This window comes from Rhea pennata, assembly GCF_028389875.1.
Source record: "Rhea pennata isolate bPtePen1 chromosome 35 unlocalized genomic scaffold, bPtePen1.pri SUPER_35_unloc_1, whole genome shotgun sequence".
In the NCBI taxonomy this organism is placed as follows: Eukaryota; Metazoa; Chordata; class Aves; order Rheiformes; family Rheidae; genus Rhea; species Rhea pennata.
The window spans coordinates 1-109,018 of record NW_026907594.1 but is presented as its reverse complement, the minus strand read 5'-3'; the positions used below and the strand labels follow the sequence as shown (position 1 = coordinate 109,018).

The 109,018-nt window shown below is 71.6% G+C and overlaps 13 protein-coding genes across 15 annotated transcripts; 8 read left to right on the top strand and 5 right to left on the bottom strand.

Annotated features, from left to right (window-relative positions):
* Positions 1 to 643: 643 nt before the first annotated feature.
* Positions 644 to 2,595, bottom strand: LOC134154115 (biglycan-like; the record flags this gene model as incomplete). Its single annotated transcript, XM_062600792.1, has 2 exons — positions 2,477 to 2,595; positions 644 to 945 (listed from the first exon to the last, which is right to left on the bottom strand). A coding segment is annotated over exon 2 (301 nt), but the record flags the coding sequence as incomplete, so codon positions are not given.
* Positions 2,596 to 4,383: 1,788 nt separating this feature from the next.
* On the bottom strand, positions 4,384 to 8,894 carry LOC134154117 (protein bicaudal D homolog 2-like). 3 transcript variants are annotated; one of them, XM_062600796.1, is made up of 10 exons: positions 8,860 to 8,893; positions 7,970 to 8,082; positions 7,070 to 7,293; positions 6,768 to 6,980; positions 6,537 to 6,689; positions 6,120 to 6,446; positions 5,813 to 5,962; positions 5,269 to 5,420; positions 5,062 to 5,193; positions 4,384 to 4,553 (listed from the first exon to the last, which is right to left on the bottom strand). In XM_062600796.1, the coding sequence occupies exons 3-10, from the start codon at positions 7,274 to 7,276 to the stop codon at positions 4,508 to 4,510; spliced, it is 1,380 nt and encodes a 459-aa protein (XP_062456780.1). In that variant the 5' UTR covers positions 7,277 to 7,293; positions 7,970 to 8,082; positions 8,860 to 8,893; the 3' UTR covers positions 4,384 to 4,507. The 3 variants fall into 3 exon arrangements, with proteins under 3 accessions (XP_062456780.1, XP_062456779.1, XP_062456781.1); XM_062600795.1 differs by lacking the exon at positions 7,970 to 8,082 and having other exon boundaries at positions 8,860 to 8,894; XM_062600797.1 differs by lacking the exons at positions 6,120 to 6,446; positions 7,970 to 8,082 and having other exon boundaries at positions 8,860 to 8,894.
* Positions 8,895 to 9,783: 889 nt separating this feature from the next.
* LOC134154111 (red-sensitive opsin) lies at positions 9,784 to 13,575 on the bottom strand. Its single transcript, XM_062600790.1, has 6 exons — positions 13,467 to 13,575; positions 13,062 to 13,358; positions 12,131 to 12,299; positions 11,882 to 12,047; positions 10,823 to 11,062; positions 9,784 to 10,095 (listed from the first exon to the last, which is right to left on the bottom strand). Exons 1-6 carry the CDS (start codon positions 13,573 to 13,575, stop codon positions 9,982 to 9,984), a joined length of 1,095 nt encoding a protein of 364 aa, XP_062456774.1. The 3' UTR covers positions 9,784 to 9,981.
* Positions 13,576 to 16,859: 3,284 nt separating this feature from the next.
* Positions 16,860 to 20,294, bottom strand: LOC134154119 (blue-sensitive opsin). Its single transcript, XM_062600799.1, has 5 exons — positions 19,840 to 20,294; positions 19,511 to 19,679; positions 19,130 to 19,295; positions 18,500 to 18,739; positions 16,860 to 16,988 (listed from the first exon to the last, which is right to left on the bottom strand). Exons 1-5 carry the CDS (start codon positions 20,222 to 20,224, stop codon positions 16,860 to 16,862), a joined length of 1,089 nt encoding a protein of 362 aa, XP_062456783.1. The 5' UTR covers positions 20,225 to 20,294.
* A 4,286-nt stretch (positions 20,295 to 24,580) lies between these two features.
* On the top strand, positions 24,581 to 34,437 carry MECP2 (methyl-CpG binding protein 2). The gene is made up of 3 exons (XM_062600786.1): positions 24,581 to 24,631; positions 32,274 to 32,603; positions 32,705 to 34,437. The coding sequence occupies exons 1-3, from the start codon at positions 24,597 to 24,599 to the stop codon at positions 33,825 to 33,827; spliced, it is 1,488 nt and encodes a 495-aa protein (XP_062456770.1). The 5' UTR covers positions 24,581 to 24,596; the 3' UTR covers positions 33,828 to 34,437.
* Positions 34,438 to 38,213: 3,776 nt separating this feature from the next.
* IRAK1 (interleukin 1 receptor associated kinase 1) lies at positions 38,214 to 47,575 on the top strand. Its single transcript, XM_062600785.1, has 13 exons — positions 38,214 to 38,472; positions 39,669 to 39,836; positions 41,638 to 41,778; positions 41,907 to 41,989; positions 42,511 to 42,783; positions 43,541 to 43,605; positions 43,832 to 43,946; positions 44,803 to 44,918; positions 45,561 to 45,762; positions 45,852 to 45,920; positions 46,659 to 46,829; positions 46,919 to 47,165; positions 47,273 to 47,575. Exons 1-13 carry the CDS (start codon positions 38,328 to 38,330, stop codon positions 47,317 to 47,319), a joined length of 1,842 nt encoding a protein of 613 aa, XP_062456769.1. The 5' UTR covers positions 38,214 to 38,327; the 3' UTR covers positions 47,320 to 47,575.
* A 91-nt stretch (positions 47,576 to 47,666) lies between these two features.
* On the bottom strand, positions 47,667 to 48,953 carry TMEM187 (transmembrane protein 187). The gene has a single exon (XM_062600791.1). It carries the CDS (start codon positions 48,654 to 48,656, stop codon positions 47,685 to 47,687), a length of 972 nt encoding a protein of 323 aa, XP_062456775.1. The 5' UTR covers positions 48,657 to 48,953; the 3' UTR covers positions 47,667 to 47,684.
* A 722-nt stretch (positions 48,954 to 49,675) lies between these two features.
* Positions 49,676 to 70,256, top strand: HCFC1 (host cell factor C1). The gene is made up of 27 exons (XM_062600789.1): positions 49,676 to 49,912; positions 53,129 to 53,360; positions 54,500 to 54,648; positions 54,746 to 54,906; positions 55,068 to 55,276; positions 55,375 to 55,459; positions 55,577 to 55,683; positions 55,912 to 56,091; positions 56,734 to 57,099; positions 57,566 to 57,747; positions 58,137 to 58,334; positions 58,665 to 58,892; positions 59,202 to 59,306; positions 59,435 to 59,654; positions 59,741 to 59,883; positions 59,975 to 60,113; positions 60,248 to 60,468; positions 61,114 to 63,094; positions 63,192 to 63,355; positions 64,211 to 64,676; positions 65,501 to 65,908; positions 66,290 to 66,408; positions 66,831 to 66,968; positions 67,395 to 67,580; positions 68,526 to 68,841; positions 68,959 to 69,022; positions 69,799 to 70,256. The coding sequence occupies exons 2-27, from the start codon at positions 53,147 to 53,149 to the stop codon at positions 69,836 to 69,838; spliced, it is 6,789 nt and encodes a 2,262-aa protein (XP_062456773.1). The 5' UTR covers positions 49,676 to 49,912; positions 53,129 to 53,146; the 3' UTR covers positions 69,839 to 70,256.
* A 239-nt stretch (positions 70,257 to 70,495) lies between these two features.
* Positions 70,496 to 74,807, top strand: RENBP (renin binding protein). The gene is made up of 10 exons (XM_062600787.1): positions 70,496 to 70,510; positions 71,541 to 71,658; positions 72,299 to 72,374; positions 72,488 to 72,563; positions 72,670 to 73,235; positions 73,749 to 73,830; positions 73,929 to 74,104; positions 74,208 to 74,339; positions 74,450 to 74,537; positions 74,683 to 74,807. Exons 2-10 carry the CDS (start codon positions 71,564 to 71,566, stop codon positions 74,751 to 74,753), a joined length of 1,362 nt encoding a protein of 453 aa, XP_062456771.1. The 5' UTR covers positions 70,496 to 70,510; positions 71,541 to 71,563; the 3' UTR covers positions 74,754 to 74,807.
* Positions 74,808 to 76,098: 1,291 nt separating this feature from the next.
* On the top strand, positions 76,099 to 83,813 carry SYP (synaptophysin). Its single transcript, XM_062600788.1, has 6 exons — positions 76,099 to 76,197; positions 77,175 to 77,240; positions 77,967 to 78,091; positions 79,696 to 79,903; positions 81,510 to 81,701; positions 83,550 to 83,813. The coding sequence occupies exons 1-6, from the start codon at positions 76,180 to 76,182 to the stop codon at positions 83,811 to 83,813; spliced, it is 873 nt and encodes a 290-aa protein (XP_062456772.1). The 5' UTR covers positions 76,099 to 76,179.
* Positions 83,814 to 86,087: 2,274 nt separating this feature from the next.
* EMD (emerin) lies at positions 86,088 to 90,668 on the top strand. Its single transcript, XM_062600793.1, has 9 exons — positions 86,088 to 86,148; positions 87,103 to 87,187; positions 87,695 to 87,766; positions 88,487 to 88,540; positions 88,634 to 88,693; positions 88,797 to 88,868; positions 89,799 to 89,860; positions 89,948 to 89,997; positions 90,101 to 90,668. Exons 2-9 carry the CDS (start codon positions 87,106 to 87,108, stop codon positions 90,321 to 90,323), a joined length of 675 nt encoding a protein of 224 aa, XP_062456777.1. The 5' UTR covers positions 86,088 to 86,148; positions 87,103 to 87,105; the 3' UTR covers positions 90,324 to 90,668.
* A 1,214-nt stretch (positions 90,669 to 91,882) lies between these two features.
* ATP6AP1 (ATPase H+ transporting accessory protein 1) lies at positions 91,883 to 104,003 on the top strand. The gene is made up of 10 exons (XM_062600798.1): positions 91,883 to 92,013; positions 93,427 to 93,553; positions 94,328 to 94,402; positions 95,618 to 95,811; positions 97,298 to 97,338; positions 97,419 to 97,504; positions 99,280 to 99,533; positions 100,331 to 100,378; positions 100,975 to 101,209; positions 102,406 to 104,003. Exons 1-10 carry the CDS (start codon positions 91,910 to 91,912, stop codon positions 102,613 to 102,615), a joined length of 1,374 nt encoding a protein of 457 aa, XP_062456782.1. The 5' UTR covers positions 91,883 to 91,909; the 3' UTR covers positions 102,616 to 104,003.
* An 889-nt stretch (positions 104,004 to 104,892) lies between these two features.
* On the top strand, positions 104,893 to 107,921 carry FAM50A (family with sequence similarity 50 member A; the record flags this gene model as incomplete). Its single annotated transcript, XM_062600800.1, is given in 10 exon segments — positions 104,893 to 105,058; positions 105,061 to 105,131; positions 106,116 to 106,209; positions 106,303 to 106,402; positions 106,866 to 106,881; positions 106,883 to 106,994; positions 107,079 to 107,161; positions 107,320 to 107,404; positions 107,676 to 107,737; positions 107,828 to 107,921. Coding segments are annotated over 10 exon segments (754 nt in total), but the record flags the coding sequence as incomplete, so codon positions are not given.
* Between the last annotated feature and the right edge of the window lie 1,097 nt (positions 107,922 to 109,018).

Sequence of the window (109,018 nt, the reverse complement as noted above, 5' to 3'; positions counted from 1 at the left end):
GGGGGGGGGGACGGGACCCAGGCGTCCGGGCGCCGCAGGGCACCTGGGCCCCCCCCCCAACCCCCCTCCCCAGGGACCCAGGCATCCGGGGCCCGGCTCCTCCCCTGAGAGAGACCCCAGCGGCCCCTGTTCCCCAGCCCCAAAGGGCCCAGGCGTCCTAGCCCCCTACCCCAGGCCCTCAGGTCCTGAAGGACCCAGGTGTTCTGCCCCCTATCTATGGGTCCCCCCACCCCAAAGGGCCCAGGTGTCCTGCCCCCCGGGGTCCCCACACCCCGAAGGGCCCAGGCGTCCTGGCCCCCCGGGTCCCCACACCCTGAAGGGCCCAGGCGTCCTGCCACCCCACACCTGGAGGTCCCCACACCCCGAAGGGCCCAGGCGTCCTGGCCCCCCGGGTCCCCACACCCTGAAGGGCCCAGGCGTCCTGCCACCCCACACCTGGAGGTCCCCACACCCCGAAGGGCCCAGGCGTCCTGGTCCCCCGGGTCCCCACACCCCAAAAGGCCTGGGCATCCTGCCCCCCCTGGTCCCCACACCCCCAAGGGCCCAGGTGTTTTGTCCCCCCACCCAGAGATCCCCACACCCCATAGGGCCCAGGCGTCCTGCCCCACCCCCCGCAGGGGCCCAGGCGTCCGGGGGGGCTCACCCAGGTCGGAGCACTGCACCACGCGCAGGTGGCAGTGGCAGCCGAAGGGGCAGAGGCCGCCGTAGGGGGGCGGCTCGGCCTCGGCGTCGGGGGCGCCCGACGTGGGGAAGGCGCCCGAGGCCTCGTCGCCGTCGCCGCTGTCGTCGCCCGCCGCCGCCGCCTCCTGCTCGCCGGGCGCCTGCCGCGCCGCCCGCCCGCCGCCGCCGCCGCCCTCGTCCAGCGCGAAGTCCCAGAAGCCGCGTTGCTCGAAGGGCAGCGCCGCCGCGCCCAGCGCCAGCGCCAGCAGCACCAGCCCCGCCATCCTGCCGGCGCGGCACCGGGCTCGCGCGGGCGCCGGCCACGCGCCGAGGGAACGCCGCGCCTGGGGCCGCGCCGCCTCGCCCGGGGCCCCAGCGCTGCCGTTGTGCGAGGGTGGGTTGGTTGGGGGGGGGGGGGTGGACAGGGCACCCGGACGCCTGGGCCCTCTCCTGGCCGCAGGCAGGGTGTGGTGCCCGGCGGGCAGAGCGGGGGGACGTGTCCCGGACGCCTGGGTCCCCGCCGGGGGCAGCCCGGACACCCCGAGCGCGCGCGGCGGGGGTGGGCAGGGGGCCACGTTAGCAGGTTGGCGGCGGGGCGGTGGGGGGGGGATGGCGGAGGGGGGGGTTGGCTCCCCCCACCGGGCCCCCGCGGGGAAGCGGGGGGGAGGGGAGGTGGCGCCGCGGGCAGGGGCGAGCGGCCAGGCCGCGGGCACTCGGCCACGGGCCACGGCCTGGCACCGGCCGCCGGGCGGGGCTGCCCGGACGCCTGGGTCCCGGGGCCGGGGGAGGGGGGGGGAGGAAGGGGGGGGGCCCGGACGCCTGGGCTCTCCTGGCTGCGAGGGGGGGGCTGGCGGCCAAGGCGCCTTGGAGCGTCTGGGAGCGGGGGAAAATCCGACGAAGCGTTTCCGTCCCGCCGGCCCTGCCAAGGCGGGGGGGGGGAGCAGAGGGGAGGGGAGGGGGCCGGCGGGACGGGCCCAGGTGTCCGGGAGCCCCCCCCCCCCGCCCCCCCCCCCCCGCCAGGGAGCCCAGGCATCCAGGAGCCCCAAACACCGGGGAGCCCAGCACCGCCCCCCCCCCCGCCAGGGAGCCCAGGCGTCCGGGAGCCCCAAACACCGGGGAGCCCCCCCCCCCCTCTTACCAGGGAGCCCAGGCGTCCGGGAGCCCCAAACTCCGGGGAGCCCCCCCCCCCCCCCTTACCAGGGAGCCCAGGCGTCCGGGAGCCCTGAATCATCCCCCTGCCCCACACCAGGGAGCCCTGGCGTCCGGGAGACCCGAACTCCACTGGGGAGCCCCACACTGCCCCCCCCGCACTGGGGAGCCCCACACTGCCCCCCCCCCGCACTGGGGAGCCCCACACTGCCCCCCCCCCCACCAGGGAGCCCAGGCGTTCGGGAGCCCCGAATCATCCCCCTGCCCCACACCGGGGAGCCCAGGCGTCTGGGAGCCCCGAATCATCCCCCTGCCCCACACCGGGGAGCCCTGGGGTCCAGGAGCCCCAAACTCCACCGGGGAGCCCCACACCGTCCCCGCACTGGGGAGCCCCGGCGCCCCCCCATTCGCAGCCGGCGCGCGGAGGGGACCCAGGCGTCCTGACGCCGACTCGCCGCTCCCCCTCCCTCGCTGCCGGAGAGAGCCCAGGCGTCCGGGGACCTGCGCTCCCCCCAGGATGCTCCGGGAGGGAGAAGAGGGACCCAGGCGTCCGGGGAGGGGGGAGTTGGGGGGGGGGGGCGCGGAGCTGGACGGGATGGGGAGCGGGTGGGGGGGGGGGGGGCGCGGGGGGCCCAGGCGTCCGAGGGGCGCCCGGGCGGGCACCCACCTTGTCGGGGAGGCCGGGCTCTCGCTCCCGTCCCGTCGCCGCCTCGGGACTGAAGTGGCGGCGGGTGTGCGCGCGCGGGGCCCCCTCGCACGCTCGCGCCCCCTCCCTCGCACGCTCGCCCCCCCCCCTCGCGCGTGCACGGCCTCTCCCCCCCCCCCCCCCCCGTGCGCGCACACGCGCCCCCCACCTCCCCCCCCCCCAACCCCAACCCGGCGCCAGATGGTTCCTATCAGGCACCTGCCAAAAAAGCCAAATTTGAGCGCGAGGGCGGAAAACCGAAACGCCGGCCCAGGGCCGGGGAGGGGACCCAGGCGTCCCCCCGCCCCGCAGGGCCCTATAGCGCCCTATAGCGCCCTATAGCGCCCTATAGCGCCGCCTGCTCCCTCAGAGCGCTCCCTGCCCCGCGGCACCTCCTGCAGCAGCCCTACAGGTCCCCCTGCCCTATAGCACCTCTAGAGCTTCCCTGCGCCGCCTCTGCCCACGGCACCGCCTCTGCCCCACGGCGCCGCCCGTGCCCCACGGCACTCCCTATGGCGCTCCTATAACCCACCCGGCCCCCAGGTGTCCTTATAGGAACCCTATAGCGCGCCCGATCCGCAGCGCTTCCTCAGAGCCCGCAGCATCCCCGCAGAGCCCCTGCAACGGCCCCCCAGCGCCTCCCGCCCCACAGCATCTCCTGCCCCCACAGCACTCCTATAGCACCTCCACGACACCTCCCGTCACTATAGGACCCCTATAGCCTCCCGAACGGCACCTCCTGATCCATAGGGGCCCCACAGCATCTCCTGCCCCTAGAGAACCCCTACACACCCTTACAGCACCTTCTGCCCCATAGGAGCCCCGTAACACCCCCTGCCCCTGCAGGACCCCTGCAGCATCCCTATAGCACTTCCTACCCCTATAGGGTCCCTATAGCGCCCCCCCAGCACCCCCACACGCCGGCACCCCCCCCCCCCCGCCCAGGCAGGCTGTTTGCACAGCTGGGCGGCCTCGTGCCTTCCCCATCACGTCAGCCCCGTGCGGCGGGCCCAGGCGTCCGGGCACCGGCCCCGGCGTCTGGGCGCCCCCCCAGGGAGGGGGCGAGCGGGGGCTCCTGCCCTTGTCCCCGGCGTGTCCCTGGCATGTGCGAGCCATGTCCCCAGCGTGTGCCTCCTGTTCTCAGCATGCCCTTAGCGTGTGCAAGCCATGTTCCCAGCGTGTCCCTGGCATGTGCAAGCCGTGTTCCCAGCGTGTCTTGGGTCCCTGGCATGAGCTGTGTCCCCCAGGGACATGCATGTCCCCAGGCATGTGCAAGCCCTCGTATGTGCATGTCCTTGGCGTGTTCCTGGCACGCGCCAGTCACTTGTCCCAGCGTGTCTCGCATCCTTAGCGTGTTCTCGGCGTGTGAGCCGTGTGTCCCCGGCGCGTGCAGGCTGCACGTCCCCAGCACACGCGCCGGGTCTTTGGCATGTTCTCGGCGCATGAAGCGTGTCCTTGGCGTGTGCACGCTGGGGGAGGGAGGGGGCCCTGCCCTCCTCCCGGACACCTGGGGCCCCCAGGGGAAGACAACCCGAATGCCTGGGTCCCTTGGGGGGGGGGGGGCAGCAGGGTCCAGGGGAGACCACAACCCCTCCCCCTTCCCCAAAGGGACCCAGGCGTCCGGGCCCCTCTCACCTGGTTCCCATTAACGCCGCTTCGGAGCAGTTAATTCCCCGGTTACATCATTTTGGCCCCGAACCTCCCGGCATGGGGGAAACACCCGGACACCTGGGTCCCCTCCCGGAGCCGCCGCCGCCGGGCAGGGCGGCCTGCCAGGACGCCTGGGCTCCTTCCCGGTCAGGGAGGGGGGGGGGGGGGGCTGGGCCAGGAGCCCGGACGCCTGGGCCCCAGCCGCGCCAGGACCCCTCCTGAGCTGGGGCGGAGGGGAGGGAGGCGGAGGGGACCCAGGCGTCCGGGCAAGGGGAGGGAAGGAGGCAGGAGTGGTGCAGCAGGGGCCTTTATTGGGGTCCCAGTGAGACCAGTTGGGGGGGGGGGGCGGTGCTCCCAGTGCCCTCAGGCCAGTGGCCCGGAGGGGGCCAGGCCAGGCCCTGTGTCCCCCCTGCAAGGGAAGGGGCCGTGTTGGGGGGCAGCCAGGGTGTCCCCAATGCATGTTGCTTGTCCCACGTCCCCTGCCTGAGTCGCCCACGCGTGTGAGCTCGTGGCATCTCGTGTCCCCCGTGTCCTGCGTGATGCCATGTCCCTTCGTTCTCAGCCCGTGTCCCCCATGTTTGTCAACCCATAGTGTCCCCTGCCCCAGCTCATGGCATCTTGTGTCCCCCAAGACCTGTGTTATGCCCCAGCTCCCTGTTCGCAGCCCGTATCCCTCGTGTCAACCCGTGACGTCCTGCGTGCCCTGCCCTCACCCGCCACGTGTGTCGGGCCACGATGGCCCGTGTCCCCTACGTGTGTCAGCTTGTGCCATCCCACATCGTCCCCACGGCCTCAGCCCCCAGCCCCTTTGCTCTCCCCAGTCACCCCCTGGCCCTCTCCGCGCCCCCACCACCCCCAGCCCACTAATCCTGTGTAACCCCGTGCCCTCCCCCGCCATCCGTCGCGTGTCGCCGTACCGGAGGCGCCGTGCGAGGCCCCGCTGCTGGCGCAGCGCCTGGCGCAGCAGGGCCCCCAGCGCCCGCTTCTCCGCGCACGCCTCCGCCAGGCGCCGCTCCGCCTCGGCCGCCCGGGCGCCCGCCTCCTCGCACCTGCGCCGCACACGCGTTAGGGCGCGTCGGGGGCCCGGGGCAGGGGACGCGCGCCCGCCCTTCCCGCCCGCTCACCTGGCGTCCAGCGCGGCACGGCGGGCGGCGAGCCCGGCCGCCTCCTCCCGCAGCCCCGCCAGCTCCTGGCGCAGCTCCCGCAGCGCCGCCGCCGCTGCCGCCTGCTGCCCCGCCAGGCAGCCCCGCAGCTGGCACAGCGCCGTCCCCGCCGCCTGCCGGCGCGCGACGCCCGTGGGACGCGGAGCGGGGGGTAAGGGGGCGGCACTGGGGGGGGGGGAGCGCAGCAGAGGGGGGCAGAGGCAACAGAGGGAGGGCACAGACGCGGGGACCCACATCACCCCCAGCCCCACCGATCCACCCCCACCCCACCCCAGGGGCGATTGATAGGGGGCAGCAGCCAGCCCTGCCGTCCCCCTAGCCCCACCTCGGGATGATTGACAGGGCCTTACCCCCCCCAAACTGGTAAGCCCCACCCACCGAATGATTGGCATGGCCTTGGCCCCACCCCCTGCAGGGCTGGCCCCGCCCAGAAAGGGGACATGACCCCGCCCAGGGGAGGGGGGGCATGAGGCTCTGCCCCCCCCACCCCTCCCCTCAGACCCACCTGCCTGCTGGCCCCCAGGGCAGCGCGGAGGGCGGCCACCTCCCGGGTCAGCGCCCGGTGGGCGGGGTCGCGGCAGGGGGCGGGGCCGGCCTCCAGGGCCCGCCGGGCCTCGGCCAGCTCCTCCCGGGCCCCTGCGGCCTCCTGCTCCGCCTGCGGGAGAGCGAAGGATGGAGGGGCGGCATGGGGACACCTGGGTCCCCCTGCACACCCGCACCCACCCCGCCGAGCTCCGCCCCCTCCCACAGCGGCTCTGCCCCCCCCGCTGGGGGAGGGGGTCACACCCTACCGCAGCAGCCCCCGCCCTGACCTGGAGGAGCTGCTCCCGCAGCCGGCGGATCTCAGAGAGGCTCATCTCGCTGAAGAGATCCGCAACGAGGCCGGGCGCGGGGCCGGGGGAGCCGCAGGGCGGCGGGGCAGCGGCGGCACCGCCGTCACCCTCCCCGTCAGGGTCCCCCAGGCCAGCGGCCGCCTGCTCCCGGCGCCGCTCGCGCTCAGCCGCCAGCGCCCCCAGGGCCTCCTCGAGGCGTCGTTCCGCCTGCGCCCGGAGCTGCTCCTGCTCGGCCAGCTGGGCCCCGGCCTGCGCCAGCTCCTCTGCCCACTGCTGGCCCTCTTGCCGCAGCACCTCCAGCTCTGCCTGACGCAGCAACCAGCAACAGGCTCCTCACCTGACCTGGACGTTGGGATTCTCCCCACGCAGGCGCCGGTCTCTCCTCACGGGACCTACCTGGTCGCTCCTGAGCAGGGAGACCTGCTTCTGGAGGGAGGCAATCTCCTCCTCCAGGTCGCGGTGCTCCTGCTGGTTCTGGGGCTCCGCTTCCCGGCGCTGCTGCAGCGCATCCCGGAGCTGGGCACGCTCCCTTGACAGCGCTTGGCACTCCTGGGTGAGGAGAAGGGACCTCAGCACCTGCAGGGTAGCCCTAATCCTCCCCACACCATCCCCGTGACCTCCCCTCACCTGCCGCAAGTCCTGTAAGGTCACAGCCAAGCGCTCGTTGTCCACCTGGGCATCACGGAGCTGGCACTGGAGCTGCCGCAGGTCCCCCCGCTGCTCCTCCAGGCGGGCACCCAGCTGGGCCTCTTTGGCAGCAGCCTCCTGCACCAGGGCCTCCTCCCGGCTCTCACTGGCAGCCACTGCCCACCTCTGGCTGCTCTGCGCTTCTGCCAGGGCCTGTGTGGGGAGACGGAAGTATGAAAAAGGGGCACGAGGCCACTGTTGTAGTGGCCATCCCCTTTCCCCTGAAGGACGGGCCCCGGTACCTCAGTGGCAAAGGCCAGCTCTGTGCGCAAGGCCTCCAGCTGCCCTTCGAGATCCCTGCAGCGCTGACGGAGCTCGCCGTTCTGCTCCAGCAGAGCCAGCCCGCAGCGGGCCGCCTGCTTCTGGGCCCGCACGGCCTCCTGCAGCTCTGCTGACAGCCGCAGCACCTCGGCACGCAGCCCGCCGCTCTCCTCCTCCTCTGCTGCCATGGTGGGGGGGGGGGTCCCTTGGGGGTGAGGGGGCCCAGAGACTGTGAGAGGAGCAGCACTGCCCCAGGCAGAGAACTGCCGCCTCCCTGAGGTAAATTAGCGCCCTCAAGGTGGCCCCGTGACTCCCACACAGAGACAAGTGAGGAAACCGCCGCCCTGAGGAGACTGGGGCGGGAGGGGGGAAGGGAGCATCGCCCCCTCCCCCGCCGCGCCCCGCCAATCACAGCGCGGCGACGGAGCACGTGACCGCCCCCCTTCCCGCCGAAAACGGCCCGCCGCGCAGCGCTCCCGCCCAATCTCCGCCAATCAGCGCGCGACGGCAGGCGCGTGCGCACCCGCCCGGCCAATCGCTGCGCAGCACGCGCCGCTCGCCTCCACCCCGCCCCCCCCTCCCCTCTGCGTCACGCACGCGCGCGGCCGGGTCGCGGCTGAAAGCGGCGCGGCGTCCCGAGCGCAGCAGCCGCCCGCCATGGCCGCTCCTCTCCGGCGATCGGAGCACGTGAGCGCCCCTTCCCGGCGACGCCGGCCCAGCACGGGAGCCGCCCCCCTCCCTCCCCCGCGTTATCCGCTGGCGGGGTGGCGGCAGCTTCCCGACGCGAAAAACGGCTCGGTGCGTGCTACCCTCCCCCCAGCCCAGCAGCGCGGCGCATGCGCGACAGGCCGCGGGGGGGGGGGGGGGGGGATTCTTCCCACCTAAAACTGCAGCTGGGCACACGCCACTCGTGGTCTTTCGCACCAATCACAGCGCAGCGCACCACGTGGGAGCCGCTTCCCGTCGAAAATAACGGCTCGGCACGAGCCCTCCTCTGCCAATCACAGCGCGGCACGAGGACGCCACCAATCAGAGCGCGGTGCACACGCCACGGGGCACGTGGGAGCCACTTTCCCGCCCAAAATAACGGGTGGGCGCGAGCCACTCCCGCCCTTTTTCACCAATCACAGCGCAGCGTGCGTCCCCCCCTCCCCAGCAACCAATCAGAGCAAGGTGCTCGCGCCACAGACCACGTGGGAGCCCCTTCTCGTCGAAAATAACGGCTGGGCACGCGCGCCCCGCCCCTCTCCGCCAATCAGAGCGGAGCGCACACGCCATGGGGCACGAGGCTGCCCCCTTCCCGCCCCATAACAGCCGGCTCAGTTCGCGCGCAACACCTGCTTCTCTCCACCAATCAGAGCACAGCAAGCGCACCACGTGACTGGCTCTTCCCGCCCAAAATAACGGTTCGGCGCGCGCTCTTCCGCCCCCCTCCCCCACACACACACACTCTGCAGCACTCGGCGCACGCGCGAGGCATCACGTGACCGCCCCTTCCCGCCGAAACCGGCGCGCGCCCCCTGCCCCTTTCTCCGCCAATCAGAGCGCAGCGCGCGCGCCCCCACCCGCCCGCGGGGGCGGGGCCGCCCCTTCCCTGCTCCGCCTGCGTGCGCCCCGCGCGCCCGCGGGAAAGGCGTGGCCAGCCCCGACCCCCCCCCCACCACCAGCGCCAGGAGCCGGCTCGGTGCCGGCTCCCGCCTCCTCCTCCTCCTCTTCCCGGGGGAGCCCCCCCCTCCCCGCCCGGCAGCCTCCCGCCCCCGTCGGGCTCTACCTGCACGCGCCGCTCCCCCCCGCCCTGCCCCTGCCGCCGTTCGAAAAGCCTAACGGAAACCAGAAGCCCCGCCCTCCCGTTCGCGGTCGGCGCGCCGCGCGCTGATTGGCCGCCGCCACCGCCCGGCTTCCTCTGATTGGCCGTCCTGCGCTCCCGTCCCTCCCCACGCCCCGCTCTCCCGCCTCCGCTGCCGATGCGGAAGCGGAAAGCCGCCGGCCCCGCCCTCCCTGGTGACGCAGCGCCTCGTGATTGGAGGAGGCGGAGCTGCCCCCGCCCCCACCCACACTCTCTTCCCATTGGCCGCCGCCGCCTGTTTTCCTCCGAACCCGTCGAGGCGCGAGCCTCGCCGCCGGCACGCGCCGCGGCCGGGGGGCGGGGACAACGCGGATGGACGGCCGCCTCGACCAATAGCAGCGCTCCCTGCCAGAAGTGCGCCTCCTCATTGGCTGGGAACAAGAAAGGGGGGGAAGAGCCCACTTCCCCCAGGCCAAGGGGGGGGTCGCTCTCTCCCCTCTAGCCTCTGTGCCCCGGGGGGTCATGGGAAGGAGCCGCAGTTAGCATGAGCCCCAGAGGCTCATGGGAAGGGGTCCTGCCATGGCCGCCCCCTTGGTGTGAGCCCCAGAGGCTCCTGGGAAAGGAGCCCTGGTCCCGTGTCCTGGCCCCAGGGGCTCATGGGAAGGGGTCTTGCCATGGCCGCCCCCTCGGCGCGGGCCCCGGGGGCTCATGGGAAGGGCTCCCCGCCATGGCCGCCCTCTCGGCGCGGGCCCCGGGGGCTCATGGGAAGGGCTCCCCGCCATGGCCGCCCCCTCGGTGCGGGCCCCGGAGGCTCATGGGAAGGGCCCGGCGCGGAGCAGGGAGCCAGGCGGCACGTACAGAAGTTACAAACCTTTATTCACTATGGCGCCCGCGGGGGGGGGGGGGGAGATACATTTATCTTTTTTTTTTTTTTCCTTTTTTCCCTGTTTTTTCTCCCGGTTTCGGCCGCGCTGGCTACGGGGGCGGCGGCGCCGGCCCTGGGCGGGGGTATGTACAGCGGGGAGGGGGTGCGGGGCAGGGTGTCCCCCCCCCCCGGCCCATGCTTTACGAAAGCAATGGGGGAGGGGGGCGCGGGGCGGGCGGCCCCTACGCCGGCGACACGGAGGAGTTGGAGACGGACGAGACCTCGGTGCGGGAGGTGGAGACCTCGGAGCCGTCGTCCACCTTCTTCCCAAAGAGTTGCAATATGCAGTTTCGGAACTGGGGGACGGGGGGGGGACAAGAGGGGTCAGTGGGGGGCATCATGGTCCCGTGTCCCATGTCCTGGTCCCATGTCCTATGTCCCAGCTCCATGTCCTGCGTCCCAGCCCCGTATCCCACGTCCTAGCACTACGTCCCATGTCTAACCCCGTGTCCCAGCCCCATGTCCCATATCCCATCCCAGTGTCCCGTGTCTCAGCTCCATGTCCCATGTCCTAGCTCCGTGTCCCATGTCCTAGTTCCATGTCCCATGTCTAGCCCCGTCTCACAGCCCCATGTCCCATGTCCCAGCCCCATGTCCCATGTCCTAGCTCCGTGTCCCATTTCCTAGCTCAGTGTCCCATGTCTAACCCTGTGTCCCAACCCCGTGTTCCATTTCCTAGCTCCATGTCCCATGTCTAACCCCATGTCCCAGCCCCATGTCCCATGTCCTAGCTCCGTGTCCCATGTCCTAGCTCCGTGTCCCATTTCCTAGCTCCGTGTCCCATGCCTAACCCCATGTCCCAGCCCCATGTCCTATATTGCATCACGGTGTCCCATGTCTCAGCTGCACGCCCCACGTCCCAGCTCCGTGTCCCACGTCCCAGCCTCATGTCCCACGTCCTGGCCCCGAGTCCCCAGCCCCGTGTCCCATGTCCCGGTCCCGCGTCCCAGCCCCATGGCCGCCAGCCCGGCCCTGCGCCCCGCCTGCCGGCCCCGTGGCCCGGCCCGGCGAGCTGGCACCCACCTGCCTGTTCATGAAGACGTAGATGATGGGGTTGTAGATGGTGGCGCTCTTGGCGAAGTAGGCAGGCAGGGCGGCCGCCAGCGGGTGGAAGGCGTAGCCGGGGTTGGCGGCGGCGAAGCAGGCGAAGAAGGTGTAGGGGCCCCAGCAGAAGCAGTAGGCCAGGATCATCACCACCACCATGCGCGACACCTCTTTCTCCGCCTTCTGCGTCGACTCCGACTCCTTTTGCTGCGCTGCCACCTGTGGGGGCACCAAGGGGGCGTCAGGGGGGCGGCTGTGGGGGCAGCTGGGCTCTCTGGGGGTCGGGGGGGGGCTATGAGGTAGAGCTGGGCTCTCCGTGGGGTCTTGCGAGGCATCCAAGGGGGTCTATGGGGTGGATCTGGGCTCCCCGTGGGTCTCAGGGAGGCTTGAGGGGGGTCTATGGGGTGGAGCTGGGCTCCCTGTGGGTCTCAGGGAGGCTTGAGGGGGGTCTGTGGGGTGGAGCTGGGCTCCCCATGGGTCTCAGGGAGGTTTGAGGGGGTCTGTGGGGTGGATCTGGGCTCCCCGTGGGTCTCAGGGAGGTTTGAGGGGGTCTGTGGGGTGGAGCTGGGCTCCCTGTGGGTCTCAGGGAGGCTTGAGGGGGGTCTGTGGGGTGGAGCTGGGCTCCCTGTGGGTCCCCAGCCCCACAGAGTGCTCATCTACGGGGTGATCTGTGCTCCTGTGGGTCCCCGGCCCCACGGGGCGCTCATCTATGGGGTGATCTGTGCTCCCTGTGGGTCCCCGGCCCCACGGGGCGCTCATCTATGGGGTGATCTGTGCTCCTGTGGGTCCCCGGCCCCACGGGACACTCATCTATGGGGTGATCTGTGCTCCCTGTGGGTCCCCGGCCCCACGGAGCGCTCATCTACGGGGTGATGCGTGCTCCACGCGTGTCCGCAGCCCCCCGGGGCAGGCCCCTCTGGGGCGAGCGGCGCTCCCCGCGGGCCGCCAGCCCCGCACCCCCCACCCCCCCCCGGGGGGCAGCCATCCGTGGGGCTGCCCGGCGGCCCCGCGCCGTGGGGCAGGGCAGGGCCCGCTCACCGCCCGGATGGCCAGCCAGACTTGGAGGTAGCAGAGGACGATGATGGCGAGGGGGAAGAAGCAGCAGGTCACCATGAGCACCACCATGTAGGACTGCACGCCGGGGTCCGAGCTGCCGCTGAAGACGTCGGGCCCGCAGGACGTCTTCAGCCCGTGGGGCCAGTACCTGCCGGGGGGGGGGGGGCGGTGAGGGCCGCCGTGGGGCCGCCGTGGGGCCGCCCCCCGCGCCGCCGCCGCCGCCGGCCCCACCTGCTCCAGCCGAAGATGGGCGGCGCGGTCCAGGCGCAGGACCAGACCCAGGAGAAGAGGATCCCGGCCACCGCCAGCTTCCCGTCGAACTTGATGTTCCCGAAGGGTTTGCAGACCACGAACCACCGCTCCCAGGAGATGATGGCCAGCGACCACAGCGCCGTGATGCCTGGGGGGCGCCGGCGCCGCCGTGGGTCAGCGGCCCCACGGCGCCCGGCCCCGCGGCCCCACGGCGCCCGGCCCCCCCCCCCCCCCGGCTCGCCCGTGCCTCCGGCGGGGTCTCGCGGCCCGCCTGTGGCTCCGGCTTGTGGCTCGCGGCTTCCCCGGCCCTGCCCCACGGCTCGGCCCCATGGCGCTCGGCCCCACGGCACTCAGCCCCACGGCGCTCGGCCCCCAGCCTCACAGCTCTCTGCCCCCCTCCCTGTCCCCCTCCCTTCCCCACTTCTCTGCCCCATGGCTCTCAGCGCCTCTCATCCCAGCCTCATGGCTCTCTGCCCCATAGCTCAGCCCCCCCCCCCCCGCCTTACGATGCTGCTCAGCCCCACAGCTCAGCTCCCCATCTCTGCCCCACGGGAGCTTTCACCTCCCACCACCCCTCCAGCCCTGTCCCACAGCCCTGAGCCCCACAGCCCTGCCCCACGGCTCTGACCCCCCTCAAGCCCTGCCCCATGGCTCTGAGCCCCACGGCCCTGCCGCACGGCTCTGAGCCCCCTCCAGCCCTGCCCCACAGCTCTGAGCCCCACGGCCCTGCCGCACGGCTCTGAGCCCCCTCCAGCCCTGCCCCATGGCTCTGAGCCCTGCAGCCCTGCCCCACAGCTCTGAGCCCCACGGCCCTGCCCCACGGCTCTGAGCCCCCTCCAGCCCTGCCCCACGGCTCTGAGCCCCACGGCCCTGCCCCACGGCTGCGAGCCCCCCCCGCCGGGCGCCTCACCGCAGGCGGACACGGTGTAGCCCTCGATGACGCAGAGCGGGTGGCCCAGGATGAAGTAGCCCGAGATCTGGTTGATGACGCTGATGGTGCTGGCGATGACGGTCTCGCCCAGGTCGGCCACCGCCAGGTTCACCAGGATCCAGTTGAGCGGGTGCCGCAGCTTCTTGAACTTCCAGGTGGCCACGAGCACCAGCCCGTTGGTGAACACCGAGGCCACCACCACGAAGATCATCCACAGCGAGGTCAGGTTGTACACCCAGCGCGGCGCGATGTGGTAGTTGGGGCCCTCGAAGGGACCTGGGGGGGCGGCGGCGCTCAGCACCCGCCGCCGTGGGGCTCGGCGCCCGCCGCCCCGCGCCGCCTCGGCCCCCCGCGCCGCCTCGGCCCCCCGCGCCGCCGACTCACCCCGCGTGTTGTTGCTGTTGGTGTAGGTGAAGACGCTGTCGCGCGTGGTGTCCTCGTCGTCGTGCCGCCGGCGGGCGGCGAACACCGCCGCCTCCCAGGCCTGCGTCATGGTGCCCGTGCGGGCGGGCGAGCGTGGGGGGCGGCCGGCCCCCGGGCGCCGCACCACCGCCGGCCTCGTCCGCCGCGCCGCCGCCGGCCTCGGGGGCGACCGCGGGCTCTCGCGCGCCGGGCTCTGCCGCCCGCCGCCCGCGCCCCGCGTTTTATACCCACCCCCCCGGGATTAGCCCGGTGCCCCCGATCTCCCCAAAGCCCCCCTGATCCCTTAATTGGGCTCCGGCCCCGGCCCGGCGTCACCCGCCCGCTTTGCCGAGCACCTGGGGTGAGCGCTGATTGGGATTGACGCGGGCGGATAATCCCCCCCCCCAACCCCGTCACCCGCAATTTCCTAAGAGCTCGTTTCCCTAACGAGGCTGGAGGGTGGTGCCGGCCCCGCCGCCCCACCCCGTGGCCCCATTTCCCTCGGCGGGCCCCCCAACACCGGCCTCGCCGCCCCGGCGCCTCCGGAGCGTCACTGGGGCCGGGGGCTGCCTGTGGCCCAACGCTCATCACCTGGACCACGAGCTACACCCCAAACGGGGCTACCTACTGCCCAACACCCATACCTGTCACCCAGACCATGAGCTACACCCCAAACGGGGCTACCTACAGCCCAACACCCATACCCATCACCCAGACCATGAGCTACACCGTAAATGGGGCTACCTACAGCCCAACACCCATACCTGTCACCCAGACCATGAGCTACACCCCAAACGGGGCTACCTACAGCCCAACACCCATACCCATCACCCAGACCATGAGCTACACCGTAAACGGGGCTACCTACAGCCCAACACCCATACCCATCACCCAGACCACGAGCTACACCCCAAACGGGGCTACCTACAGCCCAACACCCATACCCATCACCCAGACCATGAGCTACACCGTAAGCGGGGCTACCTACAGCCCAACACCCATACCCATCACCCAGACCACGAGCTACACCCCAAACGGGGCTACCTACAGCCCAACATCCATACCTGTCACCCAGACCACAAGCTACACCCAAAACGGGGCTACCTACAGCCCAGCACCCATACCCATCACCCAGACCATGAGCTACACCCCAAACGGGGCTACCTACAGCCCAACACCCATACCCATCACCCAGACCACGAGCTACACCCCAAACGGGGCTACCTACAGCCCAACACCCATACCTGTCACCCACACCACAACCAAAACAGGGCTACCTACAGCGTAACACCCATACTAGTTGCCCAGACCACTAGCTACCCCCCAAATGGGGCTACCTACAGCCCAACACCATACCTGTCACCCAGACCACGAGCTATACCCCAAGTGGCGCTACCTACAGCCCAACACCCATACCCATCACTCAGACCAAGAGCTACACCCTGAATGGGGCTATATACAGCCCAACAGCTGCCACCTAGACCATGAGCTACACCCCAAACAGGGCTAGCTACAGCTCAACACCTACACCTGTCACCCAGACCATAAGCTACCCCCCATCTGGGGCTACCTACAGCCCAACACTGACACTCATCATCCAGAGCACAAGCAGCGCCCCAAACGCTGTTATCGACAGCTATCTATCCACAGCTAGCACCAAAAGCAACAGCCCAACATGAGTTGATACCCCAGAGCTACAGCCCGACACAGGCACACCAGTACTCAGCCTGGGGGCTACACCTCAGTGCAGGACTACAACCAGCAGCTACAGCTTAACGCACGTACACCCGGCACCTATGCGTCAATCGACCCACAGACTGGGCAATTGCCCTGTCCAGACCCACACATGGTGGGAGCCGGCCCCCTCTGCCCCACGGCGGGGTGCAGGGCCCTCTCCCGCCCCACGGCCCCATTCACGTAGTGGCTGACAGGCCGAAGCTGTTACATCACCGGGGGGGGGGCTGCGGCGTGGGGCCAAGTAGGGCACGGGGGAAAGGCCCCCCCCACCCACTGCCCCGAATCGGAGGCGGTACCACCCCCCCCCAGCACCCTTAAAAATAGCCCAAAGCCTTAATTAGTAATTAGGCCCATTCAGGAGGGGGAGTTAATGAGGGGGGGCCTCAAAGGGGAGGTGCCGCAGCCCCACTGTGCCCCTCACGCCAACATGGGGGTCCCTCTGTGGGGCAGGGTCGACAGGGAGATCTTTGGGGGGTCACCGCCCCAAATGTGCCCCCGGCCCCTGGCCCTAATCTCCAGCCCCCCCCCCCCCCGGCCCCAGGGCCAAGGGCGGCTGGGAGCTGCCCCCCGCTAATCCGGGGATTTTCGGGTCGCCCCGGGGGAGTCCGATTAAAAGGGAAACGGGGAATTTTAATCTGCCGGGCGGGGAAAAGGGGGCGCGGAGGGAGCCGGGGCCGGCGGCGAGGGGCCGCGGAGCGGGACGGCGGCGCCGCCGCAGCCCTCCGCGCCCGCGCGCCGCGCGAGGGGCAGGCGGCCCGGCGCCCCACGGGCCCCTTTCCTCCCTTCGGGGCTGGGGGGGTGTCAGCGAGTGTGCTAGGCGGGGGGTGGGACACACACACACACACGCGTCCGGCTGTGCGCGTGTGACACCTCCGTGACACCCCACACGCTCCGTCTCTCTCCCAACAGCGCCCCGTGGGGCACCAGGACCCTGCTGGACCCACAGCTGGAGGCAGATAAGTGCTGGGGGGCTGGCGTGGGGCAAAGGTGGGCGCTGGGGGGCACCAGGGTGGCTGGGAGGGGGGTGTTGTGAGGGGTAGGGGGCGGCTGTGGGACGGGCGCTGGCCATGGGGCGGGGGGCACAGGGCAGCTGTGGGGCTGCCGGGGGGGCAGGGCGTCGCCGTGGAGGCCCCGTGGTGGGGGGCTGTGGGGCACCATAAAGACGATGCCGGCTGCCACGGGGAGCTGGGGACACCCTGGGGCGCTGGGGGGGCTGTGTGTGCACGGGGGGGGGGAGGGGGAAGCCGTGGGGCCGCCGTGGGGCCGCCGTGGGGCCGTGCCCGCCCCGGGCCGTGCGACAGGAATTCCGCTAGTTCTGAACTATTTACGCTTGCAAAAAGTTCACTACTAGCAGAACTCGGCCGCGCGGCCCCCCCCCGCCGCGGGCCAGGCCCCGGGGCCCCGCGGGCGCCGGGGGGGGCGCGGGGGAGCCGGCGGGGACCCCCCCCCCGCCCCCCGAGCCGTGCAGAGGCGGAGGCTGCGTCTCCAGCGTTTAATGCCGTGGGGTACAGCGCGGGGCGGTGGTGGGGTGTGTGTGGGGGGGTATGTACAACAGAGGGCGGCGGGGCCGCCCCCGGCAGCCCGCGCCCCGGGGTGGGGGGGGGGGGGGGGGCCCCGCGCGCCGCGGCGGGCGCCGGCCTACGCGGGCGAGACCTGGCTGGAGGAGACGGAGGAGACCTGGGTGGCCTGCGAGGAGCCCGAGACGTCGTCCTCGTCCCCGAAGGGGCTCCTCCCGCAGAAAACCAGCTTCAGCATGCACGAGCGGAACTGCGGGGACACACACACACACACACACACACACACACACACACACACACCCCGCGGCGTCACCGCGACGCCCCCGCCGCGTCACCGCGACGCCGTCGCTGCCCCTTGCCGGCGTCGCACCGGTCCGGTACCAGCGGGTTACTGGGGCGTTTGCCAGGGCATCGCCAGGCTGTCACCGGGGGGAGGGGTGTTGTCAAGGTGTCACCGGGGCAGCAGTGAGGTGTCACCAGGGGCTGTTGTTGGGGTGTCACTGGGGCAGTGGTGAGGTGTCACCAGGGGATGTTACCAGGGTGTCACCAGGGCAGTGGGGAGGTGTCACCGGGGCAGTGGGGAGGTGTCACCGGGGCTGTTGTCAGGGTGTCACTGTGGGGTGTTGTTGGGATGTCACCAGGGCAGTGGTGAGGTGTCACCGAGGAACGTTACCAGGGTGTCACCAGGGCAGTGGGGAGGTGTCACTGGGGCAGTGATGAGGTGTCACGGGGGGGTGTTGTCAGGGTGTCACTGGGGCAATGATGAGGTGTCACCCGGGGGTGCTACCACGGTGTCACCAGGGCAGTGGTGAGCTGTCACTGGGGGGTGTTACGGAGATGTCACCTCAGCCATACTGGGGTGTCACTGGGGTGCACTGCCAGCACCTTTTGGGGCTTCACCAGAGGCACGATTGGGTGTTACTGGGGTCTTATTGGGGTGTCACCAGGATGTTACTGGGACGTCACCAGAGCGCGTTGCCAGGGTGTTACTGGGGCGTCACCAGGTCGTCACCAGGGAGTTACTGGGACGTCACCAGGGCGCGTTGCCAGGGTGTTAATGGGACATCACCACAGCGTCACCAGGCCGTTACTGGGGCGTCACCAGGGGGCAGTGCCAGGGCATTTGGGGGCATCACTGGGGCGCTGCCAGGACGACCCCATCACAGGGGTCCCATTGCTAGAGGACGTCCCTGGGGAGCCACTTGGACAGGGATCGCTGGGAGGGTGCTGTGGGGCACCACTGGGTGCCGTGGGGCACCAGCAGGTGCCATGGGGCGACAATGGCTACTAGGGTGCCATGGGGCAGTACTGGGTGCTGTGGAACACCATTGGGTGCCATGGGGTGACAATGGCTACTAGGGTGCCATGGGGCACCGGAGGGTGCTGTGGGGTGCCAATGGATACTAGGGTGCCATGGGGCAGGACAAGGTGCCGTGGGGCACTGGCAGGTGCTGTGGGGGTGTCTGTGAGGCGCCCACTAATCTCTGCCCCACGGCGCCCACCCGCTTGTTCATCAAGACCTAGAGGATGGGCTTGTAGATGCTGGAGACCTCGGAGAAAATGGAGGCTGCAGGGGCCAGCCCCACACACCGCCCGCCTCCCGTCCCCCCGCCCCACGGCGCCCGCCTGCTTGATCAGGAGGACGTAGATGACGGGGCGGTAGACGGCAGAGGCCTTGGAGAAGACGGAGGCCACGGGGGCCAGCCCCACAGCCCCGCCCCACGCTGCAGCCCCACACACCGCCCGCCCCACGGCGCCCACCTGCTTGTTCATGAAGACGTAGATGACGGGGTTGTAGACGGTGGAGGCCTTGGAGAAGACGGAGGGCACGGAGGCCAGCCCCACGTCGAAGGGCTGCCCCCGGTGCGTCACCACCCAGAGGGCGAAGGCCGAGTAGGGGGCCCAGCACACCAGGAAGCCCAGCACCATCACCACCACCATCTTGGTCACCTCCCGCTCCGCCTTCTGCGTCGTGGCCGACTGCTCCTGCTGCTTGGCCACCTGCGCGGGGTGGGGTGGGGTGGGGTGGGGGGGACAGCCGTCACCGTGGCCCTGCCCCCCAACACACACACACACACACACTCACACTCACACTCACACTCACTCGGTGGCCATATTGGTAGGACCTACCATAACCACGAAGCGGCCACACTGGTAGGATCTACCACAACCTCGGAGTGGGGGCGGCCAGGTCCGTGGGACCTCGGGGCATCCCCGTCGGGCCCGGCCCCGCCGTGGGGACCCGCCAGCGCGGGCGGCGGGCGTCTGTCTGTCCCTCCGCGCAGAGCCCCCGCCGCCCCCCCCCCCCCAATAAACGGCCTGGGAGCAGCGCTCGCCTCCCCGCGTTTCTTGCGGCGCGCGCGGGCACGCGCGCGTGCGAGGGGCACTCACCGCCCGCAGCGTGATCAGCAGGCGCCCGTAGGAGAAGATGATGATGGCCAGGGGCACCCCGAAGCAGAAGCAGAAGAGGAAGATGACGTAGGACTCGTTGTTCCACTTGTTGTTGGTCGTGTACCAGTCGGGGCCGCACGAGCACTGCAGCCCCTCGGGGATGTACCTGGGGGGGGGGGGGGGGGGGCGCCTCGCACCGGGTCTCACCCCCGCACCCCACCCCTGTGCCCCGCGTCTACCCCTCGAGACGGGGAGCCCCAGCCCGCCCGGCCCTGCTCCCTCCTGACCCCCTCGGTCTGCCCGAACCCCTCCCGATCCTGGCTGCCCCCCCCCGACCCCTTGCTGCACCCCCCCGCCCCGCGCGCGCCCCCCCCCCTCCACCTGCTCCAGCCGAAGAGGGGGGGCGCGGAGGCGACGAGGCCGAAGATCCAGGTGACGATGCAGCCCAGCACGGCGTGGGTCCCGCGGAAGGTGAAGTTGCCCAGGGGTTTGCAGATCACCAGGAAGCGCTCGAAGGCCACGACCGCCAGGGACCACAGGCTCACCATGCCTGGGCGAGGGGGGCGTCGGTGGGGCGGGCGCCCCCCGGCCCGCCGCCGCCTCCGCCGCCATCTCCAGCGCTTCCGCGACCTCCATTCCCTCCCGGCCTCCCCGCGGCCCCGCACGCCCCGCGGCCCCAGCCCGCCCCGGCGTCCCCCCCAGCCCGCTACCTCCCAGCGTGGCGGCGAAGCCCTCGATCTTGCAGGCGGTGGGCCCCAGGGCGAAATACATCTGGGAGAAGCTGTAGAAGGCGGTGGTGGAGCCGACGCAGATGACGAGCAGGTTGGCCACCGCCAGGTTCACCAGGATGTAGTTGAGGTGGGAGCGGAGCTTCTTGTACTTGGCGGTGCAGAAGACGGTGAGGGTGTTGATGGGCACCCCCAGCACGATGAGCAGGAACATGAAGGCCGACATGCCCGTGAAGACGCTGGGGCTGCCCAGGTGCGTCTGCGGCACCAGGAAGGGGCTCAGCGCCGTCAGGTTCGGCGCGTCCAGGGGCATCGGGATGAAGAAGTCGTCCGGGAGGTCGTCCCGGCTGTCCCGGGACTTGTGCATGGCGGAGGGTGGGCGGACGGACGCGGGGACGGGCGGACGGAAAGGGGGACGGGGGGAGCAGAGGCGGACGGAGAAGGGAGAGGCGAACGCGGGGAGCTACGGAGCGGAGACGGACGGACGGACAGAGGGACGGGCTGATGGCTACGGCAATGGCTCGCACGCAGAGCGCAGGCAGCTAGAGAAGGGGTGGAGGGATACAGGGACGGACAGATGGACACAGGAACAGATAGACAGACAACTGGACGGGGACGGGACGGACTGACGGAGAGGGACAGAGCGAGAACAGACAGACGGGACAGAGAAAGGATGGATGGACGGACACGGAGATGGATGGCAGGCACGGAGATGAGGAAGGGATGGACGGACAAACGCGGGGATGGGACGAACGAAGAGGCGCGGGGCGTGCGGGCGGAGACAGACGGAGCGATGCAGAGATGGAAGGACGGACAGACGCAGGGCCGGCCGGGGCCGGGGCCGGGGCCGGGGCGCGGGGCCGGACGAGGGGCTGCCCGGACAGGCCGGGCGGGCGCGCGGGACGGAGGGGGCCGGCGGGGCGCAGGCCGGGGGGGGGGGCCGAGCGCGGGACCCTTTATAGGCGAGGGGGCCGGGGGGCCGGGGGCGGACGCGGCCTGGCCCCCCGCCCTAATCGGGGCTAACGCCGCAAAGCGCGGCTGAGCCGGGCTTATCCGCCGGGCGGGCGCTGGCCAAGCCGGGCTTACGCGCCCGGCAAGCCGCTTTCGGGGCGCCTAATCGCGCCCGAGCCCTGATTAGCGGGTTGGGGGGATCAGGGGGTATCAGCCCCCCCCAGGCCTAATTAGCTCCCGCTACGGAGGGCGGGGCCTGGGGGCCTTGCCTGCGCCCCCCCGCTCCCCCTCGCACCCCCAAACTGCCCCTGCCAACACCCTGCACCCCAAAACCCCTCCAGAGACCCCCACTCACACCCGCACCCTCAAAATGCCCCTGCCCACACCCTGCACCCCAAAACCCTTCCAGAGACCCCCACTCACAACCGCACCCCCAAAATGCCCCTGCCAACACCCTGCACCCCAAAACCCCTCCACAGCCCCCCACACCCGCACCCCCAAAATGCCCCTGCCAACACCCTGCACTCCAAAACCCCTCCAGAGACCCCCACTCACACCTGCACCCCCAAACTGTCCCCACTGACACCCTGCACCCCAAAACCCTTCCAGAGACCCCCACTCACACCCGCACCACCAAACTGCCCCTGCCCACACCCTGCACCCCGAAACCCCTCCAGAGACCCCCACTCACACCCGCACCACCAAACTGCCCCCACTGACACCCTGCACCCCAAAACCCTTTCAGAGACCCCCACTCACACCTGCACCCCCAAACTGCCCCTGCCCACACCCTGCACCCCAAAACCCCTCCAGAGACCCCCACTCACACCTGCACCCCCAAACTGTCCCCACTGACACCCTGCACCCCAAAACCCTTTCAGAGACCCCCACTCACACCTGCACCCCCAAACTGCCCCTGCCCACACCCTGCACCCCGAAACCCCTCCAGAGACCCCCACTCACACCTGCACCTCCAAACTGCCCCCACTGACACCCTGCACCCCAAAACCCTTTCAGAGACCCCCACTCACACCCACACCCCCAAACTGCCCCTGCCAACACACTCCACCCCAAAAGCCCTCCACAGCCCCCCACTCCCACCTGCACCCCAAAACTGCCCCCATTAGCACCCTGCACCCCAAAGCCCCTGCAGAGCCCCCACTCTGCACCCCAAACTGCCCTCACTCCCACCTGCACCCCAAGACCCCCTCTGGAGCCCCCCTCTCCCATCCCCTAAGACTGCTCCAGAGCCCCCCAGCCCCAGCTGCACCCCAGACTGACCCCATTCCCCCCCCCCCCGTGCCATGGGAGCTCCCCCCCGGGGGGCTTCCCCCACCTGCAGTGGGTCCCGGGGGACAGGGCCCCGGGGGGGGGGGTAGGGGGACTACATGTCCCAGCATGCCTTGCGGGGCCCAGGGACAATCCCCCCCACCAGCACCCAGGGGTGCCAGGGTGGGGGTTGAGCGTCCCCTTAATCCCGTTAGGCGGAAAGGGTGTTAACGAGGCCGATCACCTTGCCTGCGGGATTAGGGCTAAATCGGGACCGGAGATGACACGGTTACGGCCCAGGCCCACTTCTGGGGGGTGGAGAGGAGCCCCCCGAGCCGGGAGCGCCGCTCCCCCCGCCGGGGCGTCCCCGTCCCTCGCCGGGGGGCCGTCGGGACGGGGTGGGGGGATGCAGGGCCGGGCAGCGGGGCGGCCGCCGCGCGGGGGGACGTTATCCGCCCGGCCGGTGCAGGAGGGCCGGCGCGGATTAGAGCGCGGCAGCTGTTCGAGGCCGAGCAAAGCCCCGTTCATCCCCTGCGATGGGGGGGGGGGGGGGAGGCGGCGGCGGGGGAGGGAGCCCAGGCGTCCGGGCTGCCATCCGGCTCGTTCCCATCCCGGAGCCGGGAGGAACCCAGGCGTCCGGGGCTGCCACCCCCGAACGGGGCCGTCGTTCCCAACGCCCTCCCGGAGCGCGGAGGATCCGGAGGCGCCCGGGCTGCCGTGACCCCGCTGGTCTCCCAGGGCCGGAGGGACCCAGGCGTCCGGACTGTCATTCCCGGTTCCCTCCCGGAGCCGAGAGGAACTCGGGTGTCCGGGCTGCTCCTCTTCCTTGAGGAGAAGCCGGACATAGGTGCCGCCGTCCTCCGAGCCCGCGGCGGAGCTCGGGGGAAGGCAGCGCGCGGGCTGCTGCCCCCCGCTTCCCTCCTGGCCCTCGGAGGGACCCAGGCGTCCGGGGCTCGCTCGCCTCCGAGGGCACCGTGTTTACTCACGTCCGCGGGCCCAGCGCGACCATGGCTGCGGTCGGGCACAAGAGGGCTCCCTCGGCGCGGAGCGGCCGTGCCCGTCGGCGGCCGCCGCGCGAGCTCGGCGCTTCGCTCGCTCCGCGGGGCGCGATGGCCCCGCGGCGGGGACGCGCGGCCGCCCGGCCGTGCCGCGGCAGGACCGGGACGGACGGACGGGATGGGACAGGACAGGGCAGCAGAGCCGGAGGCGGCCTTGACGCCAGCGCGGCTGTAACCGGAGGGGGCGCGGGGCGGCCGCGGAGGCCGGCGCCAAGCGGCCGAGGCGACCGTTGAGGCCGGAGGAGCCTCACCGGGAGCTGCCGGGATAGTCTGGACACCCGCAGCCGCGGGGTGCTGCGGGACGGCCACGACGCCGGCACGGACGGGGCGCCCGGCGCGGCTGCGGGAGGAAGGTCGTGGGCCGCGACGATGGCGGCCGTGCCCCTTTGGGGTGGCTCCGGGAAACCTGCAGGCGGGCGGGAACGAGCGGGAGAGGCGGCAATGCCCGTAAGGAAGGGTACGAGGCAGCCGCAAAGACGGAGGGAACGTGAGTCAGCCAGGGCGGCTGCGGGGAAACGCCTCGGAGAGCGCGGGGCAGCCACGTCGCCTGTACCCGGGGGCACGAAGCCGCCGTGGAGGCTCTCAGCGCTTTCTTCAGGGCTTAGTTATCAACGACAGCGGGACTGGGACAGAGGGGTGCGAGGGAACCCCACGGGGGACGGAAAAAATAAACAAGCACGCGCACGGTGGCCTTAACGCTGGTACTGGAGCGCGGCTGCGGGAGCCCTCCGGGGAGGGGGGCTGCGAGGCAGCCGGGCATGGGGGGGTGACCGTGGACACCGTAACGGGGGGCGGCTGAGGGAGCCCCAGCGAGCGGGTGGAGGGACGTGAGGCGACCGAGGGGGCGGCAGCGCCCGCCGCTCGGGGGGCTCCGTGCGGCGGAGGGAGCCCTGGGGTGGGGGGGGGTGGGGGGGCGTGGCGGCGCTGGCAGCCGTGGGGCTGAGGGAAGGGCCCAGGGCGGCGCCCAGCGCGCGCGGCCGTTGACGGGAGACCGTTAAAGCCGTTAAATTTCAAACCCCTTCTCAGCTCGGAGGGAGTGGAGGGGAACGGCCGCTCCCCGCCCCCTTTAGGGGCCGTGACGGGCGGTGTCGGCGGCCAATGAGAGGGCAGCGTCCCGGCCCCGGTCCAATGGGCAGCCGCGCGCGCTTCTGCGGCCCCGCCCCGTTTGGAACGTTGTAACTGACAGCGCTTCCCGCCAATTCCAACGGCCGCCGGGAGCGCGCCGGCCCCGCCCCGGGGGGGAAAGCCGCGAGCCAATCGGCGAGCGCCGCCGCCTTGAGCGGCGGGGGGCGCGGCCAATCAGCGCGCGGGCGGGGCGGGGCCCGAGCCGCTCCGGGTTTCCTCTCCGGCTCGGTTTGGGCCCCCCCCACCATACACACACTCCCTCCCTCCCTCCCTTTCCCCCCCGCCCCCCCTCTCTTCCCCCCCCCTCCCCCCCGCGGGTTCTTCGCTGCGAAGAAAATGGCGGCGGCGCCGAGCGGAGACGAGGAGAGATTGTGAGTGACCTGCCGGCGGGGGGGAGGGAGGGAGGGAGGGAGGACGGCGGCGGCGAGGAGGGGGGGCGGGGGGGGCAGAGAGGCGCCAGGCGCGCGCGGGCCGGGGGGACGGGACCATTCGCCGCCCCCCCCCCCGCCTCCGGCGGGGAGGTGGGGGGGGGAGAGACGGGGGTAGAGGGGCGGCGGGGTGTGTGCGTGTGAGGGGGGGGGATGGAGCGGCGGACGGGACCATCGCGCGCCTCCCCCCCTCCCCTCTCCTCCCCTTGCGCGCGCGCGCCCACCGCCCTCCCCTCCCCGCCTCTCTCTCTCTCTCTCCCCCCCCCCTTCCTCGCGCGGGGGGCGCGTGCGCAGGTCGCGCGGGGGGTCCCGCCGCTGCCTGTTTTCCCGCGCGCGCGCGAGGACCCCCCCCCCCTCCCGCCTCCCCGCCCGCGCGCGCCCGGGCGCGGGGGGGGGGGGGGCGCCGCGAGCCGCGAGTGCGTCACTAACGGTCGCGCCCCCCCCCCTTCTCCGCACTCCTGCCCCGCCGCCGCTGCGGGATGGGGACGGGTGAAGGGGAGGGGGCCAGGCCCACCGCGGAGGGCCGGGGGGCTGCGACCCCTAACCCGTGCGGCCCCGCTCCCGCCGACCCCCCTCGGCGCGGCCCGAGGCGTCGCCTTGCCTTTCCCGCCGGCCCGCGTGGTGCTGCGGCCCCCGACGTCGCCCTCACGCCCACCCCTCGGCGGCTTCGTGCCCACGCCGGCCCGCGTGGTGCTGCGGCCCCAAACGTCGCCCTCACGCCCACCCCTCGGGCGGCTTCGTGCCCACACCGGCCCGCGTGGTGCTGCGGCCCCAAACGTCGCCCTCACGCCCACCCCTCGGGCGGCTTCGTGCCGGCCCGCGTGGTGCTGCGGCCCCAAACGTCGCCCTCACGCCCACCCCTCGGGCGGCTTCGTGCCGGCCCGCGTGGTGCTGCGGCCCCAAACGTCGCCCTCACGCCCACCCCTCGGGCGACTTCGTGCCGGCCGAGGGGTGCTGCGGCCCCCGACGTCGCCCTCACGCCCACCCCTCGGCGGCTTCGTGCCCACGCCGGCCCGCGTGGTGCTGCGGCCCCAAACGTCGCCCTCACGCCCACCCCTCGGGCGGCTTCGTGCCGGCCCGCGTGGTGCTGCGGCCCCAAACGTCGCCCTCACGCCCACCCCTCGGGCGGCTTCGTGCCGGCCCGCGTGGTGCTGCGGCCCCAAACGTCGCCCTCACGCCCACCCCTCGGGCGGCTTCGTGCCCACACCGGCCCGCGTGGTGCTGCGGCCCCAAACGTCGCCCTCACGCCCACCCCTCGGGCGACTTCGTGCCCCCGCTGGCCCGCGTGGTGCTGTGGTCCCCAACGTCGCCCTCACGCCCACCCCTCGGGCGACTTCGTGCCCCCGCTGGCCCGCGTGGTGCTGTGGTCCCCAACGTCGCCCTCACGCCCACCCCTCGGGCAGCGGCATCACTCTCACGTCGACCCCTTCGGTGCAGTCCGAAACGTCGCGCTTGCGTCGACCCCTTCAGTGTAGCCCCAAACGTCGCCCTCGTGCCAACCTGTTTGGTGCCACCCGAAACATTGCGCTCACGTGAACCCCTTCGGCTGCGTCCTGCTCACGCTGACTGCTTCAGTGTGGCCCAAAATGTCCCGCTCACGCCGACCCTTTTGGTAGCGTTCCGCTCACGCCAACCATTTTGATGTGGCCCGAAATATCCCGCTCACGCCAACCCCTTTGGTAGCGTCCCGCTCACGCCGATCCCCTCGACGTGGCCCAAAATATCTCGCTCACGCCAACCCCTTTGGTAGCGTCCCGCTCACGCCGATCCCCTCGACGTGGCCCGAAATATCCCGCTCACGCCAACCGTTTTGACACGACCCGAAATATCTCGCTCACGCCGACCCCTTTGGTAGCGTCCCGCTCACGCCGACCGTTTTGACACGACCCGAAATATCCCGCTCACGCCGACCCCTTTGGTAGCGTCCCGCTCACGCCGACCATTTTGACGTGACCCGAAATATCCCCCTCACGCCGACCCCTTTGGTAGCGTCCCGCTCACACCGATCCCCTTGACGTGACCCAAAATATACTGCTCACGCCGACCCCTTTGGTAGCGTCCTGCTCACGCCGACCATTTTGACGTGACCCGAAATATCCCGCTCACGCCGACCCCTTTGGTAGCGTCCCGCTCACGCCGACCATTTTGACGTGGCCCGAAATATCCCCCTCACGCCGACCCCTTTGGTAGCGTCCCGCTCACGCCGATCCCCTCGACGTGGCCCAAAATATCCCCCTCACGCCGACCCCTTTGGTAGCGTCCCGCTCACGCCGATCCCCTCAACGTGGCCCAAAATAATCATGCTCACGCCGACCCCTTCAGCAGTGTCCCACTCGTGCTGACGCCTCTGGTGCGGCCCAAAATACGGTGCTCACGCCGGTGCATTCAACAGCGTCCTACTCGCACCGACCCCTTAGACGTGGCCCAAAATGTCGCCTTCACGCCAGCCCCGTAGACAGCGTCCCACTCGTGCCACCCTGTTTGGCACAGCCCGAGACGTTGTGTTCACGCCAACGTCTTCGGCAGCGTCCCGCTCTCTCCGACCCACCGGCATGGTCTGAAACACCGTGCTCACGCCCAGCTCTTCGGCGGCGTCCCGCTCGCACCAAATTCTCCAGCGACGTCCTATTCACGCCGACCCCGGACGCGGTCCGGACCGCCGCGTTCGCAGCAGCCCGCTCGCGCCGACCCTTCCGGTGTGTCCCGAAACGCCGTGCTTGCGCCGATCCCTTTGGCGACGTCCTGCTCACGCGGCCGCCTTCGTTGCGGTCTGAAATTTCATGCTCACGCCGACGCCTTCGGCAGCGTCCCGGCTCGCGCCGACTGCTTCAGCGCTGGCTCGAAACGCTGTGCTCGCGCCGTCGCCTTCCGCGGCTCGTCGCCGGCTCCGTTGGTGCGTTCCAAAACGCCGCGCTCATGCCGATCCCTTTGGCGTCGTCCCGCTTACGCCGACTGCTTTGATGCGGCTCTAAATGTCACGGTCACGCGAGACCTTCCGGCGTCGTCCTGCTCGTGCCGACCCCTTCGGCGTGGCTCTGCTCGCACCAACCTCATTGGCTCCGACCCCGTTAGCGCGGCCCTCGACGCCGCGCTCGCGCCAGCCCCTTGCGAGTTGGCTCGTTCGCACCAAACCCTTCGTAAACACCCCGCTTGCGCCAACGTTGCCCACGCTGACTCCTTCATCGCGGCTCTGATTTTCCGCTCGTGCCGACCGTCTCAGCACCGACCGTCTCGGCGCCGACCTCTCGTTCCGCCAAGCCGAGCGTCCGGCTCGCGCCGCCTTTTTAGTGTCGCCCTGGATCGCTTGCGCCGAACGCCTTGGTCCCGCGTCTTCCGCTTCCGTCCTGCTCGCGCTGGGAGCCGTCCTGCTGGCCGATGGCGGCCTCCTCGCGCCGCCCCGTGCCGCTCGGCCGGCCGCTTTCTGCCCGGTGCTTCCGTCCGTGCCGTTTCTGCTCCGCTCGAACCTCCTTTGCGCCAGCAGCCGCTTGGCGCGTTCCCAGTCGTGCCAAGCCGAGCTCGCGCGCTGGTCATTCCTGCTCGCGCTGCCGCGGCCCCGCGGCCGTCTCCAAGATCTCCCGCCCGCGGCCGGCTCGCGCTCGTGCCAGGCCCGCTTCGCGCCGAGCTCCGCCGTTGGCGTCGAGGTGCCGCTGGCTTTGCTCAGGTGACCTAAAGATCATCTCCCGCTCGCCAGCGTGAACTGTGGTCCCGGTGGCCGCGCGGAAAAGCAGGCTCCCGCCTCACCGCGGGGCAGAGAGGGTCCGGCGGCGGGCGCTGCTCTCCCTCGGCCCGGCGTCCCCGTGGCGGCCGAGCGCTTCGGAGCGGGAGCGAGCCCCGGCGTCGCGCGTGAGGACGCGAGGGGCGACCCGCGGCCGGGGCCGCCGGACAAGCCCGGGAAGTGCCACGGGGCCGAGACCGGCGCTGGCTTCGGGAGCGGCCTTTCCCTCCCGCTCCGTGCCGGAGCCCGCTTTTCCAGGAGACAGCGGCAGGAAGGGGCCGGCCAGGCCGCTCCCTAGAGCGGCGAGGAGCCGTCGGGGCGGGCCCCGCGCCGCCGGGGCGAGTTACCGACATGTTTATTTTCCGTCCACGGCAGCCGGAGCCGGCGTGGGGCTGGGAAAGGTCTGCCTCCGCGCCCGCGTCTCACTGCCTTCCCGAGCAGCGCCGGCCCGGGGGCCCCGGGAGCGGCGTGCCGAGGCCGTCTCGACCCGGACGCGGGCTCCGGAAAGCGGCTCGGTGAGGTTAGTCTCTCCCCCCACCACCGCCACGGGCCGCCGCCTGCCCGGAGCGGGGCCCCCGGCGCCGGAGCCGGCCGGGGCGGAGGAGGACTTGGCCGTGTCAGGAGGTCGTCCGCGGCGTTCCTGAAACCGGAGGCGCGCGGAGGGGACTCGCGGGGCCCGGCCTCGCGGCCGTACCGCGCCCGCCTCGACGCCCGCGGGTGCCGCTGCCGCTTCGCCCGCCACGGCGGTCGCTGGGGGGAAGCTGGCGGCCGGCGGCGGCTGCTCCCGGGCAAGCGCTTCTGCAGGAGATTCATTATCGTGTTGTTGTTTTTCCGAATCATAATAATAATGAAATCTGACCTTCTCCCATCTTCCTGCGCCGGGGAGAGCTGGGACTGGGCGGGAGCTCGCGGGCAGCTCGCCGGGGGGGACCGCGCGGCGCCGGGGGTCCCCGCGCCCGGCGCCGCGGGGCAGCACCGCTCCGTTCTCGAGCGGGCGCGCGGATGGAGCCGGGCTCCCGTCGGCGCCGCGCGTCTGCCGCCGCTCGCCATCGCCCCGCGGCCGAGCCCTGCTCCCAGTCACCCGTCGGGGGACGCTCCGGGCTGTTTCTCTGCCTCGGATATTTGTGCCGGCGCTTTCGGCCGGGGCGCGGGGCGCTCTTTCCTCGCGAGCCCGGCCGGGGTTTTCAGAAGCGAGTCGCCACGGGACGGCGCTGGCAGTTGCCACTCTCCTCGCTCCATCCTGAGCGGCTAAATATTTCCGAGCGCGCTAAAAGCGCCCGCTTTGAGCTAAAACGGGCCCGGACCTGCCCTCGCCGCGCTTGCCGCGCCGTGGCGGTCGGCGAGCCCTCGGACGCTGGGGTTCGCCTCCCCGGCTTGCGGCCCCGGCAAGGGGCTTGAAGGAGCCCGGGCCCGGCTCGGTGGCACGTGGGTCTGGCGGCACGGCGCGAGCGGGATGCCGGAGGGTTTCCCTTTCGAACTTCCCCCTCCCCGCCGGCGTCCGGCCGTCGCCCGCGGCGGCTCCCTTCCGCGGCGAACCGCCCGGCGGGGAAACGCGACCGCGCGGAAAGCGAAACTCGGGCGGAAAGGGGGCAGGCCGGGGCCCCCCGGACGCCCGGCTCCGCTTCCCGCCTTTTCCGCGGGCGGCTCGCCCTCCGCCGGCGTTTCCCCCTCCCCGCCGTCCGCCGGCGGTTTCCGCCCAGGCGGCGGAGGGCGCATGCCGCTCGGGGCCACGACGGCGGCGGCGGCGGCCCCCCCTCGCCCGTCCGCCCGGCGGCGGTGCCGGGCTCCGCGCCGGGAGCCGCGGCTTTGCCCCGCGCGCGGGCCCGGGCTCGCCGCCCCACTCCCGCCGCCTCCGGAGCCCGTTCCCATAGCCAGTGCGACACACGGCCTCCCGATTAGCGCCGGGCCTCGTTAGTGACACACAGGGGCCATTCTTTTACGAGCGGAGGCGGGGGGAGGCCGGAGGGGGGCCGGGGGCCGGCGTGCGGGGGGGAGCGGGCTGGAGCCGGGGCGGGGGGGGTGAGGGGGGTGTTTAATCCCTGCTCTCTAATTGCAGCGACCGGCCAGCGTCCGACAGATAAATCCATTGCTTTCTGCCAGCCGCGGGCGGCGTTTCTCCGCTGGCTTTTATCTCCGGCCGACGCGAGAGGGCCGGGGCCCCAGCCCGGCTTTGAAAGGACGCCGGGGACGGGGCGGGGGCCGCCGGCAGCGCCCGCGCCGCGCCGCCAAGGGGGCCGAGCCGGCCGCCCCGCGTCCCGCCGCCGCCGAGGAGCCGCCGTGTCTCGCGGGCGGCCTTTGATCCCCGGGGCCGCCGCTTCGCCGCCGCGCCCCAGCCTGGATGCCGTCCCGGCTCCGCCGCCGCCGCGCCGGGGCCCCCCGCTCTCCGCAGCCGCGGCCCTGCATGTTAAAGAGCCCCCGGCACAAAAGGCCTCCCCGGGCGGCTTTGGTCGGCGCTGCTTTTGTTTTCCCCGTCCCTTCTCCCGCGCTCGCGGCGGCTCGCCGCCGGGCGGGCACACGCCGGGAGAGCGGGGCGCTGCCGCCGTCCTCCCCTCCGCTTCCTCCACGCTCTCCGCCGGACGCCCGGATCCCCTCCGGGGCCTTCACCGCCCCAGCGCCGACGTCTGCTCCGGCGGGCGCGGAGGTCACCTGAGCCCGAAGCGGGTCGTCCCCGTCCTGCTAACGAGCAGCTGATTAATTATTATTACTTATTTTGTTTTTAAAATCCCACTTAACCCGCTCCCCTCATGGCAACAAGCGGCGGAGCGAATCCGCGGCGGAGGCGGCTTCGCGCCCCGGCACCGAGCGGCTTCGTGCTCCGCCGGCCCGGGACCGTCCCCGCGTCGCCTCTGGCTTCCGGCAGCATCGGCTTGGGGCGTCCCGGCGCGACGGGGCCGGGGCCCTTCGCCCCTCGAAACCCCCCGCCCGCCGCGTCCCGGGCGGCGGGGCGCCTCCGGGCTTTGCCGCGAGCGGGAGCGCGGTGGGAGACGCGGCGGGGGTGCCCGGGGCTGGATGCCGTCAGACCCCGTGCCGGCGCGGTCCCCCCCTCCCCCCCCCCAACCGGGGCGGAGGGCGAGATCCGGAGCGGCCGAGCGCCACCGTGTGCCGGCCGGCAGCGCGGCGAGCCGGGCCTGCGTCTGCCGGAAAACCCCCCTTCTCCGGGGGCCGGGGGGATCCGCCGGGGCCGGCCGGCCGGAGCAGCTCGGCGCGCGCACGCGGCCTCCCCGCCGCCGAATTCGGGCCGCGCCAGCCGGCGCTCGGCCGCGGCCCCGCGCTCCGGCGGCGCCGGCCGAGCCCGCTGCGGGCTTCGGGGCGCCTTCGAGTCCCGCGCGGGCGGGCGGGCGGGCTGCTGCGGGGCCGGCGCCTGACGTCGCCCCGCGGGCGCCGTTCCCCCGGGGGCCGCTTCCCCCTCGCCGTTTATTTACCGCCGCTTTGGTTTTTCGGCAGCCGTAATTACAGCGCTGAGCGCGGAGCCGTTTCTCCTCCCCCTGCTTCCCCGTCGCTCCTCCCCTGCTTTCATCTCGGCTGCCGGCTCCGAGCGAGCGGCGTTCGCCGGCGAGTCCTCTTGGCAGCCGCCGGATGCTTCGCTTCGTTCCCGAGCCGGTCGTCGCTGCGGAGGGGCTCCCGCCGCGCCGGTCGCCCGGGCCTCGGCCCCGGGGTGGTGGGGGGGTTGGGGGTTTCGGGGACGCGGGGCGGCGGGACGCGATCGCCCTCGGCTCTGCGCTCGCCAGGCGAACGCGGCCCCGGCCGTCGCTCCGCCGAGGCGGCCCGGCGGTTCGGCACGTCGGAGGCTCCCAGCAAGCCGGCGGCACGTCCGGGACGCCCCTGGCGCGTCCGGCCGCCCCGGCACTGACCCTCCTTTCCTCCCCGCAGGGAAGAGAAATCAGAGGAGAACTTACAGGGGCTGAAGGACAGGCCCCCCAAGGCCAAGAAGGTGAAGAAGGAGCGGAAGGAGGAGAAGCAGCATGAGCCGGCGCAGCCCTCCGCCGAGCCGGCCGAGGCCGGCAAAGCCGAGACCTCGGAGGGAGCCGGGACGGCGCCGGCCGCGCCGGAGGCCTCGGCCTCCCCCAAGCAGCGGCGCTCCATCATCCGCGACCGCGGGCCCATGTACGACGACCCCACGCTGCCCGAGGGCTGGACCCGCAAGCTGAAGCAGAGGAAGTCGGGCCGCTCGGCCGGCAAATACGACGTCTACCTGATCAAGTGAGTGCCCCGGCCGCGCCGCCTCGCCCCGGGGCCCCGCGGCGAGGGCGGGCGCTGCTGACGCCCTCTTTTTCTCTCTCTCTCTCTCTCTCTGCCCCCAGCCCGCAGGGAAAAGCCTTCCGCTCCAAAGTGGAGCTGATCGCCTACTTCGAAAAGGTAGGAGACACCTCCCTGGACCCCAACGATTTTGACTTCACGGTGACCGGCCGGGGCAGCCCATCGCGGCGGGAGCAGCGACCCCCCAAGAAACCCAAATCCCCGAAGGGGCCCGGGACGGGCCGAGGCCGCGGCCGGCCCAAGGGCAGCGGCGCGGCGAAGCCCAAGACGGCGGCCTCGGAGGGCGTGCAGGTGAAACGGGTCATCGAGAAGAGCTCCGGGAAGCTGCTGGTGAAGATGCCCTTCCAGCCGGGGCAGCCGGGGGCTCGGGCCGAGGGCGCCGCGGCCACCACCTCGGCCCAGGTGCTGGCCGTGAAGCGCCCCGGGCGGAAGCGGAAATCGGAGCCGGACAGCCAGGCGGTGCCCAAAAAACGGGGCCGGAAACCGGGCGGCGGGACGGGGGCGGGCGGCGGGGCGGGGGCCGCGCCGGAGGCCAAGAAGAAGGCGGTGAAGGAGGCGGCGGCGCCGGCGGTGCAGGAGACGGTGCTGCCCATCAAGAAGCGCAAGACGCGCGAGGCCGTGGTCCTGGAGGCCCGCGAGGCCGCCGCCGCCAAGCCGCCGCCGCCCGCCCCCGAGCGCAGCCCCAAGGGACCCAAGAGCGCCAAGAGCCCCGGGCGGCGGAGCAAGGAGGGCAGCCCCAAGGGGCGCACCCCGGCGCCCGGCGGCAAGAAGGAGCGGGCGTCCCCGCCGCCGCCGCCGCCGCCGCCGGCGGCCCCCGAGCCCCCCGCCAGCCCCAAGGACAGCGCCAGCCCCCCGCCGGCCCAGGACTTAAGCGGCAAGGGGTGCTCGGAGGAGAAGGGGGGCCCGGCGGCCAGCGACGGCTGCGCCAAGGAGCCGGCTAAGACTCACCCGCCCCCTCCGCCGCCCGCCGCCTACAAACACCGAGGGGAGGCCGAGCACAAAGACACTGTGTCCTCCTCTTCCTCCTCCTCCTCCTCCTCCTCCTCCTCTTCCTCCTCCTCCTCGTCGGCGGCGGCTCCCCCCCCTCCCAGCGCCTCCGTGCCCCGGCCCGCCGGCCGGGACGAGGCCGTCGACACCAGGACGCCTGTCCCCGAGCGGGTCAGCTGACTGTGAGCGCCCAGCGCGCGCGCGCGTGGGGCCAGGCGCGCGGACGGACGGACGGACGGACGGACCCCCCCCCCCCTTCCCCTTCCCCGCGCGCACGCAGGCAGCCGCACGCACACCCCCCCCCAACCCCGTGCACACGCCGCCCTCCCTCTCCCTCCCGCTCCAGGCAGCTCTCCGAGGGCCCCGGCTCCCCTCGTCGTCGTCGTCGCCCCCCCCCCAAAAAAACACCTCGTTTTTATTACCGAAAAGCACAGCGAGGGGCCCCCCCCTCCTGCCCCCCCGCCCCGAAATGGGGCCCAAAACCACTTTGCACTTTCGTCTCTAGAAAGATATGGGGGGGGGAATCCCTCTTCTCCCCCCCCCCCCGCACGCTCGGCCGCGTCGTACTACTGTCCGGGGGGGGGACGGGACGGGACAGGGACGCCCCTTCCCGCGGCGGTCCGGGTGCGTGCGCGCCGGGGGGGGGGGGGCTGCGGACGTGCGCGGCCTCGGCGCGGCGCTTCACTCGTTCTTCCAGTTCGTTTAATTTTCGTGCCCCCCCCTCCTCCCCCCCCCCCCCCCGTTTTTAGCCTAGGGAACCATTTGCACTAACCAAGCCGTGGCCGGGGGGGGGGGGGGGGGGCGGAGTGTCCCAAAACGACCCGTGATGGCGGCGGGAGGGTGGTGGTGGGGGGCCCCCGGGATGTGCCTTCCCCATCCCCCCCCCCCCCGGTCCCCCCACCCCGCGGCTTGGCTACGGCGCGCGGCGGGATCCCGGCGGGGCGAGGGCCGGCCCGGAGCCGGCCGGGAAGGACGCGGCCGAGCGGGATCCGGGCTCGAGCCGGTTCGGAATGAGTCTGTGTCGGTTTTGGGGGGGGGGGGGAACGCGGAGCCGGTGCTGATGGGAGTCCGAGGCGCTCCGGATTGGGGTGGGATCCGGTCTCGAGCCGGGCTCTGGAGTGGAGCGGGATGCGGTCTCGAGCCGGTGGGCAGCGACTCTGGATCGGGGTGGGATGCGGTCTTGATCCAACTGGGAGTGACTCTGGGTTGAGGCAGGATCTGGCCTTGAGCCAATCAGGAGTGACTTCAGGTTGGGGCAGGATCTGGTCTTGAGCCAATCTGGAGCAGCTTCGGATTGGGGTGGGATCTGGTCTTGAGCCAATCCGGAGCAGCTTCGGATTGGGGTGGGATCTGGTCTTGAGCCAATCCGGAGCAGTTTCGGATTGGGGTGGGATCTGGTCTTGAGCCAATCCGGAGCAGCTTTGGATTGGGGGGGGGGATCTCTTCGGAGTGCCCCAGCGGCCCTGGGGCAGGCGGGGGGAGGATCTGCCTGCGGTCCGCGGGGCAGAGGTTACGGATCAGGCCGGATCCGGCCCCAGCACAACCAGGAGCGACCCTGGGTTGAGGTGGGATCTGGCCGTGATCCAGTCGGGAATGACTTTGGATTGGAGGGGCGGGTCTGGTTTCCATCCGGTGGGGAGTGACTCTGGATCGGGGCGGGATCCGGTCTGGATCCAACCGGGAGTAACGGTGGGTTGGGCTGGGGTCTGGTCCCACCCCAATGCAGAGTGACTCTAGATTGGACCGGGATCCACTCTGGAGCCGATCCGGAGTCACTCCGGATCGGTGGGGGGGGCGGATCCGGTCTCCGTCCAACGGGGAGCGACTGTGACCCCCCCCCGCCCCCATTTGGGGCACGTCCAAAATCATGCGTGGGGGGGGGAGTGTCATGCCCCCCCCCAAAAAAATCATCCAAATCATGAGTTTTTCCCTATTTCCTCGGCCGGGGGGGGGCTCCCCCCGTCCTGCACTTTACCGGTGCCCGGGAGCGGCGGCGGGGGGGGCGGGGGGGCCGCGGCCGCCCAGCAATAGCCGCCCGGGAAGTAGCACTGGCGCGAGGTTCTTCCACGCCGCCGGGGGGGCCCGCGCCCCCTGTCTCCCCCCGCCAGCGACTGTTAGCGCTCGCCCCCCCCCCAGATAACCTCGCCGCTTTGGGGGGGGGGGCCTGTTTCTTCCCCCTCCTCCTTCCCCGCCCCCCACCCCGGTTCGTCATGGCAATAAAGGTGGGGGGGGGGCGGCTCCCCGGCCCCCCCACCCCGCGGCCTGGGGCGTCGGCGTTGGGGGGGGGGGGGGACAGGGACGCGGCCCTGTCCACCAGAGCCCCGCTCCCCCCCCCCACCCCCAAAACATCCCCTCTTCCTCCTCCCTCCCCCGGCAGACCCGTTTTTGCTAAAAAAAAAAAAAAAAGAGAAAAGAGAAAAAAAAGGAAAGAAAAAAGAGCCGAAGTCGCGCCGGGGGGGGGGGGGGGAGCAGGGCCGGGCCCCCCCCGGCCCCGAGCACAGAGGCAGCGAGTGGGTGCGAATGTAACCGTCCGTGTGCGGAGGCTCCGGAGATACCCTGTACCTATTTATTATATATATATACGACAGAAGACGTTTGCCTTATAAATTTACAAGAAAAACCACGGCTGTCGATTCTTTTTGGGTGGCTTGGTGGCGTCCGCGGGCCCCCCCGTGTCCCCCCACCCCCCCGCGGCGGCCGGGGCCCGGCGGCGCCGTTGCCCCCCCCCGGCCGCCCGCTCCCAGCGACGCACTCGGCAAACATACTCTCCGCGCTTTAGTTGCATCTCTTGTTGGTAAGTACTGTAACCTGTGCTAGATTTGATCTATAAATCTATGTAAACCCAACGCCAGGCTCGTCTGCCGTCATTCATTAACGAGCACGCGGGGGAGAAGGGCCCGGAGCGGCTTCCGGCTGCCCGGGCCGGAGCCGGAGCCGGAGCCGGAGCGAGCGGCAGCGCCGGCCGTCGCCGCGGGCTCCGGCGGACCGGACGTCTCCAGCGCCGCAGCGCCGGCGGTCGGAGCCGCGGCGGCCGCAGCCGGGCGGAGAGTTCCCAGCGCCGCAGCGGTTGGAGCCGGAGACGTCGCGTCCAGGCGGGGGGATTTCCATCGCCGGATCGCCAGCGATCGGAGCTGGAGCTGCCGTGGCCAGGCGGAAATTTCCATCACCGGATCACTGGCAGCTGGAGCCGGAGAAGCTGCAGCCGGGCAGAGATTCCCATCGCCGGCGGTCGGAGCCGGAGACGTCGCGTCCAGGCGGAGATTTCCATCGCCGGATCGCCAGCGATCGGAGCCAAGGGTGCCGCAGCCGGGCAGAGATTCCCATCGCCGGCGGTCGGAGCCGGAGACGTCGCGTCCAGGCGGAGATTTCCATCACCGGATCGCCAGCGATCGGAGCCAAGGGTGCCGCAGCCGGGCAGAGATTCCCATCGCCGGCGGTCGGAGCCGGAGACGTTGCGTCCAGGCGGAGATTTCCATCGCCGGATCGCCAGCGATCGGAGCCAAGGGTGCCGCAGCCGGGCAGAGATTCCCATCGCCGGCGGTCGGAGCCGGAGACGTCGCGTCCAGGCGGAGATTTCCATCGCCGGATCGCCAGGATTTGGAGCTGGACGTGCGGTGGCGGGATGGAGATTCCCTCTGGGTGGCTGGTGGATCTGGAGCAGCTCCACGTCGTGGTCGTGTCCTAAGGAGGTTGATCGGCCTCGGGTGGATCTGGAGTGAATCCGAATCCCCAGCCGGCGATCGCGGGTTGATCTGGACACAGCAGGTCAGGTGGATCCCCCAGCTCAGCTCGCGCCAGCGACGTTAGCTCTGAATCCGTTTGGAGACACCGGGCTGAGGGCAGATCCCCCATTTCCGGCAGCGGATCTGCAGCGGCTCGAGTTGCAGATAAGTCCGTCTGGCTCGGGTGGATCCGGAGTGACGGGAGATCCTGGGCAGATCCGGCTCGGGTGAACCCAGAGTGACTCCGGATCATGGATGGATCCCAGGCTCCGATCTCGAGTAGCTCCGCCCACCGCGTTGATCCGGAGTCGCTCCACGTGGCCGTGCCGGAGCCGATCCGGAATCGCTCCCGGCCGCAGCCCGTCCCCGTCCCGCCCCCGGATCCAGAGAGAATCCGGAATCGCTCCGGGCGGGAGGGACGCGGGATCCCGGCGTCCGGGCAGCCGTGACATCATCGCTGTGATGTCACCCTGCGGGGGGGGCCTCAGTGATGTCATTGCCTTGATGATGTCATCACAGGAAGGGAACCTGGTGAGTGAATCAGGGCTCCCCCCCAACCTTGGAGCCCCGCCCCCTTTTGGCCCCGCCCAGCGGGGAAGCCCCGCCTCTCTCGGTCAGGCCACGCCCCTTTCCATGGCGTCTTCCCCCCCCCTCCCGGTATCCCCGCTTTCCCACAATCCTCTGCCTCGCTCCCCCCCCCCAACACCCCCCTCCCGGAGGCGCCTCGCTCAAGATGGCGCTCTCCCCACGCCCCCTTTCCGTGAAGGGGCGGGTGGGCGGTGGCGCTTTTCCGCCACACCCAACATGGCGCCCCCCCCAACATAACCGGGCAGCGGCGGGGAGAGGCGGCACTTCCGCCACGCTGAAGATGGCGGCGCGGCTGGGCCGACGTGCGCTTGCGCAGTAAGGTGACCTCTCTTAAAGGGGAAGTGACCCGCAGAGGGACCGGCAGGGTGACATGGCCGGGCCGGGGCCGGGGCCGGGGCCGGGGCCGGGGCCGGGGCCGGGGCTCGGGCCCTTCCTCTACGAGCTGCCCGCCTGGCTTATGTGCAGCTTCTGCCGCCTCATGGACGCGTTGAGCCACTCGGACTGGGAGCGCTTCGGTAACTGGGCGCACTGGGGCAGACTGGGATAGACCGAGATACCCTGGGACTGGACTGGAGCGGGCTGGGATGAACTGGGACTGGACTGGGACCGGCTGGGATGGACAGAGACGTGCTAGGATACACTTGGACTGTACTGGGCTGGACTGGAATGGACTAGGATATACTGGAGTTGGACTAGAATGGACTGGAATGCACTGGGACCGGACTGGGATGGGCTGGGATGGACAGAGATGCTCTAGGATAACTGGGACCGGACTGGGGTGGACTGGAATGGACTAGGATGTACTGGATTTGGACTGGAATGGACCGGAATGCACTGGGACTGGACTCGAGCAGGCTGGGATGGACTGGGGCTGGACTGGCATAAATAGGGATGGATTGGGATATACTGGGAGTGATCTGGGATACACGAGCATGGACTGGGATGCACTGGGACTGCACTGGGATGGATTGGGATGCACTGGGACTGGACTGGGTGCACTGGGACCAGACTGGGGTGTGCTGGGTCATACTGGAGTCAGACTGGGGCTGAACTGGTGGGTATTGGGATAGATTACTGCCAGACTGGGGCCTGTGAGGTGGACTGGGATGGACAGGGACCAGACTGGGATGCACTGGGCTGGACTGGTACATGAGCGGGATGCATGCTGACTGGACTAGGATGCACTAGGTTGCACTGAAACAGACTGGGATGCACTGGGATGGGACTGGGATAGACCGAGTTGGACAGGGACCAGACTGGGATGGACTGAGGTGAACAGGGACCAGACTGAGATGGATTGGGACCTGACTGGGAGGGACTGGGGCGGACAGGGACCTGAGTCGGGTGGACTGGGACTGGGATAGACTGGGACTAGACTGAAATGGATGAAGGTGGACAGAGAGCTGACTGGGATAGACTGGGACAGACTGGGGTGGATTAGGGTAGACAGGGGCCAAACTAGGGTGGACTGGGAGCTGATTAGGAGGGCCTGGGGTGAACTGGGAGCAGACTGGGGTGGACAGGGAGGGACTGGGGCGGACTGGGAGCGGACTGGGGTGGACAGGGAGGGACTGGGGCGGACTGGGAGCAGACTGGGGCGGACTGGGAGCGGACTGGGGTGGACTGGGAGCTGACTGGCATGGACTGGGGTGGACAGGGCGCAGAGTGGGGCGGCGGGGGCCTCCGGCGGGGCGCTGACGGCTGCCGCCAGCCTCGCGGGTGGTGCGGGACCAGGTGGAGCTGCGCCTGGCGGCCGCGACCCCCAGCCCAACCCACAGCGTCGTGTGGGGCTGGAGCAACCGCAACGGGTGCCTGGGCGAGCTGCTGGCCCTGCTCCGCGAGCTCGACCTGCGCCGCGCGCACGACCTCCTGGCCGCCTGTGAGTGCCCCCGCGCCGGGATCCCCCCCGGATCCCTCCTGATCCCCTCCCAGATCCCCCCTGGATCCCTCACCCCCCCTCCACGGTCCCCATGGCCGCCTGGATTCCCCCCCGATTCCACCCAGGATCCCCCCCGGATCCCTCGCTCCTCCCTGGGGTCCCCGTGGGCTCCCAGATCCCCCCCGGATCCCTCCTGATCCCCTCCCAGATCCCCCCTGGATCCCTCACCCCCCCTCCACGGTCCCCATGGCCGCCTGGATTCCCCCCCGATTCCACCCAGGATCCCCCCCGGATCCCTCGCTCCTCCCTGGGGTCCCCGTGGGCTCCCAGATCCCCCCTGGATCCCTCCTGATCCCCTCCCAGATCCCCCCTGGATCCCTCACCCCCCCTCCACGGTCCCCATGGCCGCCTGGATTCCCCCCCGATTCCACCCAGGATCCCCCCCGGATCCCTCGCTCCTCCCTGGGGTCCCCGTGGGCTCCCAGATCCCCCCTGGATCCCTCCTGATCCCCTCCCAGATCCCCCCCGGATCCCTCACCTCCCCCTCCACGGTCCCCATGGCCGCCTGGATTCCCCCCGATTCCACCCAGGATCCCCCCCGGATCCCTCGCTCCTCCCTGGGGTCCCCGTGGGCTCCCAGATCCCCCCTGGATCCCTCCTGATCCCCTCCCAGATCCCACCTGGATCCCTCACCTCCCCCTCCACGGTCCCCATGGCCGCCTGGATTCCCCTCCGATTCCACCCAGGATCCCCCCCGGATCCCTCGCTCCTCCCTGGGGTCCCCGTGGGCTCCCAGATCCCCCCTGGATCCCTCCTGATCCCCTCCCAGATCCCACCTGGATCCCTCACCTCCCCCTCCACGGTCCCCATGGCCGCCTGGATTCCCCCCCGATTCCACCCAGGATCCCCCCCGGATCCCTCGCTCCTCTCTGGGGTCCCCGTGGGCTCCCAGATCCCCCCCGGATCCCTCCTGATCCCCTCCCAGATCCCACCTGGATCCCTCGCCTCCCCCTCCATGGTCCCCATGGCTGCCTGGATCCCCCCCCCCGATTCCACCCAGGATCCCCCCTCAGATCCCCTCTGGATCCCTCGCTCCTCCTTGGGGTCTCCATGCCCCCCCGACCCCCCCCCAAGATCCCCCCAGATCCCCCCTAGATCCCTTGTTCCTCCTCAGGGTCCACATGGGCCCCCTGATGCCTCCTGGATTCCCCTGGATCCCCTCCCAGATCCCCCCTGGATCCCTCATTCTCCCTCAGGGTCCCCATGGGCCCCCCGATCCCTCTCAGCATCCCTCTTGCCCCCCAGATTCCCCCCACTGCCCCCTCAGACTCTCCCAATCCCCCCCCAGGATCTCTCCTGGATCCCCTAGATCCCCCCAGCTCCTCTTCGGATCTCCCCTGGCCTCCAGGTTTTCCTGTGGCTCCCCTAGATCCCCCTTGGGATCCCCCATGCCCCCCCAGATCCCGGTATGGCTTCCACCGATCCCCCTGGTCCCTCCAGGGCCCCCCAGGGCCCCCCAGATCCCTCCATCAAACCCCAGTCACCCCATAGGTCGCCCCTTGGGATTCCCCACAGCCCTCCAGATCCCCCCAGTTCCCCCCTTGGGATCCCCCACGGACCCCCTTGAGACCCCCCTAGATCCCCCTTGGGACCCCCAGGCCCCTTTGCCCCCCCCCAGATCCACCTGGCATTTCCCCTATATCCCCCGGGGTCTCCCGAGCCCCCTTGAGCCCCACCCGGTTCCTTTGGGACCCTCAGATCCCCATGGGCCCCCCCCCAACTGACCCGGCTCTGTCCCCAGGGCACCCCCCCGCGACCCCCCTCGGGCTGCCCCCCACGCTCTCGGTGGCCCCCAGCCCGCTGACCCCCACGGCTCCCCCCGGCCCCCCCTCGGACGCCAGCACCGCCTCAGCCTGGGACCCCCCGAAACGGCCCCCCCCAGGTAACGCGGTGGAGGGGGGGTGGGCGTCGCGGGGCCCCCCAGATCCTGCAGGGGCTTTTCCCAGGCTGCTTTTTTTCTGGGGGGGGGACACGTTCCCACCCCCCATAACAGCCCCATTTCCCCCCCAGAGCCATCGCTGCCCCTCCCAGGCCCCCCCCCCAGCGCCCTCCTCAGCACCCCCAGCCTGCCCCCTCCGGCCCCCCCGGACCAGGTATGGGGCTGGGGCACAGGGGAGAGCGAGAGCCCCTGGGGAGCAATGGGGGGGGGCTTTGGGAGCAGTTGGGGGGCAGCTGGGGGGCTTGGGAGGGGCAATTGGGGGGCAACTGGAGGTGTTGAGGGGGCATTTAGGATACCCTTGGGGGCAGTTGGGGGGCAGTTGGGGGGCAGCTGGGGATATTTGGGGTGCCCTGGGGGCAGTTGGGGGGCGGCTGGAGGTGCTGAGAGGTATTCAGGGTGCCCTGAAGGGCAGTAAGGGGGCAGTTGGGGGGCAGCTGGGGATATTTGGGGTGCCCTGGGGGCAGTTGGGGGGCACCTGGGGGTATTTGGGGTACCCTGAGGGGCAGTTGGAGGGTAGCTGGGGGGTATTTAGGATGACCTGGGGGGCAGCTGCGGGTGCTGAGGGGCATTTGGGGTGCCCTGGGGGCAGTTGGGGGGCACCTGGGGGCATTTGGGGTGCCCTGGGGGGCAGCTGGGGGGCAGCCGTCAACGCCGCTCCTGCCGCCCCCCCCCCAGTCCCTGGGCTCGCTGTGCTCGGCCCTGGGCTCGCTGGCCCTGGTCTCGCAGCCCCCCGGCCCCGGCCCCGGCCCCACGTCGCGGCCCCCCGGCCCCACGCCGGGGCCTCCCGGCCCCCCGAGCGCCCCCCAGCCCTTCGCCTGGCCCCTGGCCGAGCTGCTCCGGGCCACCGGCGGCTTCTCCGAGCGGCACAAGGTGGGAGAAGGCGGCTTCGGTGTCGTCTACCGGGCCCGGCTCCGGCACACCGACTACGCCGTCAAGCGCCTCCGGCAGGTACCCCGTCCCCACGTCCCCGTGTCCCTCTGTCCACCTGTATCCCGCCTGGGAACCCCATGGTGTCCCCACATCTCCATCCTGGAGCACCCCAGCATGTCCCAGTGTCCCTCTGTCCACCTGTATCCCGCCTGGGAACCCCATGGTGTCCCCACATCTCCATCCTGGAGCACCCCAGCATGTCCCCGTGTCCCTCTGTCCACCTGTATCCCGCCTGGGAACCCCATGGTGTCCCCACATCTCCATCCTGGAGCACCCCAGCATGTCCCCGTGTCCCTCTGTCCACCTGTATCCCGCCTGGGAACCCCATGGTGTCCCCACATCTCCATCCTGGAGCACCCCAGCATGTCCCCGTGTCCCTCTGTCCACCTGTATCCCGCCTGGGAACCCCATGGTGTCCCCACATCTCCATCCTGGAGCACCCCAGCATGTCCCCGTGTCCCTCTGTCCACCTGTACCCCGCCTGGGAACCCCATGGTGTCCCCACATCTCCATCCTGGAGCACCCCAGCATGTCCCCGTGTCCCTCTGTCCCAAGCCTTGGAGCTCCTCAGTGTCTCCATGTCTCCATCCTGGATCATCCCAACATGTCCTTGTATCCCCTGTCCCCAGTCCGGAGCGCTTTAGCGTGTCCCCGTGTCCCCATGTCTCTGTGTCCCAGCACCAGGGAACCCTCGGTCTCCTCGTGTCCCCCGTCCCAGCCTAGGGCACATCCCACGTGTCCCTCAACATCCCTGTGTCCTTCCCTGTACCCCCAGGACGCTGACCTCGACTGGAGCGTCCTCGTCAACAGCTTCGTCACCGAGGTGGAGAAGCTGTCACGGTATGGGGGGGAGGCTCTGAGGGATCCAAGGGGGGACCCAGGGGGCTCAGAGGGCTTCTGGGGGGCAGTGGGGGCTCCTGGGACATATGGGGAGGGACACGAAGAGGCTGGGGGGGGATAAAAATGATTCTGGGGGGACGTAAAGGGCTCTCGTGGGGACCATGGGGGACTCAGAGGTTCCTGAGGCTATTGGGGAGGGGGGTCCATGCTCCCCTCCCCCCGCCAGGTACCGGCACCCCAACATCGTGGAGCTGTCGGGGGTCTGCGCCGAGCAGGGCAACTTCTGCCTCGTCTACGTCTACATGGCCAACGGGTCCCTGGAGCAGCGTCTGGGGGCGCAGGTGGGGCCGGAGCAGGGGGCTGCGCCGAGCTCTCGAGGGACCTCGGGGTCCCCCAGGCCGTAGGGAAGGTTTGGGGTGTCCTAGGACCATCTGAGGAGCCCCCGAAGATGCAGAGGTGTTCCCTAAGATGTCCGGGGGGGGGGGCTTTGGGGTCCCCCCAGGACGTAGAGGAGGTTTGGGATGTCCTGGGAGGTTTGGGGGGTCCTCCCCAAGGGCCTTGGGGGGGTGACGTAGGATGGTTCTGGGGTCCCCCAGAGGCGAGGGCTGGCAAGGTTTGGGCTTTCCTAAGAGGAATTTGGGATCCCTCAAGGATCTAGGAGACCTTTGGGGTGCCCAGGGAGGGTTTTGAGGTGCTCCGGGGCAATTGGGGAAATGTGGGGTGTCCCCTAGGGTTTCTTGGAAGGGTTTTAAGGTCCCTGAAGGACACAGGGGAAGCTTGGGGTCTCCTGGGAGGGTTTTGGGGTGCACATAGGTCATGTGGAAGGTTTATGGTGTCCTCTAGAGTTTCTTGGGAGGCTTTCTGAGGTCCCTCAAGGACCTAGAGGAGGTTTGGGACATCCCCTCGGGTTTCAGGGTGTCCCCTAGAGTTTCTTCTTCCCTGTAGGGAGGCTTTTTGAGGTCCCTCAAGGACCTAGAGGAGGTCTGGGGGGGTCCTAGTAGGGTTTGGGGGTGTCCCCTAGGGTTTCTTGGGAGGCTTTTTGAGGTCCCTCAAGGACCTAGAGGAGGTTTGGGGGTCCTGGAAGGGTTTTGGGGTGCACGTGGAGCACTGGGGGGGGATCTGGGTGTACCTGGGGGCATCCTGGGCATGTTTTGGGGTGTCGGGGCAGTTTGAGGGGACTGACGGGCCCCCCGCCAGCCCCCGCAGCCCCTGCTGACATGGGCCCAGCGGCTCCACGTGCTCCTGGGCTCGGCCCGGGCCCTCCAGTTCCTGCACCGCGACGCCCCGGCCCTGGTCCACGGCGATGTCAAGAGGTGGGAGGCAAATGGGGGGTGGGGGGGGTCCATGGGGTGTCATGGGGAGCAGTTGGGGGGGGGGCTCCAGGGAGGTCCAAGGAGCATCGTCCTGGGGGGAGGTATGGGGAAACCCTGGAGGGCTTTGGGGTACCCTGGGGGGCAATGGGGGGATTTGGGGTATCCTTGGGGGCATTGGGGACATCCTGGGGGGGTTGGGGTACCCTGGAGGTCAGGGGGAGCCCTGGGGGGGGCCCTAGGGGCCATGGGGGGAGTGGTGGGGTATCCGTGGGGGGCTTTAGGGTACCCCAAAGGGCTGGGGGTACCCTGGGGGCAATGGGAGCAGGGGGGCTGGTGCTGGGGGGGGGCATGTTTGGGGGGGGCTGAGGGACATTTGGGGTCCCTCAGGGGATGTCGGGGGGGTCAGTGCGTGGGGACACTGCGGGGTCCCCCTAGGGTTTTTGGGGGGTCCTGGGGGGGTGGCGGTGGGGGCACAGGTGAGCTTTTGGGGTGTCTGGAGATCTCGGGGGGGGGGTGAGCCCCCGCCAGGTGAGTTTTTGGGGTGCCAGGAGGGGGAGATTGGGGGGGGTCAATGGTGACGGGGGGGTAGGGGGAGACCCCCCCTCTCCCCCACACACACACACTTCCCCCCCCCCTTTCCAGCTCCAACATCCTGCTGGACGCGGGGCTGAGCCCCCGGCTGAGCGACTTCGGGCTGGCGCGGGCGCCCCGGGGGGGCGGGGGGGGCCGCAGCGGCACCCTGGGGGGCTCCGGGGCCCTGCGGGGCACCCTGGCCTACCTGCCCCCCGAGTACCTCCAGGGGGGGGCCCTGGCCCCAGCCCTCGACACCTACAGCTTCGGCGTGGTGAGTTCGGCGCTATGGGGCTGGGGGACCCGCTGCCCCCCCCCCCCTCCGGCCCCCCCCCATGCACCCCACAACCGCCTGCCCCCCAGGTGCTGCTGGAGACGCTGACGGGGCGCCGGGCCGTGGAGACGGACGCCCGCGGACGGACCAAGTACCTGGTGAGCCCCCCCCCGGGACCCCCACTACCCCCCGGGGTCCCTAGAGCCCCCCAACCCTCCTCTACGATCCCCCTTGGCCCCCCAAGTGTCCCTCTGGGGTCCCCTCGGTGCCCCGGCATCCCCTGGAACCGCCCCCAGAGCCCCCCAACTCCCCCCGGGCCCCCCTAATATGCACCTGGGGTCCCCCTTGGCCCCCCAACATCCCCTGGAACCGCTCCCAGAGCCCCCCAACTCCCCCAGGGACCCCTAACATCCCCCCAAGTCTGCTTGACCCCCCCCAGCATCCCCTGGAACCGCCCCCAGAGCCCCCCAACTGCCCCCGGGGCCCCCTAATATGCACCTGGGGTCCCCCTTGGCCCCCCAACATCCCCTGGAACCGCTCCCAGAGCCCCCCAACTCCCCCAGGGACCCCTAACATCCCCCCAAGTCTGCTCGACCCCCCCCCAGCATCCCCTGGAACTGCCCCCAGAGCCCCCCAACTCTCCCCTGGGGCTCCGCACAGCCCCCCGGGACCCCCTTCTGCCCCCCCTCATCCCCTTGAGAGCCCCCCATCACCCCCCTGTGGGACACCCAATCACTCCCAATGGGTCCCCAGAGTCCCTCAATAACCCCTTGGAGCCCCCCAAAATCCTCCTAACCCCCCCAGGCCCCTAACCCTCCCCCAAGCTCTCCAGAGCCCCCCAACAACCCCCCAACCCTCCCCCGTGCCCCCCGCCCCAAAATGCTGTGTTCCCGCAGAAGGAGCTGCTGGAGGAGGAGGAGGAGGAAGGGGCCGAAGCTGGGGCCCCCCCCAGACTCCTCCCGGACCCCCGGGCCGGGACCTGCCCCCCCCGGCTGAGCGCCGCCCTGGCCCGGCTGGCGGCCCGCTGCCTGCACCGGCGCGGCAAGCGCCGGCCCCCCATGGCGCAGGTGGGTCTTGGGGTGGGGTGGGGGGGTGCCCGGACGCCTGGGCCCTCCCTCCCCTCCCCCCCCCCCGACCGGCAAGCGCCCGCCTGCAGGTCTACGAGGAGCTGGAGCGGCTGCAGGGGTGGGCGCCGGGGGTCCCCGGCCCCCCCAACGAGCCGGAGGAGAGCGACGAGAGCCTGGCGGAGGCCGGGGGCCCCCCCGCGCCGGCGGTGCCGGCGGCGGCCCCCCCCTCCGCCGTGGTCATCAACCCGGCGCGCCGGCGCATCATGGAGCGCCTGGCCCTCTACGAGCAGGGCCGCCTCGACTCGCTGGGCGTCCTCGAGTCGGGGCCCCCCCCGGGTGAGCCAAACCCCCACCCCCCGCCAAAAAACAACGAGGGAGCGGGGGGGGGGTCCCCGCCATGCTGATCCCCCCCCCCCCCTCCAAAAAACGCCCCGTTCCCGCAGGCGGCCCCCTCCGCCAGCCCGAGGAGAGCGACGACTTCGAGCCCTGACGGACGGCGGGACGGACAGTGGGACGGATGCCAGTTCTCATTTTTTTTTGGGGGGGGGGGCAGTGGCAGTGGGGGAGGAGGGGCACATATATACGCACCCCCCCCTTCCCAGCCCCCTCCCCCCGGGCTGCTAGAGGACCCGGGTGTCCCGGTGGGGAAGCGAAGGCTTTCGGGGGGGGGGGATCCCAACAGGTTTTGGGGTGCCGATGTGTGTGACCCCCCCCCCCCAAAATAAAATCCTCCTCTACCTTTGTAACCCCCTGCCCCCACCACCCCGTCTGCATTGCTTTTCGGGGGGGGGGGACATGCCCGTCCCTGCGGAGGACGGAGGGCAGAGACGTGGCGGGGGGGGGAGGCAGCGTGTTTTATTGCCGGGGGGGGCCGGCGGCCGGGGGGGGCGGCCGCAGGCCGGTGAGGAAGAGGAAGGCGGCGTGGATCTGCAGGACGTCGCACACCTTGGACCAGAAGTGGCCGCTGAAGCGGCGGAAGAGCGGCCAGCGGCCCAGCGCCAGGTCGGCCGCCTTGAGCCCCGCGAAGCCGGCGAAGGCGGCGGCGGCGCCGGCGGCCGCCCGGGCCGTGGCGGCGTCGCCCCGCCGGCGCTGGGCCCGCAGCGCCGCCGCCGCCGTCGCGGCCGCGTGGCCCGCCAGGGCCGCCTCGAAGCCGCGGCGGTGCAGCGGCGCCAGCCCGTAGCTGGCCAGCGAGGCGGCGACGAGCAGCAGCGCCCGCCGCGGGCGCCAGCAGCCCGCCGCCGCCGCGTCGCACCACGCCGTCGCCCAGGCGAAGAAGGGCAGGGTCACCCACTGGTCCAGCGCGGCGGCGCGGGGCCGCTGCGTCCAGACGCGGACCCACTGCACGGGGCAGTAGGCCAGCGCCATGGCGGCGAAGACGGCCTGCAGGTAGCGGCGGGGGCCGGCGCCGGCGCGCGGCAGCCAGCGCCAGCCCGCCGCGGCGTAGCCCAGGTTGACCAGGGCGTTGCAGGGCATGGCCAGCGGGCCCGGCAGCCAGGCCACGGGCGGCTCGGCGTAGCGGTCGTAGCCCACCTCCACGGCGGCCCCGTCCAGGGCGCCCGAGGCCACGGCGGCCACGCAGAGGGCCAAGCCGGCCGCCACGTGCAGGAAGGCCGCCCGGTCCTCGGGGGCCATGGCGGCGGCAGCGGGGCGGGACGTGCCCCGGTGCACGGCGGAGCGGCGGTGCTCACACGGCAGAGCGATGGTTTGCACGGCGGAGCGGCGGTGCTCGCACGGCAGAATGTTTTGCACGGCGGAGCGATGTTTTGCACGGCGGCGCTCGCACGGGCCGCCCCCCCCTTGCACGACTGACGCGCACGAGGGCCTCATTGGCTGAGCGCCTCTTCCCCCCACACCCCGCAAGCGCTTAACCCTTGCTGCGCCCGGGCTGGTGGCAGCACCGGGACACGCACACGAAAATTATTATTATTTTTTGCCTGCCCCCCCCCCTTTTAAGGGCTGACGGTTGCTATGGTTACGGGGCGGCAGAGCAGGGTGCTGCTATTCCCCCCCCCCCCGGCTTTGGGGTGTATTTTCCTCCCGCATGAGGCAGTTTCGGAGGGTGACAGCAAGGAGGCCGCTGCCCGCCCGCGGCGCCCCCGTCCAGGGCCGCGGCCCCGGGGCGGCCGAGGGGGCCGGCGGCGGCGGCCGCGCTGAGGGGAGCCGCGGAGCCCCCCCACCCCCCCGCCTTCCCCTTCCCCGGCGGCCTCGCGAACCGCGCTGGAAAGGGGCGGGGGGGGGGGTTACTTCAGGCGCAGCTGGGGAGAAAAGAGTTAAAAAGCGCTAAAATGCCGGTGTCCGAACCCAAAAAATAAACCGTTAGGGGAGGGCACTGCGCATGCGTGCGCGCAGAGGTGGGCGGGGCGCGGCGGCGCGCATGCGCCAGGGGCGGGGCCAGGCGAGAGGGAGGCCGCGGCGCCTGCGCACAAGCGGGGGAGGGAGCCTGGCGCATGCGCAGAGCCGGGTTAAACCGTTAGGCGCCACCATCCGGGTTTCTGGGAGACGCCATGTTTGTGCCGGGTGGAGGAGACGCGTCCAAAATGGCGGCTCCCAAGAGCCAGTAGTCGGTGCGGCGGGCGGGCCCCTCTCGGCCTTTCGGCGCGGCGGCAGCGGCCGGAGCGATCGGCGGCGGCGGGTTCGCGCGGCGCCTCGTGGCCGCGAGCGGCCGGTGCGAGCAGGTGCGGGGGGCAGGGGCGCGGCGCGCCGACGCGCGCGTCCGCATCCGGGTCCCGCGGTGGCCGCCATCTTGGGGAACCGCGGCCGCTTCGACCTACCGCCTCCGCCATCTTGGGGAGCCGCATCCGGGCTCTTCCTCGGGGGTGGGGGGGTTGGGGGACAGGCTTGGCGGGTGAGGCGAGGCCGCGCGCGGGGACACCCGACATCTTGCTTCCCGCCTCGGCCAGGCGCCGCCATCTTGTCCGCGTCCGGAGGAGGAAGGAGGAGGAACATCCGGGGACCGGGCGGCGCCATCTTGGACCGCCGCCCGTAGAGCAGCACGCTGCCATCTTGTGACCCCTCCTCCCCACATCCGGGTACCCGCCGCTCCTCCACCTTGGATCCTTCCCGCTAAAAGAAGCCACATCCGGGTAATCGGGCGGGAAGGACGGTTAGGGGCGCGGGTGCGGCGCGGCGCGAGCAGGCGCCTCCCGCGTGGGTGGGCCCGGGTAGGAGGTGCTGCTTTCGGCGGGCAGGGCGCCGGCGCCATCTTGGGAGGGAACATCCGGGACCCGGGGGTACTCTACGGGGGGACGGAGGTGGTCTTATATCCGGGTCTTGCGAGGCCGCCATATTGGGAGTACGGCCATCCGGGCACTGCGGGGGGCGGGTGGATAAGATGAAGGCGCTCATGTTAAACCTTACTCCGTCGTTCCCTCGCCCCGGGAAAAGGCAGTTCCATTGTCCATAAAGTGACTTGAAGAGCTCTTTAAATCCCTAGTGGCCGCAGAGGGGAAGGAGAGGGTGGCTCTGTAGCACCCTGTGTAGCTCTTCCCCGTCCAGCACGGGGTGCGGGGGCCTGGTGTGAGCTTCTATACGGTTAATTCAGCGCCGTGGAGCCAAAACAGCGAGGAAGGGGGGCGACTGCGAGGAAAACGCGGGGTTGAAGGGACAGAGAAGAGGGGCGGGGCTGACCGGAGCCAGCATGGCGGCGCCCAGGAGGAGGAGGAGGCGGAGGAGGGGTTGTGCGGGAGGGTGGGAGAGGCGGGGTCGCGCCAACCAAAATGGCGGCGCCCATAGCAGGCTGAGCTCTCCGTACAGCGCTCGCCTTTTGGGGTGGGGGCTCTGCAGTCGGGAAGGAAACTGAGGCAGCAGCCGCGGGGGTAAAACGCTGTTCGGGAGGCTCGTCCGGCCGTCGGGGTGCGGGATTCTCTCGCGTTTTATGGGGTTTTTCTTTGTGTCCCCCCCTCCTCCCCGTTCCTCTACAGCCGCGGGGGGGGGAGTGGAGGGGGAGACACAGTTCCAGTGTCTGCCGCGACATGGCGGCGCTCATGCCTGGCCGGGCTGGACGCCCTCGGAGGGCGTCCGGGGGGGGGGGCTCTGGCGGGTTTGGGGGGTGTGGGGGGACGAGGAGGAAGGTTCCCCCTTAAGGGGTGCCCGGGAGTGGGCGGGGCTTCGCTTCCCGGGGGGGTGTCGGGCCTTCCCGCCCACCTCCCGTGACCACGCCCGCTCTGCCAGGCAGTATGGCGGCGCTCAGGAGAGCGCCGTACAGTCCGGAGTGCGAGTTCGGCGGGCGGGCGGGCAGCGGGGCCGTTGTGGGAGGAGTTGGGGGGGGGGCGAAGTTTCCCGTTGCTCGCCGCGCACGGCGGTACCGTTCTTCTTCCCTCCCGGCTTTATGCGCGCCGTTTCGGGGCGCTCCCGCCAAGATGGCGGCGCCCAGGTCTCCGCCTCCAACATGGCGGCGCCCGCCTCTGGCCGTGCTGCCGTACAACTCTCTCTTTTAAGGGGAGGAATGAAGGGAAGCGAGGAGCGGGGGGTTCGCTGACCGCCCCCCCCCCCTCCCTCGCTCTCTAAGGGCGTCGCGGGGAAAAGTAGCGCCGCGGGTACTGCCGGGGAGCGGCTGCACGCCGCGGCGGACTCCCCAAGATGGCGGCGCCCACGGTATGGCGGGGTGGCCGTACAGGGACGGGGCGGCGGTTCGGACGGGGAGCGATGGGAAGGGCAGGAAGAGAGGCAATTCCCGCGGGGGAGCAGCAGCTCCTTCCGCAGTTGCCCTTCGGCGGGGCGGCGGGGAGCTTTCCTGAGGCTCCTGCGGGTAACAGAGCTCTCGGGGTGTGGGGGGGAATGGGGAATGTGAGGGGAGCCCCCTCCCGAGTTGCTTCCTTCCCAAGATGGCGACCTCCGTCCTTCCCAAGATGGCGGCGCACAGGGCAGGGAGGGGAGCGGCGTCGTGGGCGGTGCCTTGCCGCCCCGCCCGCCCGCCCGCCGCCGTCCCGTCCTGCTCCGCGCGGCCCGCGGGCGGGGAGAGGAGCGGCTCCTTCGACACAGGCGCAAGATGGCGGCTCCCAGGGCGGCGTGAAGGCGCCCGTCGCCGCCGCGAGCCCCGCTGGCCCAGCCCCGCCCCCTCCGGCGCGAGCGGACGGGGGCGACGGAAGCCGCGAGGGGCGCCGAGTCGCCGCCGCGGAAGGGGGGGGCGGACGGGAGCCGGGAGGGGTCAGCGCCCGCGGGGCGGCGGTGAGCGCTGGGGACCGGGGCGGGGGAGGGGAGGGAGGGAGGCCGCCATTTTCCGCCCGGGCAGCTACAAGATGGCGGCTCCCAGGGCTCCTCACGGGGGGGGGGGGGGGGGGGGGGCCGGGCCGGGGGAGGGGCAGGGCCCCGGTTCCCCGGTGGGACCGGGGAGTCCGTGGGTCGCGGCACGGCCCCCCCCCCCCCCCCCCCAACTCGCGGAGGGGGATGCGGGGCCCCGGGGCGGCTGCAGCTATGGGGCGGGGGTTAACTGCGGGGTCCCGGGGCCGTTGCACCGAGGGGTATTTGCGTAGCCCCGGGGGTAACTGCAGCGAGGCGGGGGCAATTGCAGCTGCCCCCAGGGGCAGTTCTGGGAGCACAGGGATAACTTTGGGGGGGGGGCGGAGGGAGCAATTGCAGCGCCGGCGGGGCTGTTTCGCGAGCGTGGAAGTAATTAAGAGGTGGCGACTAATTGCATCGCCCGGGGGCAGTTGCAGGCTTAACGGGGAACTGCGCGGGGGCAAAGAGAGAAACTCGGGGTGGGGGGGCGTTGGTTATCCCCGGGTTGACGTACGAACGTTTCTTGCAAGAAACGGGGCAAAACCGCACGGTCTGGGAGGGATACGCATAATCGTGCGGGTGCGGAAGCAGCCGCGGGGCAGCGGGGGTAGTCGCAGAGCGCGGAGCCTTTCCGGGGTTCACCGGGCGCCGTGCGACGCCGGGGGCAGTTGGACGCGGGGCGGGTAGTGGCAGGACGGGAGCAAAGTGGCGGTTTTTTTGGGGTAGTTGCAGCAGTTTGGAGTAGTTGTTCGTTGTGGGATGCAACAGCACGAGCGTTAGTTAAGTATAAAAATGCCAAAGATTTGGAAAAAATACTAATTGAGAGAGTTTGGGTTTTGTTGTAAGAGATGTAAAGAGTCGCAAAGCTCAGCGATGGCTGTAAAAACCAAAAGGTGGTCGCAAGAACGGAGAAGTAACGGCAGAAAAGGAGAAATCATGGGGGTTAGGAGCGCTTGGTGGGGCTGGGGGCTAGCAGAGGGCGTGCGGGGGGACTTGCCTCCTCCGGCGTGGGGCAGTTTGGGGCCGGGGATCTCCGTGCATCCCTCCGTCCATGCCCGCGCTGACGCCGTGCCCCCTTGCAGGATAGGCAGAGGGGGCCCATGGCGGCCCCGACCCCCGGAGGGGGGTCCCCGCCGGCGGGCGCCCCGGCTCCCGCCCCGGCGCTGCAGCCCCGCTGGAAGCGGGTGGTGGGCTGGTCGGGCCCCGTGCCCCGGCCCCGGCACGGCCACCGCGCCGTGGCCATCAAGGAGCTCATCGTCGTCTTTGGGGGCGGCAACGAGGGCATCGTTGACGAGCTGCACGTCTACAACACCGGTGAGCCCCCCTCCTGCCCCCAGGGAGGCCTGGGGGTCTCGGGGGGGTATCCCTGGGGTCCTGCTGTGATCTGAGGGTCCCCATGGGGCCTGGGGGGGTCCCTGGAGTCCCTGAGGGGTCTGAGGGTCCCTACGGGTTCTGGGGGACCCTGGGGTCCCAGTGTGATATAGGGGTCTGGGGGGAGGTCTCTGGGGCTCCCCGTGAGGTCTGGGGGTCTCTGGAGTCCCAGGGGGGTCTGAGGCTCCCTGTGGGCTCTGGGAGATCCCTGGGCTCCCTATGAGGTCCGGGGGGGGGGGTCTCTGGGGCCCTGATGTGATCTGGGGGGTCTCTGGGGGCCCCTGTTGATTATGGGGGGGTCTCTGGGGGGTATCCCTGGGGTCCTGGTGTGATCTGGGGGTCCCTGTGGGTTATGGGGGGGTCCTCTGGAGGGTATGAGGGGTTCCTGGGGGGTCTGGGGAGTCCCTGAGGTCCTGATGTGATCTGCAGGGGGGTCTCTGGGGTCCTGGTGTGATCTGTGGGGTCTAGGGGGCTCCTGGGTTTGCGATGTGATCTGGGGGGGGTCCCTGGGGTCCTGGTGTGATCTGGGGGTTCCTGTGGGGTCTGGGGGATATGGGGGCTCCCTCTGGGGTTTGGGGGGGGGGGCCTGGCGTGCTGATGTGATCTGGGGAGGGTTTGGGGGTCTTTGGGGTCCTGGTGTGATCTAGGGTTCCCATGGGGTCTGTGGGTCCCTGGGGTCCCTGTGTGATCTATGGGTCGCTGTGTGTATGGGGGGGGGGCGTGTATTTGGGGGGGTGTATGGGGGGGGCGTGTATTTGGGGGGGTGTAGGGGAGCCCCTCCCCTGTGCTGATTTGGTTGCCGTGGAGACAGTGATGGGGGGGGTCCTCCAGCATCCCAGGGTGCACTGGGGCATTGTCTGGGTTCCCCCCCCCCAAATTAACACACCCAAGCACTGAAATTGTTAATTCCCCCCCCCCCATTAACCCTTTGCTTCCCGTTTTGGGGAGCATTTGGGCGCAATTTTTGGTTGGAAAGAGGCAGCGCTTGTCAGCCCCACGCGCGTGTGTGTTGCGGGGGGGCATCCTGCCCGGACGCCTGGGTCCTTCCCAGTTGACCCCCCACCCCCACCCCTCTTTCCCAGCCACAAACCAGTGGTTCATCCCGGCGGTGCGGGGCGACATCCCGCCCGGCTGCGCCGCCTACGGCTTCGTCTGCGACGGCACCCGGCTCCTGGTCTTCGGCGGCATGGTGGAGTACGGCAAGTACAGCAACGACCTCTACGAGCTCCAGGTACCGGCCGCCCGGGGGGGCGAGGTGGGGCGGTGGGTCTCGGGGCCGTACCCCCAAATATCCCCCCCCCCCTCGACGCGTGGGCGCTCTCCTGCAGGCCAGCCGCTGGGAGTGGAAGCGGCTCAAGGCGAAGACCCCCAAGAACGGACCCCCGCCTTGCCCCCGCCTGGGCCACAGCTTCTCCCTCGTGGGCAACAAGTGTTACCTCTTCGGGGGGCTGGCCAACGACAGCGAGGACCCCAAGAACAACATCCCCCGGTACCGGACGCCTGGGCCCCTCGGTCGGCGGGGAGGGTCTTGGGCGCCTGGATCTGTTGTGGGAGGGAAGGCGGCGGGGGGGGGGGGGCGGACGCCTGGGTCCCCGTGGGGTGGAGCACCCTTCGCGGCTCTCCCGCCTCACGCGGCCCGTTTTTCCGCAGGTACCTGAACGATTTGTACATCCTGGAGCTGCGGCCCGGCTCGGGGGTGGTGGCCTGGGACATCCCCATCACCTACGGGGTGCTGCCGCCCCCCCGGGAGTCGCACACCGCCGTCGTCTACACCGAGCGCGAGAGCCGCAAGTCCAAGCTCGTCATCTACGGCGGCATGAGCGGCTGCCGCCTCGGAGACCTCTGGACACTCGACATCGGTATGCCCGGACGCCTGGGCCCCCGAGGGCCGTCAGCCCTTTTGGGGCAGCGTTTCACCGTTTCCCTCCTTTTTTTTTTTTTTTTTTTTTGCCGGCAGAGACGCTGACCTGGAACAAGCCCAGCCTCAGCGGGGTCGCTCCGCTTCCCCGGAGCCTCCACTCGGCCACCACCATCGGCAACAAGTGAGTCAGGGAGGCGGCCAGATTGCTTTTGGGGTCCTCCCCTGCCCCCATTTTTCTTCCTGGGGGCGGCTGTGGGGGTCCCGCGGGCCCCTCTGACCCCCTGTTGCGCCCCCCCAGGATGTACGTGTTCGGGGGCTGGGTGCCCCTCGTCATGGACGACGTCAAGGTGGCCACGCACGAGAAGGAGTGGAAGTGCACGAACACGCTGGCCTGCCTCAACCTGGGTAAGGGCCCCCTCCTGCACCCCCAGACCTACCCCTGAACCCCCAAACCTGCTCCAGCCTGCCTCGATCTGGGTAAGAAACTCCCCAGATTGCCCCCAACTCTCTCCCCGTGCCCCTCAGGGCCTGTCGCCCAGCCTGGACCCGGCTATGGGGCCGCAACGTTGCATCCCCACATGCTCCACCCCCGTTTCTAAAGCGTGTCCCTCTCTTTCTTTGCGCCCCCGCCAGACTCCATGGCGTGGGAGCCCATCCTCATGGACACGCTGGAGGACAACGTGCCGCGGGCCCGGGCCGGGCACTGTGCCGTGGCCATCACCACCCGCCTCTACATCTGGAGCGGCCGCGACGGCTACCGTAAAGCCTGGAACAACCAGGTCTGCTGCAAGGATCTCTGGTACCTGGAGACTGGTGAGTTGGAGGGGGGTCCTTGGAGCTTGCCTGGGGTCCTGAGGGGAGTCCCTGGACCCCAGCTGGGGTCCTTGGAGGCACATCTGGGCCTGGCTGGGGTCCTTGGAGGTCTCTGGGTTCTAACTGGGTCTTGCTGGGGGTCTTGGAAGGGCACCTGGGTCCTGGGGAGGGTCTCCCAGGCCTTGGCTGGGGCGTCCGAGGAGGGAAAGTGAGGTGTTGTATTGGCATCTTGGGTGTTGTGGGGCATCGGGCGGGACCCGGTGTCTCTAGGGACACTGTGGCATCCCAGCAAGATCTTGTGGTGTCCCACAGGGACCTTGGCCTGTCCTGAGGCCCCACAGGGACCTTGCGGTGTCCCACTCGGACCTTGGTGTGTCTTGATGCCCCCACAGGGACCCTGCCATGTCCCACTTGGACTTTGGCGTGTCCCGAGGCCCCACAGGGATCTTGGTGTGTCCCACGGGGACCTTGAGGTGTCCCCAGGCCTCACTGGGCTCTTGTGGTGTCCCGTTACCACCTTGTGATGTCCCACCGGGACTTTGAGGTGTCCCAGGGCGCTGCTGGGGGACCGTGGGGTGGCTTTGTGGGAGGATCTCAAGCACCCACGTCACCCCCCCCCCCCCAACCCCTGTTGTCCCGCAGAGCGGCCGCCGGCACCGGCGCGGGTGCAGCTGGTGCGGGCCAACACGACGTCGCTGGAGGTGAGCTGGGGCCCGGTGCCCACGGCCGACTCCTACCTGCTGCAGCTGCAGAAGTACGAGATCCCGGCGGCCGCCTCGCCGGCGCCCGCCCCGGTGCCCTCGGTGCCCGCCAACCCCCCCAAGAGCCCCGCGCCGGCCGCGGCTGCCCCGGGGCCCCCGGCGGCCCCCCAGCCCCTGGGCCCCGTGGGGCTGACGCTGCTGCCGCCACCGGCCCCCGCCGCGCCGCCCACCACCACCCTGCAGGTGCTGCCGCCCGGCCCCGCCGCGGCCGCCCCGCTGCCCGGCGCCAGCGCCGCCCGCACCCCCGGTGAGCGGGGACATGGGGTGGGGGGGGGGAGGACGCGGGACGCGTGTAGCGATGCAGGGGGACACGGGGGGCTCGGGGACCGCGTAGCCGCGAAGAAGATGCGGCGAGGGAGGGTTACGCGAGGACAGGGGTGACACGGGGACGCGGAGAGGGGACGAGGCTTGTGTAGGGGCACCGGAGGGATGTGGGGACAGGGGGTTTGGGGGACACGAGGGACAGGACAGGGGGTTTTGGGGACACGAGGGACAGGGCAGGTGGGACAAGGAGCTTGTAGGGACGGGACACGGCCCATTAGAAGACAGGTTTGGAGCATAGGAGATGTTTGGGGATGCGTAGGGACAAAGGTGGGGCTGGGAAGGACGCGTGGAAGGATGGTTGGGTTGTAGGTGGGACAAGGAGGAGCTCGGGAGGGGACACGGGGGTGGCAGGTCCGCGGGTGCCGGCGTGCGCTGACCCCCTGCCGCAGGCGTCCCCGCGGTGCTGAAGATGACGGGGCCTCCGGCGGCGGCGGCGGCTGCGGCGGCAGCGGCGGGGCCGCCCCTGGTGACGGTGCGCTCGGCCGGGCAGCCCGGCAAGGCCCCGGTGACGGTGACGTCCCTGCCCGCCGGCGTCCGCATGGTGGTGCCCACCCAGAGCCCCCAGGGCACGGTGAGTCACGGGGGTGGGGGGAGGAATCCAGCGGAGGCAGTGGGGGGAGAGGGGACGCGGGGACACGGGGTCGAGCGGTGGGATATGGGGATGCTGAGGGACGTGGGGGGACAGGGTGGCACAGAGGGGACGTGGACAGGGTATGGGGACGCCGAGGAACGTGGGGCTGGGCAGCAGGTGGGGGGGACAGCGTGGAGGAACGTGGGGGGCAGCAGGAGAAAGGATATGGGGCAGAGGAGACACGGTGGCATGGGAACGTTGGGGGAGGTCGCAGTGCCGGAGAGGGGACGTGGCAGGAGGGACACGTGGTCGGGCGAGGGGACACGGGCCCCGAGGGACGTCAGGGACCCGCGAGGGGACATGGGCCACCCCGTCCCCCCGCCCCCCAGGTGATCGGCAGCAGCCCCCAGATGAGCGGCATGGCGGCGCTGGCGGCGGCGGCCGCGGCCACCCAGAAGATCCCGCCGGCCTCGGCCCCCACGGTGCTCAGCGTCCCCGCCGGCGCCACCATCGTCAAGACGGTGGCCGTCTCGCCCGGCACCACCACGCTGCCCGCCACCGTCAAGGTGGCCTCCTCCCCCGTCATGGTAAGGCCCCGGGGGCCCAGGCGTCCGGGCTGGGGTGTGGCAGAGCTGAGGTTGGGGGTGGGGAGGGCGGAAATTTGGGGAATCCGGGGAGGATATTGGCATCTGGGCTTGGTTTTGGGCGCTCCAGGGCGGCCAGAGCCGCGGTTAGAGCTGGTGGTTGGGGAGAAGGTCCCAGGCGTCTGGGGCAGCGTTGGCGTCCCAGAGCTGGGAGAGACCCGAGGAGACACGAAACGGCGGCCGGAGCTCAGGCCGAGGGGGCCGGGGAAGGGGACCCAGGCGTCCGGGGAGGGACCCAGGCGTCCGAGCCGCCTCCCTCGCCCCCCTCCCCAGGTGAGCAACCCAGCCACGCGGATGCTGAAGACGGCGGCGGCCCAGGTGGGCACCTCGGGGGCAGCCCCCACCACCAACACGGCCACGCGCCCCATCATCACCGTGCACAAGTCCGGGACGGTGACGGTGGCCCAGCAGGCCCAGGTGATGACCACCGTGGTGGGCGGCGTCACCAAGACCATCACCCTCGTCAAGAGCCCTATCTCCGTCCCTGGGGGTAGCGCCTTGGTGAGTGCCTTGGGGGCCCCGGCGTCCGGGTGGGGGGACCGCAGCACCCAGGAGTCTTGGGAGATCCCTGACCCCCCAGTGCCCTCGCCTTGGAGGCCCCAGGGATCCTAGGGGTTCCTGACCCCCCAGTGCCCTCGCCTTGGAGGCCCCAGGGGTCCTAGGGATTCCTGACCCCCTGGTGCCCTCACCTTGGAGGACTAGGAGTGTTGCTGAGGGACCCTGGTGTCCACCCGGGGATGGAAGAGTGGGTGGAGGTGTTCCTCCAGTGTCCCAGCATGCCTTGTTCTTGTCCCCAACCGCCACCACCAGATCTCCAACCTGGGCAAGGTGATGTCCGTGGTCCAGACCAAACCGGTGCAGACGTCGGCGGTGACCGGGCAGGCGTCCACGGGCCCCGTCACTCAGATCATCCAGGTGAGCCCCCAACACTGTTGGGGACCCTGGCCTCCAGGCTTGATCCCGCAAAGGGGGTCAGCCCCCCGCGACTCCCCTTCTCCTTGGGGAGCTTGATGTCCTGCTCCTGTTAATCCTCATCCGCCCAGACGAAGGGACCGTTGCCGGCCGGGACCATCCTGAAGCTGGTGACATCGGCAGACGGGAAGCCTACCACCATCCTGACGACGACTCAGGCGGGCGCCACGGCCACCAAGCCCACCATCCTGGGCATCAGCAGCGTCTCGCCCAGCACCACCAAGCCGGGCACCACCACCATCATCAAAACCATCCCCATGTCGGCCATCATCACCCAGTCAGGGGCCACCGGTGAGTGACGGGGGGCTGCGCTGGGGTTGGGGCAGGACGCGAGTTGGGCGCCCCGCGCCCCTGACATCCTTCCGCTCTCCTCCCAGGTGTCACTAGCAGCCCTGGGATCAAGTCACCCATCACCATCATCACCACCAAAGTCATGACGTCAGGCACGGGGACTCCCGCCAAGATCATCACGGCCGTTCCCAAGCTGGCCACAGGCCACGGGCAGCAAGGAGTGACGCAGGTGAGCGTGGAGGACTTGTGGCCTGTCCCTTGGGCTGTCGCGTGTCCCCTGGGGCCACCCTGCTCACCGCTCTGTGTCATCCTACCTCTAGGTGGTCCTCAAAGGAGCTCCCGGGCAGCCGGGCACCATCCTGCGCACGGTGCCCATGGGGGGCGTCCGCCTGGTGACACCGGTCACCGTTTCGGCCGTTAAACCCACCGTCACCACTCTGGTGGTGAAGGGCACCACGGGTAAGCGCCACTAACGATTGCTTTCGCCCCCCAGAGCCGTCACCAGCGGTGATGGTGGCCCCAGGAGCTGTTCCCCTCGTTTGCTAACGCTCCATTCACGTCCCTAACGCCGCCCCCCTGCTGCCTCCCCGCAGGCGTCACCACGTTGGGCACGGTGACGGGAACTGTGTCAACGAGCCTGGCCGGGGCCGGGGCCCACAGCACCAACGCCTCGCTGGCCACCCCCATCACCACGTTGGGCACCATCGCCACGCTCTCCAGCCAGGTCATCAACCCCGCCGCCATCACTGTCTCGGCTGCCCAGACCACCATGACGGCCGCCGGCGGCCTCGGCACCCCCACCATCACCATGCAGGTGAGGTGCCTTGGGGATTTTGGGGGGACGGGGACGAGGCTGGGGGTCACCGGTGATCCATAGATACATGGGAGACGTGGGCATGGATCAGGGGAGCATGACCAGAGGTGAGTGACAAGGCCCCATGGAACGCCAGGGACCCACAGATGAAGGGGACATGTGGCCATGGATGTGGGGAGCTTCACCAGAGATCAATGACAGCGCCCTACAGGTCACTAGGGACCCGAAAATTTGGGGGTGGCATGGCCACAGATAGAGGACACACAGCTGCAGGTCACCAGGGCCGCTGGCCCCCTGCTCTGGGGGCCGTATGAATCACAAAGACCCACAGATTCGGGCCGATGGCCGCGAAATTGGTGGGATGTGGCCGTGGGTCGCTGGCAGGACCCCCTCAAACTACCCCGAACCCACGGATTTGAGGGCGACGTGGGGACGGATTTGAGGAGGAATGGCCACGAGGCACCGGCAGTGCCCGTAGGTCACCAGAGACCCATGGATTTGGAGGTGACGTCCGCGGTTTTGGGGACCCGTGGCTCCCCCAAAGGCCCTGGGATCTAGGGGAGCCCCGCGCCGGGCCGGGGCGGACGCGACCGAGACCCCGAGCGGGGATTCGGGGCGTCCGTTGATGTCGTCGCCGGGCGGCAGCCCGTGTCCCAGCCCACGCAGGTGACGCTGATCACGACGCCCAGCGGGGTGGAGGCGCAGCCGGTGCACGACCTCCCCGTCTCCATCCTGGCCTCCCCCACCACGGAGCAGCCCGCCGCCACCGTCACCCTCGCCGACTCGGGCCAGGCCGACGCCGGGCCCGGCACCGTCACCCTAGTGTGCTCCAACCCGCCCTGCGAGACCCACGACACCGGCACCACCAACACGGCCACCACCACCGTGGTGGCCAACGTGGGCGGCCTGGCGCCCGCCGCCCAGCTCCAGTTCGTCTGCGACGGCCCCGACGGGCTGCCCCCCAACGGCAGCGTGGTCCGCGTCTGCTCCAACCCCCCCTGCGAGACCCACGAGACCGGCACCACCGCCACGGCCACCACCACCTTGGCGGCCGGGCCCCGGCCCTGCTCCAACCCACCCTGCGAGACCCACGACACCGGCACCACCAACACCCCCACCACGGCCACGGGATCACGGCTCTGCTCCAACCCCCCCTGCGAGACCCACGAGACGGGCACCACCAACACCCCCACCACGGCCCTGGGCCGCCCCGGGGCCGGCATGGCCACCGGCGCCCCGTGCCAAACCCAGCAGACCACGGCCACCGGCACCACCATGACAGTGCGGGCCTTCGCGGGGCCGCGGGCCTGCGCCGAGAGCCACGAGGCCGCCGCGCGGCTTTGCGCCAACCCCCCGTGCGAGACCCACGAGACGGGCACCACCAGCACGGCCACCACCACCACGGCCGCAGGCCACCGGCCGTGCAGCAACCCCCCGTGCGAGACCCACGAGACGGGCACCACCAACACCCCCACCACGGCCCGGTCCTGCCTGGGCCGGGGGCAAGCGGAGCCGACCGGTGCCCCGTGCCAAACCCAGCAGACGACGGCCACAGGCACCACCATGTCTGTGGCTGCCACCGGCCGTGCCCACGGGGACCGGATGGGAGCCGAAAACCAAGAGTGCCAAACTCACCCGCTCAACCCGGCCGCGGGGCCGTGGCCGTGCAGCAACCCCCCGTGCGAGATGCACGAGACGGGCACCACCAACACCCCCACGACAGCCATGGCCACGCGGCTTTGCTCCAACCCGCCCTGCGAGACCCACGAGACGGGCACCACCAACACATCCACCACCACCACGGCCGTGGGGTCGCGGCCTTGCGCCAACCCGCCCTGCGAGACCCACGAGACGGGCACCACCAACACGGCCACCACCACCACAGCGGCCACGACGTCGCGGCCTTGCGCCAACCCGCCCTGCGAGACCCACGAGACGGGCACCACCAACACGGCCACCACCACCACGGCGGCCACGACGTCGCGGCCTTGCGCCAACCCGCCCTGCGAGACCCACGAGACGGGCACCACCAACACGGCCACCACCACCACGGCGGCCACGACGTCGCGGCCTTGCGCCAACCCGCCCTGCGAGACCCACGAGACGGGCACCACCAACACGGCCACCACCACCACGGCGGCCACGACGTCGCGGCCGTGCCCCGATCCCCCGAGCGAAACCCAGGAGCCCGGCGCCACGAACGTGGACGGCACCGCCGCAGCGTTGCGGCCGTGCGAGGTGGCGCTGCCGCCGCGGCCCCACGCCAGCCCCCCGTGCCAGCCCCCCGAGCTGGCTGCCGCCGTGGGGCCGCTGCCCTGCAGCAACCCCCCATGCGAGACCCACGAGACGGGCACCACCAACACGGCCACCACGGCCACGGCTGGCACCAGCGGAGGGACGGAGCAGGGCTCGCCGCCCTGCGAGACCCACGAGACAGCGGCCACCGGCACCACCATGACGCCAGCCGAGGGGGCCCCGCCGGCCCCTGGGGACGCCCCGGGGGTCCCCGAGAGCTCCCCCAGCCCCCTGCCCCTTCACGGCTGCTCCAACCCCCCCTGCGAGACCCACGAGACGGGGACGACCCACACGGCAACCACGGTCACCTCCAGCATGGGTGCCAACCAAGGTGACGTGCTGAGGAGGGGATGGACCAGGGTGGGACTGGGAGCTGGGGCCCACCCCGCTCACGCCCCCAACCCCGGCGCCCCCGTCTCTCGTTGCAGACCCGCCACCGGCTGCCAATGGGCAAGGGGAGTCGGAGCCCCCCCTGGGTGAGGGGGTGCCCCCCAGCACCCCCAGCCCCGGACCTAGCACCCCGGGGGCCACGCAGCCCCGGGCCGTCACCACCGTCACCCAGTCCACGCCGGCCCCGGGGCCCGCTGTCCCGGTGAGCAGGGACGGGGGGGTTATGGGGGACCGGGAGGGAGATACGGGATGTGGGGCACGGAGCAGGGAAGACCACAGGGGAAGTTGGGGACAAGCGGATTGGGGGGCTATTGAGGGCCATGGGGAGGTATTGGGGGGCATCATGGGGCGGGGAGGGCTGTGGAGGGATATTGAGGACGTGACGGGGGACATCACGGTCCAAGGGAGACTGGGGAGCTGTTGATGACCGGGCGGGATGGTGGATGTTGGGAGATGTCATGGAGCAGGGAGGACCGTAGAGGAAGTATTGGGGACATGGCGGACATCAGAGAGTAGGTGGGGCTGGGGGGGCGTTGAGGACCACGGAGGAGTTTTGGGGGACTTCATGGTCTACGGAGAACCATGGAAGGGTCCTGGGGGCGTGGCGGGGGACACTGAGGTCCGGTGGGGATCCGGGCACTATTGAGGACCATGGGGAGATGTTGGGGGACCTCATTGGCCAAGGAAAAGGCCAGTGGAGGGGTTACTGGGGACAGATGGGGGACATGGCCTGGGGGGGGGGGCTCTTGAGAACCATGGGAGGGGGCTTGTTAGGGGGTGGGGGGGAGCATTGAGGACCTTGAGGGGGAAGTTGAGGACCGTGAAGGGGGACGAGGTAGAGGAACAGTGAGGATCAGGAGGGACTTTGGAGACCAGGGAGGGCAGTTGGACACGGAGAGGGTCGGGGCCAGGTTGAGGGCGATCAGCAGGACTGGGGGCACATTGGGGGGGGGCAGGACATGACAACAAGGGACCTGTGCCCCCCACCCCACCCCACCCCACCCCACCCCCGGGCCATGTTCGTTCCCCGCTAACTCTCGTGTTTTGTCCTCCCCAGAGCATCTCGTCGCTGACGGAGCCTCCGCCGGCGCCGCCCGAGCCCCCGGCGAGCGACTCCCCGACGCCGGCGCCCCCCGAGCCCCCCGCCACAGCGGCGACCCCCCCGGGTCCCGCCACCACCCCGACGACGACGGCGGCGGCGGCGGCAGTGGTGGCCCCCCCGGGCTCACCGGAGCCCCTGGCCGTGGTGGTGCTGCCTCCCGGCCCCGCCGGCGGCGGAGGCGGCGAGGCCGAGGGGCTGGCGCTGCCCCCCGAGCTGATGGCGGAGGCGCCCCTGGGGGGGCCGGCGGCGGCGGCCGGGGGGCCCCCGGCCCTGGTGGTGACGGGGCTGACCCCCGAGGAGCTGGCGGTGACGGCCGCCGCCGAGGCCGCCGCGCAGGCCGCCGCGCAGGCCGCCGCCACCGAGGAGGCCCAGGCCCTGGCCATCCAGGCCGTGCTGCAGGCCGCCCAGCAGGCCGTCATGGGTGAGCCGGGCGCTGGGGGGCGCGGGGTTGGGGGACGGGGGGGCCCTAGGGTCGCCCTGGACCCGTAACATAGTCCTGTTCCCGTAACGGTGTCCTGCCTCCATCTTCATCCTCGTGATGGCGTCCCCACGATGGTGTCCTGTCCCCATCACCATCGGGACGTCCCCATCCCTGCAACGGTGTCCTGTCCACCTTCTCATCCCTGTTATGGTGTCCTGTCCCCATCCCCGTGCCTGTCCCCATCCCCGTGATGACGTCCCCATGATGGTGTCCTGTCCCCATCACCATCGGGATGTCCCCATCCCTGCAACGGTGTCCTGTCCACCTTCTCATCCCTGTTATGGTGTCCTGTCCCCATCACCACTGGGATGTTCCCATCCTTGCAATGGTGTCTTGTCCCCCTTCTCATCCCTGTTACAGTGTCTTGTCTCCATCCCCATAACGATGTCCTCATGGTGGTATCTTGTCCTTGTTCCTTTCACCATTGGGGTGTCCTCATGGCTGTGATGGTGTTCCGTCCCCGTAGTGGTCTCCAGTCCCTATTGCTGTCACCGCTGGGGTGTCCCTGTCCCCATAATGGTGTCTTATCCTTGTAAGGGTGTCCCCATCCCTATCAGGGTTCTCCTGTGCCCGTCCCCACGTCCTCTTCCCTCCCAAGGGCCTCCCCGTCCCCGTGGCCGTGGGGGGCGGGTGTCCCCAGGGCAGGTGAAGCCCCCATCCCCGGAGATGCCCCATCCCGGTGTCCCCATGGTGGTGGTGACGGTGGTGGGGAGAACGGTGCGTCAGCCGGTCGTGCGCGTTGTGACCCGCGGGCTTCCCCGCAGGCGCGGCGGAGCCCCTGGAGAGCGGGGAGCCCGGGGGGGGCCCCCCGGAGCTGGGCCCGCTGGGGGCCGAGGGCCCGGAGGGGCCGCCGGGGGCCATCCCCATCGTGCTCACGCAGCAGGAGCTGGCGGCCCTGGTGCAGCAGCAGCAGCTGCAGGAGGCAGCGGCGGCGGCGGCCGCGGCGGCGGCGGCGGCGACCCCCCCGCCGGCAGCCCCCCCGGCCCCCCCTGCCGCCGCGGCCGCCCCCGCCCCGCCGCCCGCCGCCGTCCCCCCGGCCGCCCCCCACCTCCCCACCGAGGCCCTGGCGCCCGCCGACAGCCTCAACGACCCGGCCGCCGACGCCAACGGCCTGGGGGAGCTGGGCCCCCCCGGCGGCCCCCCCAGCGCCCTGCTGCCCGCCCCTGCCGACGGTGAGCCCCGGACGCCTGGGCCCCCTCGGGGCTGTGGGGTGGGGGTGGGGGGGGTGCCCGGACGCCTGGGTCCGCAGCGGGGGGCGTGGGGGGTGCTGAGTGTGCTTTGTGGGGGGGGGGGGGCACCCGGACGCTGGGGTCCCTGCAGGGGACGGGGGCACCCGGACGCCTGGGTCCCTCTTGGGGGAAGGACCCCGGACGCCTGGGTCCCTTTTGGTGGGGGTGGGGGAGGGAGAGGATGCCCGGACGCCTGGGTCCGCTGCAGTGGACAAGTGGGGGCTGCTTCTCCTTGGGGGGGTAGGGGTGCACCCGGACGCCTGGGTCCTTTGCCGAGGCGGGGGGGGTCTCACCTGTGCTCCTCTCCCCCCACCCCCACCCCAGGCCTGGCTCCCTCAAACACTTTCGTGGCCCCCCAGCCCGTGGTGGGGCCGAGTCCGGCCAAGCTGCAGGCGGCCACCACCCTGACCGAGGTGGCTAACGGCATTGAGGCCGCTCCGGTGGTGAGTGGGGGGTGCCGTGGGGCTGGTATGGGGGTTCCGGCAGCGGTTTGGTGGCCCTGGGGGGTGCCGTGGGGCTGGTATGGCGGTCCCAGCAATGGTTTGGTGATACTGGGGGGCGCGATTGGTATTCCTGGCAGCAGGTTGGTGGTCCTGGGGGTGGTTTGGTGGCCCTAGAGGGGCGCTGTGGGGCCGGCATGGGGGTCCTGGTGGCGGTTTGGTGGTCCTAGGGGGCACCGTGGGGCTGGTATGGGCGTTCTGGCGATGGTTTGGTGATCCTGGTGGTGGTTTGGTGGTCCTTTGAGGGCACCGTGGGGCTGGCGTGGGGTCCTGAGGTGTTCTGGGGCTGTGGATCATGGTGGGGGGGGCTGGGGGCTTCTGGGGGTCCCAGGCCTAGCTGACATCACCTGTGCCCAAACCTGCAGAAGCCGGACCCCTCGGCGCAGCCTCCCAAGGTGCTGGCCAAGAAGGAGAACCAGTGGTTTGACGTTGGCGTCATCAAGGGCACCAACATGATGGTGACGCACTACTTCCTCCCGCCCGAGGACGCCCCCGCCACCGATGTGAGTCTTGGGGACCTTTGGGTCCCAACCCAACCCTTGTCCCCTTGATGTCCCCTCCCCATGGACATCCTGACGTGCTTATGGGCATCTCTAGTCCCTCTGATGTCCCCTGTGGGCATCTCCTGTTCCCCCCCTCGGCATGCTGCTGTCCCCATGGACGTCTCTCGTCCGTCTGATGTCCCCTGTGGGCATCCTGCTGTCCCCGTGGACGTCCCTTGTCCCCTGATACCCTCTGTGGGCGTCCCCTGTCCCCAGGGTCATCCCTTGTGCTCTTGCTGTCCCCTACGGGCGTTCTGCTCTCCCCACGGACATCTCCTGCCATGTCCTCGTGGGCATCCCCTGTGCTCTCGGTGTCCCTTACGGGCCTCCTGCTGTCCCCGTGGGCACGCCGATGCCCCGCTGACGTCCCCCCCGCGGCCTCCGCAGGACGACTCGGGCTCGGTGCCCGACTACTCGCAGCTGAAGCGCCAGGAGCTGCAGCCGGGGACGGCCTACAAGTTCCGGGTGGCCGGGCTCAACGCCTGCGGCCGCGGGCCCTTCTCCGACATCTCCGCCTTCAAGACCTGCTTGCCTGGCTTCCCCGGCGCCCCCTGCGCCATCAAGATCAGCAAGGTGGGTCCTGCCCCACGGCGGGGCCGCCCCGGATCCCCGCTCTCCTGTTCTTGGTGCGCGGCCCTGTCCCCCACCACACGCCTTCCCTGACGGCCCGTGTCCTCACTGGCGTGTGTGTCTGTCCCACCGCATCTGCTGGCCCTGCACCGCGGATGATGTGTCCCTGCCCTTTGCTGTGTCCCCGTGGCCTCGGTGCCACGTCCCCGCTCCCCGCCGTGTCCCTTGTCGCTGCGCCCCAGCTGACGTAGCCGTGTCCTCCGTCGTGTCCCCCATCCCCGTGGCCTGGCTGACGCATCCTTGTCCCATACTGCGTCCTCCACTCTCATATCCTAGCTAACGTGTCCCCCATCCCCATGTCCTGTCCTCGTACTGCGTCCCCCATCCCTGTGGCCTGGTTGAGGTGTCCCTGTCCCGTGCCACGTCCCCCGTCCCCACACCGCGGCCGATTCCTCTTTACCGTGTCTCCCCCGGCTTGGCCAACGTGTCCTCCACCTCCTGGTTGAGGTGTCCCTGTCCCGTGCCACGTCCCCCGTCCCCACACCGCGGCCGATTCCTCTTTACCGTGTCTCCCATGGCTTGGCCAACGTGTCCTCCACCTCCTGGTTGAGGTGTCCCTGTCCCGTGCCACGTCCCCCGTCCCCACACCGCGGCCGATTCCTCTTTACCGTGTCTCCCATGGCTTGGCCAACGTGTCCTCCACCTCCTGGTTGAGGTGTCCCTGTCCCGTGCCACGTCCTGTCCCCACACCGCGGCCGATTCCTCTTTACCGTGTCTCCCATGGCTTGGCCAACATGTCCTCGTCCTCCGGTGTCCCTCACCCACGCGCTCCGGTTGACGCATCCGCGTCCCCCATGACCCAGACCACGCGTCCCTGTCCTCTACCACGTCTCCATCCCCTCTCCCCCGCAACCCACCCCCGTCCCGGCTGACGTTTGGGCCCCGCAGAGCCCGGACGGGGCGCACCTGACGTGGGAGCCGCCCTCGGTGACGTCGGGCCGCATCGTGGAGTACTCGGTGTACCTGGCCATCCAGGGGGCCGGCGGCGGCGGCGGCGGCGGTGGTGGCGGCGAGGCCAAGGGCGCCCCGGCCCAGCTGGCCTTCATGCGGGTCTACTGCGGGCCGAGCCCCTCGTGCCTGGTGCAGTCGGGCAGCCTCTCCACCGCCCACATCGACTACACCACCAAGCCCGCCATCATCTTCCGCATCGCCGCCCGCAACGAGAAGGGCTACGGCCCCGCCACCCAGGTCCGGTGGCTCCAAGGTGGGTGCCGGCGCTGGCTTCGCTCCGCCGCCGCGGAGGGGCTGCGGGGAGGGGGAGGCTTCGGCGGGGAGGGCCCGCGCGGCCGGGGCTCTCACGCTGCCCGTGTCCCCCGCGCAGAATCCAGCAAGGACGGCTCGGTGGCCAAACCAGCCAGCAAGCGGCCGCTCTCGTCCCCCGACATGTGAGTGGGGCCGTGGGGCCGGGTTGGGGGTCTGGAGGGGGGCCAGGGGGCTGGGTTTGGGGGCTGCGGGCTTGGTTGGGGTCCAGAGGGAGGATCATGGGGTTAGGATGGGGGTTGTGGGGCCGGGTTGGGGGTCTGGAGGGGGGCCAGGGGCCTGGGTTGGGGGCCGTGGAGCCGAGTCGGGGTCTCGAGGGGGGCTGCGGGGCCAGGTTGGGATGCAGAGGGGGGCCGTGGGCCCGAGCTGGGGTCTGGAGGGACGTTGTGGGGCCGGTTTGGGGGCCAGAGGGGGGCCTTGGGGCCGGGTTGCAATGCAGAGAAGGAGGGCTGTGGGGCCGAGTTAGAGGGCTGTGGGGCCGAGTTAGAGGGCTGTGGGGCCGAGTTAGAGGGCTGTGGGCTTGGTTGGGGTCCAGAGGGGTGTCATGGGGTCAAGTTGGGGGTCATGGGGCCGAGTTGGGGTCCGGACAGGGGCTGTGGAGCCGGCTTGGGGTCCGGAGGGAGGTTGTGGGGCCGGCTTGGGGTCTGGAGGTGAGCCATGGGGCCGATTTGGGAGGCTATGGGGCCACGTTGGGGGTCCGGAGGGGCCTGGGGGCTGCCCTGGGGCTGGAAACGGGGGTCTGGAGCAGGTTGTGGGGCTGGGGGTGGGCAGCGGGGTTGGGGGGGGCACAGCTATCTGTGGGGCTGCATTGAGCCCCCGTGGGTGGGGGGCAGGGCTATGGGGCAGGGGGGGGGTCTGTGGCTACCGTGGGGCTGCCCCCCACCCCACCCCCACCCCACAGGAAATCCGCTCCAAAGAAGCCCAAGGCCGACGGGCAGTGAAGGACCTTGCGCCCCCCCCCACCGTGCCCCACACCGAGGTGGGGGTGGGGGGGGAGGCCCGGACGCCTGGGCCCCTCCGTGGCAGCAGTTGGGGGGGGGATGTGGGGGGGAGGGGCCTTTTTTACCTGTTGCAGTTGCTGGAATGAAGTTTTGTACCCCCCGCGCCCCCCCCCCCCCGGCGTGGGGCCCCCGGCCCCTCTGTACAGACCCCGCCGTGGGGCAGCTGGGGGGCGCTGGGGGGGGGGGAAGCTCTGCCCTCCCCCCGGCTCCCCCCTCACCTCGTGGGGTGGGGGGGTCCCGTGTATTATAGTGTATCGGGGGGGGCTGCCCCCCGCCCCCCCCCCCCCGTGCTGTCCGTATCTGTCGTTTTTGTGCTATTTTGAACAATTAAAGACATTTTTTTGGAGTAAAAATAAAACGGGGCTGTTTGGGGGGGCGGGGCCTGGAGCGGGGGGCGGGGCCTGGAGAGGGTCTGCGGGGCGGGGCTTGCCCCTTCCCGGGCTGGAGCTCCGCCCCCTGGGGAAAGGGGGCGGGGCCGAGGCTGGGGAAGGGCCCGGAGGGGGCGGGGCCGGCGGGGCGGGGGGCGGGGCCGGGGCTGGGGAAGGGCCCGGAGGGGGCGGGGCCGGCGGCGCGGGGTCTCGTGACGGGGCAGCGCGCGCGGCGCCTCGGTGGGTCCGTGGCTGTGGGGCCGGGGGGGGGGGGGGGGAATGGGGCGGCCTCTCCCCACTCCGGCTGCGGGGGTGTCTGTGGGGCGACTCCTCCTCGGCTGGGGGGCTGGGGGGGGGGTCTGTGGGGCATCCCCCCTCCGCTGTGGGGCCAAAGGGGGCCTCTGTGGGCCCCTCCCCACTCCGGCTGTGGGGGGTGTCTGTGGGGCGACCTCTCGGCTGTGTGGTTGAGGGGGTTCTGTGGGGCGCCCCCCCTCTGCTGTGGGGCTGGAGAGGGCCTCTGTGGGCCCCTCCCCACCCGGGCTTTGGGGGTGTCTGTGGGGCGCTCCCTTGGCTGTGGGGTTGGGTTGAGGGGGTTCTGTGGGGTGCCCCACCCGGCTGTGGGGCTGGTGGGGGGTCCTGTGGGCCCCTCCCCACCCCAGCTTTGGGGGTATCTGTGGGACACTCCCTTGGCTGTGGGTTGGGGGGGTTCTGTGGGGTGCCCCACCTGGCTGTGGGGCTGGAGGGAGGTTCTGGGGGCCCCTCCCCACCCCAGCTTTGGGGATGTCTGTGGGGTGCTCCCCTGGTTGTGGGGCTGGAGGGGGGTTCTGTGAGCCCCTCCCCGCCCCAGCTGTGGGGCCGAGGAGGTGTCTGTGGGGCGCTCCCCCAGTTGTGGGGCTGGGGCTGGGCCTGGGGGGCTGCTCTGCTGCGGAGGAGTGTCCCACAGCCCTGTCTGTGGGGCGGAGGGCACTGCGGGGCTGGGGCTATAGGGCTGAGGGATCCGTGGAGCGTCTCACGTTTGATGCTATGGGGCTGAGGGGTTCTTCAGGCCTAGTCTGTGTGGCCGAGGGGTCTGTGGGGCACCCTACAGCCAAGGGTATGGGGCTGAGAGGTCTGTGGGGTGGGGCTATAGGGCTGAGGGGTCTTCAGACTCCCAGAACCAGGTTATGGGTCTGTGCTCCCCCCTCCCCCCAGCCGCACTAGCCTGCCCCATGGGGGCCATAGAGGTAGATCTATGGGGCTGGGGGGATCTGAGGGCTCCGTGGGGCACCCCACAGCAGGCTCCCCCCCCTCGGGACCGATGGTGTCGCTGAGCGCCTGGCGCGAGCGGGTGGCGGCGGAGCTGGATGCGACCATCGCCTTCTGGGAGCGCCACTCGCACGACCCCCAGCACGGGTGAGCCCAGGCGTCCGGGCCCCACACCTGCCCACGGACCAGGCGCCTGGGCCCCACACCCACCCACGGACCAGGTGTCCGGGCCCCACACCTCCCCGGGGACCAGGTGTCCGGGCCCCACACCTCCCTGGGGACCAGGCGTCCAGGCCCCACACTTCCCTGGGGACCAGGTGTCCGGGCCCCACACCTCCCCGGGGACCAGGCGTCCAGGCCCCACACCTACCTGGGGACCAGGCATCCAGGCCTCACACCCTCCTTGGGGTCCAGGCCCCACACCTCCCCAGGGACCAGGCGCCTGGGCCCCACACCCACCCACGTACCAGGCGTCCGGGCCCCACACCTGCCCACGGACCAGGCGTCCGGGCCCCACACCCTCCCCACGGACCAGGTGCCCGGGCCCCACACCTCCCCAGGGACCAGGCGTCCGGGCCCCACACCCTCCCCACGGACCAGGTGCCTGGGCCCCACACCTCCCTGGGGACCCCGAACCCAGAGCCTGCTCATCCCACTCAGGCGTCCCGGGAACTGAACCCTTGTCCTCCCCCACCCCCCACCCCCCCCCCCCCAACGAGCCAGCCGTGGGCCCAGGCGTCCGGCTGTGGGCCCAGGCGTCCGGGTGACCCTTGTCCTGCCCCGGCAGCGGGTTCTTCTCCTGCCTGAGCCGCGACGGCACCGTCTACGATGAGACCAAGTACGTGTGGCTGCAGGGACGGCAGGTGAGCCCGGACGCCAGGGCCCCCCATGGGGCTGGAGTGGGGGAGGGAGGGGGGGAGGACAGGGGCGCCCGGACGCCTGGGCTCCTCCGCTGTCCCCACCCCCCCCCCTCCAGGTGTGGGTCTACTCCCGACTTTACCGGAAAATGCCCCGTTTCCGACGCCCCGAAATCCTGGAGGCGGCACGGGCAGGTGAGAGCGCCCGGACGCCTGGGTCCCCCGGAAGGGGTGCGCCCGGAGGCCTGGGAATCACCCGGACGCCTGGGCCCCCCCCACCCCCCGGCCCGTTTTCCCGCAGGGGGGGAGTTCCTGCTGCGTTGCGCCCGGCTGGAGCCCGGCTCGCCCCGCGCCGCCTTCGCCCTGAGCCGCGACGGGCGCCCGGCGCGGGTGCAGCGCACCGTCTTCAGCGAGGTCTTCTGCGCCCTGGGCCTCGACGAGCTGGGACGGGCCGCCGAGGAGCCGCGCTACCGGGTGAGCCGGACGCCTGGGCCCCGCCGTGGGGGGTGTGTGTGTGTGGCGGGGGGGGGGAGGATCCACCCGCCGCCTTTTCGGGGCAGATCCCGGGGTATTTGGTGCCTGCCGTTCCCGCGGCGGTGCTGGACGCCTGGGCCCCCCCCCCCGCCTCCTCCAACCCCCCTCCGGCAGGCGGCGGCGCGGGAGTGGATGGCGGCGGTGGCCCGCTGGGCCCGCGAGGCCCCCGAGGAGCTGGGGCGGCCGCGGCTGGCGGGGGCCCCCCCCCACGAGGCGCTGGCGGTGCCCATGATGGTGCTGGGCCTGGCCGAGCAGCTCCGCGACGGCCCCGCCGACGGCGACCTGGACGAGCTGGCGGCCTGGGGCGCCCGGCGGCTCCTCGCCCACCTCCAGGTACCGCCCCCCCCCCCCGGGGCCGCCCCCCCGGCCCAGATCCCCTCCGCAGCCACCTCCTACATCCCCTGGGAGCTTCCTACCCCCCCCCCAGTATCCCCAGTGCACGCCCAGGAGCTTCCTACACCCCCAATTCCCCCCATGAGCTTCCTGCACCCCCAATATCCCCAGTGCACCCTCAGGAGCTTCCTGTCCCCCCCCAAATAACCCAGGTGCACCCCCAATCCTTCCCGAGGGGTTTCCTGCACCCCAAATATCGCCAGTGCACACCCCCCTGCACCCACAGATCCTTCTCAGGAGACCTTTTGCCCCCCAGGTGTTCCCACACAACCCCAATTTCTCCCCTCTGAAGCCTCCTGCACCTCTGGCTCCGCCCAGGGTCTTCCCTGCACCCCCAGATCCCCCCATGGATTCCCCCCCCCTCACACCTGCAAGCCCCCATAGCCACACAGGTGTGTCCCAGCCTCCCCCCCGAGCCCCCCAGGGCACCCCCAAATCCTCCTGCCCCCGCAGCGGGGCGACTCCGTCGTGCTGGAAAACGTCTCCCCGGACGGGAAGGAGCTGCCGGGCAGCATGGGGCGGCTGATGAACCCCGGTGAGCCCCACGCTGGGGTCCCCCCACTCCCCCACCAACCCCACCCGGACGCCTGGGCCCGCCATCATGACCCCCCCCCTCACCCCACCCCCCCGCAGGCCACGCCATCGAGGCGGGCTGGTTCCTGCTGCGCTTCGCCCAGCGCCGGGGCGACGAGGCGCTGGCAGCCCGCGCCATCGCCGCCTTCGTCGAGGCGCCCCTGCGGCGCGGCTGGGACCCCCAGCACGGGGGGCTCTTCGCCTTCCTCGACGCCGACGGGCACTGTCCCACCCAGGTACGCCGGGGTGGGTGGGGGGGTGGGGGTTTGGATGGGGTCCCCCCTCCCCCCCCGGTCCCCCCTCTCTTCTCCGCAGCTCTTGACACCGCTTTCTCCCCAGCTCGAGTGGAGCATGAAGCTGTGGTGGCCCCACGCCGAGGCCATGGTGGCCCTGCTGGCCGCCTACGCCCACGACCGGCGGCCCGAGCACCTGGAGGACTTCCAGCGCGTCGCCGACTACGCCTTCAGCAAGGTGCCCGGACGCCTGGGCCCCCCCCACCTCGTCCCCGTCCCGTCCCGTGGGGCGCTGGCCTGGGTTGGCCCCCCCGTCTTACATCCCGCACTCCGGTCTCCTCCCCGCAGTTCCGCGACGCCGAGCACGGCGAGTGGTTCGGGTACCTCTCGCGGGAGGGCAACGTGGCGCTCACCATCAAGGGGGGCCCGTTCAAAGGTAGGGACACCCCCCCCACCCCCGCCCGGACGCCTGTGTCCCCCGTGGCGGGCGGGGGGTGCGAGGAGGGTGGGTATCCCCTGTACTGGTGTTACTGGGGGGGTACTGGTGTAACTGGGCCTGGCGCCTGCTCTGCCTGCCGCAGGCTGCTTCCACGTGGCGCGGGCGCTGCTCATGTGCGAGGAGATGCTGGAGGAGCTGCTGCGGGAGGGCTGACGGCGCTGCCGCCCCCTCCCCTGGTCCCCCCCAATAAACCGGCACGTCCCTCTGGCTGCGTGTGGCTGCGGCGCGCGGAAACCCGGCGTGCGGGCGCCTCCCGCTCTCGCCCCGGAGGCCTCGCTGCCCTCCGCAGCCTCCTCTGCCTTGCGGCGGGAGGCATCCGAGCCCGCCCCACCCAAAACAGCCTGGCCCGGGGGACCCAGGCGTCCGGGCTTGCGCCCCACCCCTAAATAAGCCAGGCATCGAGGCTTGCCAGGCCCCAACATGGCACCCCCCTTGGGCGTCAAGGCTTGCCGGGCCCGAACATGGTGCTGCACGAGGCTTTGAGGCTCGCTAGGCCCCGCTAACATGGTGCCGCCCCAGGCATCGAAACTCGCCAGGCCCCAACATGGTGCCCCCTTGGGCTTCGAGGCTCGCCAGGCCTCAACGTGGCACCACCCCAAGCTTCAAGGCTCGCCAGGCCCCAAAATGGCAACATCCCAGGCCTTGAGGCTCACCAGGCCCAAACATGGCGCCACCTTGGGCTTTGAGGCTCACCAGGGCCCAACATGGCACCACCCTGGGCTTCAAGGCTTGCCAGGCCCCAACATGGTGCCCCCTCGGGCTTCGAGGCTCGCCAGGCCCCAACATGGCGCCACCCGAGGCTTCGAGGCTCGCCAGGCCCCAACATGGTGCCACCTTGGGCTTCGAGGCTCGCCAGGCCCCAATCTGGCGCCGCCCCAAGCATCAAGGCTCACCAGGTCCCAACATGGCGCAACCCCAGGCATCAAGGCTCGCCAGGCCCCAACATGGCGCCACCCGAGGCTTCGAGGCTTGCCAGGCCCCAACATGGCGCCTCCTCAGGCTTCGAGGCTCGCCAGGCCCCAACATGGTGCCACACAAGGCTTCGAGGCTCACCAGGCCCCAACATAGCGCCACCCCAGGCATCAAGGCTCGCCAGGCCCCAACATGGCGCCCCCTCGGGCTTCGAGGCTTGCCAGGCCCCAACATGGTGCCGCCTCCGGCTTCGAGGCTCGCCAGGCCCCAACATGGTGCCACCCGAGGCTTCGAGGCTCGCCAGGCCCCAACATGGCGCTGCCCCAGGCTTTGAGGCTCGCCAGGCCCCAATCTGGTGCCGCCCCACGCATCGGAACTCGCCAGGTCCCAACATGGCGCAACCCTGCGGCGGCCTCACGCGTCACTTCCGCCCTTCCCCGCGGGGGCCGCACGGCGGCGCTGTTCCCGCCGCGCATGCGCGCGCTGCGCCCGCCGCCCCGCCCCGCCCACGCGCGCGCGCGCACGCGAAAAGCGGGAGGGGGAAGAGGGCTGTTCCCGCCTGGCACCGCCCCTCCCGCCGCGTCGTCGCGCGCGGGCGCGCGCGGCTGTTCCCCCCCCCGCCGCCGCTCCCCCCGCCGCCGCGCTGCGTCTCCCCGAGCCCGCAGCGATGGAGGTGCTGAACCAGGTGAGCGCGGCCCCCCCCGCACCCCCCCCGCACCCCGCGGGGGGGGGGGCGACTACACTGGGGGGGGGGCATTGCACAGCACGGGGGTGATTGCGGGGGGGGGGGATGCAATCACACCGGGGGGTCATTTGCACGGGGAGAGGGGGCGATTTGATTGCAGCAAGGGGTTAATTGCATCGCGGGGGGGGGGGGAATAATTGCACCAGGGGGTTAATTGCACGGGGGGGGGGGCAATTAATTGCACTAAGGGGTTAATTGCACAAGGGCAATTTAATTAGAGGAGGGGGTAATTGCGTGGGGAGGGGGGTTATTTGCAGGGAGGCGATGCAGTTTGCCCGGGGGGGGGGGGTGGCATCAGCCGGGGGGGGGCGGCTGGGATTGCAGCGGGGGCGGATTTGATTTGGGGGGGGGGGGGGATGCACTCGGGCTGGGATTTGCACGGGGGGGGCGATGTTTGCAGCAGGGGTGGACACGATTCGCCGGCCGGGGGGGGGGCTACTTGTCCCCGGGGGGGGGATTATTTACCCCGGGGGGGGATATTTGCACCCGAGATGAGGATGCAATTTTCCGCGGGGGGGGGGGAGTGTTGCATTGCAGAGGGATATTTGCCCCGCGGGGGGGGGGATTTGCCCCGCGGGGGGGGGGGGATTTGCCCCTGGGGGGGGCGCAGCAGCCGCTGCGGCCGGGGGGGGGGGGAGGTGCCGCAGCGCCGGGGGGGGGGCCGCATTTTCCAGCGGGGGGGGGGGGGAGGATGATGCAGCGTTGCGCCTCGGGGGGGGGGTGGCCGAGCCCCCTCCCGGACCCCTCCGGGAGGGAGGGGGGCGTGGTATGACGTCAGCACAGCGTCAGGCGTGAGGTCACACCCAGCCCCGAGGCGCAGCGCCCCCTGGAGGGCTCCCTCCCCCCCCCCCCCCCCCGAGCCGGACGCCGGGGCCCCCCCGGACGCCGGGGCCCCGCGCTGAGGGTCTGTCCCGCAGCTGGTGGCCGGGGGCCAGTTCCGGGTGATCAAGGAGCCGCTGGGCTTCCTGAAGCTGCTGGAGTGGGTGAGCGACCCCCGCCCCCCCCCCCCCGGGCCCGCCCGGACCCCCCCGGACCCCTGCACTTGTCCCTGGACGCTTAGATCCCCCCCGGACCCCCCATATCCCCCCCAGACCCCTCTGGACCCCCTATAGGTTCTCCAAGCCCCCCCCCAATTCCCTTCACCCCCTCCCAGCCCCCCCAGCCCCCCCCCCACATTCCCTTCAGCCCCCTCCCAGCCCCCCCCAGGACCCCCCAATTCCTCTCAACCCCCTTTCAGAGACTCCCAGACCCCCCCAATTCCCTCCAAACTCCTCTAGCCCCCCCAGCCCCCCCCCAATTCCCTCCAAATCCCTCTCAGATCCCCCCCCGGACCCCTTGGGCCTCCCCAGACCCCTCCCCACTCCCCCCCCACAGATTCCTCCCAGCCCCCCCGACCCTCCCAATTCCCCAGATCCCCCCCCCCCGGACCCTATTGACCCCCCCCCAGGTCCCCTCCAGGACCCCCTTGACCCCCCGTAGATCCTCCCAGGACCCTCTGGACCCCCCCCCCCCACCACCATTCTCCCCCAGTTCCCCCCTCCCTGAAGCAGCTGCCAATTTGGGTCATCTCGGTCTAATCCTGGGATTAACGAGGCTGGGGAGGAGGAGGGGGGGGGGTAACGAACGTGGGCTCTGCCCATCTAGGGGTGTTGGGGGGGGGGGACGTGCCGGTCACCCCTCCTGTGTCCCCCCCCCTCCCCGCCCCCCAGCTCTTCTCCATCTTCGCCTTCGCCACCTGCGGCAGCTACTCGGGCTCCTTCGGCCTGAGCGTCGAATGTGCCACCCGCAACGAGAGCGACCTCAACATCGCCGTGGACTTCGGCTACCCCTTCAGGTGCGCCGCCGCCGGGGGGGGGGCGGGGAGGAGGCGCTCCAGGCCCATAGGATCCTCTCTGGCATGCTATGGGGCCATACGCCCCCCCCGGGGGGCTCCTACAATCCCCTCGCCCTGTATGCACCAACTAGGGATGCTCCAGGCCCATAGGGACCATTGATGGAGATGCTCCAGGCCCGTAGGGACCAACCAGGGATGGTCCAGGCCCATAGGGACCATTGATGGAGATGGTCCAGGCCCATAGGGACCATTGGGGGAGATGCTCCAGGCCCGTAGGGACCAACCAGGGATGGTCCAGGCCCATAGGGACCATTGATGGAGATGGTCCAGGCCCATAGGGACCATTGGGGGAGATGCTCCAGGCCCGTAGGGACCAACCAGGGGTGGTATAGGCCCATAGGGACCATTGGGGGAGATGCTCCAGGCTCGTAGGGACCATTGGGGGAGATGCTCCAGGCCCATAGGGACCATTGATGGAGATGGTCCAGGCCCATAGGGACCATTGGGGGAGATGCTCCAGGCCCGTAGGGACCAACCAGGGATGGTCCAGGCCCATAGGGACCATTGGGGGAGATGCTCCAGGCCCGTAGGGACCAACCAGGGGTGGTCCAGGCCCATAGGGACCATTGGGGGAGATGCTCCAGGCCCATAGGGACCATTGGGGGAGATGCTCCAGGCCCGTAGGGACCAACCAGGGATGGTCCAGGCCCATAGGGACCATTGATGGAGATGCTCCAGGCCCATAGGGACCATTGGGGGAGATGCTCCAGGCCCGTAGGGACCAACCAGGGGTGGTCCAGGCCCATAGGGACCATTGGGGGAGATGCTCCAGGCCCGTAGGGACCAACCAGGGATGCTCCAGGCCCATAGGGACCATTGGGGGAGATGCTCCAGGCCCATAGGGACCAACCAGGCACGGTCCAAGTCATATGGACCATTGGGGGTGATGCTCCAGACTCATACGGACCATTGATGGACATGCTCTGGGCCCACAGAGACCAACCGGGGATGCTCTAGACCTATATGGACCATTGAGGGAGGTGCTCCGGGGCCATAGTGACCAATCAGAGATGCTCCAGGCCTATGTGGACCATTGATAGAAATGCTCCAGGCCCATAGGGACCAACCAGGCATGCTCCAGGCCTATAGGGACCATTGATGGAGATGCTCCAGGCCCATAGGGGCCAACCAGGGATGGTCCAAGTCCATACGGACTATTGGGGGAGATGCTTCAGACCCATATGGACCATTAAGGGAGATGCTCCAGGCCCATGGGGGCCAACCAGGGATCCTCTAGACCTATATGAACCATTGAGGGCAATGCTCCAGGTCCATAGTGACCAACCAGGCATGCTCCATGTCCATAGGGACCATTGGGGGAGATACCCCGGGCCCATAGGGACCAACCAGGCATGGTCCAAATCCATAGGGACCATTGGGACTGATGCTCCAAACCCATATGGACCATTAAGGGAGATGCTTCAGGTCCATAGGGACCAACCAGGCATGGTCCAGGCCCATAGGGACCAATGGGGGAGATGCTATGTGCAACGGTGCGGGGGCCAGCGGCGGGGGCCGGCGCTAGCCCGCTGCGGGTGCCCCAGGCTGCACCAGGTGTACTTCCTGGCCCCCACGTGCCAGGGCACCGAGAGGGGCCACCAGGAGAAGGTGTTCCTGGTGGGCGACTACTCGTCGGCCGCTGAGTTCTTCGTCACCGTGGCCGTCTTCGCCTTCCTCTACGCCCTGGGCGCCCTCGGCGTCTACCTCTTCCTCGACAGCAAGTACCGGGAGAACAACAAGGGGCCCGTCATCGTGAGTGGGGGCGATGGGGGGGCACGGGCAGGTGGGGGGACGTGGGGCACGGGTACGTGGGCTTGTGGGGAGAAGATGGGCGGATGTGGGGTGTGGGGACATGGGGCACAAGGACATGGGGGACTATAGGAGGGCCATGGAGGATCATGGAGGATACTGGGGCCGTGGGGATGGGGCCGTGGGAGGACATGGAGAGCATTGGGGCCATGGATGACACTTGGGGCATGGGGATGGGACCATGGAGGCCGTGGAGGACATTGGGGCCGTGGAGAACATGCATGACGTTGGGGCCATGGAGAACGTTGGGATCATCAGGATGGGGCCATGAAGGACATTGGGGCCATGGAGGACATTGGGGCCATGGGGATGGGGCCATGAAGAACATGGAGGACACTGCGGCCATGGAGGACATTGGGGCCAGGGGGATGGGGCCATGGAGAACATGGAGGACATTGGGGCCCTGGAGGACATTGGGGCCGTGGGGCCATGGAGAACACTGGGACCATGGGGATAGGGCCATGGAGGACACTGGGGCCATGGAGGACATTGGGGCCATGGGGATAGGGCCATGGAGGACACTGGGGCCATGGAGGACATTGGGACCATGGGGATGGGGCCATGGAGAGCATGGAGGGTATTGGGGCCACGGAGAACATTGGGATCATTGGGATGGGGCCATGGAGGACACTGGGGCCATCATGGAGGACATTGGGGCCATAGGGCTGGGGCCATAGAGGACACTGGGGCCATGGAGGACATTGGGATCATTGGGATGGGGCCATGGAGGACACTAGGGCCATGGAGAACATTGGGATCATTGGGATGGGGCCATGGAGGACACTGGGGCCATGGAGAACATTGGGATCATTGGGATGGGGCCATGGAGGACACTGGGGCCATCATGGAGGACATTGGGGCCATAGGGCTGGGGCCATGGAGGACACTGGGGCCATGGAGGACATTGGGATCATTGGGATGGGGCCATGGAGGACACTGGGGCCACGGAGGACATTGGGATCATTGAGATGGGGCCATGGAGGACACTGGGGCCACGGAGGACATTGGGATCATTGAGATGGGGCCATGGAGGACACTGGGGCCATGGAGAACATTGGGATCATTGAGATGGGGCCATGGAGGACACTGGGGCCACGGAGGACATTGGGATCATTGAGATGGGGCCATGGAGGACACTGGGGCCATGGAGAACATTGGGATCATTGAGATGGGGCCATGGAGGACACTGGGGCCACGGAGGACATTGGGATCATTGAGATGGGGCCATGGAGGACACTGGGGCCATGGAGAACATTGGGATCATTGGGATGGGGCCATGGAGGACACTGGGGCCACGGAGGACATTGGGATCATTGAGATGGGGCCATGGAGGACACTGGGGCCATGGAGAACATTGGGATCATTGGGATGGGGCCATGGAGAACATTGGGATCATTGGGATGGGGCCATGGAGGACACTGGGGCCACGGAGGACATTGGGGCCATGGGGCTGGGGCCGTGGAGGGCACTGGGGATGGGGCCACGGGGGGAGCCGGGGGGAGCGCGCGTGACGCCGCCCCCCCACCCACCCCACCTTCTCGGCGCCCAGGACCTGGTGGCCACGGGGGTGCTGGCCTTCCTGTGGCTGGTGAGCTCCTGCGCCTGGGCCAAGGCGCTGGCGGACATCAAGGAGGCCACGGCGCCCGCCGGCGTCCTGGCCGAGCTGCCGGGCTGCCGGCGCCCGGGGGCCCGCTGCCGCGGCCTGCGCTCGCCCGTCACCTCCGGCCTCAACACCTCCGTGGTGAGCCCCACGGCGCCCCACGGCGCCCTATAGCGTCCCCGTCACCTCCGGCCTCAGCACCTCCGTGGTGAGCCCCACGGCGCCCCACGGCGCCCTATAGCGTCCCCGTCACCTCCGGCCTCAACACCTCCGTGGTGAGCCCCACGGCGCCCCACGGCGCCCTATAGCGTCCCCGTCGCCTCCGGCCTCAGCACCTCCGTGGTGAGCCCCACGGCGCCCCACGGCGCCCTATAGCGTCCCCGTCGCCTCCGGCCTCAGCACCTCCGTGGTGAGCCCCACGGCGCCCCACGGCGCCCTATAGCGTCCCCGTCGCCTCCGGCCTCAGCACCTCCGTGGTGAGCCCCACGGCGCCCCACGGCGCCCTATAGCGTCCCCGTCACCTCCGGCCTCAGCACCTCCGTGGTGAGCCCCACGGCGCCCCACGGCGCCCTATAGCGTCCCCGTCGCCTCCGGCCTCAGCACCTCCGTGGTGAGCCCCACGGCGCCCCACGGCGCCCTATAGCGTCCCCGTCACCTCCGGCCTCAGCACCTCCGTGGTGAGCCCCACGGCGCCCCACGGCGCCCTATAGCGTCCCCGTCACCTCCGGCCTCAGCACCTCCGTGGTGAGCCCCACGGCGCCCCACGGCGCCCTATAGCGTCCCCGTCACCTCCGGCCTCAGCACCTCCGTGGTGAGCCCCACGGCGCCCCACGGCGCCCTATAGCGTCCCCGTCACCTCCGGCCTCAGCACCTCCGTGGTGAGCCCCCATGGTGCCCTATAGTGCCCTATAGTACCCCCACAACCCTGTCAGGTTCCCCTGGGACCTATGGCATCCCTATAGCTCCCCACAGTACTCCCCTAGGATCCCCACAGGCCTCCCCCCGGTAGTGGAGTCGGGACCTATAGCAGCCCTATAGATTCCAATAGTGCTCCTCTGGGTCCTATAGCATCCCTGGACCTTTCCTGTAGCCCCCTAGCACCTATAGCACCCCTATAACACTCCACAGGACCTATAGCACCTCTGTAGCACTCCCCTCGGGTCCTATACCACCCCTAGAGCCCCCTCCATCGCCTGGGACCCAGAACCCCCCTGGAGCCCCCCCTTCCAGCCCCCTGGGATGTATGGCATCCCTATAGACCCCTATAGCCCTGCCCCAGGACCTATAGCACCCCTAGAGCCCCCCTTTCCCTGGGACCTATAGCAGCCTTATAGGCTCTCACAGTAGCTATAGCACCACTGGAGCCCCCGCAGCCCCCTGGGACCTATGGCACCCCTATAGCCTTCCCCTGGGCCCTATAGCACCCCTAGAGCCCCCCATTCCCAGGACCTATAGCAGCCGTATAGGCTCTCATAGTACTCCCACGGGTCCTATAGCACTCCTGGAGCCCCCCCCCCCCAAGATCCCTGGGACCTATGGCACCCCTATAGCCTTCCCCTGGGCCCTATAGCACCCCTGGAGCCCCCCTCCCCATTCCCTGGGACCTGTAGCAGCCCTATAGGCTCTCACACTCCTCCCCTGGGACCTAGAGCCCCCCCCCCGGAGCCCCCTGGGACCTGTGGCACCCCTATAGCCCTCCCCCGGGCCCTATAGCACCCCTAGAGACCCCCCCCCCCAGAGCCCCTGGGACCTAGAGCCCCCCCGGAGCCCCCTGGGACCTGTGGCACCCCTATAGCCCTCCCCCGGGCCCTATAGCACCCCTAGAGCCCTCCGTTCCGTGGGACCTATAGCAGCCCTATAGTGCTCCCCCAGGTCCTATGGCAGCCCTGGAGCCACCCCCACCCCCCCATCCCGGGACCCCACCTCCCGGCGCCTATAGGGCCGCCCCCTATAGCGTGTGTGTCTGTCCCCCCCCCCGCCCCCCCGCAGGTCTTCGGCTTCCTGAACCTGGTGCTGTGGACGGGCAACCTCTGGTTCGTGTTCAAGGAGACGGGCTGGGGGGGGCCGTGGGGCCGCGGCCCCCCCGCCGGCGCCCCCGAGAAGCCGGCGGCCCCCGAGGGCGGCTACGGGCAGCCCGAGGGCGGCTACGGGCAGCCCGGCGGCTACCAGCCCGACTACGGCCAGGGCGGCTACGGCCCCCCCGAGGGGGGGTACGGCCAGGCCGCCCCCACCTCCTTTGCCAACCAGATGTAGGGTGAGTGGGGCCGTGCCGGGGGGGGGGGCTGGGGGTCCGGGGTGTCCCCTATGGGGGGCCGGGGGTGTCCTGGGGGGGGGTCTGGGGGTGCCCTATGGGGCTGGGGTGCCCTATGGGGGGGCTGAGGGTACCCTTTGGGTCTGGGGGTGTCCCCTACTGGGGGGCTGGGGGTGCCCTATGGGGGGGCTGGGGGTGCCCTTTGGGTCTGGGGGTGTCCCCTACTGGGGGGCTGGGGGTGCCCTATGGGGGGGCTGGGGGTGCCCTTTGGGTCTGGGGGTGTCCCCTACTGGGGGGCTGGGGGTGTCCTGGGGGGGGTCTGGGGGTGCCCTATGGGGCTGGGGTGCCCTATGGGGGGGCTGAGGGTGCCCTTTGGGTCTGGGGGTGTCCCCTACTGGGGGGCTGGGGGTGTCCTGGGGGGGGTCTGGGGGTGCCCTACGGGTCTGGGGTATTCCCTGGTGGGTCTGGGGGTGCCCTTTGGGTCTGGGGGTGTCCCCTATGGGGGGCCTGGGGGTGTCCTGGGGGGGGGTCTGGGGGTGCCCTATGGGGCTGGGGTGCCCTATGGGGGGGCTGAGGGTGCCCTTGTGGGTGTGCTGGGGGTGCCCTACGGGTCTGGGGGTGTCCTGGAGGGGGGTCTGGGGGTGCCCTATGGGTCTGGGGTGCCCTATGGGGGGCTGGGGGTGTCCCTGGGGGTCCAGAGTGTTCCCTGGGGGGAGTCTGGGAGTGCCCCATGGGGGTCTGGGGGTGCCCTATGGGGGGATCTGGGGGAGCCTCACAGTGGCCTGGGGGGGTCGCCATGGGTCAGGCTGCCCCACGGGGGTCTGGGGGGGGCGCTGTGGGTCGGGGAGCCCCACGGGGGTCCGGGTGCCGCCGTGGGTCAGGCTGCCCCACGGGGGTCTGGGAGGGGTGCTGTGGGTCGGGGAGCCCCACGGGGGTCCGGGTGCCGCCGTGGGTCAGGCTGCCCCACGGGGGTCTGGGGGGGGGCGCTGTGGGTCGGGGAGCCCCACGGGGGTCCCGGTGCCGCCGTGGGTCAGGCTGCCCCACGGGGGTCTGGGAGGGGCGCTGTGGGTCAGGGAGCCCCACGGGGGTCCGGGTGCCGCCGTGGGTCAGGCTGCCCCACGGGGGTCTGGGGGGGGGCACTGTGGGTCGGGGAGCCCCACGGGGGTCCGGGTGCCGCCGTGGGTCAGGCTGCCCCACGGGGGTCTGGGGGGGGCGCTGTGGGTCGGGGAGCCCCACGGGGGTCCGGGTGCCGCCGTGGGTCAGGCTGCCCCTGACGGCCTCTCTCCCGCAGGTCCCCCCCCAGCAGGGGGGCGCCGAGCCCAGGAGCCGCCCTGGGGGGCAGGGGGCGGGGCCTAGGGGGGCGGGGCGGCCCCGCCCCCTCTGCGTGCAGCTATGGTGTCTGTGGGGCCTGCCCCATAGCCTGCCCCACTGCCTGCCTCGTCGCCCTGCCCCATAGCCCTGGGGCCTGCCCCATCGCCCCGCCCTATAGGCCCGCAGCCTGCCCCATAGCCCCTCCCCATAGCTCTGGGGCCTGCCCCATAGCCGAGCCCCACAACCCGCCCCACGGCCCTGTGGCCTGCGCCATGTCCCTGCCCCAAAGCCCCGTTGCCCTGTGCCATAGCCTCGTGGCCTGCCCCACGGCCCTGCCCCATAGCCGTGCCCCACGGCCTGCCCCACAGCTGCGCCGCCCCCAGGCCCGCGTCCTGCCCCCCCCGCCCCCGGTGTCTGTCTTGTGCCGTGATCGTGACGTGTGGGGCCCCGGCGCCCCCCGGCCCGCTGTGGGGCAGGGCGGGGGCCCGGGGGGGGGGGAGTGGGGGGGGTGGGGGGCGACCCGCCGGCCCCACGGAGGAAATAAACGAGGAGAAACGAGCCCGGCCCGCGTCCTCCTTGGGGCACCGCGTCCGCCCCACACGTGTGGGGCCGGGGGGGGGGGGGGGGGGGGCGCCGCGGCAGAGCCCAGTCACGGGTTGGGGCCCAGGCGTCCGGGCGGCCCAGCCCCATGGGGGGGGGGGGGCTGCCCCACAGCGCACCCCCCCCCCCGGCGTTGGGCCGGAGGGGGCGTGGCCACGAGGAGAGCCCGCCCCCAGCGAGCGGGCACGGCCACGCCCCCCAAGGTGGGCTTGGGCACGCCCCCGGGGCGCCGGCCACGCCCCTAGACTCTCGGCCCCGCCCCCGACGCGCTGGCCCCGCCCCTAGCCTCTCCGTCCCGCTCCCGGGGCTGGCCACGCCCCTAGCCGCTCGGCCACGCCCTCGAGCGCTCGGCCACGCCCCCGGGCGCTCGGCCCCGCCCACCTGAGTCACTTCCCTTCGCGCGCGCGGCCTGGACCCGGGAGCGAGGTACCGGCACCGGGGCCGGGACCCCCGGGGGCCCCGCGGCCCTGCCCCACAGCCCGAGGGGGCCCCATGGCCCTGCCCCCCGTGGCCCTGCCCCACAGCCCCGGGGTGGCCCCACGGCCCTGCCCCACAGCCCGAGGGGGCCCCATGGCCCTGCCCCCCGCGGCCCTGCCCCACAGCCCGAGGGGGCCCCATGGCCCTGCCCCCCGTGGCCCTGCCCCACAGCCCGAGGGGGCCCCACGGCCCTGCCCCACAGCCCGAGGGGGCCCCATGGCCCTGCCCCCCGTGTCCCTGCCCCACAGCCCCGGGGTGGCCTCTTGGCCCTGCCCCACAGCCCCAGGGGAGGGACTATGGCCCTGCCCCACAGCTCTGGGAGGGGCCCCGTTTCCCTGCCCCACAGCCCCGGGGGAGGGACCATGGCCCTGCCCCACAGCCCGTGGGGGGACCGTGGCCCCGTGACCCTGCCCCACAGCCCCGGGGGAGGCCCCATGGCCCTGCCCCACAGCTCCGGGAGGGGCCCCGTGTCCCTGCCCCGCAGCCCGAGGGGGGCCCATGTCCCCATGTCCCTGCCCCACAGCCCCAGGGTGGCCCCATGGCCCTGCCCCACAGCCCGAGGGGGAACCATGGCCCTGCCCCACAGCCCCAGGGTGGCCCCATGGCCCTGCCCCACAGCCCGAGGGAGGGCCATGGCCCCATGACCCTGCCCCACAGCCCCAGGGTGGCCCCATGGCCCTGCCCCACAGCCCGAGGGGGAACCATGGCCCTGCCCCACAGCCCGAGGGGACCGTGTCCCTGCCCCGCAGCCCAAGGGGGGACCATGGCCCCGTGTCCCTGCCCCACAGCCCCGGCGTGGTCCCATCTCCCTGCCCCACAGCCCGAGGGGGGGCCCATGGCCCTGCCCCACAGCCCCGGGGTGGCCCCGCGGGGTCCCCACGTGCCCCTGCCCCCCCCCCCCAGGCCATGCAGAGCTACCGGGGTCTCACGGACAAGGAGCTGCTGGAGAAGCTCAAGAGCTGCCGCATCCCCCACGGCCCCATCGTGGGTGCGCGCCGGGGGGCCGGGGGGCCGCTGGGGACATGGGGGGCACGGGGGGCCCCGTGGGCAGCTGGGGACATGGGGGACACAGGGGGCAGCAGGGGACATGGGGGGCACGGGGGGCACTGGGGACACGGCGGACACTGGGGCAGCTGGGGACATGGGGGGCACAGGGGGCCTGGGGGTCAGCTGGGGACACGGGGGGCACTGGGGACACAGGGGGCACTGGGGACACAGAGGACACGGGAGTATTTGGGGTCCTGGGGACAGCTGGGGACATGGGGGGCACTGGGGAGACTGGGGATACTGGGGACAACTAGTGACGTGGGGGGCAGCTGGGGACACTGGGGCCAGGGCGCTGGGGGACTCGGCTTTGGGGGTGCCGGAGGGCTGCGTAGGGGCTCCTGGCCTGGGGGGGGGCTATGGGGGCGCAGGGTCTCTCTGCAGGCCGTGGGGGGGGGGTGCAGTGGGGCAGGGGGGTCCCGGGGGGCCCTGACCCCCCCCCGGCCCCCAGGCTCCACGCGGAAGCTGTACGAGAAGAAGATCTACGAGTACGAGACGCAGCGGAGCCGCGTGGGGGGCAGCGGTGAGTGGGGGGCCGGGGGGCTGGGGGGGCGCCCTGCGGGAGAAATCGGGGTCCCAGGGGTGCTGGGGGGTCCCAGGGGGGCAGAGGAGGCTCTGGGGGCACCCTGGTGGGGAAATAGGGGTGATGGGGGGGTCCCAGGGTTGCTGGGGGGTCCCAGGGGGGCAGCTGGGGTCTCTGGGGGTCCCAGGGGTGCTGGGGGGCAGCTGGGGGTCTCTGGGGGGGCTGGGGGGTCCCAGGGGGGCAGCTGAGGGGCCCCAGGGAGGACAGCTGGAGTCTCTGGGGGTCCCAGGGGTGCTGGGGGGCAGCTGGAGGTCTCTGGGGGGGGCTGGGGAGTCCCAGGGGGGCAGCTGAGGGACCCCAGGGAGGTCAGCTGGGGTCTCTGGGGGTCCCAGGGGTGCTGGGTGGCAGCAGGGGGTCTCTGGGGGGGGGCTGGGGGGTCCCAAGGGGGCAGCTGAGGGACCCCAGAGAGGTCAGCTGGGGTCTCTGGGGGTCCCAGGGGTGCTGGGGGGCAGCAGGGGGTCTCTGGGGGGGGCTGGGGGGTCCCAGGGGGGCAGCTGGGGTCTCTCCCAGGGGGACCCAGGGGAGGCAGGACACTGTGTAGGTCCCTGGGGGGTCTTGGGGGGCAGGAGGTCCTGGGGGGGGGAGGTGGGGACCCAAGGGGGGCAGTGGGGTCCCGGGGGGGGGGCACAGTGCCCCCCCAGTGACGCCGCGGCCCCCCAGAGCCCGGCCCCTCGGAGGCCTTCGCGCAGGAGTCGTACCAGGGCCCGGATGCTGGTGAGTGGGGCCGGGCCGGGGGGAGCGGGGGGTCCTGGGGGGCCCAGCGCCCCCCATTGACCCCCCCCCCCACTGTCCCCCCCCCCAAAACAGATCTCAGCCCCTCGTGGTCCTACCTGAGAGAGCCGCGGTGGGAGCACCGCTTCCGGGACGGTGAGGGGCCGGGGGGCTCCGGGGGGGCTCTGGGGGGGCCCCGGGAGGGCGGGGGGGGGCATGGGGGGGCGCTGCCACCCCCCCCCATAACCTGCCCCCCCAGATCCCAGCCCCACGCGCACCCACACGCGGGAGTTTTACGATTTCCCCGAGCAAGAGGATGAGAGCGGCTACGGTGAGGATTTGGGGGGGGGGGCGGCCTGGGGGGAGCCCCGGGGGGCAGGGTTGGGGGTCCCTGGGGGGCAGAGGGGGGCTTGGAGGAGCTCTGGGGAGGGTTTGGGGGTCCCTAGGGGGGGAGTGGGGGAGTCCCTGGGAGGTTTTGGGGGTCCCTGGGGGGGCAGGGGGGCTTGGGGGAGCTCCGGGGAGGGTTTGGGGGTCCCTAGGGGGGGAGTGGGGGAGTCCCTGGGAGGTTTTGGGGGTCCCTGGGGGAGCAGGGGGGCTTGGGGGGAGCCCTTGGGAGGTTTGGGGGGTCCCTGGGGGGAATGGGGGAGTCCCTGGGAGGTTTTGGGGGTCCCTGGGGGGGCAGGGGGGCTTGGGGGGAGCCCTTGGGAGGTTTGGGGGGTCCCTGGGGGGAATGGGGGAGTCCCTGGGAGGTTTTGGGGGTCCCTGGGGGGGCAGGGGGGCTTGGGGGAGCCCTTGGGAGATTTGGGGGGTCCCTGGGGGGGCAGTGGGGGAGTCCCTGCGAGGTTTTGGGTGTCCTTGGGGGGGCAGAGGGGTTTGGGGGAGCCCTTGGGAGGTTTGGGGGGTCCCTGGGGGGAATGGGGGAGTCCCTGGGAGGTTTTGGGGGTCCCTGGGGGGGCAGGGGGGTTTTGGGGAGCCCTTGGGAGGTTTGGGGGGTCCCTGGGGGGGCAGTGGGGGAGTCCCTGGGAGGTTTTGGGTGTCCTTGGGGGGGCAGGGGGGTTTGGGGGAGCCCTTGGGAGGTTTGGGGGTTCCCTGGGGGGTGGGGGAGCCCCTGGGAGGCTTTGGGGGTCCCTGGGGAGTTGGGGGGCTGGTTGGGGGCTCAGAGGAGTGGCAGTCCCTTGGGGGGCTAATGGGGGGGGGAGGGAGCATAGGGGGCGCAGGGGGTTTCGGGGTCCCCCCCTTTCTCACCCCCTCTCCCCGCCAGACGCTGCTGCCGACGACCTGCCCCCCCGGGAATATGGGGGTCCAGCCCGCGCCCGCCAGCCCGTGAGTGGGGGGCTGAGGCGGGGGGGGGGGGGGGCTGCTGGGGGGCCGTGGGGGGTCCGCACTGACCCCCCCCCAATACCGCTACAGATCGGGGAGCGTTTCCGGGCCCCCCCCAGCCTGACGGAGCGGGAGGAGAGGTGAGTCCGTGGGGGGGGGGGGGGGAGGGAAGTTGGGGGGGGGGCACGAGGTGGGTCGGGGTCTCCCCCCGGCTCTGCTCACCCTGTGCCCCCCCCCCCGCAGGCCCCGCCGGCCCTGGGGGGGCTCGGCCGGGGCCCCCCTGCGCCTGGAGCCCCGGCAGGCCATCCGGCCCCCCCGGGCGCCCCCCGCCGCCCCCCCGGCCGGGGGCCGCGTCCTGCCCCTGGGGGCGCAGCTGGCCGCCTTCGGGGCGCTCGTCGCCTTCCTGCTCTACGTCTACTTCGGGCTCCAGGGGGGGCGGCCCCCCGCCCCCGGCATCCAGGGCTGAGCCCCCCCGGCGTCGCCCCTCGGATTCCCCCCACCACCCCAGATCCCCCCTGGCGTCACCCCCCGGATCCCCCCCATCGTCACCCCCCGGATCCCCCCCCCCGGTGTTGCCCCTCGGATCCCCCCCCCATCCCCTCCAGCATCGCCCCTCGGACCCCCCCCCCGGCGTCACCCCTCGGATTCCCCCCCCCCCCAGGTCCCCCCAGTGTCACCCCCGGATCCCCCCAGCGTCGCCCCTCGGACCCCCCCCCCGGCGTCGCCCCTCGGATCCCCCCGGCGTCGCCCCTTGGATCCCCCCCATCCCCCCCAGCGTCACCCCTCGGACCCCCCCCCCGGCGTCGCCCCTCGGATTCCCCCCCCCCAGGTCCCCCCAGTGTCACCCCCGGATCCCCCCATCGTCGCCCCTTGGACCCCCCCCGGCATCGCCCCCTCGGATTCCCCCCCCCAGGTCCCCCCAGTGTCACCCCCGGATCCCCCCAGCGTCGCCCCTCGGACCCCCCCCGGCGTCGCCCCTCGGATTCCCCCCCCCCAGGTCCCCCAGTGTCACCCCCCAGATCCCCCCGGCGTCGCCCCTCGGACCCCCCCCGGCGTCGCCCCTCGGATTCCCCCCCCCCAGGTCCCCCCAGTGTCACCCCCCAGATCCCCCCTGGCGTCGCCCCTCGGATCCCACCCCCCGATCCCCCCCCCAGCGTCGCCCCTTGGACCCCCCCCGGCGTCGCCCCTTGGATTCCCCCCCCCAGGTCCCCCCAGTGTCACCCCCCAGATCCCCCCCCGGCGTCGCCCCTCGGATTCCCCCCCCCAGATTCCTCCCCCCCCCCCCCCGCCGGTGTCGCCCCCCGGATCCCCCCTGCTGTCACCCCCGGACCCCCCCCCCCCACATCGTCCCCCCGGGATCACCCACCCCCCCGCCCTCCCCCAGGGACCCCCGGCTCCCCCCCCCCCAGGGGATCCCCCCTCGGGACCTCCCTGCCCCCCCGGGACCTCTCTGCCCCCCCCCCGGGTTCCCCATATCCCCCCCCCCCCGCCTTCCCCCCCTTCCAGGCCCTCCCCACCTCTGGCCCTCCCTGCAGCCCCATAGCGGGTGTGTCCCCCCCCCCCAGCAGGGATGTGGGGCCGGCCCCCCAGCCCTGTGCCAACACTAGGCGCCCCCCAGCTATGGGGCAGCCCCCCCCACCTCCCACCCCGGGGGTCCCGGCCCCCCCAGATGGCAGCTCCAGCCCCCCCGCCCCCACTGCACAGCGCCCCGGGGGGGGGCTGTTCCCCCCCCCCATAGCCGTGGGGCAGGTTGGGGGGGGCCCCATGGCCGGGGGGGGGGGGGGGCGGCCCGGGACCCCCAATAAAGGCGGAGAGTTTGTACGGGCTCGTGTGGGTCCTTGGGGGGGCGCTGGGCGGGGTGGGGGGGGAGGCCCCGCCCCCCCGCGCTCGGATTGGCCGCTCGGCCGCAGGCGCCGCCCCCTCCGCTTGCGGGCCGCCTGCCGATTGGCCGCGCCGCCGACCAATGGGGGCCGCGGGGGCGGGGCGGGGCGGGGCGGGCCCGGCCCCCCCCCCGGTAGCGGAGCGCGGACCGCGGCGGGGACTGCGGGCAACATGGCGGCGGCGGCGGCGGCGGGCGCGCTGGCTCTGGCCTTGGCCCTGGGCCTGGGCCTGGCCCGGGCCGAGCAGGTGCCGCTGCTGGCCTGGTCCAGCCGCAGGTGGGCCGGGGCCGGGGCCGGGGCCGGGGCCGGGGCCGGGGCCGGGAGGGACGGAGGGGGGGATCCCGCGGGGATGGCGGCGGCGGGAGGCGGGGGGGGGATCGAGTGGGTGTGGGGGCTGCGGGGATCTGGGGGGCCGGGGGGGATCCCGCGGGGATGGCGGCGGCGGGGCAGGGGGGGGGATCGAGTGGGTGTGGGGGCTGCGGGGATCTGGGGGGGGCCGGGGGGGATCCCGCGGGGATGGCGGCGGCGGGGCAGGGGGGGGGATCGAGTGGGTGTGGGGGCTGCGGGGATCTGGGGGGGGCCGGGGGGGATCCCGCGGGGATGGCGGCGGCGGGGCAGGGGGGGGATCGAGTGGGTGTGGGGGCTGCGGGGATCTGGGGGGGGCCGGGGGGGATCCCGCGGGGATGGCGGCGGCGGGGCAGGGGGGGGGATCGAGTGGGTGTGGGGGCTGCGGGGATCTGGGGGGGGCCGGGGGGGATCCCGCGGGGATGGCGGCGGCGGGGCAGGGGGGGGATCGAGTGGGTGTGGGGGCTGCGGGGATCTGGGGGGTAGTGGGGGGGGTGGATGCGGGCGGAGGGATCCGGGCGGAGAGATCTGGCAGAAGGATCTAGGCAGAGTGATCTGGGTGGAGGAATCTAGGCAAGAAATCTAGTGGAAGGACCTAGACAGAGGAATCAGGCAGAAGAATCTAGGCAGAAGAATCCAGGCAGAGAGATCTGGGTGGAGGGATGTGGGCACAGGGATCTAGTGGAAGGATCTAGACGGAGAAATTGGGCAGAACAATCTAAGCAGAGGAATCCTGGCAGAGAGATCTGGGCGGAGGGATCTGGGCAGAGGGATCTAGTGGAAGGTTTTAGGTGGGGAGATGTAGTGGAAGGATCTAGTCAGAAAGAGCTAGTGGAAGGATCTAGATGGAGAGATCTGGTAGAAGGATCTGGGCAGAGGGATCTGGGCAGAGGGATCTAGTGGAAGGTTTTAGGTGGGGAGATGTAGTGGAAGGATCTAGTCAGAAAGAGCTAGTGGAAGGATCTAGATGGAGAGATCTGGTAGAAGGATCTGGGCAGAGGGATCTGGGCAGAGGGATCTAGTGGAAGGTTTTAGGTGGGGAGATCTAGTGGAAGGATCTAGGCAGAAAGAGCTAGTGGAAGGATCTAGATGGAGGGATCTGGTAGAAGGATCTGGGTGGAGGGATCCAGGCAGAGAGATCTGGGGGGCGGGATCTAGGCAGAGAGATCTAGCAGAGGGATCCAGGCGGAGGGATCCGGCCTGAGCACTGCTGAGCCCGCGTTGGCTAGTTGGGGGGGGGGGATGGCCGGGGGCGGGGATCTGTGGGGAGGGGGGTGTGCGGGGGCCGGGGGCTCGTTCCCCCCGACCGCCGGATCCCGGTGGATCCCCGCCGCCGCTCCGCAGCTCCCTGTGGCCCCCCCTGGCCGACAGCTACGAGGGGCACGTGGTGGCGGAGGGGCAGCTGCGGGCGCTGCTGGCCCCCGCCCTGGAGCGCGGCCCCCACAACGTCCTGCTCTTCCTGCAGGAGAAGGTGAGGGGGATCCCCCCGCCCCGCCCCCCCCACCGGGGATCCACCCCCCCGGAGCGCGGCCGGCGCCCCCCCGCCCGAGGATCCCCCCCCGGAGCGCGGCCGGCGCCCCCCTGCCCGGGAATCCCCCCCCTTCTCCTGTCTGGTTCTGGAGGGGGGGGGTTGTGCCCCACCCGCAGAGATCCTGTCAGGATCCCCTTGATGCCTCCTCAAGGGGATCTGGGTCCCCCCCAAAGAGATCCCCCCCCACAAGGATCCCCCTGTTTGCTCCCGTATCCCCCCACCATGGGGTCCCCCCGCCCCCCCCCGCAGGGATCCCCTCGTTCTCACCCAGCGGGATCGCTCCGTTTCCTCCCTAAAGGGATCCTGAGACCCCCCCTTCCCCCCCCATGGGATCCCCCATTCCCCCCTGTGGGGATCCCCCCGTTTCCTTCCAAAGGGATCCTCCTGCTGCCCCCCCACCTTGATCCTCACCCCCCCCCCGGCGATCCTGAGTGCCAAGGGGATCCCGTGTTGCTCCTTCTCCCCGCTCTGGGATCTCCCCCCAAAGCCTCCTGCCCCCCCCAATCCCACCACCCCCCCCCGCTCGGCAGAAAAAGGGAAGTGGCTCCCCCCCCCCCCCCCCCATGGCAGCGCGTGACGGTGACTGTCCGTCCGTCCCTCCCCCCCCCGGGGACACGGTCACCTTTCCGGGGTGGGGGGGTGAGGGGTGGGGTGCCCCCCCCCATCGCTGATGTTGTGTCGCCCCCCCCCCTCGCCCCCCCCCGCACCCCCCAGCTCAGCGTCGAGGACTTCACGGCCTACGGGGGGGTCTACGGGAACAAGCCCGACAGCGCCTTCCCCAACCTCGAGGTGGGGCCCGGGGGGGGGTGTGGGGCTGGGGGGTCGTCGGGGGGCTGGGGGAGCCCTGGGGGCCTGGCGGGGGGATGTGGGGCTGGGGGGAGCCCTGGGGGCCTGGCGGGGGGATGTGGGGCTGGGGGGGTCATCGGGGGCCTGGCAGGGGGATGTGGGGCTGGGGGGGTCGTCAGGGGGCTGGCGGGGGGGATATGGGGCTGGGGGGGTCATCGGGGGGCTGGGGGGAGCCCTGGGGGCCTGGCGGGGGGATGTGGGGCTGGGGGGGTCATCGGGGGCCTGGCAGGGGGATGTGGGGCTGGAGGGGAGTCATCATGGGGCTGGCAGGGGGATGTGGGGCTGGGGGGGTCATCGGGGGCTGGGGGGAGCCCTGGGGGCCTGGCAGGGGGATGTGGGGCTGGGGGGGTCATCGGGGGGCTGGGGGGAGCCCTGGGGGCCTGGCGGGGGGATGTGGGGCTGGGGGGGTCATCGGGGGCCTGGCAGGGGGATGTGGGGCTGGAGGGGAGTCATCATGGGGCTGGCAGGGGGATGTGGGGCTGGGGGGGTCATCTGGGGGCTGGGGGGAGCCCTGGGGGCCTGGCAGGGGGATGTGAGGCTGGGGGGAGTGTCTGAGGTGTGGGGGGTGATTCTGTGGGTCTGGCGGGGGGATGTGGGGCTGGGGGGGTCATCGGGGGGCTGGGGGGAGCCCTGGGGGCCTGGCAGGGGGATGTGGGGCTGGGGGGGTCATCGGGGGGCTGGGGGGAGCCCTGAGGGTCTGGCAGGGGGATGTGGGGCTGGGGGGTCATCGGGGGCCCTGGCGTGGGGATGTGGGGCTGGGGGGAGGGTCTGAGGTGTGGGGGGTGGTTCTGTGGGTCCGGCGGGGGGCTGTGGGGCTGGGGGGGTCATCGGGGGGCTGGGTGGAGCCCTGAGGGTCTGGCAGGGGGATGTGGGGCTGGGGGGGGGTCATCGGGGGCCTGGCGTGGGGATGTGGGGCTGGGGGGAGGGTCTGAGGTGTGGGGGGGTGGTGCTGTGGGGCTGGGGGCAGCCTAGGGGGCAGCCCAGGGGGCTGGGGAGCGAAGGGGGCGGGGGTCTTGTGGGGCTGGCGGGGGGGATGTGGGGCTGAGGAGCCTCGGGGGGGGGGGGGGAAGGACGTGTGGGGCTGGCGGAGGTTGTGGGGCCCGGGCGAGGGGCTGGGGGCCGTGGGGCTGCCCCCCACGCGCTGCCGGCCCCGCGCAGGGGGCGCTGGGGGCGGCGCCGTCGTCGCTGGTGCTGCCGGCCGTGGCCGGGGGGGCGGCGGGGGCCCTGCCCCGAATGCTGGCGCAGGCCCTGGGGGCCGCCCCACTGCGGGTGGACGGGGCCGCCCTGCGCCAGCTGCGCCTCAACGCCAGCCTGCCCGCCCTGCTGCTCGTGCGCCTGCCCCACACCGCCGGGTACGTGCCCCACGGCGCCCCGCGGCTGCCCCATGGCGCCCCACGGCTGCCCCATAGAGCCCCTCGGGGTGCGCGTGTGCCCCCTCCGGCCGGGTCCCCCCTCCCTGCCCGGCCCTGCTGCTCGTGCGCCTGCCCCACACCGCCGGGTACGTGCCCCACGGCGCCCCGCGGCTGCCCCACGGCGCCCCACGGCTGCCCCATAGAGCCCCTCGGGGTGCGTGTGTGCCCCCTCCGGCCGGGTCCCCCCCTCCCTGCCCGCCCTGCTGCTCGTGCGCCTGCCCCACACCGCCGGGTACGTGCCCCACGGCGCCCCACGGCTGCCCCACGGCGCCCCACAGCTGCCCCATAGAGCCCCCTGGGGTGTGCGTGTGCCCCCTCCTGCTGGGTCCCCCCTCCCTCCCCACCCTGCTGCTCGTGCGCCTGCCCCACACCGCCGGGGTACGTGCCCCACGGTGCCCCATGGCCGCCCCACGGCTGCCCCACAGCGCCCCACGGCTGCCCCATAGAGCCCCCCGGGGTGCGCGTGTGCCCCTTCCGGCCAGGTCCCCCCTCCCTGCCCGCCCTGCTGCTCGTGCGCCTGCCCCACACCGCCGGGTACGTGCCCCACGGCGCCCCCGCGGCTGCCCCACGGCGCCCCACGGCTGCCCCACGGCGCCCCACGGCTGCCCCATAGAGCTCCTCGGGGTGCGTGTATGCCCTGCCCAGCCGGGTCCCCCCTCCCTGCCCGCCCTGCTGCTCGTGCGCCTGCCCCACACCACCGGGTACGTGCCCCACGGCGCCCCACGGCTGCCCCACGGCGCCCCACGGCTGCCCCATAGAGCCCCTCGGGGTGCATGTGTGCCCCCTCCGGCCGGGTCCCCCCTCCCTGCCCGCCCTGCTGCTCGTGCGCCTGCCCCACACCGCCGGGTACGTGCCCCACGGCGCCCCACGGCCGCCCCACGGCGCCCCACGGCTGCCCCATAGAGCCCCTCGGGGTGTGCGTGTGCCCCCTCCGGCCGGGTCCCCCCTCCCTGCCCGCCCTGCTGCTCGTGCGCCTGCCCCACACCGCCGGGTACATGCCCCACGGCGCCCCGCGGCTGCCCCACGGCGCCCCACGGCTGCCCCATAGAGCCCCTCGGGGTGCGTGTGCCCCCTCCGGCCGGGTCCCCCCTCCCTGCCCGCCCTGCTGCTCGTGCGCCTGCCCCACACCGCCGGGTACGTGCCCCACAGCGCCCCATGGCTGCCCCACGGCCGCCCCACGGCTGCCCCATAGAGCCCCTCAGGGTGCGCGTGTGCCCCCCAGCCGGGTCCCCCCTCCCTGCCCGCCCTGCTGCTCGTGCGCCTGCCCCACACCACCGGGTACGTGCCCCACGGCGCCCCACGGCTGCCCCTGCGGTGCCCGTGGCCGGTTCCGCCCCCGCTGCCCCACGTCGGTGCGCGTCGCTCCGGGCTCCCCTCTGCCCCACGGCCGCCCCACGGATCCCCACACGGACTCCTGCTCCCGCAGCTCCAGCCTCATGGCTCCCAAGGAGGTGCTGACCAGTAACGGTGAGTGGGGCGGGCCGGGGGGCCTGGGGGCGCCGTGGGGCTGCCCCACGCGCTGACCCCCCCCCGCCCCCGCCCCACAGACGAGATCATGGGGCAGGTGCTGAGCGCCCTGAAGGAGGAGGACGTGCCCTACACGGCGCTGCTCACCGCCCTGCGGCCCTCCCGCGTGCGTGCCTGCCCCACGGCGCCCCCGGCCCAGCCCCACGGGGCCCCACAGCCTCCCAGCCCAGCCCCACGGCGCCCCTGGCCCAGCCCCATGGTGTCCCATGGGGCCCCACAGCCTCCCAGCCCAGCCCCACGGCGCCCCCGGCGCAGCCCCCCAGCGCCCCACGGGGCCCCACAGCCTCCCAGCCCAGCCCCACGGCGCCCCTGGCCCAGCCCCATGGTGTCCCACGGGGCCCCACAGCCTCCCAGCCCAGCCCCACGGCGCCCCTGGCCCAGCCCCATGGTGTCCCACGGGGCCCCACAGCCTCCCAGCCCAGCCCCACAGCGCCCCCGGCCCAGCCCCATTGCATCCCACGGGGCCCCACAGCCTCCCAGCCCAGCCCCACGGCACCCCCGGCCCAGCCCCACTGCATCCTATGGGGCCCCATAGCCTCCCAGCCCAGCCCCCCGGCACCCCATGGGGCCCCATAGCCTCCCAGCCCAGCCCCACGGCGCCCCTGGCCCAGCCCCACTGCATCCCACGGGGCCCCACAGCCTCCCAGCCCAACCCCACGGCGCCCCTGGCCCAGCCCCACTGCATCCTATGGGGCCCCACAGCCTCCCAGCCCAGCCCCACAGCGCCCCCGGCGCAGCCCCACTGCATCCTATGGGGCCCCACAGCCTCCCAGCCCAGCCCCACGGCGCCCCCGGCGCAGCCCCCCAGCGCCCCACGGGGCCCCACAGCCTCCCAGCCCAGCCCCACAGCGTCCCATGGGGCCCCATGGCCTCCCGGCCCAGCCCCACAGGGTCCCACGGGGCCCCACAGCCTCCCAGCCCAGCCCCACAGCCCCACAGCCCAGCCCCACGGCGCCCCACGGTGCCTTATGATCCCTCAGCCCAGCCCCACAGCATCCCATGGGGCCCCGCAGCCACTCAGCCCAGCCCCACGGCATCCCACGGGGCCCTCTGATCCCTCGGCCCAGCCCCCCAGCCCAGCCCCCCAGCATCCCACAAGGCCCCGCAGCCCCCCAGCCCAGCCCCACAGCGTCCCCTGTGGGGCCCCGCAGCCCCCCGGCCTCGCCCCACCTGCTCCTATAGCCCCCCAGCCCAGCCCCATGGCACCCTAGCCAGCCCCCCAGCCCAGCCCTAGAAGACCCCCCAACACCCTGGTTTGGCCCCACAGGACAAGATTCCCCCCCCCCCCCGCCGCCCCCGTTTGGCCCCTCAGCCCCCGGCTCAGCCCTATAGTGCCCCTGAGCCCCCCAGCGCAGCCCCTGAGCCCCCCAGCTCAGCCCTATAGTGCCCTTGAGCCCCCCAGTGCAGCCCCTGAGCCCCCCAGCTCAGCCCTATAGTGCCCCTGAGCCCCCCAGTGCAGCCCCTGAGCCCCCCAGCTCAGCCCTATAGTGCCCCTGAGCCCCCCAGTGCAGCCCCTGAGCCCCCCAGCTCAGCCCTATAGTGCCCCTGAGCCCCCCAGTGCAGCCCCTGAGCCCCCCAGCTCAGCCCTATAGTGCCCCTGAGCCCCCCAGTGCAGCCCCTGAGCCCCCCAGCTCAGCCCTATAGTGCCCCTGAGCCCCCCAGTGCAGCCCCTGAGCCCCCCAGCTCAGCCCTATAGTGCTCCTGAGCCCCCCAGCTCAGCTCTATAGTGCCCCTGAGTCCCCCAGTGCAGCCCCTGAGCCCCCCAGCGCAGCCCCCAGCTCCACCCCACGGCTCCCCGTGCCCCCCCCAGTGTGCCCCAAGTCTCGCCCAGGTGCCTGCTGCCCCCCGGCTCTGCCCCCCAAGCGCCGCCTTGCCCCGCAGGTGCTGCGGGAGGCCGGGGGGCCGGCGGCGGCGGGGCCGGGCCGGCGGCTGCTGCAGCGGGAGGAGGCCGGGGGGGCGGCCGAGGTGCACGCGCCGCTGCGCTGGCCCCCCACCGGCACCCCCGACATCCTGCTGTGGGCCGAGAACTTCACGGTGGCCTACGAGGGCCGCGAGCAGGACCTGACGGGGCGCACCTTCGGGCCGGGGGCCACCGTCGACCTGGGGGGCTCCTCCTGGAACGCCCAGGAGGCCAGGTGGGGCCGGGGCGCCTCCGGGGGGTCCCAGGTGGGGCTGGGGGGGGGGCTGGGGGTCCTCTGGGGGGTCCCGGGTGGGGCTGGGGCGCCTCTGGGGGGTCCTGGGGGGGGCTGGGGGGGGATTGGAGTCCTCTGGGGGGTCCCGGGTGGGGCTGGGGAGGGCTGGGGGTCCTCCAGGGGGTCCCGGGTGGGGCTGGGGCGCCTCTGGGGGGTCCTGGGGGGGGCTGGGGGGGATTGGGGTCCTCTGGGGGGTCCCGGGTGGGGCCGGGGAGGGCTGGGGGTCCTCCGGGGGGTCCCAGGGGGGGCTGGGGGGGGATCGGGGTCCTCTGGGGGGTCCCAAGTGGGGCTGCGGGGGGGAATCGGGGTCCTCCGGGGGGTCCCAGGTGGGGCTGGGGGGGGGCTGGGGGTCCTCCGGGGGGTCCCGGGTGGGGCCAGGGCACCTCCGGGGGGTCCCGGGTGGGGCTGGGGCGCCTCTGGGGGGTCCTGGGGGCGGTTGGGGGGGGATTGGGGTCCTCTGGGGGGTCCCGGGTGGGGGCTGGGGAGGGTTGGGGGTCCTCCGGGGGGTCCCGGGTGGGGCTGCGGGGGGAATCGGGGTCCTCCAGGGGGTCCCGGGTAGGCCTGGGGCACCTCTGGGGGGTCCCAGGTGGGGCTGAGGGGGATCGGGCTCCTCCAGGGGGTCCCAGGTGGGGCTGGGAGGGATTTGGGGTCCTCCAGGGGGTTCCGGGGGGCTGGAAGGGGGCAGGGACCTGGGGGTCCCCAGGGCCAATGTCGCCCCCCGCCCCTCCGTGTCCCCCCAGGCTGGTGATGAAATATGACGGTGTTTTTGGGGAGACGCTGACCATCACGTGAGTCGGGGGCAGGTTGGGGGGGCTGGAGGGATTGGGGGGGCACAGGGGGATCCGAGGGGGGGGCCTGGAGGGATTGGGGGGGCACAGGGGGATCCATGGGGGGGGTGGGGGGCCTGGAGGGATTGGGGGGGCACAGGGGGAGGTTGGGGGGCACAGGGGGATCCATGGGGGGGCTTGGGGGGGGCCTGGAGGTACTGGGGGGGGCACAGGGGGCTCCGTGGAGGGGTTGGGGGTCTCTAGAGAGATTGGGGGTTTCTGGGGGAGTTTGGGGGGGGTACAGGGAGGGTCCTTGGGGGGGGGGGCCTGCAGGGATTGGGGGATTCTTGGAGGAGGTTGGGGGCACATGGGGATCTATGCGGGGGGGGGGCTTGGGGGGGCCCTGGAGGGATTGGGGGTCCCTGGGGGGTCCCAGGGAGACCAGTGGGGGAGGGGGGTCAGGGGTCCCAGGGAGGGTCCTGGAAGGATTGGGGGGGTCCTGGGGGGGGGGCATTGGTGGCCCTGGTGGAATATTGGGGGATCCTGGGGGGGGGGTGTGGGGCCGCCCCAGTGCCCCCCCCCCGACGCCCTGCCGTGTCCCCCCCCCCCCCCCGCAGGCTGGTGCTGCGCCAGGCGCTGTTCCCGGTGTCGGGGCGGCGCTGGGGGGGGCTGGCGGAGGTGGGGGTGGCGCTGGGGGGGGCGCCGGCGGGCACCTTCAACGCCTCGGGGGCGGCGGCGCCGGCCCCCCTGGGCTGGCGCTGCGGGCGCCTGGCGGCCCCCGGCCCCTTCCTGGTGCCCCGCAGCCCCCGCGACCCCGCCGCCCGCTGGCGCCTGCTCCTGCAGGGCCTCCAGGTAGGCCCGGACGCCTGGGCCCCTCGCCGGGGGGGCAGGGCGGGGGGGAGGGGGGGGCGCGCGGGGTGCTCTCGAAGGGGTGGGTGTGGGGGGCCTGGACACCTGGGCCCCTCGCCGGAGGGGTGGGGGGAGTGCTCGGGGTGCTCTCGAAGGGGTGGGTGTGGGGCCCGGACGCCTGGGCCCCTCGCTGGGGGGGGGGCGGGGCGGGGGGGCGCGAGGGGTGCTCTCGAAGGGGTGGGTGGGGGGCCCGGACGCCTGGGCCCCTCGCTGGGGGGGCAGGGCGGGGGGGGGGGGGGCGCGCGGGGTGCTCTCGACAGGGTGGGTGTGGGGCCCGGACGCCTGGGCCCCTCGCTGGGGGGGCAGGGGGGGGGGGGGGGCGCGGGGTGCTCTCGAAGGGGTGGGTGTGGGAGGCCCGGACGCCTGGGCCCCTCGCCGGGGGGGGGAGGGGGGGGGCGCGGGGTGCTCTCGAAGGGGTGGGTGTGGGGCCCGGATGCTTGGATCCCCATGGGGGTGGGCGCTGTGGGGTCCCTTGGGGGGCTGGAGGGGGGGTAACTGGGTCCCCATGGGGGTGGGCGCTGTGGGGTCCCTTGGGGGGCTGGAGGGGGGGTAACTGGGTCCCCATGGGGGTGGGCGCCGTGGGGTCCCTTGGGGGGCTGGAGGGGGGGTAACTGGGTCCCCATGGGGGTGGGCGCCGTGGGGTCCCTTGGGGGGCTGGAGGGGGGGTAACTGGGTCCCCATGGGGGTGGGCGCCGTGGGGTCCCTTGGGGGGCTGGAGGGGGGGTAACTGGGTCCCCATGGGGGTGGGCGCTGTGGGGTCCCTTGGGGGGCTGGAGGGGGGGGTAACTGGGTCCCCATGGGGGTGGGCGCTGTGGGGTCCCTTGGGGGGCTGGAGGGGGGGTAACTGGGTCCCCAAGGGGGTGGGCGCCGTGGGGTCCCTTGGGGGGCTGGAGGGGGGGGTAACTGGGTCCCCATGGGGCTGGGCATGGTTGGGGGGGGCCCGGACATCTGGGCCCCATAGAGGTGGGTGCTGTGTGGGGGGAGCCCGGACGCCTGGGCCCCGCTGGGAGCAGCCCCCCCCCCCCCCCACCAAAACACGGGGTCGGCGCAGGCTGCCGGCGCGCGCCGCCCCGGACGCCTGGGCCCCCCCCCCCCCGCCATAACCCCCCCCCTCGCCCCGCCGTGGGGCCGCCCCCCAGGTGCAGGCGTTCAACGTGTCGGGGGCGGCGTTCGGGGCGGCGAGCGACTGCGCCGGGTTCTTCTCGCCGGGCGCCTGGATGGGGCTGCTGGCGGGCGCCCTGCTGCTGGCGGCGCTGGCGCCCGGGCTGCACGGGCTGCTGGCGCTGCGCACCATGGACCGCTTCGACGACCCCCGCGGGCCCGCCGTCGCCGTGCCCCAGGGCGACTAGCCCGCCCCACGGCGACCAGCCGCCCCACGGCGCCCGGAGCTGCCCCACGGCGCGCGCGAGCGCGCGCGGAGCCGCACCGCGGCGGCCGGAGCTGCGCCGCAGGGGACCCGGAGCTGCGCCGCGGGGACCCGGAGCCGCCCCATGGGGACCCACAGCTGCCCCACAGCACCCAGAGCTGCCCCACAGCGCGCAGAGCTGCCCCACAGCACTCAGAGTTGCCCCACGGCACCCGGAGCTGCCCCACAGCGTGCGCGCAGGCACCTGGAGCCGCCCTGCCATGCGGATCCGGAGCTGCGCCGTGGCGGCCGGAGCTGCGCCGTGGGGACCCGGAGCCGCCCCATGGGGACCCACAGCTGCCCCACAGCACCCAGAGCTGCCCCACGGCACCCGGAGCTGCCCCACAGCACCCGGAGCTGCCCCACAGCGCGCGAGCGGGCACCTGGAGCCGCCCTGCCACGCGGACCCGGAGCTGCGCCGTGGCGGCCGGAGCCTGCGCCGCGGGGACCCGGAGCCGCCCCATGGGGACCCACAGCTGCCCCACAGCACCCAGAGCTGCCCCACGGCACCTGGAGCTGCCCCACGGCACCTGGAGTTGCCCCCACGGCGCCCGGAGCTGCCCCACAGGGAGTTGGAGCCGCCCCGCACGCACATGGAGCTGCCCCACCACGCGGACCCGGAGCTGCGCCGCGGCGGCCGGAGCTGCGCCGCGGGGACCCGGAGCCGCCCCATGGGGACCCACAGCTGCCCCACAGCACCCAGAGCTGCCCCACGGCACCTGGAGCTGCCCCACGGCGCCCGGAGCTGCCCCTGGCGCCCTGGAGCTGCCCCACGGGGACCCGGGGGCACTTCACAGCTGCCCTGTGGGCACCTCTGTTCCCTGTGGGGCGCCCCATGGGGATCCCCGTCCTGGGGCCCGTGCCATAGGGACCGCCATTCCCTGGGGGCTGCCCTCATAGAGACCTCGAGGTGCCATGGGGAGTTGTCTTTCCTGGGGGCTGCCCCATAGGGGCCCTGAGGTGCCTGGGGGCTGCCCTGGGGGCACCTCTGTTTGCTGTGGGGTGCCCCGTGGGGATCCCCATCCTGGTGCCTGCCCCATAGGGATCTCCGTTCCTGGGGGGCTGCCCCATAGGGATCCCTCGGGGGGGTCTGAGCCACCCCTCCGCATGGGGCCTGCCCCAGAGACCCCCCCGATGCTGGGGGGCCGAACCCCCCCGCCGAGCCCTGTGGGGCTGCACTGCCCTCCCCTGCCCCACAGCCCCCCTGGCCCCTGCTCCCCTGGGACTGTGGGGCAGAGGAGTCCTGCCCCATAGCGGTGGAGGGGACCCCCCCCGCCCCCTATTTATTGCCCCCCGTGTGTGTTGCTGGACAATAAAGCCGCTGCTGCCCCCAGCTTCGGCCTCGCACTGTGGGGCTGCTTGGGGGGCGGGATCGGGGGCCGGGGGGCGCCGCCGACGGGGACGGGACCCCCGGGGCTCGGCCCGTGCTGGAACCAGTGAAAGCCCCGCACTGGGACCAGTCGCAGCTGCCCCAGCCGCACTGGGACCAGTGATCACCTAACTGGGACCAGAACCTCCCCAAACTGGGACCGGGGACCTCTCCTGACAGCAGTAACCCCCTAACTGGGACCAGTAATCCCCCCCTAACTGGGACCAGTAACCCCCCCAACAGGGACCAGTAACCCTCCCTAACTGGGAGCAGTAGGCCCCCCCTAACTAGGACCAGTAACCCCCCTAACTGGGACCAGTAATCCCTTAACTGGGACCAGTAATCCTCCGTAAGTGGGACCAGCAGCCCCCCCCAACTGGGACCAGTAACCCCTCCCTAACTGGGACCAGTAGCCCCCCCCCCAGCTGGGAATAGAGACTCCCCTTTCAATGCACACTGAGACCAGTAAGTTGCCCCTACTGGGACCAGTACACCACACTGGGACCCACCGCAGGGAGGGGGAGGGGTGTCTGGTGCGATAATTTATTATAATTTATTCACCGCAGGCTCCGCCCCCCGCCGCGGGCGCTGCCGGGAAATAAACCGCTTCCGCTGGAGCCGCCTCAGCGGCCTTGGGTGATGACGTAGTGCGCCGGAACTCAGCGGGCGGGCGCGGGGTGATGACGTACAAAGCACCGCGCGGGCTATTGTTGATGGCGTCGTACGCCGGGGGGGGTGCGGGGGAGGGCTGGCGCGCGGTGATGACGCGCAGCGCGGGGGGGGGGTGGGGGGGGGAGCGACGTGCGTCGCGCGGCTGTGACGCACGTCCGGCACTTCCGGCGGCGGCTCCGGCGGCGGCTCCGGCGGCGGCTCCGGCTCCGGCTCGGTCGCGGCCGCCCCGGCGGCGAGTGCCGGTGCCCGCGGCGGCCTCGCAGCCGCCTCCTCCCGCTTTCTCGCGGCTCCCCCGGCTCCGGCGCGGCCATGGCGCAGTACAAGGGGGCGGCGAGCGAGGCCGGCCGGCCCTGCAGCTCATGAAGAAGCGCGAGCGGCAGCGGGAGCACATGGAGCAGATGCGGCAGCGCATCGCCGAGGTCCGGGGGGCTCGGGGGGGCTGCCGAGTGGGGGGGCGGGGGTGCCATGGGGGGGTTGGGGGTCCTGGGGCTGTCATGGGGAGTTTGGGGGCAGCTGAGGCTGCCATTGGGGTGTTGAGGGGGCCCTGGGGCTGTCACTGGGGGCTGGGGCTGTCAATGAGGGGCTTAGGGGGGGCCCTGGGGCTGTCATGGGGGGGCTTGGGGGGGCCCTGGGGCTGTCACTGGGGGATTGGGGGGCTCTGGGGCTGTCACTGGGGGGTTTGGGGGGGACCGTGGGGCTGTCACTGAGGGCTGAGGCTGTCACTGGGAGGTTTGGGGGGCCCCTGGGGCTGTCATGGGGGGGTTTGGGGGCCCTGGGGCTGTCATGGGGGGGTTGGTGGGGCCCTGGGGCTGTCATGGGGGGCTTAGGGGGGGACCGTGGGGCTGTCACTGGAGGGTTTGGGGGGAGCTGAGGATGTCATGGGGGTGTTGAGGGGGCCCTGGGGCTGTCATTGGGGGGTTTGGGGGCCCTGGGGCTGTCATGGGGGGCTTAGGGGGGGGCCTGGGGCTGTCATGGGGGGGATTGGGGGGGCCGTGGGGGCTGTCATGGGGGGGATTGGGGGGGTCCTGGGGCTGTCATGGGGGGGGGTTGGGGGTCCTGGGGCTGTCATGGGGGAGTTTGGGGACAGCTGAGGCTGTCATGGGGGGCTTGGGGGGGCCCTGGGGCTGTCAGGGGGGGCTTGGGGGGCCTTGGGGCTGTCATGGGGGTGTTGGGGGGGGCCTTGGGGCTGTCAGGGGGGGCTTAGGGGGGCCCTCGGACTGTCACTGGGGGCTGGGGCTGTCACTGGGGCGTTTGGGGGGACCGTGGGGCTGTCGCTGGGGGCACAGAGGCTCATGGGGGGACCCAGAGGCTGTCGCGGGGGGGACGCTGGGGCCTGGGGAGGGGGGCGACGCACGCGGGGGGCAGGGCCGCCCCCCCTCACCCCCCCCAACCCCCCCCCCCAGGAGAACATCATGAAGTCCAACATCGACAAGAAGTTCTCGGCCCACTACGACGCCGTCGAGGCCGAGCTCAAGTCCAGCACCTGTGGGTGAGCGCGTGGGGAGGCCGGGGGGGCCCCGGCGTCCGGGCGGGCCCCTCCCCCGCTGCGGGGGGGGGCTCAGGCCATGTCCCCTCCCTCCCTCCCCCCAGGTTTGGTGACCCTCAACGACATGAAGGCGAAGCAGGAGGCGCTGGTGAAGGAGCGCGAGAAGCAGCTGGCCAAGAAGGAGCAGTCCAAGGAGCTGCAGCTGTGAGTGCCCCCCCCGCCCCAGCGCGCCCAGTAAGGGCCACCCAGCGCGCCCAGTAAGGCCCCCCCCGGAGCACTGGTCAAAGCTCCAGTACAACCAGTAAAGGCTGCACGGCGCTCCTACAGCTAGTGTTAGCGCTACAATTAACGCGTGCGGCTAACGATTCTGCGGGCCCAGTAACACCAGTAAGAGATGCGTGGCGGTCCCAGTTAGAGCCTCACTGGGCCCAGTAAGAAAGCGGGGAAGCTGCTGTGCCGACATGCAAGTGCTGCCCAGTTTGTCCCGTTGCCCCCCAGTCTGCAACTGGGAGCAGCGAGGTGGCAGCGCTCCCAGTTTGGCCAGTTCCCTGGACTCCCCAGTTGGCCCCGCTCTCCCAGTCCCTGCCCCCCCCTTCCCAGTTTGGCCCGGGCCCGCGGCGGGGGCGGCCCCCAGTGCTCCCAGTGCCCCCAGTACGGCGTGCCGCAGGAAGCTGGAGCGCCTGCCGCGAGCGGGAGCGCAAGCAAGAGGAGAAGCGGAAGATCTCCAGCCTCTCCTTCACCCTGGACGAGGGCGAGGAGGAGGAGGAGCGCGAGGAAGAGGAGCCCGACAAGGACGGTGGGTCACCGGGGGGGGGCGGGGGGGCTGGGGGGGAGGGTCAGGCTGGGGCTGACCCCCCCCTTCCCCCCCTCCCTCCCCCAGCCACAGAAGAACCCCCAAAAAAGCGGAAACTGGGTAAAAACCCAGATGTTGACACCAGCTTCCTGCCCGACCGTGACCGCGAGGTAACGGGGCCCAGGCGTCCGGGCCCCCCCTCCCCGTTGCCCCTCCCCGTTGCCCTCCCCGCAGCTTCTGGGGGGTGGGGGGGGGAAGGGGAGGGGGCTCAGCCCCCCCTCCAGGGACCCAGGCGTCCGGTTCCACCCCCCCCCCCCCCCCCCCGCAGGAGGAGGAGAACCGGCTGCGGGAGGAGCTGCGCCAGGAGTGGGAAGCCAAGCAGAGAAGATTAAGAGTAAGGCGGGGGGGGGGCGGTTTGGGGGGCTGGGGGGGCAGTTTGGGGGTTGGGGGGTGGTTTGGGGGTTGGGGGGTGGTTTGGGGGGGTTGGGGGGGCAGTAGGGGCTTGGGGGGGTTGGAGGAGCTGGGAGGGGCAGATGTGTGGGGATGGGGAGGGAGCTGAGAGAAGGTGGGGGGCAGATTTGTGGGGGTGGAGTCAGAGAGGGCTGGGGGGCAGTTGGGGGGGGCAGAGCCGGGGGGGGCAATTTGTGTCCCCCCCCCAGCCCCTGATTTGCCCCCCCCCCCCAGACGAGGAGATCGAGATCACCTTCAGCTACTGGGACGGCTCGGGCAACCGGCGCACGGTGAAGGTACCGGGGGGTGGGGGGTGGAATTGGGGGGGTCCGGAGGGGGGTGGAATTGGGGGGGGTCCCTGCTCACCCCCCTTTCCCCCCCCCCAGATGAAGAAGGGCAACACGATGCAGCAGTTCCTGCAGAAAGCCCTGGAGATCCTGCGCAAGGACTTCAGCGAGCTCCGGTGGGCTGGGGGGGGGGGCGGGGGGGCCGCGAGACCCCCGAAGGGGCTGGGGGGGGGCAGGAGGGGGCGAGACCCCCGAGCAGGTTGGGGGGGAGCCGGGGGGGGGGCGAGACCCCCGAGCGGGCTGGGGCGGGGGGGCCGCGAGACCCCCGAAGGGGCTGGGGGGGGGGCAAGAGGGGGGCGAGACCCCTGAGCGGGTTGGGGGGGAGCCGGGGGGGGCGAGACCCCCGAAGGGGTGGGAGAGGGGGGAGAGACCCCCAAAGGGGTGGGGGGGGGAGGGGGCTAGGGGGGAAGCGCAAGCCAGGCACCTGCTCGCACTTTGTCCCGGGCATGGGAAGCAGCATGCTGCGTGCCCAGACTACTTCTCGCACTGTCCTGCCTGCCACGGGGCTGCTTCTGAGCACGGAGGCACGCCTACAAGCCAGCTGAGATGGGCTTTGCCTAAGAGTCAGGGAAGTGGCGAGCGGAACAAGGGATGTGCTGCACAGCTTCCCTCGCAGGCAGATTCCCACCTGGGGCGCTTACTTCTCTTGCCTTAGTGCCCTGCTTTGTTTGGAGGCTGTTTGCGGACAGCAGCACACACAGCGGAAGGTGCGCGCTGGCCAGCTCCAAGTCTCGGCACATAGAAGCGCAAGCCAGGCACCTGCTCGCACTTTGTCCCGGGCATGGGAAGCAGCATGCTGCGTGCCCAGACTACTTCTCGCACTGTCCTGCCTGCCACGGGGCTGCTTCTGAGCACGGAGGCACGCCTACAAGCCAGCTGAGATGCGCTTTGCCTAAGAGTCAGGGAAGTGGCGAGCGGAACAAGGGATGTGCTGCACAGGTTCCCTCGCAGGTAGATTCCCTCCTGGGGCGCTTACTTCTCTTGCCTTAGTGCCCTGCTTTGTTTGGAGGCTGTTTGCGGACAGCAGCACACACAGCGGGAAGGTGCGCGCTGGCCAGCTCCAAGTCTCGGCACATAGAAGCGCAAGCCAGGCACCTGCTCGTGGTTTGTCCCGGGCATGGGAAGCAGCATGCTGCGTGCCCAGAAGACATCCCGCACTGTCCTGCCTGCCACGGGGCTGCTTCTGAGCACGGAGGCACGCCTACAAGCCAGCTGAGATGCGCTTTGCCT

Coding starts and splice junctions, on each gene's coding strand:
- EMD (XM_062600793.1), top strand. CDS start 87,106: ATGCAGAGCTACCGGGGTCTCACGGACAAGGAGCTGCTGGAGAAGCTC. Junction 87,188..87,694: donor CCCCCACGGCCCCATCGTGG/GTGCGCGCCGGG, acceptor CCCGGCCCCCAG/GCTCCACGCGGAAGCTGTAC. Junction 89,998..90,100: donor CTGACGGAGCGGGAGGAGAG/GTGAGTCCGTGG, acceptor CCCCCCCCGCAG/GCCCCGCCGGCCCTGGGGGG.
- MECP2 (XM_062600786.1), top strand. CDS start 24,597: ATGGCGGCGGCGCCGAGCGGAGACGAGGAGAGATT. Junction 24,632..32,273: donor AGCGGAGACGAGGAGAGATT/GTGAGTGACCTG, acceptor TCCTCCCCGCAG/GGAAGAGAAATCAGAGGAGA. Junction 32,604..32,704: donor TACGACGTCTACCTGATCAA/GTGAGTGCCCCG, acceptor CTCTGCCCCCAG/CCCGCAGGGAAAAGCCTTCC.
- IRAK1 (XM_062600785.1), top strand. CDS start 38,328: ATGGCCGGGCCGGGGCCGGGGCCGGGGCCGGGGCCGGGGCCGGGGCCG. Junction 43,947..44,802: donor AGCAGCGTCTGGGGGCGCAG/GTGGGGCCGGAG, acceptor GCCCCCCGCCAG/CCCCCGCAGCCCCTGCTGAC. Junction 45,921..46,658: donor GCGGACGGACCAAGTACCTG/GTGAGCCCCCCC, acceptor GTGTTCCCGCAG/AAGGAGCTGCTGGAGGAGGA.
- LOC134154117 (XM_062600795.1), bottom strand. CDS start 7,276: ATGGCAGCAGAGGAGGAGGAGAGCGGCGGGCTGCGTGCCGAGGTGCTG. Junction 5,963..6,119: donor TGCGGGAGCAGCTCCTCCAG/GTCAGGGCGGGG, acceptor GCTCTCCCGCAG/GCGGAGCAGGAGGCCGCAGG. Junction 5,194..5,268: donor CGTGCCGCGCTGGACGCCAG/GTGAGCGGGCGG, acceptor TGTGCGGCGCAG/GTGCGAGGAGGCGGGCGCCC.
- LOC134154119 (XM_062600799.1), bottom strand. CDS start 20,224: ATGCACAAGTCCCGGGACAGCCGGGACGACCTCCCGGACGACTTCTTC. Junction 19,296..19,510: donor CCCCTCTTCGGCTGGAGCAG/GTGGAGGGGGGG, acceptor CCCCCCCCCCAG/GTACATCCCCGAGGGGCTGC. Junction 16,989..18,499: donor ACGTCTTCATGAACAAGCAG/GTGGGCGCCGTG, acceptor GTGTCCCCGCAG/TTCCGCTCGTGCATGCTGAA.
- SYP (XM_062600788.1), top strand. Junction 78,092..79,695: donor GACTTCGGCTACCCCTTCAG/GTGCGCCGCCGC, acceptor CGGGTGCCCCAG/GCTGCACCAGGTGTACTTCC. Junction 79,904..81,509: donor ACAACAAGGGGCCCGTCATC/GTGAGTGGGGGC, acceptor CTCGGCGCCCAG/GACCTGGTGGCCACGGGGGT.
- ATP6AP1 (XM_062600798.1), top strand. CDS start 91,910: ATGGCGGCGGCGGCGGCGGCGGGCGCGCTGGCTCTGGCCTTGGCCCTG. Junction 92,014..93,426: donor CTGGCCTGGTCCAGCCGCAG/GTGGGCCGGGGC, acceptor GCCGCTCCGCAG/CTCCCTGTGGCCCCCCCTGG. Junction 97,505..99,279: donor CCGCCCTGCGGCCCTCCCGC/GTGCGTGCCTGC, acceptor CTTGCCCCGCAG/GTGCTGCGGGAGGCCGGGGG.
- RENBP (XM_062600787.1), top strand. CDS start 71,564: ATGGTGTCGCTGAGCGCCTGGCGCGAGCGGGTGGCGGCGGAGCTGGAT. Junction 74,105..74,207: donor ACGGGCACTGTCCCACCCAG/GTACGCCGGGGT, acceptor CTTTCTCCCCAG/CTCGAGTGGAGCATGAAGCT. Junction 74,340..74,449: donor CCGACTACGCCTTCAGCAAG/GTGCCCGGACGC, acceptor TCCTCCCCGCAG/TTCCGCGACGCCGAGCACGG.
- HCFC1 (XM_062600789.1), top strand. CDS start 53,147: ATGGCGGCCCCGACCCCCGGAGGGGGGTCCCCGCCGGCGGGCGCCCCG. Junction 66,409..66,830: donor GCATTGAGGCCGCTCCGGTG/GTGAGTGGGGGG, acceptor CCAAACCTGCAG/AAGCCGGACCCCTCGGCGCA. Junction 68,842..68,958: donor CCAGGTCCGGTGGCTCCAAG/GTGGGTGCCGGC, acceptor TCCCCCGCGCAG/AATCCAGCAAGGACGGCTCG.
- TMEM187 (XM_062600791.1), bottom strand. CDS start 48,656: ATGAGGCCCTCGTGCGCGTCAGTCGTGCAAGGGGGGGGCGGCCCGTGC.
- LOC134154111 (XM_062600790.1), bottom strand. CDS start 13,575: ATGACGCAGGCCTGGGAGGCGGCGGTGTTCGCCGCCCGCCGGCGGCAC. Junction 12,048..12,130: donor CCCATCTTCGGCTGGAGCAG/GTGGGGCCGGCG, acceptor CCCCCCCGGCAG/GTACTGGCCCCACGGGCTGA. Junction 11,063..11,881: donor TCTGGCTGGCCATCCGGGCG/GTGAGCGGGCCC, acceptor GTGCCCCCACAG/GTGGCAGCGCAGCAAAAGGA.